The sequence below is a fragment of the Pholcus phalangioides genome, unplaced genomic scaffold (genome assembly GCF_987345545.1).
Source record: "Pholcus phalangioides strain wild (caught in Gottingen) unplaced genomic scaffold, Ppha-v1.0 ptg000037l_1, whole genome shotgun sequence".
Classification (NCBI taxonomy): domain Eukaryota; kingdom Metazoa; phylum Arthropoda; class Arachnida; order Araneae; family Pholcidae; genus Pholcus; species Pholcus phalangioides.
Window position 1 is genome coordinate 2,160,376 of NW_028301624.1, and position 111,109 is coordinate 2,271,484.

General features: G+C 38.9%; 3 protein-coding genes across 4 annotated transcripts; 2 read left to right on the plus strand and 1 right to left on the minus strand.

Moving 5' to 3' along the window:
* Positions 1–1,290: 1,290 nt before the first annotated feature.
* On the plus strand, positions 1,291–55,106 carry LOC149065896 (uncharacterized). 2 transcript variants are annotated; one of them, XM_089253346.1, is made up of 11 exons: positions 1,291–1,790; positions 27,911–28,093; positions 38,176–38,379; positions 42,958–43,047; positions 45,663–45,788; positions 46,061–46,228; positions 47,826–48,011; positions 48,140–48,337; positions 49,338–49,391; positions 50,480–50,552; positions 53,909–55,106. In XM_089253346.1, exons 1-11 carry the CDS (start codon positions 1,691–1,693, stop codon positions 54,723–54,725), a joined length of 2,199 nt encoding a protein of 732 aa, XP_089109472.1. In that variant the 5' UTR covers positions 1,291–1,690; the 3' UTR covers positions 54,726–55,106. The 2 variants fall into 2 exon arrangements, with proteins under 2 accessions (XP_089109472.1, XP_089109473.1); XM_089253347.1 differs by lacking the exons at positions 1,291–1,790; positions 27,911–28,093 and adding an exon at positions 35,223–35,313.
* A 2,092-nt stretch (positions 55,107–57,198) lies between these two features.
* On the minus strand, positions 57,199–69,673 carry hoip (NHP2-like protein 1 hoip). The gene is made up of 5 exons (XM_089253366.1): positions 69,467–69,673; positions 67,358–67,475; positions 64,455–64,558; positions 60,258–60,291; positions 57,199–57,429 (listed from the first exon to the last, which is right to left on the minus strand). The coding sequence occupies exons 1-5, from the start codon at positions 69,467–69,469 to the stop codon at positions 57,305–57,307; spliced, it is 384 nt and encodes a 127-aa protein (XP_089109492.1). The 5' UTR covers positions 69,470–69,673; the 3' UTR covers positions 57,199–57,304.
* Positions 69,674–70,164: 491 nt separating this feature from the next.
* LOC149065898 (high affinity copper uptake protein 1-like) lies at positions 70,165–99,499 on the plus strand. Its single transcript, XM_089253334.1, has 5 exons — positions 70,165–70,345; positions 84,847–85,158; positions 88,402–88,468; positions 93,704–93,872; positions 95,983–99,499. Exons 2-5 carry the CDS (start codon positions 84,874–84,876, stop codon positions 96,182–96,184), a joined length of 723 nt encoding a protein of 240 aa, XP_089109460.1. The 5' UTR covers positions 70,165–70,345; positions 84,847–84,873; the 3' UTR covers positions 96,185–99,499.
* The last annotated feature ends 11,610 nt before the right edge of the window (positions 99,500–111,109 follow it).

Genomic DNA, 111,109 nt, shown 5'->3' on the forward strand with positions numbered 1-111,109 from the left:
GTTACATTTATCATTGGAATCATTCTTCGTGGTTGCGATCTATTTCTAGACAACTCAGTTGAATCACGAAGTCAACTTCAAAACTTGTTCTCAGCGAGTATCTTTTTCATACAATGCTTAAAAAAAAGCATCTCTTTTAAAACTCCTTTTAAATGCTTTAAAAACAATTTTTTTCAATACCTCGCTCAAGAAGCATCTTTGCCAAATTATTCTTTCAACACGTTCCACAATGAGTGGGAACAAATTGGTATCAATTACGTTAAAAAGAATCTTTTTTTTAATACTTCTATTACTAGAAATCTCACCCGAATCATGAATTCAACGTAAAACGTTACTCTCAACAAGTATCTTTTTCATGCTTTAAAAAACATCTTTTAAATACTTCTCTCAACAAGTATCTTTTTCATACAATGCTTTAAAAAAGCATCTCTTTTAAATACTTCTCGCAACATAAGTATCTTTTTCATACAATGCTTTAAAAAACATCTTTTAAATACTTCTTTCAACATAAGTATCTTTTCCATACAATGCTTTAAAAAACATCTTTTAAATACTTCTTTCAACATAAGTATCTTTTCCATACAATGCTTTAAAAAAGCATCTCTTTTAAATACTTCTCGCAACATAAGTATCTTTTTCACACAATGCTTTAAAAAACATCTTTTAAATACTTCTTTCAACATAAGTATCTTTTCCATACAATGCTTTAAAAAAGCATCTCTTTTAAATACTTCTCGCAACATAAGTATCTTTTTCACACAATGCTTTAAAAAACATCTTTTAAATACTTCTTTCAACATAAGTATCTTTTCCATACAATGCTTTAAAAAAGCATCTCTTTTAAATACTTCTCGCAACATAAGTATCTTTTTCACACAATGCTTTAAAAAACATCTTTTAAATACTTCTTTCAACATAAGTATCTTTTCCATACAATGCTTTAAAAAAGCATCTCTTTTAAATACTTCTCGCAACATAAGTATCTTTTTCACACAATGCTTTAAAAAACATCTTTTAAATACTTCTCTCAAACAAGAATCTTTTCCAAAGCATTGTATTCTTTCAACACGTTCCATAATGAGTAAGAACAAATTTTATGATCTTTCGCGAACAGAAAGCCTTTAAAATTATTGAAACATTTTTGAAATTTCGTTAAAGAACTCATTAAAAAAATTAACTATTTAAATATTTTTCCTTAACGGTTGAAGTTTGGCATCAACAACAACTTCGATACCGCCAACAGAAATCACGCCAACTGATTGTAGACAAAAAAAAAAAGATCAAAGCTTTGGGAAAAGAACACGCGTCCGCCAGCCAGGAAGCATCGGATACAGCAGCAGCTGTTCTTTTCACTTGTTTATTTATTATCTCTTTCTCTCCGAGGGTTTCACTTCGGTTATTACGTCATTATTTTTCCGGTTAGTGCGAGTCAGAAGTAAGAAAGAAAACAAAATATCTTCTTTTTCTCGTTTGGTGGTGGCGCGATTCATGAAATGAATGAATGTGATTTCATAATGAAAGAAGAAGGAATCGAGTAATGTTCGCCGTTGGAAGCAGCAGGTGTTGAAACATCTTGCGCGACTCAATTAGTGTTGTGCGTGTGTGTGTGTTTTGTGTTATATTATGATCGCGACGTTTTATCCCGAACCATTCTGATGGCTATTTTATTATCATTATTATTGTTGTTATTATGGCATGGATAATATCTGCATCTACCGGTGATTACAAGACACGCATTCGGCTCATACCGCTGGTTTTATTCATACCCGGACTTTTGCTCTTTCGTACAGGTACGTTTTATCATTATTTTATTTAGTTTCTATAATATAGTGAAAAGAATCAACTAGGTATCTTACAGATCTTTTAACGAGAATCTTTTCCAAGCAATCTCTTTAACATAAATCGGCTTTAGACAATTTCCGCAGCGACTAAAACTTTTCCAAGCAACTTTTATCGTCACGTATCTTTTCCGAACTATTTTTTTCTCCTCACGTTTTCACGCGGTTCTCTCAAAAATATATAGTTTCAAACAATTATCTGAATAATTATCGTTTCAAACAATGCTTTTAACAAATTACCTCCGCAAAGAATGCTTTCAAATCAAGTTCTTTTCCGCAAATAATGTTAATGATCTTAGTGAGTATTTTTTCCAAGTAATTTTCTTAATAAGTGAAGTGTCTTTACAAAATAATTTTCTTAATAAGTGTCTTTTATAAATAATGATCTTAATAAGTATCTTTTCTAAGTAATTTCTTTTTTTATCGATATAAGTGTCTTTCCAAATAATTTTCCTATAACCAATGCACACAGTATCTCTTCCAAATTTTTTTTAATAAGTATCTTTGCCAAGTTATTTTTTTAACAAATACTTTTCCAAATAATGTTCTTTATAAGTATCTTTTTCGAAATAATGTTCTTTATAAGTATCTTTTTCGAAATAATGTTCTTTATAAGTATCTTTTTCGAAATAATGTTCTTTATAAGTATCTTTTTCGAAATAATGTTCTTTATAAGTATCTTTTCCCAAATAATGTTCTTTATAAGTATCTTTTCCCAAATAATGTTCTTTATAAGTATCTTTTCCCAAATAATGTTCTTAATATATAAGTATCGTCTTAAATAATTTTCCAATATTTTTTTATCAATTTTCCGATTTTTCCAAATAATGTTCTTAAGAAGTGTCTTTTCCAAATAGTGGTCTTTTAATGTATATATCGGTATCTCTTCTAAATAATTTTCTCAACAAGTATCTTTTCCAAATAATTTTTTCAACAAGTACCTTTTCCAAATAATTTTTTTAACAAGTATCTTTTCTAAATAATGTTCTTTGCCAGTATTTTTTCCGAATTATGTTCTTAACAAGTATTTTTTCCAAACAACTCTTTTAAGATCTGTACTTTAAAAAAAATTAACATTATCAACAATTATCATTCCAAACAATGATGACCAAATTTTTCTAAATAAATATCGCAGATTTGCATTTAATTTTACGTCCAACTGATGTGTTGGAATCTTGGGAGTTCCTGAACGAATGTTTCATTCACTTAAACGCCCAACCTTTAATAAGAAACCCCTCATTTCATCCTATGGCACAGTGTATTTTATATTCGATATTTGCAATTCAAAAGAGCAAGGACTAGAAATTTAATAAGTTTAATGATTTGAAATAGAGCGCTTTGAAGAAAATTCTCTCCCCCGGGACACCCACGAGAATGACTAACTTGGCTAATTCATACAAATGACGAAAAATAGGGCATCATTCACGACATTGCTACCCGCCTTATTGGGTACACGAACCTTGAACTGCCTTCCAAAACGGAAACTTTTTAGCTTATCGACGTGTGTTCTCTAATCGGAACCTCAATTAGCGTCAATTTGACACTCGAATTCGGGAACTCGAGAAAGTAAAAACTATAGAATCATAGCCCCCACCTTCGTGGAGGCCATGCATGACCCGAGTAATCGATAGGTAAGATGTCTATTCAGCCATCTGGAAGCAAAGAATTGATCGATCTAAGCTTCGTTTCGATACCACAAAAACTCAGATATGTCCATGATAATAAGTACGCCTCGCATATGATATCTTTAGAACAGTGGTTCTCAAAGTGTGCGTCGCGGCTCCTTGGGGGTCGCCAACCTTTGTCAGTAACGTTGCGGTGAGCTATAGAGATATTCATTCGTGTGCCTATTTATGTTTTGAAGCGGTTCTTTTATAAGTGTGAAAATATCTACTAAGCTATTCTGTGAAGCCGCGAATGAATCATGAACTGGGCCAGGGAACCACTGGTGGTAAAAGTTCCGCTGCTTTCGAACCTCACGTAACAGTAAGAAGTTCTAGCTCCACCCAAGTACTTAGTATTCACGTGAAAGTTTCAAAGTTATTTTAATGGAATGACTTTTTAACAACTTCCTTTGCCTATCACAATAATTATAGATATAACAGAATCTCCAATTGATTTGGTTAACTCTGGTTCTCGCCCCGATCATCATCATCTTCGAGTTGGATTGGGCGTGACGGAGAAGAAATCATTCATTAAAAAAGCTGCATACAAACTTATACAGAACCCACGTACAAAACTAATGAGTAGCACCATCACAGAAATTAACACCATCTATTTCTTTCTAAAAGCTCTTCTTCGTGCTCCCCTTTTATGTAAATTGGACGCATCTCGTTTCTAAAACTCATTACCTACTCACCTAAATGCCTCATTATGGAGATTCACGTGACCTTGAATCCCTTATAATGAATCCAGCTTGAGCTTGGATTTGCACCGATTTAGGCCACGGATCTCGGGAATAAAATACCGTCTAAACAGACATGGTCGAGATGCATCGAGTTTCAGTTAAATCGAGGGGTGGCGCATTTAATCCTATTTTTTTTTTTGTTTCAGATCCAGATAAGCCAGGCATTCATTTTGACTTGATCTTTGCCCTGAAAAACAGTGTGACATTTGCGGTGACAGTTCGACTGAACTCTGACCGATCCGCACAACACCCTCCTTGTTGGTTGAAAGTGCCACTGACCTCTTGTCACGCGGTTCGATAATGACCTACACACGTCACAAATTGACACAAGCGATATTTGCGTGAGGAGATGAGACAGGCAGGAGCATGTGTACGTACGTGCGAGTAAGCTTTCCGTGTCGTGTGTGTGAGTTGCTGTGACAGCCGAATTAACAAACGGCCATTCTCCGCAGTAGAATGGATGTGGGAATTTCGTCGAGCGTGACGTCCCACCGTTATTTTCTTCTGCCAGATCCGTACGCACTGACAGCTGCTGCTGCCACCGCCGATTCGTTATGATAGTACAATACCACTGCGTTCTCCCGCCATGTCGCTTTTGAATATTATTACTTCTTCTTGGACACGTTTGCATCTCTTGAAACTTCTCTCAGGTTCGCGTGTCGTAGTGCAATGACATGCAGTTGCATACACTTACCTCGCATCAGGGAATTATGATAGTTATACAGGAGCGGTTTCCAAAACGTGGTCATCGAGTGATTGTTAAATGCAGGTTTTTGGGCCGTGACGCCGCTTCACGAGGGGTGCCAAATCCAATTGGAATATGATGAAACATTATTTATCGATCAAAGAAAAAATTGGTAAAATAATTTTTCCGTAAAACTCAAGCTATATGAGTAGAGGAGAAATACCAAAAATATGTATCATCTTTTGAAGATTTTGATACGCTACTACAACTTAAAACACGTGTGTGTGTGTACTGGAGTTTTTCTTGTGCTCCTGTGGATTCAGCGGGTTAAAACTGAAAATATTACTCTCTATGCAGGGGGCGGCTTAAGCGAGGGTGCAAGGGGTGCGGCGCACCCGAGCGGCAGGTTGTAAGGGGTGGCAGCGTAGACTTTAGTTAAGTTCCAAATTTTTTTAAAATTTCACACAGGGAAAATTCATAGATGACATCACGCGCTTTAGAGTCATCATACCACGACAACGGAGATGTTCGGAAAAAACTTGAGGGAATAAATAGACAGGGCCTACGACCTTAATACATGAAACAAAAATGTTAGCTATCAGGGGCGGCTCGAGACAAAATCTCTATCTGGGATCTCGGAATTTTGCGCCTGCTGTCTATCTGCCATAGCCCCTACATCCTGCGTCAGGGCCCCTAGACTGGAATCTTTCGCTGGCCCCAAGCCAGATTTTAAATGGGGGACTCTTCGACAGTTAATTTATAACGAGAAAAAAAATTTATAAGGATTAGAGTCCCGGGCTGGAGCCCTGTCAACCCTACCCTTGGGGATATCGCCCCTCCCTCATAGCTGATCCCAACAATTCCTAACAAAAAACTCTTTCGGTTCCCTCATCCAGTATTTTTTTCCAGAATGGTCCGGAAACAAAGGAAAAATTCGGCTTCTCACTTGCCCAGTCCCTGAAGTACAAGAAACACTTTTGAAATAAATTTCTAAATAAAAATAACCTAGTTATACATCATCTTCACAGGATAAGTGATGATGGTACCCGAAATTAATTGCTTTTTAAGGATTAAATTACCTCTGTTATCTGGCATTATTAAAACAGTAAAATAATCTTGGATCAAAAAGCAGAAAAATCTGCTTCAAAAGCGGGACGTATGGTCACGATCATTTTGCACTGTAAACAATAATAGTATGCGGCCTTCCTCTGAAAAAAATTGTGTATATCTAGAGGTATCACCCCTTGTGACTGAAGCCCTTCCCCAAGGGTCGCCTTAAGGGGCGGCATATGAGGCTTCGCACCCGGGCGGAAAGTAAGCTCTAACCACCGTATGGATCAATAACGATGCAAATTCTTAAATTTCTTTTGGTGTCCCCGACCACGTTTTTTTTCTTTTACGACAAAGCTATTTTTGCATTTTCAACTTGGATTTGGCGTCCCCTCGGATAAGGCTGGCCTTCGTGAATACTGCTTCTCGATATATTTTGGATAAATTTCTATATATTTTTCATGAAATTGTTGATGTCAACAAGGCCGAATAGAGCACATTCACGTAAATCACGTGACCTTCAGAACCAGCACAAGTGTGTGTGTGTGTCAACATCGGGATTCGGGTCAAATTTTTAGCAAAATGATTCCGTAGAAATTGGCCATAAGAGACAGAAAACAGTGTCATTCCGTCCGTTGCCCGCATTTTTATCCTCTACCATCATGATGATGATGTCTTGCTTCTTGATGATGTTGGGGATGTAATAAGGAAGGCAGCTTGGCATGCTGGTAGAAGTATTTTGGCACCATCGACTAATATTTGTCTTTTTTTAGTTTTTTCTTCCTGTTCGAGCTTATTGGTTTCCTAGTTTTGTGACGGGAATATAAAGTGGGTTCTACTCAGGAAGAACTAACTGTATACAATGCCCTGCAGCAATTGTTCTACCGAATCGATAATACTTAATGTAATAGACAAATTTAGATCATGAATGACATCATCGGTGACAACGACGGCACGAATGTCGTCTCTTCATTGGTAGACATGAGTTCATTTACTTGCATGAAAATGCTGTCTTACACTTTCTCAACGTCGCTTTCCACGCTACACTGTCTTGCTTCATGGCGATGTTTTCTGATGCTACAGTTTCTCTAGACATTACTTTCTACGCAATATTGGTTTTCTGGCAGCGCTTTCTACACAGTATTTTTCCATAAATGCTTTCAATGGAACAGTTTCTTTTCAGCAGTTGTTTTTTCCAACAGTACTTTTTTGCACAGCAGTATTTTCCTAACAATGCTTTCTACGCAGCAGTATTTTTCTAAAAATGCTTTCTGTGGAACGGTGTCTTTTTGTTCTTTTATCTTGTCAACTATAGTCTGTTTCAGGTTAACTTTGCAGTGAAGAGAAAGGTAGAGAGTGTATTCCTTCGCCGCAAAATATAGTTCTCATTTATCGGAGGTTTAAGATGAACCTTTATACAGAATATTTCAATTTTTTCTATGATTTTGAAAAAAATACTGAAAAAAAATCGTTTTGAACCGATGTTTACTTGTTTAAAATCTTTAAATTATAAAAAATATTGGTTACCATTATTAAAAATCCATAGCAACGGCAACGACACTCTGGCGCGATATCCTAGAAATTTTCCCCGCCAATATCACTGTCCTGTTTTTTTTTCGTATATATACATTTTTTTTTTTCGTTATTTGGTTGAATTTTCCATAACGATACAATTTTTAATTCAGTTTTACATGTAAGTTGTAGGCTTACATAAAAACGAATATTCAATCAGTTTTATTTTCTCCTAAAAATAGGCTTCAGTGAGTTCAGATATTCACTCATAGATTACAAGAAGTGTTTCTCTTCCACGAGAGTGCCGATACTATTGTGACTTGTGGGAGGCCCTCTATGGGTGCAGAAGTTTTGGTTATAGATCTTCCTTTTTTTAATTATTTATTTTTTGCCATGTTTATGGGATAGTTTTAGTTTCCGATCACGGAGAGTGTTGACAGAGTCGCGACTTCCACTCACACGAACGGACGCCATCTTCCACCCGCCCGTTTCTCCTCATGCCCCTTGCCTTTAGCGTCTCTTGAGATACAATAAATGAGTGGGGGGGGGGGGGTCAACAGTGGTTTGGGCTTTCATCTGTTATGTGACAGTTGTGTCTTAATTTTCACCAGAGATAGCCACGCTAAAGTTCTCTGCTCTTCCATTCCCGAATACTATATTTTTGGTTTTTGAATATTCGTTGTAAACAAAACTCAATAAGAATAATCCGTAATAACCATGAGCAGCACATCAACCGTAACAAAAGACTAAAGCTGTCGCATAAACAAGTGGCATCGACGTATACCGTTCGGGGAAGGGGGGAGGTCGAGTGACGGAAATTTCGGCAAGAAAAGTGAGTAAAAAAATTCTAAACTTTTCCGTATCATTATTATTATTTGGGGCTATTCCTGCATTTGCACGTGAAAACAGAGTTAATCTGCTTCTTAATTTTATTTAACATTAATTTTTTCCATATAAATTGAAGAAAAAATTAAAAATCCCCAAGTTTTTGAGAGCCATGGTTAATACACAGTATTTTAAAATTATACGTTGCTTTCATAATATTGTTTGGATTTTTTTTTTGTAAATAAATTTCAGCTGAGGTAAGGGAAATATTGCAGAAAAATATATGACTTTTTTGAAATTTTTAATGTTACTTACGGCCCATCAATGAAGAGTAAGTGACACGCTGATAGATGATAATTATTTTTTTCTAAATTTTAAAACATTTTCTAATCAAAAAACAAAACAAATGATTTCAAAAACCTCACTTTACTTTCTGAAAGTATCGGCAATGGTTTTCTTTTAATTCTATAATTATTACTAATGTAACTGTGCAATTACGTTACGCGTAAAAAATATTTTTCTCAGTGAGATTGGCGAGAATCGGCCCTATCTTACTGAGGCCGCGCATCGATACATTGGTTAAGAGGCTTTCGTTCCCATAGCAACGAGTGATGCGGTTCCCTCGTAGCTTCCCCTTCACTGCAAAGTTAACCTGAAACGGACTATTAACTATAACTATAACTATTAACTATAGTCTTTTCTTCCCAACAGTGTCTTTTAACAATTATTTTCTTCCCAACAGTGTCCACACAGTATCATTTTTCCAACAATGGTTTCTACACAACAGCAGTTTACTACCGATGCTTTCTGTGAAACGGTGTCTTTCAACAATTCTTTTCCTCCCAACAGTGATGAGCAATTCTTTTCTTCTTAATAGTGTCTTTTCAACAATTCTTTGGAAAAATATTTCTTTTTATACAAATACAAATGCAAGGCCACAACAGGCAAAATGCCTAACGAGGTGGCTGAGAATTAAATTAACGAGTTGGATTCGAACCTTGGTCTTCAGGTTCACAGACTGATCCCTATCACCAATTCAGTTATCTGAATAATTCTCAACATTTCTTCTCAATAGTGTCTTTTCAGCAGTTCTTTTCTTCTCAAAAGTGTCTTTTCAGCAGTTCTTTTCTTCTCAAAAGTGTCTTTTCAGCAGTTCTTTTCTTCTCAAAAGTGTCTTTTCAACAATTGTTTTATTCCCGAAAGTGTCATAAATATTGTTATCCACACAGAAATATTTTTCCAACAATGCTTTCTACACAGCGGTATTTTGCACCGATGCTTTTCTTTCTGTGCAACAAGTTTTTTCACCAACTCTTTGTATATAACAGTGAACAGTGTCTTCAACAATCATTTCTTTACGACGGTGCAAAAAAAATATATCTTCTCACACAGTTTTGTTCCTCCTAAAAATCATTTCTACATAGAAGTACTTGTTAGCAATGCTTTTCGCACAGCAATGCTTTCCAACAGAATTCCACGAACAACTTTTCCGACAACCAATTATAGACATATTATTCATTAACAATGCTATTGAGCGTTTATTAAAACTGAATAAAGAAAAATATTCAATAAAATTTTTTTCAATAATACGTGGACCAAATTAGTTTTGTTTTCGTTTTATAAATTACTTTTTTTTTGGTGCTTTAGTTTCACATTTTTAGAGAAAATCCTAGGACGACACCAATATCTCCTAGAGCAGTGGTTCTCAACCTTTGGGACTACACAACTACACTCACACAACTAACGAGAAATTAATGGGGAAAATGTAAAACTGCGATCACTCACGACCCGTTGTGACTATAACTTTTAGTCTTAGGGCCCGGTACTGGGCCGCGGCCCGGCGGTTGAGAAACACTCAAAACAACTTAATAAAACTTTCCGGACACACCTATCCTTCGGGAACGCTTCGATATCTCTCTGAGATGGGAAGCGGGGTGTGCCCGGTCCTCAAAGGTCAAAGGTTGAGAAACACTGTCCTAGAGCATAGTTTCCCAATCTTCTTTGACCCCTATCGCTCCTTCTTCAGAATTTTTTTTCTCCCATCGCCCCCAAAACGCAATCTAACCCATAGGATCCTATGTTATACCCGTAGCTTCTACCGCCCCTCTGGAACATTCCATCGCCCCCGGCGGCGTTAACACCCACGTTGGGAATCACTGTCCTAGAGGAAAATAATTAGATAACCTGATGTTCTTGAGCTGATCATCTTTGGTCCCTAATTGGTGACTTTTGCTTTTGTTTTTTTTTGTTTCAGATCACCGGTAATCTGAATTAGTCCTAGGACTGGATGTCCCTCTTTGTTAGGTACAGTCGAATCACGTTTTAACGAACACCGTTATAGCAAAAATCTCGTTTTAACGAACACTTTTATAATCCCCCAGATAAGTTTACATAAAAACTGCAAATACCTGGAATTCCTTTATAAATTTCGCTATAACGAAGTGATTTCTCCGGTCTCCTGGAGTTCGTTATAACGGGATTCGACTGTATTAGAAGTGGTCCTGGTGCTTTATGAGTTGAGGATCTGATAACCGTAAAATTACTGATTTTAAGCCAACAGTATAATTCTAGTAATTCTTGCTAAGGAATAGACAATTTTCGCATTAGTTCACGATTTAAGCTTATTTAGTGACGTTTTTTAGTGGGTCTAAAGTTTAAACATAGGGTACACATAACCAGTTTGTTCAACTGGAACCCGTTGGAAACATCAGTCATATAAAATGAAGGTATGAGAAAAATAATGTTGGGTGTCGAACCAGTCGGAAAGAATCCGGTTGTGATTCCAACAAAGACCCGCAATTAAGTTCCCGTCGCCTCTCTACTTGACCTACTATTTCAATGATAATAATGTCTCTGCTTGTATCCAAAATGGGAAAAAAAGCATCTTATACAAGAGAGTTTTCTCCTCGTAATAAACGCTTTTGATGACTCACCAAGTGTTGTTGTTATAATGAGGCGATTCATCTAAATGAGTGTAACGCAAACAAGCAGTTTCAAAGTGCCGAAACCACGTTTTTCAAGCCCGTAAAAGAGCACTAGCGAAAGTCAATAAAAGTTACACAATTATATACATTATATAAATACCACTGTCTCAAAGGCTTTCTTTAGTTCGTGGTTGTCACAAAACCGCCGACACTTTCGCGTTGATGTAATTATAGTTCTGCGGATTCCACCACTCGTTTCTGTGAATGTGACAAGGCCGTGGTCTCGCGAGAATTCGCGTCAATCTCATTCTGATGAATGGCTTTCCGCAATGTCGTGGTCTCACGATAGGATTCCAAGCTAATTATTTGACCTATCCTAAATGTACAGCACGGGATTCAAACTAGTGTTCTTCAGAACCTTCCTTCTGATCAGATCATGATTTACGGCAGTATTTTATCAAAATATGCGTCGCGGATCCAGGAAATGTTCACAATTTTTTTATAAGGGCATCGTGCTGAACAAAGAATGGAAGCTCGACCATTAGTTCGATTAGGGCCGTATTCACCGACATGGTTTAAACCTGTAGTTACAATTTTTGGATAAGAGATCAACATAGATTGGTTAAAACCCTGAATTTAACCAATCCGTGTCGATCTCTTATCAAAAAATTTTGACTATAGTTTAAACCATGTCGGTGAATACGGCCCTTGAATGTCTCGCTGATAAATTATCACTAGAGCAAGGGGGCCACTCAAAGATTATCACAAGTCCAAGTGAGCAGCAGCAAAATGATCGCTCATACAAGAAGCTGCTGACAAATTGTCGATTGGAGCAGCTGGTAAATGATCACTTGGGCATGTGGGAGCCGTTTTGATAATTTATCGCCAGACAATGCAATATAACACAGGTAAATAATCGCCCTCAGACAGCACACTAGAGCCCCAACTAAATTATCATTAGGGCAAAGCAGCCACTGTTAGTGAACGCAAAGCCAAGTAAGCCACAGCTAAATGATCGCTGGGACAAAAGGCTCCCATTGTTAGATGATCACTTGGACCAGGAGCTTTCGAGGATAACTTGAACCGAGCGCAAAAGCCACGGATAAATAGATTATTGTTAGGGCAACATAAGTGCAAACAGATGATCGCAAGACCAATTAAGCCACTGGCGAATCGGCCAATTAAGCCATCATATGATCGCTAGTGCAAGGAAGCCACCAACGAATATGATCGCTAGGCCAAGAAAGCTACTGGTAAATGACCACTACGGCGAAGGAACTTCCAGGAATTGATAGCCCTAATAAATTATCGCAGGGCCAGCAAAATATTGAGAGACAAATTATTGCTATAACAAGAAAGCCGCTGATAGATGATCGCTAGGGCAATAGAGCCTCGTACAAACGATCACTTGTAGGAGACTCATTGGTAAATGATCTCTACCACAAAAGAGCGTGGATTCCAGAAATTTGAGAACCAATGGATTATGGTATACATATAGGGGTCATTCAAGTATTACGTAAGCATCGATGGGGGTTCCGATTTGTTGACTTTTGATGACAAGGGAGAGGGAGGTTTGGATGATGCTTACGTCATCAACCACCCTTTATGAAAATATGAAATATTCTAATGGCATCTTACTCGGTGCCCCCAAAACGAGAAAAAATATTTCGCTAGTTTGTGGGCACCTGAACTAACATTATCCCTAATGATAAATCCCTTATAGAGCCACTTCAGCGATCTCTAAATGTTTCACGGATCCTTCAAGTGCTCAGGAAATGTATCCGAGCTGCTTAAGTGCTATGGAAATGTGCCCGGGCCGCTTAAGTGCTGTAGAACTGTATCACTCAAGTGATCCGTAATTACGCCACGGATCGCTTAAATTATCTGGGAATGTTCCGCGGGTAACGTTTGAATGATATGTAGAACCCACGGCGGGGGAGGAGCAGCTTAAGTGCTCTAAAACTGTGCTACGTGTCACTCAAGGAAAATGCACCACGGATCGTTCAAGTGTTCTAGAACTGTGTCGCAGGTTACTTAAGTAATCTTTGAATGTGCCACGGGCCTACTTCAGTCATCTGAAAATGGGCCACGGGCCTACTTCAGTCATCTGAAAATGGGCCACGGGCCTACTTCAGTCATCTGAAAATGGGCCACGGGCCTACTTCAGTCATCTGAAAATGTGGCACAAGGGCACGTAAATGCTCTGGAATTGTGCCACGGGTCCTTAAGACGATCTGTAAATGTGCATTGTTACAGATTTGCACAAATGCGCATTTCTGCAGTTCATTTTTACAAAATTCGGTTTGGGGCAAGCCATATGAGTTAACCTTCAGGGCCACATCCGCGGCTCAAGGGTTTACCATACATGACTTAAAGGATGGGTCACAATGAATTTCTATGAATTTCTTAAAGAGAAATTTTGAGTTCTTACCCTTCAAATAGCATTGAAATTAACAGAAATCGATTATAATATAACATGTGAAGGTATTTTCTTTCGAAATTGTAATTTTTTTAATGTCTTTTTTACATTAAAAAAATTTTTTCGTCTGGGGGGGGAGGTGCATGAGCCCCCCCCCCTCCAGCGTACGTTTCTGATCCCACCAATATGCGTTAGGAGGTGGGGGGCAGTGCTGACGAAATTTTGCTGACGGGGGGTGGGGGGGGGAGTCAAAAATTTTTAAAAATTTGCTGACATTATACTTGAACGGCCGATACTCCTAGGAAGACACTTAAGCGGTTCTCGGTTGAGTCGGACTAAAAAACGCTGTTTTATATACATACATTCGCAGTCGTGGTGAATCATTACCTCAGGGGTGTCACTAGATTCGTTACCAGTAGTGAGCAATGTCTGCAGTCAATACGATGGACCTCCACAAACAGATGGTCATCATCAGAAATTGGAAAAACAATTCCAAAAATCCCCGTGCGTTGTTTGCGCGTACGTAATAACAAAACTCGATCGGTGTCAGGCCACTTGACCTGTAACGCGCGCGTGTGGCTTTTGTGTGGTTTGTTTAAAAAGGCGGACATGCTCGAGGAATCACCCGAGAAGAAACAGGGGATGCCATTGTTCGCACTTCTTCATTCAATAAACGAGAACCTTGTTGGATGAGAAAAAAAACAACACAGAAATGCAATCCGCAAATGACTCTTTGGAAATTCAGAAGAGCCACGGGGAAACGTATTGGTCACTAGGCCGTTGAGTCATCGCGATGGAATGATCGCCAATGTCCACCGCCAAACGTTTTTCCATAAGTGAAATTTCATTTTCATTATTGGCTGTGTACTTTCATTTTCTTGACGTCTCTCTAGACAGTTTTCTTTCCCCTACAGCCTTGACACACACGCACAACGCAAACTAATTCTAGAGGTCCAGAGAAAATCTCTCTCTCTCGTCGCGCATTTTCATTTTCTCCTTCTGGCCAATGCCGAATAAATTCCAAGCACGGACTTTCGTAAGAAGAAAAACAAAAGTGGATGAGATGGCCATCACACAGTGTATAAAGTCCCGTATTTCATACAATGACGTAATCAAAGAAATAACTCGAGTGTCACCATCCGTGAGATATCGCATGTCTGTGCACATATTTTAAAACAGTAGTATCAAGACATGGCCTTTCGACATGAGTTATAGATAATATTATTATTAAGGTATTGTCTTGTCATTCTGGAATGGATCTGAATGGTTCGTCCGACTTTTATGGCAGAGTCAATGATTTATTGAAAAAAATATCATGTTCAAAATATAACTTACGAATTCCTCTACGAATACTAACTTATTGTGGTGCTTTGGCTAAATGATTACAGCTCTGTAACTTCTAGTATTGTCAGCAGGGTCGCGACTAACGAGGAACAGACGGGTGGCTAAGTTATTATTACAACTCTGAATCTTAATCACCGACCGCCGGGCTGTAACCAGGGAGGAGCTGAATGATTATAGTTCAGTAACTTTTAATGCAGGGTCTCAACTAGGAGGGAGTAAATTACAGCTCTGCAACCTTCGTTTCTGGAGTCTCAATTCGGGAGGTACAGCTCTGAAACATTCTTTTCTGAAGTCTCGATTCGAAAGTTATAGCTCTGAAACTTTATTTTCTGGAGTCTCAATTCTCAATTCGTGAGTTACAGCTCAGCAACTTTCTTTTTTCAAATCTCGATTTGAAAGTCACAACTCTGAAACATTTTTTTCTAGAGTATCAATTCGGGAGGTATAGCTCTGAAACTTTTGTTGCTGAAATCTCGATTCGTGAGTTACAGCTCTGCAACTTTCTTTTCTGGAGCCTCAATTCGGGAGGTACAGCTCTGTAACTTTTGATGCCGTCTGCAAGGTCTCAACTAGGGAGAAGTAAGTTACAGCTCTACATCTTTCGTTTCTAGAGTCTCAATTCGGAAAATACAGCTCTGAAACTTCTGTTTCTGGAGTCTCAATTCGAGAGTTACAGCTCTGAAACTTCTGTTTCTGGAGTCTCAATTCGAGAGTTACAGCTCTGAAACTTCTGTTTCTGGAGTCTCAATTCGAGAGTTACAGCTCTGAAACTTCTGTTTCTGGAGTCTCAATTCGAGAGTTACAGCTCTGAAACTTTCTTTTCTGAAGTCTTGATTCGAGAATTGCCGTTTTATGATTATTAGTTTCTCAAGACCCAGATTGAAGAGTCACAGCTGTATAACTTTTTGTCAAAGTTCCGGATTTTAGGTACATAGGAAACATAAGAGAATCTTGAGATTTTAGTATTAAATGCCGGTTCGAATTTGTTCTCACGAGCTATAAAAGATCAAGGAAGCCAAGTTTGACTCCCAGTTAAAATCTAAGTATCGGAATTTGTGAAAAGTCTGCTCTTTAAAAGGATTCTTTTCACGATTTTTAAAACTATACCTTATCAAGCCACCAATTTCAACCTGGTTCAAGAGGCCAAGTTGTTTTCCCGAGTCCAAATCCTGAATTTACGATGCATAATAATTGGAATTGCCCTATGCTGTTGTGAGAATTCGATTGAGAGGTACTCACTCGTGCGAATAACTTGACCATGGCGGTTATGTAGTTCCGACCAATTTCAGGCTCCAAGGCCCCTCTCTCCCATGGAGAGTGAAATCGTGTCAATTACCTTGATCGAGCCTCAAGGATCGCGTTTTTTTACCCTTCCACGTGCAACAGGCCTGTTTTGCTTACTTTACAGTATAATAATGGCCTAGTGAAAACGATTATTCTTTGCCTTTCTCGGAACAACGTATTTATACCTTTCGAAACCAATGGGAAACAAGAAACGGAAGCGGTTTAACAATAACCACGTGGTCTTTTGTTCTTTTCCGCCTCGGTGCTTCAAAGATGCAGGTGGATGAATCCATTTCCGTTTCCGGGAGAGGTAGCATTAATCTCACGCGACCCTGACCATTGAAATCAAAAGCACACACATATATGTGTGAAGAAGAGTTTTGGCATATCCATAATTAGGTGGGTGTATGCAGTGCTGAAGAAAGAGCACCTTAATAACGGCTGCCATACGACGAGGTATAAATTTAACTATCAGATAGAAATGCGCAAATAAGGGGTTCTTAAATCCTTAAACAGGGGTCGATTGACCCCTTGCGCGGAAGTGTACGCAGGGGATGCTCACGGGTCCCTTGCTGATGCGCCCACCCCCGTAAGGCGACCAAAAATGAGGAAAAATGTAATATTTCGATGGAAAAAATTGAAATGTCGAAAGAAAATACCCTTCTTATGCAAAATTAACCAATTTCTGTGAATTTAAATGCTTTTTAAAGGGTGGTAACTCAAAATTTCTCAGAAAGAAAATGTTCGTGTGCACCCCCCTCCCCCAGCAAGGCCTTTTGCATCCTCTCCAAAGGTCGATCTTGCCCCTCACCCCTTGAAATGATTTCAGGAGGGACTTGTATGTTTTCATGAGAAAAATTCATTATTTATATTTTATAAACTGAAAATTATTTTTAAGAAAATGCATTACTGACACACACTTTATCAGCACAAAGTGTCTTGTGCCCTGATTTTATTGTCGCAAGGGGTGCGACAAGGTGGCCTGAATTTTGTAGGTACGTGGGGGGGGGGGGGAAAGCAGTTGTCGGATGATATTGCTTGCTTGCAAACGTCAGCCGAAGTTATTTATAACAATTCACCCTGAGTAACCGGTGTGGAGTGAGCCACCGGTGGTGGTCTAGTGACGGACTCGCATCGCGAGGACCCGGGTTCGGACCCCACCGTCACCACGGTGGTGGTCTTCTGAAGTGGGTTTTCTGTGGTTCCCAACTTCGATACGTGAATGCGAGCCGTTCTCCCCGTTAAAAAATCTCGCAACAAAGAGTAACAGAGAGACCTACAATGGTACAATTATTCAATCACTTCAATCATAGTCCGAAAAATTGATGATAGATGACAGTACTGTAACAAACATTACACAGAAACAATCTTCACGTTAGGTTCACAACACACACACGCGCAGCTTCCAGGATAGCCCAGGTCATCCTCTACCACCTGCCTATATCTCTTCATTGAGACGGAGCGATGGGCCACATGGTCTGGTTAAGAGAAGGCATTGGGTGAAATGAAGGTACTCCCTTTTCCACAAGGTCCCAAATAAGCTCAATAGGATTCACGTCCGAGCTTCTGGATGGCCAGTTCATGCCACAGAGAGAGTGAGGACTATTTAGCCGGTTTTCTCAGCCACCTCGTTGGGCATTTTGCCTGTTGTGGCGTTGTATTTGTATCTGTGGGAGGAGGTGTCTTGCTGGTCCACTTCACGTCCTTCACGATGGCTGAGACATGATGAATACAAGTAGCAAAACTCTCGGTCTCTCAGAGATGCATTGATAATGATTGATTTAATTATACAAGGTCGCACCACAAGTCGGTATTGATCCATAACAACAGTTTGCGTAGTTCCAACATGTCAAGCAGGGTTCTTGGCCTTGTGGGATGGCCTGCATATTCTGGCTTAGTGCAGTTGGATATCAGACTCATCACCACATGCTACTTGCTTCTCGTATATTCATTGTGGTTAGGCAACAGTAATCTCATGGGCCTTCGACTGCCGGGGTCTCCGTCATTTAGCTGGAAGGTACGTATGGAGGTTGAGAGGGTGAAAATCACGAAAGAAACATGCAGCTCCGAGTCCAGAGGAAACGAAAGGTGGATGCCAGTTGATCGCTGAATGCTCAACATATCTAACTACTAGGTGGTGGTCATGTGTAACGCATACTGCTGTAATAAACGATTTGGAGGCATTCTGTTCGTTATTTGCGCATCTTTTCTTTGAGCTCTGTACGACAGTGCCACCTGTCGGCTGTTTTTAGAGTTATTTTTGTTTTTCCTGTCAAAAAAATTCCCGTGGCCTAGCGATGCTAACCCTGCAAACCGTTTTTCATTTCGGTTATTTTTCCGGTTTTTATGAATTTTTAAAGTTTTTACGGACTTTTTTGCCCATCCTGTACAAAAATGAAGTGACGTGAGTATCTTTATAGTTTAGAAAAAAAATTGCAGCTCAGTTTTTCGTATTTATTCCGTGTAATAAGCATACATATAATATTTTAACTTTTTTTTTTATTCCGAAAGAAATTAAAAACCGAAAAAATGTCCTAAAACTTTAAAAACTGCTTCAAAAGTGAAAATGGGGGAAAAATGTACAAATATCATCAACATTCGGACCTTCTTTCGCGAAGTTCATTGGTTATGCTTCCGAGTACGATTCAACACAGGTATTTTTCGCAATGCAATTTCAATATGGACGAGTTACGCATACCATTTTGGGAACTCGAATCCGATACCTAAAAATGTCCGCCATTCAGAAGGGTTAACTAATTCTAAAGAATTGACCAAGGATTATTTTACAGCAGTAACGTTAATACGAGATTTTTAGGTTCCGCGAATTTGAAGGGTTTCAAGTGGATACGACTCTTATTGTCTCCTGTCGTTATCAGAAACGTTGGAGATATCATTGACACAAATGTCAAGTGTTTCCAACCTTCTTTTCTCTACTAAAAGCGTAGGCCAAGGGTCGCCCAAATTTTGTTACAATCAATCCTGTTTAGATGATCCCACACGTAACAGTATAACACCAGCAATTGCATGAAACACTCAATAGTTGTGCAATACCTATTTCCTATTTTTTTTAAGCATTTTCTTGCGGTTTCCGGTAACCGCATCACGGCATTTAAAGGATGCAAAAAATGTGGTTTCGCACATCATTTTAGGAAGTGTTTATTGATTATGCCCTAAAACATTTTGCGTGTAACTACACCTACTTACAATTTTTCATTTTTCAAGTGCCTTCTTGAGATGCGAAAGTGAAGCATTTACTCAAAGAAAATTATCACTTCTTGATATATGCGCAAAAAGCGTGCGTTGTGAAACCCTAAAATGCGTAGAAGACGTGCGTACCGCTAGGAATGCGTGGAAGGCATCGTTCGCCAATACCCCTGAAATTTAGAAGCTGCAACTTGATTATACTGGCTTATTTGTAACTTAGCTCTGATCCCTGTACAATGCTCGTTACCTACCTTTATTTTTAAAAAAAAGGGGGGGGGGGCTGATACTAAATCCTCCAGCCTTTTAGACGCAGTATCTTGGTTCGACTTTGTTGCAAGCATTTGTCTCTTAAAAGATGTTTCGGACTTTGTCGTCAATCTATTTGTTGCTTTTCTCAAGCAGACAACCTTAGTTTTTTCTACTCTTAATTGAGAGTACGAAGTACGAAAGCCTCTGGATAAACCAGCGGAGATCGAGATGTATATAGTTCGGAAAGAAAATTCACATTCCTCTGTGGGGGAATCGAACAACCAACCTCTCACTGTCCGGGCGAGTGTTTCTCTCTTATTGAGAGGTTGAAATTCCGATAAGAAAAATTTCATAACAACTCTGGAATATGTTTGAAAGACTTCACTTCACAATTCGATAAAGGAAATGAGTATTACAGACAAATAAAAATTAAAAAATGCTCAGCCTAGATCAAAATTTCATGGAAGTAAAATGCAGTTTTCAGACCATCTAGTTGAAAACTTAGACAACAGGTTTGAAGAAAGTACAACGATTTCGAGTCCAATGATTAAAAAAAATGATATTGTGTATAATGGTTCAAAAACGAATCACAACCCAAATTCTGATGAAGCAATGGACAGTTTACTTTGTCTCTCTATTATAAGAGAAATAAGAATACCCTGTATGAAAGATGAAAATATACTTCTTAAAGAAGCGCCACTTATAGGGAAGAATGGTTATTCGTAAAAGAAGTAGTACTTAAATACAAAGAGATGAAAATGACAGAATTTTGCAAATATATCAGTGGGTGCAGAAGAGGAGTAGATAACACGCCTTTTATGTATGTATCCAGAATATAGAAAGTTGATCGTAATTGCCTTAACTTTGCCTCTTTCAACAGCATCATGTGAACGTGGTTTTGCGACATTAAATCATATAAACACAAAAAAGAGCGCTCAACTTGATGATGACCATCTGGACACCCCAATAAGCTTATCGTGGCCAAGGCTCTCCTTTCACTGTCACTGATGAAGACGTTCACTGTGATATTGAATTTGAACTGCCTGTTAAGATGTGGAAACAAAAGAAAAATCGTTGAAAAAAATACGAGTATATAAATATGTACATATACTGTATACACGAATGTCGTGGTGTTTCATATGGTTTTCCACTTTGTTTCAATTCAAATTTAAAATTGTTTTTCACCGTTAAAAAATTACCCTTCATTTTCGAAAATTACCTCTCCCCCTCGAAATCTGGAAGAGGAGTGAAATTACTCGTCATAAAAAAAAATTCTGGTAACGCTTATGGAAGGTATATGTGTACTCCTACAAATGCTTAAATTGAGAAGTTATTCGTATCCCTATAAATTTGCGTAAGAAACATACGATGTACAGCACTCAAATGCGTAGAAAGCTTGCTAGAGATCGTGCGTGCTCTTAGAAATGCATAGCAGGCTTGGGTACACCTAAATATGCGCAGAAAGTATACATACTCCTAGCAATCTGTAGAGATCGTGCTTTTTTACTACTTTAAATGTGTAGAAGGTATGAATAATCTCTCCTAGAAATGCGTAGTAGGTGTTCACACCTCTTAGAAATGCATAGAGGTCGTGCGTAATCATTAAAGAACGGATAGTATATATGCGTACTCCTAGAAATGCGAAGAATTCATGCGTACTCCTAGAAATGCGTAGAGGTTCGTGCATACGCCTAGAAATGCGTGGTAAGTACGCATACTTCAAGAAATGTGTAGAAAGTACGCATACTGCTAGAGAAGCGTAGAGGTTCGTGCATACTCCTAGAGAAGCGTAGAGGTTCGTACATACTCCTAGGGAAGCGTAGAGGTTCGTGCATACTCCTAGAGAAGCGTAGAGGTTCGTGCATACTCCTAGAGAAGCGTAGAGGTTCGTGCATACTCCTAGAGAAGCGTAGAGGTTCGTGCATACTCCTAGAGAAGCGTAGAGGTTCGTGCATACTCCTAGAGAAGCGTAGAGGTTCGTGCATACTCCTAGAGAAGCGTAGAGGTTCGTGCATACTCCTAGGGAAGCGTAGAGGTTCGTACATACTCCTGGAATGCGTAGAGCTCACGCTTACTCCTGAAAACGCGTAGAATTTGTGCTGTGTATCCTTTAGGAGTGTGCTTTGCGTTTACCCTAGTCCTTAGAAATTAGTATAAGGCAGTGAGAGGGATGGTGGCAAACTTTTATAGGAGCGGGCCAAAAAAACAAAAAGGAAACATTTCGGCGGACCGGAAATATTTGGACATTTTTATGTTCAGAAATGAAGCACCAAAGATTCTGCGACGGACGGGATGGGACTTCTAAGCTAGAGCCAAATTTGGCCCGCGGGCCGTAGTTTGCCCATCACTAGTTTAAGGTGTATGCTACAAAAACACGTAGAAAGTGCGCATGCTCCTTTAAAAGCAAAAGAGGTATGGATCCACTCGTAAATGCGTACGGGGGCCATGCGCACATTTCATTACTTTACTTGTTTGTTTTCGCTGTTGCTGGTCATTACCTCTAGGGGAAGTACCCCCAGGGGTACATGTAACGTTGTTTGGTAGCCACTGTTTTAATTTGAAGTCGAATTTGAATATGAATATGTGTTTATTATTCATTCCGTCCTCTTTCGACGTGGTATATGACTATTTTGTTCTCGCTCCAAACTCTTACGTCTTGTTAATTACAGTGCGTTCAACTTCTGACCCCTCCAACCAATCATCTGCTTGTTCGTCGCCCTACTAGCCGTGAAATGCGTAATTTCAGACGCGTCTGACATCTTTTTTTCTTTCCTCTCGCCTCAATCGAGATGATGAGCGCATATTTATAAAGCGCCGATAACATCATGGTCGCCATCTTCCAGGAATGTAGATCGCCGTAAGAAGTAGGACGATAATATGAAAATGAATTTCTATGGGCATTCATGTTAAAGGTGAGGGGGGGGGGGATGTGACGGGGGAACTCTCTCGAGGTAACTACTAACCACATGTTTTCATTGGAAACATGCGTGACACAGAAATTTCACTCGAATGGAAATATCTTATCGTAATGTTTTTCAGATAATTCCAAGATCGATCTGCATCCCAATAATGCTCAGCCGGTGATGACCGAATCGTGAGCTCAACGGCCCTGTGTTCTTTCCTTTATCACCATTGGGTGCTGTATTATTCCCTCGAAGAATGAACCGCGAGTCGAAATTTCAGTCCTTACCAAGGGATCTTCTGGATCGGTTTTCCCAAGCTGTGGTCCGTGGAGTCCTGGGGTTTGAGGGAGTACTCTGTACGGCATACGTGCTCAACCCATGGACCGTTGGCAGAATGTGGCTTTCGAAGTCATCTGATGTGGTCCGCGATCTCTCATCTAATTTTATAAAAATGAACTAAGCGGCACATTTACATATTACTTGAATAACCTGCGAGACACAGTTTCAGATCACTGGAGCTGCCCGTGACACCGTTTAAGTGATCTGCAGCTCATTTAAATATCACTTGAGTGACTTGGGCACACGGGGACTGTATAAAAAGTTAACATTTTTATTTTAACAACTAATTGAAGCAAATTTGTCTGTCCCCTTTGAAACATGAATGGCATATCTGCGTACTACACGTTATTTGGATACTTTTTTTTTTAACTGGAAGTATACCTCTAGGGTCAACGATTCACCAGTAAAATATCATAGGCCCTGTTACCTATGCACCCTGTATATGAATCGGCATCATCATCATCATCATGCGCTGCCCCCCCCCCCCCAGGCTTTCAAGTCTATTCCGCCTACGGCTGTGATAAACCAAGTAGCCAAGTATCACGCACTATATTAAAATCCTTCAAATAATTATAATTACGATATTAAAAGAGCCGCAAAAAACCAACATCCAGAGGTGACGACGGTGAATCACGCTTTGGTGAATTTTCCTTTGAAGACATCCGGTTTTTTTTCCCCTCCTTCAAATAAACGCACGCCATCTATCATACAATTCATACATACTCATTCATTAAAAGAGAAGTAAGGACTGCGTCCATGACCTTCGGTGACTCTCGAGCCACCTCCACGGTCTGTTGTAAGTACATAAAAAGAGGCGTTCATATATATTCCAACAAGCACAGCAAAAGCGTGTCACACAAAAAATAGTCTCGACACGCCTAGCATACATAGACATTCGGTCGTGACGACCGACGTATTATTACGTCATACGCATTCCCCTTTTATACATCATAAGCACCGTACGTACGTCCATTTGACACCCGTTTTTGGTGTAGGATTTTTTTTTTTTTTTTGCTTTCTCTACCGCCTTCAGATTTATCTGTAAAGGCGTATTTGCAGAGGTACGTAAGCTCTCCGAGCACCCTGTATTTCTGGGCAAATGCGCGCCTCTTCTGCTCGCATAATTAGGGCCGTCTTAACAGCTGCATGACGGGATGGATACTTACCAACAAGTGCGGATCCAAAGGGAAGTGATGGGAGGATCGCCCCTTTAAAGAGTCTGAATAATATGGAGTAAATTTGTCTGTCCCGTAAAATACGGGATAATGATCCGATGCACCGACACAATAAGTCATTTCTCCTACCCATCGCCCTCAATCCGCCTGCCTCCGCTGCATTGGCAGCTGAAGATTCCTACTTCCCCACCATTCGCAGCTGAAGATATCTGTCTCGACTACATCCACAGCTGAAGATGCCTACCTCCACTCCATCAGTTGAAAAAGTCTGCTTCCATTTCATTCGAATATGAAGATGCCGTTCTCTCCCCTCCCCCCATGCTCCATGCATTCGCAGAACTTACAATTATCCCCTCCAGGTTCATCGTTCTGGATCCTCGTCTGCCTATCAATTTCATTATTATTCTCAAAAAAGCATAGTACTACTAAATCACATTATGAGGCCTCCGAGCAGTGTCCAGGTGGGTCCCATGCGTTAGGGCATTAAGACTGCACTGAGGATGAGTACAATTTCCTGAGTGGGGGGGGGGGGGGGGATACTTGAAACATGAAGGTCTTCATTCACTCACACGTCTTTACTCGAGAACAACACAGAAGATACCAATGTCACCTGTTTGGGATATGGTCTCTGACAATGGCTTACGCAAGGGGTGGGATTCTTCCTAGAGACAAGATTTTAGTGTTTTTTGGCAGGCAGTAAACATGACCCCCCCCCCCCGAGAAATTCCGGTGTACGCCTACGGTCTCTGACAATAGGGAGTTAGTCTTTCCATAATTTCCTCCCAATTTGTGCTTGTTCTACATCACATTCTGTGGATGGACCCCATCCCCTAGTGACATTTTGAACCCTCCCCCCTCCTTCCTCAGAGTCCCTCCCTGGTCCACGCCCCAACTTTTTATCTTGAAAGCATTGTCGAAGAGGATTGATTGCACGAAGAAGCAGTCAAAAGGAGCCTGACTTAAACTCTTGGTATAAAACAGGCGTCTCCAACCAATTGCTCAAAAGACCCGCGGGCTCACAGAAGCACCAAAGCAGGGATGGTGGTGGTGGGGGGGGGAGGTGATTGCACCCGATTTTGAACTCACGAGGTATGTACTGATCGATACCCCCTCCCCTCCAATTCTCATCAAGCAACCCAATAAAGTCTCATCCATTGATTAACAGTATGCTTATTTGGGTTTGAGCGTACCTCATCGAAATTTCCACACGGTGCTCTTCTGATGAGTCTGATCTTCAACTTGCTATTCGTGAGCACCACGATACTCATAGAAGAGAACCGTAGGGGTTCTCGATGTCTGATCGGTACTCTAATTAAACCATCCCATTCAGTGCCCAACCAAATAGGTGCTCTGTTTATGATGATGATGAAGCATATAGAGAGACGGGAAAAACAAGAGGTTGAAGACCTCTGACCTAAAACGACGCAGTTCACTCGAATGGCCCTAAACGCGACACCCATGGCCCAAGATATGATTATTAATTAAGCACAGGCCATCCTATCGACTTAATATAGAGGTTTCTAAGCGTATGGTATATATATATCTCCACAACAAAACCACGACAGCTTTCTGGAATATTCCAGGCAGACCTGAAGTGGTGATCACTGATGCCTATCTCGGAACAAAGAGGCTAAAAATTACACGAGTAGTATTATCATGTGGAAGAGATAAGATCCTTGTGGAGCTTCTTCAAAGTCTGGAGCAGACTTGGGGACAAAAAAAAAAGTATTTGTTCTCCTTGACCCGGATACGACGTCTCTGGCCATTTCACTCCGATACGAACACGTTTATGGCGCGTGACCAACCACCCTTGTCGTTATTGCTGACGGAATCCAATTTTTTGATTGGGACTGAAGTGACTATTAATAGACACCTTTACGACCGAAATTAATGTTGGGGAACCACATGGCTTTCTTTATACAGGGTGTCCATGAGCTCACGGGGCCAAACTTTAATGAAATACAATAGAATCCTGTTATAACGAACTCAAAGAGACCGGAGAAATCCCTTCGTTAAAATGAAATTCCGTTATAAAGGAATTAAAGGTCTTTGCATTGTTCCTATGGGGGAAAACTTTTTTTGGGGGATTAGAAAAGTGTTCGTTAAAACGAGATTTTTCGCTATTCGTTAAAACGGGATTCGACTGTATAGCACTGCGGGGTCGGAAATGAAAAGTGTTGGTGGAAAAACACGAAATGCTGAGGAAATAAAAAACAGCTTTTTATTTACATCATTGTGTAAAATTCTTGTCAATGGTTTTTGTACAATTAAATGCTGAAATGTCCAACCATTAACAGTGATAAAACCCTGGGAGTGTTGCAATGATTGGCGTACATTGTGGCCGGTAGAGAGCAGCACGATGCGGTCCTGCTGCAGCAAGCAGTCTTGCGAAGCATCTTTCGAAGGCGTATTTCGAATGTGATGGACCAATTTACTGTCCCTGAGAAAACGGACTGAAAAAATCTTTTTTACAGGGCTACGAATTTTTCTTACGGGGGACAAACACCTCAAGGCACTCATCTAAGACAGTGGTTCTCAACCTTTGGAAGACCGCGGCCTGGTAGGATTATTTTTTCTGAGTTTAAAGCCCGGTCATAAACACGACTAATGGAAAACGAACAGGGATGTATATGAAATGATGAATCACTCACGGGCCCGGTTTGACTCTTGTCAGGGCCCGGTACCGGGCCGCGGCCCAGCGGTTGAGAAACACTGATCTAAGAGACTCCAATTGAGAGAAAGAGAGAGGGACTATGATGAGGACCTCATTGCGAAACTTTGAGTCGCTGCTGCGACTGTTCGTGAAACACTTCGGCATCTTCGAAGGGATACGCCAATCACTTGCTAGACGCTGCCAGGCCTGTATCGATGTTGGTGGTGGCACAGTTGAGCACTTTTACTGTAAGTATTAATGTAAATATAAAGCTTTTCTCCCCTCAGCATTTCGTGTTTTTCAGCGCACACTTTCGACCCTACATTGCTATACGGAAAATGTTTCTTTATGTGTATTTTGACTTCCCTTAAAGTTTGGCCCATGAGTTCTGGGACACCCTATACATCTGAGGAGGATGTCACTCTCCGCTATCCACATACGAAGGTTTTATCCTTATTCCCTAGTGCGTTCACCCGGAACGTGGGTTCGATTCCCCTCAAGGGCACAGTTGAATTTTCTCTCTTTCCTAAATATATCTTTGCATCAGCCAGCTGTTAAAAACCTTCGTAAACCCTGTATAGACCAGTGTTTCTTAACCTTTTTCAGCTCATCCCCTTTAGACAATATTCTCTTCTCGTCGCCCTAATACAGCCCCCCCCCCTATCTCAGATCGAGACCCTTTCGAATCGAATTTAATCAAAACTAAATTTATACCAAACAAATTTTATAAATAAGATCGATCTCTGGGAAACCCGGGGCTAGGCATGGATCCAGAAGGTTTGTGATCATCCCCATGCCACCACATCCTGGAGCAGAGTCCATAGGCTGGAATTTTTTGCTGGGCCTCCCCCCCCCCCCACCAGGCTAGACTTTCACGGGCCCCTTTATGGTGAAATCATAGCGTGAAAAAAAACAAAAAATGATGAGAATCGTCCTGGGCCACAGGGCTGGAACCCTGTCAGCCCCACCCTTGTTGAATGTGAAAAATAGGTTTGTGTTAAATGCGGGACGATTCTTCAAGCTTTTTTAATTTTCTATTCCTTGCAGCTGATTGGCCGAAAGAAATGCGTTCTTAATTTTCGTGTCTTTTCTCTTGCAGTTTGTGGCCTGAAATGCGGACACCCTGGATCGCCGGCGTACGGCCGACCGTCAGCCGTCAGAGAGGACTATGAACCTGGACAAGCCGTAGGATTCACTTGCGCTTTGGGATACACCTTGAGGGGCAACCTACAGAGGACTTGCCTTCCGAATGGAACCTGGACTGGACACGTGCCAATATGCGGTGAGTGAACTTAAATTGCGTGTACTAAAACATAACATTACGTCCAGAGAATTCCGGGGGGTACTCGAAACCCTCGGCTTAAGTTCGTGTTATTCAAGTCTAAAATAAATACTTGCCCCGGGTGATAAAGTCAGTTTTTGTTTTTAGTTGCGGCCCTGGCCCTTCTCATGATGGTCACCACGTCTCTCAGCACCACTTGCGATGTGAGAAAGTTACAAGAGTAAAGAGCCCGAGTGCTGGAGAGTGAGGTTTGGAAGTCGGGTGTTCAAGAGAGTGCTGCCCATTTTTCGTGGGTACATCAAAGAGAGTTGTTTTGGTCGAACCCTCCGAGTTAGGCCGCCACGCGTGGTCCGGCAGATGTTGCCGATGGCCTGCTCGTGGACCTATCATCTACAAGGGTTTATCGAGCCTAAAGATTCTCGTGGAGCAAGGTACGACGGGGTTTTTGCTGTCTTAACGTTTGGAGCCCACTCATGGCACCACCCGTATGGCTGAGAAACAAGAGGCCTCCATGGTAATTAGACAGTAGCGTACACAGGATTTTCTCAAGAGGGGGTATTCAACTTTTCCCGGGGGGGGGGAGTTCGTTTTTTACAGCAAAAATACTGTAAAACCCCCTTTTAACGGATTCCCTTATTCCCTTATTTTACGACCAAATAATAATTTTCCCGTATTATAAAACTATGCTTTCCATAGCTCATTATATACCCGTCTCTGCCGAGAGAACGAGGGACTAGGTCACTGAGTGACCAAACGAATGACCTAGAGAATTCGCAAACATGTGAGAAAAGAGCCGTTTGAGTGAGCAGAAGAGTGACCTATAGTGCGTGGAAGCAAAAGAGGGACTTGGAAAGCGTGGGACCAGGTCAGTGAGCGACCAAAGGAGTGACATGAGAGTGTGAGCATGAGACTTGCCAAAAGATTGAACCAGGGAGTGTGCAAACATGTGAATGATCAAAAGAGTGGCTTAGGAACCTTTTTGAGCCCTCCCTTATCCCCCTCCTGGACCGTTATTCCTTCTCGTGCCCCCCCCCCCCCATACTCTCATCTGAGAGTTTTTCTACTTATTGAATTGAATTCAGTTAGAACTGAATTTATAAGGAACAAAATTTTGTACATAAAATCGATCGATTGTATTACGAATCCTAGGCCAAACACTGATTCACTTTTCATCCCACCCAATAGGTGAATTGTGCGTGTGTGTGTGGGGGGGGGGGAGAGAGAAATAGGCATCTCTAACACGTACGATCCAACGAACCTACGCAATAAATCAATCCTCACGACCTGTGCGCTTCTTTCATGTGGGGTTCTATGCATGGCAGAGATGTTCTGCGACCCCCATATTTAGCTGGGTATATAACAGCTTATATATTTGTATACTTCACTCGAAAATCATAGCACCAGATTTCATCATGTAGGCCCTGTGAAAATGAAGCCCCGAGCTATGGATACATGAGTGAAGGTTGCACTGGTACCATAGACAGCTCTGCAAGATTCTGAAAGTAGTCACATTTTTGCCCACCATATTTCACTTCGAAGCTTTATTTCTTCACAGTTCTTTGTGGACCCCTTCACCACTTGTCGTGGCTCCCCTTCCATCTGATTTTCACCCGTAGCCCTCTTAGAACATCCTAAAACCACAAGGGGGCCATACGGCCCCAGGTTGAGAAACATTGGCCTAGAAAACGAGGGACCAGATCAGCGAGCGACCAAAAGAGAGACAGATTATTTGAGCATGGGAGTGACCAAACGAGTACGCAAGCATGTGAGTGATTCAGAGGAACTGGCGTATTTACGGTGGGAGGGAAGCCAAGCGAGTTACAGCGCAGGGCAGCGAATCTGAGGAATGAGTGGTCAACAAAATCAGGCTAGAGTGTGAGAAGTGTGGCGGAATTCATGTAGACCGCAGGTGGCAGAACCGTAAATCTGCCTCTGATCAGGATAATGCTTAATCCTTGAAGTCGATGAGTCCAGTTAGAGATAAGGCACTCGGAGCTTTCGATGAGCACCGCGGTGCTCATCGAAAGAGCTCATCCTTTGAGCAAGAGCATTGAAGATGCCTGCCTGCTTCAAGAAATGAAAAGAAAACGGTGAAAGAAGAGAATATAACGTCCATTAAACAAAACGCCGAAAATAGCGCCTCATCAACGTCACGTCAATTCGGCCTCGCTCTATTTGGCGTCGCTATAACGCGATTTCAATTTACATACACATCGTCGATTGATTTTCTTTTGTTCTCTCTAATCAATTATTACGTATCGAATATGATCAGCTGTTCAATCTAATGCAAGTGCTCGTTTTGTACGCAATTCCCCCTCGGGAACAAATGATATAGATTCGCGCGGTTGCCTTTTGCAGCTAAAGAAAGCGAGATCCTGAATATATTACTGCATATATACGAATGCTATCTACAAATTGTCCACGCCATCTAGTGTCCGTTTTGGCCTTATCACATCGATCAGATTGCTGCTATCCGTGAAGTTTGGACCAAATATTCCAGAGGTTTGTCGAGATATGTGGCATCATTCACTCGGTTTATAGCACGGGATCATCAACCTTCTTCGAGTCTCGAGCGCCGTCCATAGCAAGGGTCATGAGCCATAGCTCAAGAGCCTCTGGCTGTTAGTAGATTTGAACGACCCATCTTGGAATCCCCTGCCGCGAGCGACCAACAGGCTAAGAACCACTCCCCCCCCCCGATCTAGAGACAGTGGCTCTCAAAGAGTGCATCGCGGCTCTTGGGAGGAGTCCGGGCGAACTGGAGAAAACAATGCATACCAAAACCACCTAGAGATATATCTTACTGGTATCTAGTAGGCATTGTGCCTTTACTTAAGTGCTCTGAAGCCGTTGTTGTAGCGACTCATGGGTTAAGAACTTGATCTAACACGGTAGTGGCTTTCTCAAAAGTGCGTCATGGCTCTTGGGTGAGTCCAGTTGAACTGAAGAATACGACGCCTATCAAAGGTTCCTAGATGGAGACTTAAATAGATCCTAAAAGAATCTAGAGGCATTGTATGTACACTATACGTCATCGAAGAAAATGCAGGAAAAATTCGATGTGATCCTTAAATATGTGGGATATCACTAAATTTTTTTCCAAAAATTGCAATTTATTAGTTTAAATGCAATTTGTTAATTACTGCTATAATATTGCTGAAGGTTGCTACAAATCGCAGTAAACAAAAAGGTATTTAAAGGTATTAACGTGCAATATTATTTGATCCCATCAATTACAACGGGTGAATAATTTTATCAAGTCTGCTTGCAGACCACCTATGCCAGGGCTTCTTAACCCATGGATCTCAGGAACTCCTGAGAGGGGTCGCCCGAATACCCACTTACAATCCGGCTATAAATTCATTTGCTGCTTCACTTGTTTCAGTGGCATCTTAACGATTTCGGCGATCTGGGCTATGACCCAGGCATTTTTGGGGTTTCTTCTGTAAGCCATGATTTTATACACAGTATTTTTGGGCAGGGTTGGGGTTTTGACATGACAAGCGTCAAAGACTGGTTTAAACCGTCGAAAACAGTCAAAAACATAAATGAATGCCTTTTGATAATGTTTTGAACACAATAGGTATATAACATGATGAAAAACTTACTTTTTTGCATATTACAATTTTCTATTTTTAAACAGTAACTTATTACAATAATTAAAACAAAATATTAATTATAATTTGCAATTTTGAATTCTTCAACATAAGAGTCTAGAACATATAAAATATAATTTTGGGGTGCATTTTATCTAAGCTACTCATTACCCGTGTTCAATTTCGTAAGCGGAATAGAGCTGTTTATTCAAAATATGTATGATAGGGCATCTCAGGGTTAGGTTTTAGACTTCAGAAATTAAATCGGCATTAAAACAGTCAAAAACTTATTGTCAACGTTGTTCAAATAGTTTTTTTTTAACCTGATAGATATGTTAAATAACAAAACACTTACTTTTATGTAGATTAAAGGGTTTTACATTCGGAATTATAATTACTGAGAATGTATTTTGGTATTTTAAATTTTCTGATCTCTGCCCAAATTTTATTCCATGTAAAAATTCTCACGCAGCGTCTGTTAACACACTAATTAAACTCATTTATTTTCACCTAAAACTTATTCTTAGAGCTCAGGGTGTATAAATTCACAGAGTTTTAAAGAGTATTTTCAACCAAAGCAGAGCTGACAGAGGACTTGATACCCCAAAGTATTTTTTTGCATGTTTGAATACAGCTTCAATTGGAAAACCATTGCATTATAAATGCTAGTGAATATATTTGCATACCATATCATAGTGCAAAATTAAGAATAAAGTAAGTTTGACTAAAGATAAGTAGCAGGAGTTTCTTAAGCTTCATGTGCGAGCTAGCATTGCCAAATTAAATGACATTTTAGTCCTAAAATTTATCATTTTGATCGCTAGATATATGTCAATGTTATGCGCAATAAGAGTATATTTCAGTGATTATCTAGATAATTTAATAATAACAGAAATCAACATTACATATATGATGTAATAAACCTTTTTTAAACACTTATCTGTTGTAAAAAGAGTACAGTAGATGGTTTATATCAATGCAAACATATATAAGCAGTTGAAGAAATTTTGGAAGGTCAAGAACCATCTTGAATCGGGGAATGTCAAAATAATTCCATAGTTTTCCCTTCAGTGTTTATGCTATGCTTTGTTCGAATTGTATATTTTATAAGAAAAAAACCCCATATATATTTTGTCCAAAAATAATTCTGTAGAAAATTATTTTAGAATCTATTAAATATTTATTCTTTGTATAACATAGTCACTTTAAACATTACATGCAATTAACGTGTGTATATTTCCAAAGGGAACTTTTATATTGAAAAGCAATATTTGAGGTTTTTGACAGTTTTTGACGTGACAGTTTAAACCAGTGATTCCCAACGTGGGCGTTAACGCCCCCCCCCCCCTCCGGGGGAGATGGAATATTCCAGGGGGGCAGTAGAAGTGACGGGATACATAGGATCCTATGGGTTAGATTGCGTTGGGAAGCGATGGGAGAAAAAAATTTCTGAAGAAGGGGGCCGTGGGACAAAAAAAAAGGTTGGAAAACTATGGTTTAAACCGTCAAAAACTGTCACGTGTCAAAAACCTGCCAACCCTGTTTTTTGGGGCGAAGTCTGCATCCAAAAGAGCATAATATTACAGAATGTACAGGATAAATTAAATTAATAAAATATTCACATCATTGTACTGGTTACCATTAATAAAAATTCAGATATGATGAGAATTTGAAATTAGAGTAAAAGAACAAAACAATTCCAGAACTAATGAAAAACATTTCCATAATTAATGGAAGCATTTCCATAATTAATGGAAGCATTTCCATAATTAATGGAAGCATTTCCATAATTAATGGAAGCATTTCCATAATTAATGGAAGCATTTCCATGATTAATGGAAAATGATTCCAGTACTCGTAGAAATAATTCGAGAATTACCGAAAATTCAGATTTTATGAGCGAAAAATTCCATTAATCTAGGGCAGGGGGTTCTTAACCGTTTTTCAACCGCGACCCGAAATCAACAACAAGATCAGGTTCGCGACCCATGAGACTGTTTGTTTTTCGAAATTGGTTGAAACCAAGTCAGAGCCGCCCTTAGGGGTGCGCTACAGCTGCGGTCGCAACTGGTCCCCGCGTTTTGGTGGGGTTGGGGGCGCATTCACGGTAACAATAATTTTTTTTCTTTTCTTAAATTCTGAAATTTAACCAATTCTAGAAATCTGGATTTTCATCTAAAAAGGAAAAAAATAATTCTGAGATTATTTCACATCACAGAAGATCACATCACATTATTTTACGTCACAGAAGAGGAAATCGGTATTAGAGAGGACTGGTAAGGGCGGCCCTGAAACCAGTGTTGCAATAAGTGCATTTATACCGTGTTTCCCCGAAAATAAGAGACCCGGTCTTATATTAATTTTTTCTTCAAAAACTGCATTAGGGCTTATTTTCGGGGTAGGGCTTAAATTAGGAGCATCCTGAAAAATCATGCTAGGGCTTATTTTCGGGGAAACACGGTAACAGAACTGTATGTGGATTTGTACGACTCATCTAGGAAGCCGCTACTAACCAAGTTTGGGCCGTGGCCCGTATAGCTCAAGAATCTCCGACTGCTAGTGGATGTTGGACGACCCATCTCGGAAGCTTCGGTGACACAAGTTTGGGTCGCGACCCCCCATACGATAAGAAACCCTGATCTAATGGTCCCTGTTTGATTCGGGATCCCCTTGGGCTCAGATCCCGTTGCCCCACCTCTTAAGAAGCCATGGACTGCATCCACTAATTTCGAAAACTTTCTGTTTATCTGAACTATTTAATAAACATTTTTTTAGTTGAAAATAGACTAATGCGTCCCAAAGTTGATCATGTTGTTGATTTTGGGTCGTGGCTGAAAAAGGTTTAGAACCCCCTGACCTATGCCACCTGTGGTCCACGGGCCATACGTTGAGAAACATGAGACTATACGAACCAACACCTCCTATAACTACAAATTACCATCTAGCTATAGATGGCGTTGCTAGAGCAAAGAGATCCACGGGCGACGACTCCAGTCACCCTTGACCCCCCCCCCCCAGCCGCGAACTCCAACCCGAGAAAACCACAGGAACAAAACGTATTGGCATACATCTAATTCGCTCTTTCAAAGACCTACCTGCCAATCGCGCCTATTAATAAATAATAACTAGTTCTTCGACATCCAAGGGGTGCTCGGCCTACCCTACATTTCATAGCCAAACAATCCTTTTATAAGGATTATTTGTTTATCCATATAATCAATTTTTCTTCGCGTCGTCACGCTCATTTGGAGCAGCCGTATTACGCGTTTGCCCTAGAAAATAATAATAAATGCAATAAATAATTTTCTAGTTCGCTATAAAGAGAAAGATGGCGATGACGCGTTTCGATCATTTTATTTGCTTTCAAAACGAAATGGCCGACTTGACGATGATGGCGGCGTTGGAGAAAAATAACACACTGAAACAGATTCGGTGAACTGTGAAAATAGTTCAGTCTCTTCTCAGTCTTCAACCTGGCCTGGTGTTTTCGCGAGCCCAGTGGCCATTTATTCAGTTGGCCGCCATCTCGTTGTCCGATGACTACTCTCTCTGGTTTCCAGCCATCGCCATGAAATAACATTAGCTCTCGGAGTCTTGTGTCCGTTTTTGTAGAAATACATTCAGGTAAATATGTTTGTCTTTTAAATGATTGTTGAATTTATTTCCCTTTTTTTTTGTGGTCATCTTTCTTCTGATGACCGATTGCCGTGAGTTTTGGTTACTGTATTTTTTTTTTTAACGGTGCTCATCAAAATTCTGTGTCCATCGCCCTGACGCTTCTTATTAAGCTAACCACTAAGGAATCTATTATTGTTCGTTTTTAGACTTTTCTTCTTGGCTTTAAGAAGGAAATGGTGCTCACGAGCACCGCTGAGGCATCCCGAGAATTTGATGGTTACGCTAGATTTTCTTGTGAAGGGTTAGATTGGCAGTGGAACAGCATCATTATTCGTACTAGGTGCTCATCTTCTGACATTCCGCTTTCAATCTGGTGCTCACGAGCACTATTGAAGCATTCCGAAAATCTGATGGTTAGGCCAGAATTTCCTCGGGAAGGTCTTGATCAACATTAACATAGAACAATTTCACACATCAACATCTTGACATTTAACAACTTCTAATTCAATGAGTATATATATGCACATATATACTGTATATTACAGTATGACGTTTACTTATACCCTTATGATTACGTTATACCCGTTGTGACGTTTCCCCGCTTAGTACGATTCATTTTCGTGGTTCCGCCTCTTTTCCGAAATCGGTAATGTAACTTTTTCCTGGATATAACGTTTAAATTTTTTGCAATATCCCGCTTACGACGTCTGGAAAATCTTACTCGTGCTCCCCTCAGCTATTTCCCGTGAAATCAGTGATCTTTTCGTTATCGAGTCTGCCTGCGGACCACAGGTTGAGAAACGCTGCGCTTAAATAATCACGGTATGTATGTCTCTGAATTCGGAGAAGGAGAACAGAACACGTGAAAATAAATACAGTCTATCCCGCCTTGGCACACAGGGCTTGAGTTATGAAGAAAGACTTCATTTTTTGAATATGTTTACATTGGATGAACGCAGGTGTCGAGGAGATATGATCGAAGTGTTCAAAATTTTCAATGGGATGGATAGGATGGACCATGAACTTTTAGTACACCGCCAATCGACTGCTTTTACAAGGGGACACCAGTATCGATTGGTGAGGGACAATGCAAGGTTATGGTGTCGCAGGGAATTTTTCTCCAATAGGGTTGTTAATAAATGGAATAGCTTACCCCCGGAGGTAGTAAATTGTAACACAATTGACACGTTTAAAAAGAAATACGATAAACATGTTGGGGGTAAATCGAGAAGCTATCCATTCTTAGAATAAGACAACCATAAGTATTCTTTATGGGCATTGTATAATATTTTATCATGTGTATATATTGTTTGTAATGTGTGTTAATTGCATTTTTAATTGGGTTGCTGTATTTTTGAAACATATGACAACCATATTTTTATGGGCATCTTTTTATCAGCCACCTCGTTGGGCATTTTGCCTGTTGTGGTGTTGTATTTGTATTTGTATTTGTATTTAACGTGCGCGAATCAGATAAAATCAAAATTTATTAGTCGAAAAGGCGAAATTGTTATATCGGGGGTTGGATCAACACAAATATGAGTGATTCCCCTGGTTTATTTTTATTCGTTAAATCGAGGAAGATCGTTATGGTGAGGTGTTTGAGATTAACCTAAATCTTCGCACGGGACCTTCTAAAAATTCCTTACATCGAAATTCATTATATCTGGGGTCTGGGGGGGAAGGTCAAATTGTAGAATCTGTTAAATATCCTTTACAATTTGTTTATTATATTGGGGGTCTGACTGTATACTCACAAAACACTGATAAAAGTTCGTCGCGAATCAAAGAACTTTTAAATGGGCGTTCGTTATATCGAGGTACGATCGTAAAATTTCTTAAACGAGAGATTATTATCATCGTCAATAGAAGTGGCTCACAAGTAAGGTAATCTAAATAATAAATCTTATCACGGCTATGGGACCAATTTATCACATTTACCAATACGAAATGGTGACTATGCATAATAACTGGGAAATATGATAAATTGCGTACGATTTATCATGTTTACCAACGACGCGACGCTTAAGTAGTATGCATAATCACCGGTGAGAGAGTAATAAATTTCGCGAAATTTATCAAACTTATCAAAATGTTCGGCGATTATGCATGAGAACCGGTTATTATGCATAATATAACCTGATTTATCAAATTTACCACAACATATATATTAAAATAAAGGTGCTCTTCTTCAGACATTGCGCTTGATCTGGTGCTCACGGTAACCTACTAAAGCACCCTGAAAATTCGAAGGTTAAGCCAGATTTTTTTCATGAAGGTTTTTGATCGTCATTGGACCAACCCCTAATTCATTAAACAATATAAGTATTATAGCTGGGGGTGCTCGTCTTCAGACGTTCCGCATAACGGTGCTCGAGACTAGAAGTAAAATTCAAAAATAAAATTAAAATTTTTCAAGTCGCGTGTCACGAGGACTGTTTATGACCAGTATCAGAGGAGCACCCATATGGCACCTTCGGCATACTCTGAAACAGAGGTTTACAACGTTTTAGTTCATGCGTTACCCCCTGAAGGTTAGGAGACTCTTCCACGGAACCCCAAGGAAAAAAATAACAGTTCTACATTATTGTGAAACACCTAAGAAAATCTCTCAATGGACCCTAGTGTTCCGCGGAACACCCAGCGGAAACCCGCTTTCTAAAAAAGCTCAAATCAGCATTTAAATTCTCAAGTATATAAGTGGTTCAAGCTGATAATTGAGACCGCGAAATCGGGTGCCTTAATGACCACCTATGTTGAAGATTTTCATTTGAAAGCATTTAGGGGTGCTCACCACAAGCTATATTGTACAATGTGCAAGCTATATTGTATAATGTACATGCTATATTGTATAATGTACTGTTTCAGATCGCAGCCTTTCGACGATGGACCAGCAGGCATCCTCGAGAGCGACGCTGGCTCTTTACGCCGCTGACAAGGCCATCGACGGCAACAAGGACACCTGCACTTACACCGACAAGAGGAAGCCTCGTTGGATCCGGGTCGACCTCCAGAAAGACCACACGGTACAGGCCGTAGCACTCACAGTGCCGAGGAATATGTACAGAACCGGTAAGTGCTCGATTTATGCCGTCTTTGTAATTCAGTGCTTCTTGACCTGGCAGCGCCTTCGCGGTTTTTGGAACGTTTTAAGGGGGGGGGGGCTCCCCATGAGTGAAAATCGAGTAGACGAGGAGCCATGACAGGTGGTGGGAGGCCCAGGGCCATATAATGTATAAAGAACCTTGCTTATAACGTTGATGGAAACGCAATGACTCGTATATAAAAGTTATACTCGGTTATAACAAACGAAACTTTGGCTTTTACGTCAATAATTGGCGGTAAAATTTGTAAATCTGTAACGAAGGCCTTTCGGAACACATTGAGTTTCAAGACAACGATGAATTCTGGCGAAATTTGCACGATTCCAACTTGCGAACGCTTGCACCAATGGTTCTCAGACATGTCGCCAGCTGCTCTCTTGCGAACCATGAATGACAACTTTTGTGGCTGTAATTTGCAACTTCACTTGCCTTTGACAATTTATTTGGCTGTAATCAGGGCCGGACTTGAGCAGGTGCGAAGGGTGCAACCGCACCGGGCCGCTCAATTTTACAGGCTGCAAAACGCAACAAAAACATTTCAATTTCATATTTTAACTTCTGACTTCTTAACAAACTAATAGCTCTGTCCAAGGCAAAGAACCCTCAGTTTTCAGACCCCAAATTTGGCATGCTTATGACAGCCCCTCCCCCCCAAATTCCAGCCAGGAGGAAGGGTTCAGATGGATCCGGTGTCTCGGGCGCTGGACCAGAGTTTCAGCCCAGGGTACAGATAATCGGATAATCTGTAAACCCCCTGGCGTGGGACACTTGGGACTTGGGGAATGGGAATACCAGTTATGCAATCCGTTACAGGACCGCAAAGCAGTTTTTTGTGACAATTTGTTTGACTGCAATTGGCCTTTTAACTGGCCTTTGACACGAGAGTCTCGCTGCAGTGTTGAGCATTGGCAGAACGCGCATGCGCCAATGTGTCTGGCTGTTACGCTTAGCAACTTATCGCTCGCTACTTTATTAGTAAATACGCCTGCAGGCCGAACTTCGTCGGGCCGATAAAGGGGAGCCCCTGCCCCTCGCCCCCAGACCTGTTTTCACCGCAACCGGAATGCATCTGGCGATTGGTGGTGATATAAATGAATTACATTTAACCAATGCAACGGTTTAAAAAAAATTAAATTTTATCGAAATTAAAAAAAACTAAATATAAATTTAAGATCACAAACACACACATTAAAAAACGAAGATCGTAATGAGGGGGAAAAAACCTTAGCCGAGGGGGAATCGAACCCACAACCTACGGTATATGTGTCTCTCGCTGTACTGATGTCACCACTGTACCAATTGTAGATGTTCAAAATTCTTGCAGAATTAAGTATATCAGTCATTAAACGTGGCCAGGATATATGTTGGCAACAACAGTCGTCAGAAAAGCGCGCTAATCATGCGCATGCGTGTTCCGACAATGCTCAACCAGCACCTCCTAGAGATAGAAAGCCTCCGGACGCTGCTCGTGACGTGAGAAAGTAGTCCATTTTCCATCAGAATATTCGGGGGGAAAAAAATTCCCTGCTCGTGCCAGTATCATCATTGTAGTGCCCGAGTGGCATGGTGGTAAGATGCTCGTCTACCATCGTGAAGGTTGTTGTCAGGGTCCCGGGTTCGAACCCAAGGGAGGATATAGATAAGATATTTTCCCTAACGAACTCGAGGCGACCACCGATAGACTTCACTTCCAACCCATCTCACTAATGGCAGTAAATTGCAATATAGCGATATGGACAGAGTTGGTGTTTGGTGAAGTAGTATCATCGTTGTGGGGAAAAGAAATGATTAGGTTCAGAATTGGCGATTTCTATGCCCCCCACATTCAATCACTATGCGGTATTTGTGAGCCAATCAGGAAGATTGTACGCCAAAATCAGTGAAAACGAAATAGGAAACTGTGGTTTAAAAATGTGGCAAACTTGCTAAGTAGTCTTAATGGCGTTACAGATGAACTTGGCAACTCGTGCGGAGGCCTTCTATCTCTAGGAGGTGCTGGCTGGCTCAACACTGCAGCGAGACGCTTCACCGTAGACAATAGAGTAATTTACCTTCGGCAATTTTTTTTCGTGATATCACGTATGGAATCTGCCTTTTCCGTATTTTTATCAAGGACATATGGTCATGCATTTAATCGTGTTGTACGTATTGATAAATTTGCTACCGGTGCACCTAGGGTGACCATACGTCCCGTATTTCCCGGGACAGTCCCGGTATTTTCTGTTTTTTTGGCTGTCCCGACTTTTTGGCAAAAGTGTCCCGGTTTTTCCCGTATTTTGCAGAGAAGCTTACTCGAATTTTTATTCCTTATTGAAGTCAAAGATTAAAATTATTTTTCAACTCATAAATTATATTATGATAATTACAACTATAAATGAGAATGTTAATCTGCCACATTTGTCTTAGTGAACGTTTTTATTCGTGGAATTCATTTTAATAATTAGAAGTAATGCTATATTTCCCACCATTGTGATTTTTTCGTTATTTCAACAATATTTGGCAACTTTGTTCGGTTTTGGTGTCATTTTTGGCGATGTCCCGTATTTCTCTCGAGGAAACATCGTCACCCTAGGTGCACCCTTGTTTTATGCAGCCCCAACTCGTTACTTTTGGCGGCCAATAAAATTGCCAAATTCACCATAAGGATAAAAATGTTTATACATGCTTTTAATTCTGATCCATTCAGTCTTTTTAAAAAATCAACACCTACAAATTTTTGGAAAAGCAATAAAATTCTTAATTAATTTTTCATCAATAAAATCCGAAATGCTCAAAAAATGTGACTTGATTCATTATTTTCATTTATTTTTTTTTCATTATTATTATTGTAATTTTTTTTTTTTGGGAAATCAATTTCACTCACTGGTTCATCAGAAGATGGCAGCACCTTAACTTAATTTTAGCGTTAAATATAGTGTTAAAATAGAGAAAAATAAAAAACCCAGTAAATTTGAAAAAAAATAATTATTATTTTTGAAAAAAATATATAAATAAATAAAATTAAAAAGTAATTATTAATATTTTTGAATAATGAGTCAGAAACTTCGATGAATAAATAAAAAAATAGGCGTCCGCGGCTCCGCCATAGAAATTACATACCAGAAAGGACTCCGTGGGTCAAAAAAAGTTGGAAACCGCTGGAGAACCTCTGCAACCGATTTGGGCGTTATTTATAATACCAATTTTAACTCTGCTGATCACGTTAGAAATCTTTGTTCTGTCATATAAAAAACTTAGCTTTCTTAAAAGAATGCCGAGAGATTTCAACGATAGTAATACTTTAATATCCCTTTTTAATACGCTTAATAAGATCTAAACTGGAATAGGCTTCAATTATCTGGAACCAATTTCCCGCTTGCCATATTACGAGTCTTGTGAATTATTCGAAACAATTTTCTAAGATATTTATATTTCAAAAAACATGGTCCTTATAACAATATTCTTATCTGCCACTCATCTACGAAACAGTTTCAATGTCATTAGTTTACAAAAACGCAGATATTACTTGCTCGTTATTTTTTTTTTCAATACAAGATCAAATTGCTTATTTGCCGTCAAATGATTCAATACTAATATTGGTAATTACTCTGTGCTGTAAAAACATTTTCCCAATTTTATAATGAGCTTCCTCAACATCTGGATATTTTTCATTCGTCTGTTACCGACTTAAGAAGATTTTTGCTGTGGTTGTGTTGTACATATATATATATATATTTAAAATACAAAAACTACACAAAGATATATATATATATATACACAGTCAAACCTCGTTAGTGCGTCACCCGGTTAACACGTCACTCCGCTTACCGGGTCACTTTATGTAAGTGCCAATTGTCCTCAGGCAGGAATTGGCACAGCTATGGCTTACTTCGCTTAACGAGTCACTCCGCTTACCAAGTCATATTTTTGCTCTCCCAAGAGTGACTCATTAACGAGGTTTGACTGTATATATATATGTTAAATATATGTATATTATGTATATTATCTTAATTTAGCACAGCCATAGCTGTGCCAATTCCTGCCTGAGGACAATTGGCACTTACAAAAAGTGACCCGGTAAGCGGAGTGACGTGTTAACCGGGTGACGCACTAACGAGGTTTGACTGTATATATATATATATATATACATATTTATATAGTTGTATTTTCTATACTTTGCTAATTTTTAAAAATATATATCTTTGTGTAGTTTTTGTATTTTAAACGTAATTTTTGTTACTTTTCATTTGTCTTTTGTGCGCTTTATCACGTGTAGTTGTATTTTCTATACTTTGCTAATTTTTACTTCAAGCTGTAATTGGGTTTTAAACGTGTAGCTTTGTGTGTACTTTAAATAAATAAATAAATAAAATTCCATCGCCTCTCTCCAGGGGGCGATATTGCCCACTTTGGAAAGCATTGATTTAGTGATAGAATTCAACATTTATCATTTAGTAATTGAATACAGCGTATAACAAAAGGACTCAGTATTTAGCAACAGAATTATTGCGATTTTGATTTACATGAAATGAACATGCTTTAATGTTTTCCATGTTGTGCTTTGCAGACGATGCGCATTTCACTATCTACGTGATCAGCGTGAAGGACGCAACGACGGCCTCTTACCACAAATGCGCCGACTTCAATGGAAAGTTCTGTGAGTCTTACAATTTTATGTATCTATAACAGGGCTGGACAAATCGCTAAAAAAAGAATCTAGACACCAGAACACCTTTCTAGGAGCCAAAAAAAACTGTTTACCCGATGAAAATGGTCACAAAATAACACCTGTTTTGACTTTTCCACGACATATTGACCCTCTTTCATGTTGGCAGATAAGCAGCTATAAATACCAAACATTTTGTGCTGCTCCAACACCTCCTATAACTACACTGGCTATAGATGGCGTTGGCTGCCCTCAGCCTGAAATTTACTAACTGCACAAAGAAAATTTTAGGTGGCCCAATACCAGTTTTTTAATCGCCACGGTGACATGGAGTTTGTCCAGCCCTGATCTATAAAATGTGTATGAGCAGTTGAATTAGAGGCCTACCCGCCGCTTGGTGGCGATTCCCCCCCCCCCTGCCCTTGATGACGAAGCGGCATGGATTCATTTCAGTGCCGTCTTAACCCATGGGCACGGTCCTGACGCCTCAAAAAATTAGATGTGATCGAAATTTTCGAGAGCAACTTTGCAGGTAATCATTTTTAGCCTGGTAAGGTCTAAGAAAACTTACGGGGGAAACTTACGGGGGGGGGGGGGGACCCATGATGTTCTTAAGACGGCCCTAATTCCACCGTGTGGGGAAAATTCATCGCAATAAATCACAGTTGGTTAAATCTCAGTAACTCACCGGCTCACTTGGTCAATCATACGGTAACTGACTCAATCACCCATAAAATCACTGATTCGTTCAATCACTCACTCATTTGGACACCCACCCATTCACCAGCTCGCTCATTCGGTCGGTCACCCATTCACCAGTTCACTCATTTGGTCACTCACCCATTCACCAGCTCGCTCATTCGGTCGGTCACCCATTCACCAGTTCACTCATTTGGTCACTCACTCACTATTTAACTCATCCACTCACTATTTAACTCGCCCTCTCACTCGATCCTGCGTAACGGACGGTTACTCACTGACTCTCGATCACCCACTCATCGGATCTACACCGTGCATCCATGAACTTGTGTCTGGTTGCGCGTAAATTTACCGCGAAGCAAGTGTCCCTCAAGTCAAGATTTTGAATTGAGGCCACCCCGGACGAATCACGGGGTCATGAAACCCGACGTTGGTTGTTCCACAAAATGTTGTTAAGGCCTCAAATTATGGCCAAAGGCTGACAAACAACTAGAGTGTGCGTCGAGGGTGCCCAACCTTCAGGAGAGTGCGGGTTACTTCATTGGTTTAAAAACGAAGTTTCTAGTTGCGGCTCTGCCCAAGTAATGTGTTAATATGCCACATGCCACTTACGTAATCTGAGAATATGCTGTGAGCCACTTAAGTGACCTGGAAACTGTACCGCGGATCACTCAAGTGATCTGTAGATATGCCGCGCACCACTTAAGTGATGTGCAACTGCACCGTGGGTCACTTATGTGATATGGAATTGTGCCGCGGGGCACTCAAGCAATCTGCAAATGTGTTGTGGGGGTCACTCAAATGAGATCTGGAAAAGTGAGTTCATTAGGTTTGAGGTCACGGGCCACATTAGATGGTTCCGAAGGCCACAGGGTGTAGCAGGTATGGTGTGCGTCATTCTGGCGAGCACGAGTAGTGTGGACCCGCCTAAGGCTTTCTGTCAGGATTCTGGCGTTTCTGTTCAGATTTGCATGTTCTGTACGATTAGATTTCCGAAATGATTTTCCTTTGAATGCATGACCAAATTTTGGATACGCGAACCTGACCTGCAGTGCCATCTTAATGCATGGACCCCACCCGGGCACTGGTCGGGGGCCTCAAAGGTAGAAGGGTCCTCACGATAGTGAGATCGGTCCAAGATTTTCGAAATGAAGCATGTCAATTTGTAAGCAGGCATTTCTGGACAGGTGGTGGGGGGGGGGGGGGGGGGGGAGCTCAAAAAATCTCATTACCCGGGAGCCCATTGGTGCACTTGAGACGATCCTGGAACCTGTACGAGTAATGTATATGCTACGGAAAATGTGATAAATCGGTTATTATGAATACTTACCAATCGTCTTGGTAAGTTTGATAAATTTAGCACTTTTTCCGGCGAATATGCATAATACCCATGAGTCATTAGTAAATTTGATAAATACTGAAAACATTATCTGTTTCACCGGTGATCATGCCTAATAGCGAAGCGTCGTTGGTAAATTCGACGAATACTTGAAATTTATCTACTTTATCTGTGATTATGCATAATACCCTAGTGTAATTGGTAAAAAAAAATTTCAAACGAGTCTAGAACGTGCGACCCCGATACAATGATAAATTTTGCGATCTTACCTCGATATAATGATAAATTTTGCGATCTTACCTCGATATAATGATAAATTTTGCGATCTTACCTCGATAAAATGATACAATACATGAATTATCATTATAATATATCTTATGGTATATGATTTATTATGTTTACCAACGACGCGACGCTTGGGTATTGTGCATAATCGCCAGTAAAAGTGATAAATTTAGGGAAATTTATCAAACTCACAAAAATACTCAGCGATTATGCATAACAACCGGATTAAACACATTTACCGCATAACAAATAGATCCTAACATGTTTTTTTCCGTGCTTGCAGCTGCCTCGACTGTGAAGTTGTCATGTCCTGGCAGAGGGATCCATGGCAGCTACGTCCATATCGAAGATAACCGCAGCACGATTGATTATTTCAGCGCTTGTGAGATTGAGATTTTCGTCCGCAAAGGTAATTATTCAACGTGCTTTAACTAAATTAGAGCACAAAACGATTTCTGTTGTGCAGTCGCCATCTTGACAAACACTTAAGTGGAGGCCGAAGGAAGAGCGTTAGAGCACCGCTACCTATCGGCAACTGCGTGAAACTCGATTTCTACCGATACATTATTCGATCAAAACGTATTAAAAGCGAAATAGTTATGATTTTTTTTTAAATCGGATGCACCCTGTATATTATATATTCCTGAGCATAACATGATTTGTTGATCCATACTTTTGCAGCTACTTACGAATGCGGTGAAGTCGAGAGGCCAGCAAACTCTTACACGATGAGTCCTGATGTCGGCGTCGTCGAATACCGGTGTATGTTCGGGTACAGGTTAGTCGGTGAGCCTACACGTCATTGCTTACCTAGCGGAGAGTGGTCTGGGACCCAACCGCTATGCAAAGGTACTATTTTAAAATGATAGAACTCATCGACGTTAAATTACATTTATTACATTGATTTAACAAAAATACCGATCATGTCAAACAATCGGTAAAATTAAACGAATCAATGACAAAAAAAAATCGGTTCGCGATCAAATACTTTTCCATTTGCACTCAATTGGATCACTTAGCGATCGGATTTTTCTTTGTTAACCACTTGCCCGTGTCAGACACGGGCATCGTCATTTTTGGCCCCCAGAGGACGCTAACGAAAGTGAACGTTTAACTGCATCTGCACAAAAACGATACGGCTTCGTACAACGGCAATAAAAATGATATCTAGATACATAATCTTGTAATTGCACAGATAGATAATCTAGTTCAGTTAAATATTCGATCTAAAAACTGGAATACAGTAAAACCTCGTTAAGTCCACTATGAAAAAGTTTGAGAGAGTGGAACAGATGGCTTTTCCCTTTAAAAAGAAAAAGCTTGTTATATATAACGGCATCACCATATGCTTAAACGTCACCGTGAAAGCCCTATGTACCAAAACGAAACAGTTCAAAGAACGAAAGTTAGCTGAGGAAGTCTATATTAGCCGACTCAAGTTTTTGATACGTTAGGGGTCATTCAAGTATTACGTCAGCATCGGGGGGGGGGGGGGGGAGGGGTTTCGGATTTGCTGACTTTTGATGACAAGGGAGGGAGGGGAGTTTGAAGGTTGCTTACGTCATCAATCAACCCTTTTTGAAGATATTAAATATTCTAAGCTGCTGACTAAATGTTGCTGACGGGGGGCGGGGTTCAGTGTTTTGCTGACATGACTTATGCCATGGACCACTTGAGTTATTCGGAAATGTGTTGCGAGTCACTCAGGTGATTTTAAAGTGTGCCGTGAGCCGCTTGAGAGGTCTGGGAATGTACCATGGGCAAAGTGATCAGGAAAGGCGCTTCGAGTCACTTAAATGATCTATAACTGCTAAGAGTCACACTTAAATGATCTATAACTGTGCTAAGAGTCACTTAAATGATCTTAAACTATACTAAAAGTCACTTAAATTATCTAGAACTGTGCTAAGAGTCACGATCTTTAAATTGATCTTTAAAAATGCCGCGGTCCCTTCAAATGATTTATAAGTGTACTGCGAGCTCTCAATGACCTGGAAGCGTGCAGCTGGCCTCTCAAGTGATCTGGAAGTGTGCAGCTGGCTCCTACTGTGGTCCGGAAATGTGCCGCGAGTCACTTGAGTGAACTGGAGGTGTGCCGTGGGTCACTCGAGTGATTTAAAGATTTTCATGTGTGTTGCTTAAGTAACCTGGATGTGTGCCGTTGGAAGCTTAAATTATGAGAAAATGTGCCGCGAGTCCCTTGAACGATTTAATAATATTTTTTGGCCTCTTGAATGGTTTTGTAATTTGTCACGGGCCACATCAGCTGACATAGAGGGCCACATTTGGACCATGGGTAGAGCATGTGGGGTTTACGAGATGCATATGCAGTTAAGTATTAACAATAGTAGTATCAACATTTTGAAGCGCAAGACCTCGAAAAATATTATCTGTGTTGAATGTTGATTTGCGTATCCACCTGATTGTGATTATGCTCTTTTTTTAGAGGTCGTATGTCCAGTGCTGAATAATATTGAACACGGGACTGTTCAGTACCTAGGACCAAGTAGGGACAGACCCGTACAGGGCACGACGGCCAACATCACATGCAACGACGGATACAGGTCGGAGGGCAAAGTTCTCCAATGCTCGGAGGACGGAGAATGGTCTGGAGGAGATTTGAGTTGCCACCGTGAGTGTTATTATTTATTATTCGAGCACACCCCCCTTACAAATGAATGATCTATACCACAATCATATACGATTGTTTGCCGTCTTATAAACGAATAATGGCGATTTTTTTTTTTTTTTTGTGCACAGCTGTCGACTGCGGTGCTCCAAAAGCACAGCATTCTCTGGAGAAGTACCGACTGCTAAATGGGACGACAACCTACGGCAGCCTCGCTGTTTTCTACTGCGGCGACCAGGACCAAGATGAGGTCGAATCACCATCTGACATACTCATGTGTCGTGAAGACGGCACCTGGTCCGGGTTGGAATCCTCTTGCTCCACGAAAAGTAAGGACGCGGGCCTAATATTTTCATAATTACAGTCGAGCCCGCTTATAACGAAATCGTATCTGTGCCATATTTATGGATATCGGATGTAACGGAACTTTCGGCAAGAATGGAATCTTTTCCATAGGATCAAGTTCGATATGAAATCAGTTCTCTTTCAGGAACACAGTCCGAATCTATATTATGTACTACTGCACCATTCGGAGAAAGGCTATGGATGTGTGTTCTGTCAGCTCTATCCGTAACTACGGGTAGCGGCGATCTCTAGCTATAAATAGCGCTGGTTCTGTTCATTCCCAGAACTAAGTGAATTAAGAGGGACCGGCATGACCACAATTTTGTGTATGTCAGCGTTTCTCAGTCTTTGAAACCCCAGAAACATTAAAATGTCTGTAAAAAAAAGGAAAAGGAACACTTACATCCATGATTCTTAAACTTTTGCCACCCAACAATATAGACAACTCGGCTCTGACGAAGGCTGTCGACGCAAAGCGAGGGGGGGGGGGGGACTTGGGGGTCTGGTCTCTCCCCCCCCCCCCCCGAAATGTGAGAAAATGACCGAATAAAGGGAAAAAGATGGCCAAATCGATTGTCGTATCACTTTGGTCCCCACCCACGAACGACATTTTCTGGCTACGAGTCTGTATCGACGCCCCAGTAGCCACCGCACGCACTTTGAGAACCCCCTAACTTACAATAGGCTTATATGGTCTCAAACCTGTGAATAGTGTTAAGATTTTTGATATAAGTGCGTCATTTTTATTTTAATTCTAATTAAATTTTCAAGTCTGCTCTAAGTGTATATTTCTCTAATTAAACTCACGTATATAGTGTATCGGATATAACGAATATTGGATACAGCGAATGTTTTTCGTGTTCCTGTGCGACTTCTTTATATCCGGACTCGACTTTCATATTTGAATTAACTGAATAGTTTTAACAGGAAAAAATTTGGTTCAGAAACTGACACTGGAATGACGGAATCGTGTTTTACTTGCAGATATGATATCCACGCTTGGTCTAGTCGAAGAGCATGATAACGCTGTGCCAAATGGTAAAGTATAGTTGTACATATTCTCCTCTAATATCAGGATCATTTACATAGATATATACAGTATTAAACATTCTTTAAAAAGAACTTGCCCCAGAGAGCAACACACAGGCATATAACAACTATTTAATGATTACACTTCACTCATGGTTAGAGAAATTGGTAATAGATGGCCGCACTGCACAGTAACATACAGGGTGATTATAAAAAAACTATCCCGACATATGGGCCCTTAACTATCATACCATTCACAGAAACTGAATGAAATTTTGGCATAAGGTATTTTGAGGTATGTGCTCAAGAATGATATGGAAAACAACAGTGTCACTCTAACAGTTACGGTTACAGTGAGAAAATTTCGAAAATATCAAATGGCAACACCAAGCTTTTTGTATTGGAAAATGTGATCTCCATTGTGGTAAACCCTAAATAGCGTTCGAATGGCAACTGTAGCATGAAAATCACCGGCGGTAGATAGGCTAAAAGTGAGGACAACCAATAAGGACAGAGAAGCAGCATAAAATAAAGCATTCTATTGTGTTTCACGAATTTTCCACATGACCTTGTGGAGGACTAATCAGGCTGGGATCTCAAACGGTGTGACGAATGAAACGAACATTAATGCTCTGGTGCACGGCAAAGTCCTTTTTACTTTTTCCTTGCCTAGCTCCGGGGATTTTCGTGCTACAGGTGCCATTCCAACACTATTTAGTGTTTTTCAGTATGAAGGTCGCATTCCAATACAAAAAACTTGGTGTTGCCATTTGCGAAATTTTCTCACTGTAACCGTAACTGTTAGAGTGAGACTGTTGTTTTCCATATCATTCTTGAGCGCATACCTCAAAATACCTTATGCCAAAATTTCATTCAGTTTCTGTGAATGGTATGATAGTTAGGGGCCCATATGTCGGGATAGTTTTTTTATAATCACCCCGTACTTCACGTCACGTACCAATTCGTTGGAAATTCCGTAGAGGAATGTGTACGTTGTGCATGTGTGGTTTAGTAGTAATATTAATATTAAACACACCGAAATTGCCATCTTGCAAGAGCGAAAATTTAAAAAATGTGATCTCTATTTCTCTTGATAGGTATTATTATTGGTATGGCTGTAGTGGTGTTCCTGTTGTTCGTTATTCTGATACTGATCCTACTTTTTAAAAGGTGAGTCTTTTCTACGTGTGTTTTGATATTTCGTTCTTTATACACAGGAGTGTCACTCAATAGGGCGCATTAGTGCGATGTCACGACCGGCAGCACTGATTCCAAGCAAACATGAGCTGCGCGAGATTAGGGGTCATTTAAGTATTACGTCATCGTCGATGGGGGGGGGGGGGTTCTCCGATTTGCTGACTTTTGATGACAAAGGGGGGGGGGGGGGTTTGGACGATGCTTATGTCATCAACCATCCCCTTTATGAAAATATGAAATATTCTTAATGGCATCGTACTCGGTGTGCCAAAAACGAGAAAAATCTTTCGCTAGTTTGTGGGCACCTGAACTAAAATTCTTCCTAATGATAAATCCCTTACAGAGCCACTTTAGTGATCTCTAAATGTTTCGCGGACCCTTCAAGTGCTCAGGAAATGTGTCCGGGCTGCTTAGTGCTATGGAAATGTTCCCGGGCCCCGCTAAAGTGTTCTCGAAATGTATCCGGGCCGCTTAAATGCTCTGAAACTGTGCTACGCATCACTCAAGCGATCCGTAATTTATGCTACGGATTATAATAACATGTAAAAGTATTTTCTTTCGAAATTTAAATTTTTTTGCATTAAAGAAATAATTTTTTTTCGTCTTCGGGGGGGGGGGGGGGGAAGCGCACGAGCCTCCTATGCCCTCCCCCCCGTACGTTTCTGATCCCACCAATACGCGTTAGGAGGTAGGGGGCATTGCTGACGAAATTTTGCTGACAAGGGAGGAGGGGGTCAAAAATGGCTACAAATTTGCTGACACATGGGCGAAGATACGCCCCCCCCCCTCCTCCCCCAGCATCAAAGATGGAGTTGACTGATCTAATGTATATATTAATTGACATCGTCATCATCGTTCCCCCCTTGACTTCCAAGTCTATCCCCACATGTGCTGACGTATTACTTGAACGGCTCCTTATAAAAGAAAACGCCATTGGACGTAGATGGGTCTGTTTAAATTATTTTTCTAAAAAAAATATGATCAAATAAGACTTGTGAGCTCTTGAAATGGAAACTTCAAACTCTTGTGAACATGCAATGTTAAAAACATAATATGATAGTTCGTCTCTAATTAGCTATGAAAGCTTTTTATTTCTCGCGTGTTATCCGTTCACGTGTGTTTGGCCTAGTATCCATACTTTTGATTCCTGCATTGAATCATGGATTCAATGATTGCATCGAATTGAAAAAATAATTTTAGGGTAAATGGAAATTTACAATTAATGAAAAATTAGTCACAGAGCTACTGAAAGCAATAATTGCAGAACTATTGATAGAAATTAGAATTATTGAGAACAACTTAGGTATTGTCAAGAGTAATAATTTGTGAAAAAAATTAAGCTTTCGAAAGAAATAATTTCATAACTGAGATGAGAATTCAAAATTAATGCAAATAATAATTTCCAAATTATCGGGACTAATTTCAGAGATTTAATGAAAGAAATAATTTATCAAAAAGAGTTAATGAAAGTTATTTAAAAATAAATAAAAAAATTCAAATTTAATATACAGTAGAACCTCCCTAACGGACGTTCCCCGTTAATGGATACTTTTCTGATTCCCGGTTCCGTAGAATCGCTCTTTAATGTATTTCACTCTCCGTTAGCGGACAGTAAAATCAGGAAAGCTCCAGTTCATTTACTTTTGGTCATAAATCATGAATTTATCGCATTCAACAAGATTATGTCCCACGCTCATGTAGGTAAATGTGATAAATCTCTCTCTCATCATTTAATTCATTAACTGAATGTTCCAGGATGGTGAATTCGAATGGTAATGTTGATATCTTGTGACATTATAAGAATGATAATGTTATGTTTTTATATCGTCACACTTATTTTAAGTTTTATTACACAATATGTTTGGTGCACGTATCCTATAATACAGGTTAAAATAATTAATTGGTTTAATGAACAGATGAAAGTTTATAATAGCATACAAAAAGGTTATAAATGTTTCATATTTATCAAGCTTTCTAACTTTATTTGGGAATTGCACATAATCGGCGATAAAAGTGATAAAAATGTAGTGTGAAATTTAACCGAACTTTCTTTGTTGAGACGACTGGTGATTATGCATAATCCCGGGGGGTGGGGTATCACTTTTGCAGTAATTAAAATGCATAGGAACCAATAGCACAAAAGCCAAAAACATCGTGTTAATGAAAAAGTCGTATAAATGAGGTTCTATTGTACAGTCGAATCCCGTTTTAACGAACACTTTTCTAATCCCCCCAAATACGTTTACATAGGCACAATGCCAGGTAACCTGGAATTCCTTTATAACGAAATTTCGTTTTGACGAAGTGATTTCTTCGGTCTCCTGGCGTTCGTTATAACGGGATTCGACTGTATATAACTTTTACTCCCCGTCAGCGGACAAAATTTTTGGTCCCTCGGGTGTCCGTTATCGAGAGGTTTTACTGCATATTCAGAGCAATTAGGCCAAACGTGCATAAACGGATAGCATGCGAGAAATAAAAAGCGCCCATAGCTAATTAGAGACGAACCATTGTTATTATATTTTTAACATTGCGTGTTCACAAAAGTTTGAAGTTTCCATTTCAAGAGCTCGCAAGTCTTATTTAATCATATATTTTTTAATAAAAACAATTTAAATAGAGGCTCATCTACGTCCTGTGGCGTTTTCCTTTATAAGCTCGCTCAGCTCATATTCGTTTGGAATCAGCGCAGTCAGTCGTAACGTCACCACTAATGCGCCCTATTACGGATACCCTAGTACAGCGGTTCTCAACCTTTTTTGACTCGACCCTTTTCAGTATATAATTTCTATGGCGGAGCCCTGTACGACTCGTGCTCTTTTTTGTACATAATCTTTATGGCAGAACCTTGTAGGCCTCTCTTATTCACTTATCTATCAAATTTACTGATTCATTTTATTTTCCTGGAGTCGCCGCGGAGGTGCACACGGAGCCCTTGGAGCCAGTGGCTTTAGTAGACATCCTGAAGTATCTTTATAACAAAAAATGAAACATATCGCCACATGGCAAAATAAAGTTGCCCCTTACAGCAGATGTAGACGCTGCTGAAGATGCTCTTTTGACGTTACGCTTCGATGTTTAACAGATGCTGAAGTTTCTGCAGATACTCTCTGGAGGGGCGTCTGAAGTGTTTGGAACTTATGGGTACTCCCGTCTTGATTTTTACGTAGGAAATTTTGGTTTCTGAAACTGAGTGTGGGTGCTCGCTCTTCCAGAACCACCCACCCCCGTTCCGACGCCACTGACTGTGGCGTTTCATCGTAGTCTGTATGCAGATATAATGCACAATAGAACATTATAATTGTTTCTCCTTAATTATTTTCCTCCAGGAAACAGCTACTGCGAAGACAAAGCACAGATTCGTTGCCGTCAAAGGAGACATCATCATCCATAGGTCATAATCCACCATCGCCATTAACTTCGGGAAGCGATAGCAGCAAGCAATGCGGCAGCAGCAGCGGCGGAACTCCATACGAAAATGACGTCTTCTATGCCAGCATAGCCATGGAAGACGACAAAGCACCACGGACGGAAAACAAGCACGAGACGGATAATAACAACAGCAACAACAAGCAGCAACATAGCGTGGAGAGAGGAATCCTGTCCAGCATCCTCTTCGCGAAGAGAAGACTCGGTGCCGAGCAGAGGAACAGCAATCGCAAAATTCCGGAGTCCACGAGTGAGAATCCGCAAAGTGACATCGCGCAAAGTGAAACGAACTGCACCACGCAGCCGGTCTACGCACAAATAGACTACCAGGAGAAACGTCGGTCGAGGCTGGCGAAGTCGCTAACCGAACAGCTGGACTGTTCCACTTCTGAGATCACCGATTCGTGCGCCGTCATAGAGGATGATTGCCACCAACATCAGGAGACTATGCCGCCACCCTCCACATACGATGCGGAATTGGATTCGGAACCAATCAAGCTGCGGGAGCTGCCACCGATACCAGCGTCGGATGACGACCATTCTAGCGGGACATATGCATCCCTGTCGCAACCGCCGGAGCCTCCTTCACCGATCACGATGCCTTACAGCGCCGCCGTCATGAGAGACAATAACATCTACGTAACCGGACAAGATGATCACCAATCGACCCTGCACTGCCATGTCATGAAAGATAATGACCTATACTCCACCGAATGAAGCGGAAATGAAGAGAGTTAATGTGAATACGTCTGTGGTAGATTCTAGAAGCTGAAATGAGTTAGTCAATGGAGGTGAAACATTCATCCTACTCATCTTGTTCATTGTCCACAGGTGTGCTTCGAACACTGTGATATCCTCCTTCAGATTTCAAGACAATCACCAAATGTTTCCATGCCTTGAACTTAGCATTTTGTTCTCTCAAAAAGTTGATGTCACATAGATATTAACATTGGGATTTCCTCAAATAAATAACATGCACATCTTGGTCATTCAAACTAATGAACTATCACTTGAAAAAATAAATCTGTATAAATTCGTAGATTTTTTTATATTTCTTATGACCATTTATGATAAATAAAAGACTATTTCGATTTGAGAGCTTTTAGTTATTTTATAGACTATATTAAGAAACATGAAGGTGACACACATAGCAATTAATCAAGATGTACTCAAGCCTGGTCCAATAGCCATTCTCAAATATTTGCTTCCAATGTGTGCCTCCCACTGCTGCAATGAAGCAACAGCGGCAAAGGCTGGCTACACACTGGTCCCAATGTCCCTTGGTGAATATTTACTTCCAGAATACTATGTTGTGACCATTGGCGTGTGTAAAGTAGGGATTATAATGTTAATATAATCCCTCAAGCTGAGATTGTTATTTTGCAGGAAAATTCTGCGCACGCCCATCTTTGTGACTTGTTCTTCCAACGTGCGGCTAGATGGATTGGGAAGGAATGATACTCCACTTGGTCATTCTTTTTTCGACCATTTTCCAATATACAGGTATACCTTTCCGCCTCCAACATTTCATGACCATTAGGCCAACCTTGGAATGTATTGGGCCAGATTGAACACGATTGTAGATTCAGCTGAAGCAAAAGCAACATGTGATCATTGTGAAATATGTTCACTTCTTTTTTTTTGAGAATAAAGGCTTATTTGTATGAATAAACTACGTACAACAACATAACAAAAAACAACACAACACATGAACTACACACAAACTGTATACAAGAGTATGACCTCCCAAGGGACCTTATGTCCGTCTCAAAACAGCATGACCGAACAAAGCATTTCTGATTTCATCAGCAAGATTTTTACAATACTTTTAATTGTAGCTCCTGCCTGGACTACTTCATATCTGTACTACAATCCAATTGGAACTATTCAGAAAATATTTTATCTAATCCCCAATAGGAATCATGCATCAGATAATTTTAACCAGCCTCCAGTATAAGACATCATGCATCCAACACATGCAAACTTCTCACAATATGACTTGTGGCTTTATTTTGCCCAACACGAGATGCATTAGCAAAATGCTCATGCCGGGTGCTTGACAAATCAAGCAAATGTTTACGCAGCAACCACTATTTATGACAGAATAGAGTCCATTTTTTACTTCAGACTAATGTGACCCCCCTATGTTGATGGCACGATTTTCAAAAATTGTCTCATCTTCAGATGCAAATTTAGTAATCACACATGCAACAATCACCATGGTGATGTGCGATTTCTTAAGCCCTAGCATCGAACACAAAAACTAATGGCCTTTCAAAGATAATCGGGATAAATCTACAAAATGTTCAAGAAATGATTCTTGCATTGTGTCCACAAAATGGGGCTTGACCAATCTTAGGACATTTTATGCACCAAGCACGAGTTTTTGCTAAAAAATCGTTCTTTGTTTTCTTGAATTTTTTGGGACTTTCCTTGCCATGTCACATTAAAAGACACCAAATCAAAAAAAAAAAAAATTGGCATCCATAGATTTCAATTAAACAATGGCATAGAACATTTTTGGCACCAATAGATTTTCTAGTCATCTTTGTGATCTGGGATTTGTCAAGACCTCACATATATTATAACAGAATTTGCTGCCTTCTCCACTTGTCACTGACGATTTCCACAGGCAATGCTCGATTTTATAAAGAGCAGTACTCTTGGTAATCCAGCCATGAACTAGTTTGGCTCACCCAATGTAAACCAGCATTTTTTATTCGAACACAGAAGAAGAAAATAGGTCACTACATGTCTATATGCGCAGAAATCTATATTATTCAAATGGGCTTTTGCAACTGATTTCCAGTAATCCCGTAATTTTGGTGATCAGGCATAACCTGGTCTGATATGTGCCAGATTAGGGGGTCTACTGTAGACCCCTGGTTTCAAATAACATTTCTTTGAACGTCTTTCCTATTTATGAGTCGTCCAAGTTTATAAAACAAGCATCAACTGTATCATAAATATCATGCCATTTTTCAAATAACATTAAATAGTTTGTAACTACAGAGTAAATCGACAGCATGTTAAAGTATATCAACATACTGTGTAGCATTTAAGTATTGGTATATCTAATTGAATATGCACCTCTTCTTGCAAGCTACCTCAAAAACTGAGTAATAAATGGTTATTTCCAATTACACCAATGATAATTCATAAGCAACCAGATAAGCGTGACAAAAAAAAATTAGAAGAAAAAATTTAATGACTGAAAATGCATGTACATCAAAAATGTCCTAATTTGTGATTTCAAACGTGAACGATGACAATCTCGAAAGCGGATAAACACTTGATCAAACCAGCAGCTTTTCTATCTCTTGCTGCAACGCTTGTATCTGCGGCTTCAGCTGAGAGCCCTCGTTCGCAGTGATTGAAGCGGATATCACTGGTCTTGAAACACCACAGGCCCTTCCTAGAGCTACGGTGGGGGGGAAAAGGTGAAAATAAATATTCAAATTACAAAACTACAATCATTAATCTTGCAAATAACAGAAGGATATAGTCATAATAGCGTGGAGGAAGAGAGTCAGTGAGCTTGGATAAGATAATATCAATGTTTTCACACTATGTGCCGAATATTCTGTGAATGAGTCTGTGACGTCATGGGTGGAGATACAAGATGCATTGCACCCCCCCCCCCCAGCATCAAAGGTGGAGTCGACAAATTTTATATATTTATGAATTGACATCGTGTCCTCCCCCCACCCCAGCAATAATGACCTTGCCTCCCAGACTTTCAAGTGTATCTCTGCCTATGTGTGGCATTCATCCTACTGGTGGGAGGCGGAACCTTGCTTTATCTTATTTGCATAAAGGTTTCAGTGGAACACAAAAGGTTACGAGTCCAGCTATAGGGAATTTTTTAAAAAGGATGAACTCTTTTACAGCTAGTTTTTTCCCTCAAGGTAGACTCGTCAGTTATTTTTATTTTTTTCTCTTTACCCTTCTAAGTGGCTTGGACTTGTTCTGTGTGATGAGATCTTTCATTTTCTTCCTCACCCCTCACAAATCCAAAACATACCCATACGCCCTCTATCTGGGCCATGTTGGACTTTGAAGAGTTAAGACACCAGGGTGTATACTATACCACCACCCTCACATTCACACTTAAAAAAGTCAGAAAACCATCTTCAGCTGATCACTGCTGCACGATCACAGGTATCGACCAGGCTTTCAGGACATGGTAGCCAGTGACTTTCCCCAGCCGCTGTGTGGTGGTCAGGATGGACTCTTGTCCTGGGGGGTTTCCCAGCTTCGAGGCACAAATGCGCGCGCGTGCGAGCCAGTCTCCCATTTGAAAAAGTCTCCGCAGAGAGCATGCAGACCTACAACATGAAACTGACAAAACATGAAAATTCAATCATTTCCATCTTTAAATACAAAATAGATGACAGATGGCAGCACAAACATGGAACAAATACAACTTGAGAAAACAAATACGTTAAGGATGCACATACACTAAGAACACACATTCCGGCATGTACTGACTCATTAGAAATTCCATAGAGGAATGTGTACGAGGTACATGAAAGGTTAGTAGTAGCGGTGACTTTTCACCATAAAACTGAGCGGCGGAACATGGTTTTATAACCTCCCTCAAATTTTGCTTTTGGTGAAAATCCGTGTTTGGAACTTGGGATTGCGCAATGGTAATCGGCTAAAAATGTGATTTTCTAAAGATTTCAAATTTTGAGTTGGCTATTCCTTTGGGAAAAACTTCTGGTTGCCACGGCGATCACACAGACCTGCAACACAAATATGCATACATTGAACTTCAAACGCACGCATTACCAGTTTGGATGCAGGGCCGCAACTGGGAGGGACAGGCGGCCCAGTCTCCCGGGCTCTGGACTAGGGGGGGGGGGCACCAAAAAAAAAATTCACCCTTCATAACTGCTTCTTCTACATTGGATGTGCCAAAATGTGTACCTGCCCTATTTGAGAAAGTATCTAGTTGCGGCGCTAGATAGATGGCACCACCTACTGAACACAAAACACGCCAAATGATGGGCACTCACATAAGAACACTTAAGTTTTTCCAACACAAATCTGATGTAGCTCCCATATTCAGGTGTGAAAATGTGGCAGTTAAATGGCGACAGATCAGAATGGTGGACCATCAGGGAAGGAAAATAAAATCATTTTACCAGGAAAACCAAAGTGTGAATATGGAATGAGAAGATAAGTGTCTGAGAGAGAATCCGATTTGCTTTAAATTTGATCAGAAGATATTGAAAATGCTAAGATATTTCTAATGAAATGTAAAATCAATCACAAAGGAATTTATACCTTGATTATTAGTAAATATATAAATGTGTGCCTTCAACTGTTAATTAAAGTGGATCCAGCTTATAACGTTTTTCAAAAACCGTCATAAAAAACGTTGTAAATAGCAAAACACTAAACAGGAAATCTCAATGAGAATTACTTATTGTTAGGACCATGAAAATAAGTTGTACTAAGTGGAAAGAAATTCTAAACAGGAGAAACGTTATAAGCGGGATCAACTGTACATTTGTTTTAGATTTATTACATGCGCGGAATTCCATGGGTTAAATTCTCAGTGCTAATGAGCTTCTTTGCAAGTTTTTCCTACTAGTAGACAATGAAAGTAAATGAACATTTGGATAGAACACGTTTTTAGAAATGAATTACTTGATTCAAAGATACCTTCTTCTCTTACCTAGAACATGAACCACCGCTCAGTCTCAACGAAGAAATATAAGCAGGTGATCAACGACCTGGGGCATGTTGGAAGAAAATTCATAAAGATACAAATGAATTATGGGGGGCGGGGGTGTGGGGGGCCTAATTTTTTTTCAAAGGGACCCCCTTTCACTCAAAAAGGACACAGATTTTTCAAATAACCTTTTTACCGGGACCCAGGTAAATTAAAGTCTAGTGGCATCTCTGTTAGCGATTACATAATCTAGTGAGAATGATCATGATGGAGATTTCGATTTGAACCAAAAACTTCTGGACGTTTAACCTAACTCATATCATCACTTTCTCAATGCCTTGTCCGTTGTACTTTCAAATTGGAAGGTAAAATCAGTTAATGAAATTTATTCTCACAATATTACACCTGTGAACATTCACATTACAATATTCTGCATGCTGATTATAAGGGAAAACTTTTTTTTTTATGCAAGCGAAATTTACACGCACGCAGACTAAATGCGGGAAATTACAGAATGGGTAAAACAAAAAGCAAAAATAATCAGAAAAATGGGGAAAATCACTCACCATGTTTTGACTTCACGAAAACGTACGGCACGTTCTGTTTCAAAGAGAAAAAAAAGTTTGATTTAGTTATACATACACACGACTGAGATCAACATGTTTACTATGTGTATACATTAGAATAATCTGAATTGACAATAGGTGAAATCATGTGCAACCTAAGCTAGCTTGTCTAAATGTATTGGTGTACATCAGGGCTGGACAAATCCCAGGTGACCATGGCAACTAAAAAATTGGTTATTTTTTAGTTGCACATAAGATTTTCTTTGTGTAGTTTCAAATAAACCACAGGCTGAGAGCAGCACAAAATGTCTGGAATTTTTTGCAGCACATCTGTTAACATGAAAGAGGGTCACTATGCCCTGAAAAAGTCAAAAGCAGCATCATTTTGGAATTTTTTTTGGTCCATTTTGGAAATTTTTTTGGTTTATTTCGGAGCAGCAAAATATAGGATTTGGAGCAGATATTTATAAACTGCAGCCGCGAAATTAACTTACAAGAATATTTCCCATTAACCCCCACCCCTTTTCAAAATAAAACAACTGCACAGTCAGGACCGTCATTTCAACATTTTCTGAGGGGGAGACAAAGAGCATGAACTCAATATGTGCATGTATGCATATATATATATACCATTTCTAGTGTATATTTTAAAGCCGGGTGAAGCAAGCGCTTCCCCCTCTGACAGGCCTGTGCACAGAACAATAGTTATCAAACATCTTTTAATCTTGTTGTTTTTGGTTTTTCAGGCTTTCGACGCCTTGTTTAAGAGTGGCTGGCATAAAATTTTTCACACTAGTCTATTTAAGATGAGACACTTTTTGCTTACTGAGGGCAGTAGTTGCTGTCTGGAACTACAGCAGTTTAAATGGGCTAAAAATTTTCTTAGTTTTCAAATTTTTTATACTCCGAAAGAAATTGTTGCAAAATGGGAAAGAATTTCGGGAGAATCAACACGATGTTTGACGATTTGACACTCGTTATTTAGCAATATTGGCAATTTAACACTCGTTATTTTTCAAAGTTACTAATTAGCATTTGTAATTCGGCAGACTTGCTCTTGTACTCGCGGCATGAAATTTTTTTTCATGAAACATCTGGATTTGATGCAATGACTATGAACTATAGTAATTTTTGCTGCTCACAGTGGCGACGTTTTTCTTTCTTTTTTAAAAAATGGAAACTGACTCACATTTGCGCTTTAAAGCTAAAAGATCATCTTCAGCTGCACGATCCGGATATTATTGGGGTTTCACAATGGAAAGCCTGATTAAGTGCCGATAGTTTAAATAAGGAACCACAGTTAACCCAATACGATTTTTGGGGACTGAGTCAAGCACTAGAACTTGCCAGGAAAATTTGAAAACTGATTCAAAAAAAAATCTACTACCTTCTTTCATTTTGCGAACTTTTCTGGACTTCCGGCAACTCTTTCAACGAGAGACCAGATGAATTATCGGTTAGACATGCTTGTCGCAGTTAAAAAAAAATTGTTTTGGGGTAAAGTTACGAAGAGTAAATAAAAATTATAAATACTCTTTGAATAGTTTTCTTTCTTTGAAAAATTTTCATTCAAATGTAAAAAATATCTCTGTAGTGCTTACAAAGCATGAAAAACACAAATGGTTAGCCCACAAGTTTTTTCCCCAACACAGTACTTTACAGTGTAATCAAACTACTTTAAAACAGACTTCTATTTTTTCAAGGTCACGAGACAGCATGACTACAGAATACGGGAGGGAGTGGTGCTGAAAAGTACAGAGGAATAAAACATGATCTTCTCAGAACGAATCGTTTCGCAACAAGCAGGAACAAAAATTTTTTAGCATCCTCTTCGAAATTCCAGGCATAATGAGGCAAAATTTGCTATTTCGCGCAGAAAAATACAGAAATACATTATTGGCGCAGGATGGTGCAAGATGTTAATTTTGGCGCAGGGTTCCCACCCCTGATATTATCAATACATTGTCAATACCATAAACAGTTGTTAGCAATTAATTACAGACAATACGTTCAAGGTATTAATATCACTGTACCCACAGTATGCACACCGCAAAAAATAAATAAGATTTTTTGCAGCCGGCTTAATTTGTGGGATATAAAAGTTATCAAAGCATCACTTAGGCACTTACAAAATAGTGACCAAAAAAACCACAAATAAAGCTACAAAACTTAGATTGACCAATCAAGAGTTTTACAAGTCTAAGAAATCCACATGAAATCAATTAACTGTAAAGTGATTCATTTGCACGAAGGCGGGCATATGTAACCAACCAAAACGCAACTTCAAAACTTGTAAAAACCAGAAAAATGTAAATTTCTTTTTGTTATATTTTTGTTACCGTAATCGATAGCTGATCAGCATTTACAGTAGCTGTTAGCATAACTATAGCGAGTACAGTCGTTAATTTACCCACAGTATGCACACCGTGAAATCACAAAGAATTGTCACGGCCGGCTTAATTTGTGGGATGCAAATGTTACCAAAAAATACAAATTGGTGTATTCAATGAAATCAATACATACAAAAACAAAAAGTATAAAACTACATAAATGGACAATCAGCCGTCATAAATCATTGCTGCATTCTTTCAAAAACAATCATAACGTATAATGTAACAGTATAAGAACTTTTATTGCTATCAATTACAGCAGAACCTAGATTATCTGAACACATCAGGACCAAAGGGTGTTCGGAAAAGTGAGAAGTCCGGAAAATCGATTGCGACACAAATTCGATAAGGCAAAGGAATAAATTGAAATTTAGCAACAAATGATAAACCCTCCCCAGCAAAACGGTGATAGGAACGGCTTTGTTGTCAAGAAGACTCACCCCTCCCTCTCATTAAGGCACACCAATGGGATCAAGATGAATTCGTCAGACAAAAAAAAAAATATATATATATATACAGCAGCTAAATCTGCTCCTATTTACGCATTTGTTTGTCAATAATTCATAACTACATAAAGTGTACCTGGATTCACCCCTACTTTACATCTATAGCTCACAGGTACGGTATGTACAATTGTATGGAAGTGGATTATTATACAATAGAATGGAGCTATGGAACAGGAATATGGAATTGGAAGAGGATTCAAGTTCCAAGAAAATACCAACTGTTGAGCATCATTGACTATAAAAAAATGAAAATGAGTGAAATTGAAAGGTGTTCGGGTGATCAATTTGTTCAGAAAATTGATGTTTGGATAAACGAGGTTCTACTGTATGTTACCATAAGCAATAGCTGAACATCGCTACAGTTGTAGCTAGGATCAACTATCACCAGTACAGGTAGTTTTTATACCCACAGTATGCACACTGTGAAATTATCGATAATTGTACAGCCGGCTTAATTTGTGGGATTCAAAAAGTATAGAACATAAAATCCAGCATATATAAAATCAATCTATCTAATATACAAATTGCCACAAGAACAAAAACACAGTGAAACACCTACAGAAACGATGCTCAAGGGTCTGGAGAAATGTATTGTCATAAATGAGATGTATTAACACTAAGTTTGTCGGGACCAGAGAGTAATACAGGCAACTGTCATGGTTAATTTTCCATAAACATGGTCAGTGCCAACATGGGGACTTTCTTCGCATCAAAATTGGAAGCCTTGATAACTGATACAGTGCTCGCTAGTTTTGGCACTCCTTTATCAAACTGCATTAATTAAGTCCTTTTGCAGGGCTTTTTAACCGAGTGATTTTTTTTGCTGGGTGGACGGCGCATTGACAAGAGTTCAAAAATTTTGAATACCAATCTAGCAATCAAGTGCATTGAAAGTTTTTTAGATACCAATATTAATTTTTTCAATTGCCAAGGCACCTGAGATTTGTCAAGCCCTAGATTATATACACCCTTTTCCTGCCTCCCAACATGCATGACATGAAGGGGAGAATACAGCACATTCATTCTTTCCATCATATGTCACTAACGGCAATAGGTTGCAAGCATTAAAATTGCTGCATGCATTACTATTGCAAAATAGTATTTGTTTACCCACAGTATGCACACTGTGAAATTATTGAGAAATTTCACAGCCGGCTTAATTTGTGGGAGAAAATATAGAAAAAAAATATGGAAAAAAAATATGGAAGAACACAAACACAACAATGTCTTAACGTACTCCAAATTGGCTGTAAACAGTTACTGAGTTGTGATCATATAAATGTGTATCATAATGTTCTCACCTTGTCCTCACAGAGGAGGGGTAAATGCAAAAGAATCTCAAGCGGAGTCGTGTCAGCAGCCAATACAATGACCTCAGCTAAACCCCTATTCAAAGTCTTGGTAGCTAGAAACATGCACAAAATATTGAGTCAAAAAATTTTCAATGGGTAATGGAGATTTCAGACAATTCCATAAAAATGCATTACAGTAAACACCCCCCCCCCTCATGCCTCAGATGAGGTCACCCCTCTTTTACAGACAAATAATAATTCCCGCATGCATAATAAAAAAATGTTTTTCAAACCCTCTGATCTCCTTAACAATCGCCTCTTTTACGGACAATTTTTTTGTTCCACCTGTGTCCGCAATAGAGTGGTTTTACTGTATTTACCAGTAGGAGTAAAACAAATAATTCTGTTACACTGTCAAAACAGCTATAGTGTAGTCTCCCCCTTTTTCTTTGTCAATGTTTCTTTTCCAGCTTCTAGGCACTTTTCTTCCTAGTCTGCGATGGTTGCCTATTTTCTTCTACATAAATTTTTCCTGTCCCCCATTTTTATTTCCTTAGGTTTCTATGTTGCCATTATACTGTTGGTTATTGCCTTGAGGGTGATGTCACACCCTAGAGGTTACTAGTAAGAACATAGATGCTAACTTTGGAAAATGAAAATTTGGGAGGTTTTCCACGTGGATTCAAATTCTGTACAAAAATAAACATAAAAGGGATCTTTTTGAAACATTGTAGGGATATTTTACTGTTGAAAAAATGTGATGTTGTGCAAGCCATAGCCAACCAGCAGGTTTAAATTACCTGTGTCAATATTACTTATATGACCAAAAGAACCGTCACTGGGCCCAATGGTCAAAAAGTAGGTACACATGATTGTGTCAATTTTAAATGATGAAAGACCAGATTGATGCCAATTGGGGAAAAAAAAAAATTTTTTTTGTTGCGATTCGGTACAATGGCAACAATTTACATAACACTTAGGACATCATTCCACAGATTAAAAATGAAAGCAGGTCTTTTTTGGGTAAATTCCAGAGGCGCCATTTTAACTTTTTCCAGAGGCGGGGGGGGGGGGGGGGGAGACAAAAGCACATGTACTCAATGTATATATGTGTGTGTGTGTATATGTATACATACCATTTTTAGTGTATTTTCAAAAGCCAGGGGGAGCCCCTCCCAAATGATGGCCTCCTGGAAAATCTGGGAGACTCTGCACGTTGAAATTTATTTTTGTTCGCGAAACAGCATCGGTATAAGGGACACACCAAATTGGAGACTTTTTTTCCGACGATAAGTTGCCATCGTTGGCGCGCTCTGGTGCGTTGTTCCAGAATGTTTGAAGAATTCTGCCAGGCGGTGCTGCTTGTTTTTTTCCGTGTTCCTAGCGCGTCTTTCAATGGGACTGCCATTTTCAAACTGGTTTTCTCTTTTTCCATTCCATTCTATTTTTTTTTCTTCCAAATGACGTAACTTTATAGCCGCAACGTTTTGAAAAACCATTGGGATAATTCATTTTCTCTTCCTTCCGTATATATGATGTAGTGTGTGTCTCGGATTAATTATTTTGGATATCTTTTACCTCAGGTTGTACCTTTAATATTTTCCAATATTTATTCTTTTCTACATGCCCCTGCATCCTTTTTATTTTATTTAAAAGAATCTGGACACCCGGAAAGTGAGTCCGGGTTTTAATTTATAACACATAGAATATATTTATTTATACAACACGCAGGACCGTTGTTTATAAGAACCCGGATTCCCGGAAAGAGTCCGGGTTTTAATTTATAATTATTTTTTTTATTATAATTATGCTTGCTCAATCCAGCTCTTATTTATGTTTCCATTTCTCTTGTGTTTCATGATATTTTTCATATTGTTTTCTATGCTGGCGATTTTTTTTTTTTTTGGGTGCTCGTAATGTGTCTAATGCCCTTGGCGACTTTTGATGGGGTCGTCGAACATATTAGGCTCTGAAAAAAAAGTCCAAAAATCGCCAAACTGTCCCTTATACCAAAGCTGTTCCGTAATCTTTTCTTGGGACTGCATTTAGATTCTCTCAGAGGTTGTACATTTCCTATTGTCATTGTGCTGCCTGGCAGTCCGGTGGTCAAGGAGCTAGCTTCTGACTGGGCAGGTCTGGGTTCGAATCTGGGTTAGGGCATGGATGTCTAACCCACTAACAAATTCCTTGGACAGATCATAAAGATCTCTTGGGAATACATGACCACATTATTATTAAAATTAATTTTTTACGTACTAACCATTACAATTTCAATCCCGCAATTGTTTTTTTTATTGAACCCGGAGACAGTTTTTGACCAACCCCAGAGAGCTTTTATGACCCTGACCATTACGTTATTTAAAATATAGGGAGTCCAGGGTTTTCTTTATTTTCAATTCTGATCCCTTATTAAATCAAAGAATATTTTGTTTGTCATTGTTTTTATCGTTGCCTGTTTTATATCGTAATTTTTTTTCCATTAAACAGCCATAGTATATTTTTTTAAAGATTTTTCTCTTTGGCAAAAAAGACATCGGGAAACACGACTCCATTTCACTCTCTTCTTTCATACTTTCTTCTCCGGGGACTTCTTGTCCCTTTCTGATGTTTTTCTTCACCAACTTTTGTTGCCATTTTCCAAATTTTCTTGTCTCATTGCAAATGTTTCTCATCAATTCCACTAGCTTTCTCCCAAGCCTTCGTTCTCATCAATCAAATCCCCACAATAAAAAAAAAAAAGTTTTGTTTAAAAAAAAAGGTTTTTCCCAGATTACAGACAGGAAATTACTGTAGTTTTAAGATATACTACGAATTTGAGGTTGAAGTTAAACACCTGCAAACATGAGCTCTGCACCTCATATCGGTAGAAGAAAAAAAAAGTTAAGATAGTTCGTAAACCAGCACAAGTATACCTTCATTGGCACCCTTGCGTAACTGTTTGTAGTTCGCGGCCTGCTGCACCAAATTCAGGATTTTGGTCGTAAGAGTAGCATCTGCCAATGGGTAGGCCTTGGGATTCACTTCTTCTGTCTAGAAAATAAACAGAAAGGTTCAGTCTGTTTTATCTCACAATGATTAATCAATTTTACATGGATATTTAGATGCAATCTGATTTCATAATCTAAGTATTAGTTCAGTAACAGATTAGTGCCACTAATCCATTGGCACCTCACAATTTGCCACTAAGTCAGCGGGAAATTATTAGGCATCATTACCAATTCAGGTACTGCTACACTGCGAGTATTCAAACACTCATGGGGATGCCATTTGTGAAGTTCCAACAACTGGCTTATTATTTGGTAATCTGGGTTACCGTCAAGTTGGAAAACTTTTTCATTGCCATTGCGCGATACTTGGCGATATATAGTTAATGCATTGAATTAGCTCCACGTGAGGTCATCAACTCAGAAACGAACAAACCACAAAGTGTAACAACTGGCCAGCCTGTGATGGTCGAGTGGTCATAGTGACGGACTCGCATCGCGGGGACACGGGTTCGAGCCCCACCGTCACCACAGTGGTGGTCGGCTGAAGTTGGTTTTCTGTGGTTCCCAACTTCAAGGCGCAAATGCGAGCCGATCTCCCCGTTAAAAAGTCTCGTCACAGAGAGCAACAGTACATCACCCACTTCACTTCTGAGATATAGATGGCAGCACTGAAAAATCATACACAACACTAGATACGCACTCAGACTGTTAGGTACACACACACTTACACTTCCGGCACAACTCACTAGGTAGTAAATTGCCTATGGCGATAGACCTGAGTGGATAGAATAATTGCTATGAGTTGATAGAATAAGCTATGATGATAGAATAATTGGTTTCGTCGCAAAGCAGAATCGACGAGCGAACTCAACTGTTACATCCATGGTTGAAACTTCACTTGGTTAGATATCTGCCAGTACTGCACACCCAAGGCTTTACACGAAGCAGGCACAGATCCAGGACGATATGAAAAAGAACCAAATCGTGTACGTTCGTTTGATCTTCCCATATTTCATGGGACAGACGAAATTTCTTTTAATATTCAACTCTAGGGAGGGATGTTATTATATAAGCCATGTAAGCTTAACTTAGCTTCATAATAAATTCGTAGTGCGAAAAAAAATGACGAGAGCCACCCTTGTTGGGAGGGGCCATGCAACAATTCATATACACCTCAAGGGTCCACCACAGGGTTTAAGCTACAGTCGCATTTTTCACAAAATGCAAAAGAAAATCGTAGAATGCGAAAAAAGTAGCCACTTTCGCAAAAATGCGTACAGGAGGTAGGCAACGAGTAGACATCCAACCATCAATCATTACATTATGGGTCATTCAAGTATTACATCAGCATTGGGGGACAGATTTGCTGACTTTTGATGACAGGTGGGGGGTTGCTTACGTCATCAACCACCCTTTTTGAAGATATGAAATATTCTAAGCTGCTGACAACATAAATTTTGCTGACAAGGGGTGGAGGGGGTCAGTGTTTTGCTGACAAGGGGGGGGGGGAGGGGTCAAAAATGGCTAAAAATCTGCTGACGGAATACTTGAATGGCCCCTTAGAATCGTAGCATTTTGCTAAAGCTTTTCCTCCCATTTTCGCGAAAGGAATTTTTTATCCAACTCAAACCCTGGTCCACCATTTCTATACTCAAACATGTATAATCCCAAAGTTCAATAACCCAAACTCAACAGCATCGAAGCCGCTTCCACCCTTTCATCTATCATGTTAAAATATCAATAACGGTCTCAAAATCAAACCCACACACAAAACTTGATCTTTGTATCGAGATCTTTAACCATTTATTTAATTTTACTTATAAATTTCAGATTATAACAATTGAAATGACTCATACCCTTAGAAGGATTAAATCATTCAAATAAAATGAAGTCAAGATACGAAATTGGTCGGAAATGCAAAAACACGTGCACCGCCGATCATAAGCCGAAAATGGCTCGTTTTATTTAATCTAAATAAACGGTAACTTTCAGTTAAATGTCACATAATTATTCGAATTTAATGACTGGCCTTACCATTTTATCGATCTCGCTTCGCAATAGCAACGTTTATCATTCACTAAAACGTACAAATATTTGTAAAATCAACAAAGGTCTCGCTAATAACGTGAAGCCGCTAAAAACACGCTCTCGCTCGTGCCTTTCAAAATTTATGATGAGGACAGACTTGAGAATTTAATGATGACTTATTCCTACTAGCACGCACTTGTGTTGTGACAAGAAATATGACGCGTAGCATCAAGGTTTCTAGAATATATACTATATATGCTTAGCAATTTCAGCAATGCTTGGCGATTGTTTTTGGCGTCAGTTATCAAGCCCAGTTGATACTTCGACCGTGGTGACTTCGTGGACTTCAAAAGATTATAATTGGCAACTTTGTTTATCTTTGGCATCGTTGTCAGTGGAGTCGCTGTTGGCGACAATCGGTGATTTTCCCGTATTTAAAGACCATTTTTTGTAATTTTTCTCGAGTAAATGTGACCAGCATAGATTTAATAAACTTGAATTCGACTCGTTAAAAATTTCACCTATAATTACAGGAAATCGACAAACTATTAGAAAAAAAAATCAACGAAATGTCCTGATTGTATACGATTAAAATATGGTCAAGTGTTTCAAATTAGTTTTGAGACTTCTTGATTGGGATTGGCGGATTGCTATTGTACGGCCTGAAAATGAGCCATTCACAAGTGTTACCGGACGATATCCGTAGATGACGCCACACAAGTACAAGTTGTTGACATTTGATGGTGCACTGCAGCTGGCTTTAAGCAGCCTCGTTGTTTCCTTTCCCTCTCTTGGACATAACGAGGATCAGTGGAGTGAACAGTGCTCGATCGTCGTTACAGAGCTTTGGGTGTCGACTCTACTCTCAATTGAACTTGTCTACAAGTAAGTTATCCACAAAGTGTAATTGATATCTTTCAAATGTCATTTAGTAACGATCATTATTTTGAAAAAAAGTAGAATGTATTGTAAGGGTGTAGATATTTATTAATGTTTTGCAAATCGACCCAATAATCAAAGTAAGAATTAATTAATTCGTTAAAAGGGAAATTTTATTGTTTGAGTGACTAATATTTGCCTACCTCCTAATCAAATCCGAAAATGAGGACCGCAAACTCAGTTCTGGAATACATACAGATCATTAGCCCACCTATAAAAGGACTATGTGTCCATGGTTTTCTCCCTTTCTTCTTAAAATGTCTCACGTTTAACCTACAACATACTGTGTTTTAAAGGTGTTGATTGACTTGCAATCAATCTCCAGTGAGACGTATTTACAGGCGGGGGGGGGGGGTGTGCTAAGCTGGCTATAGCCCAGGGCCGCAAGTTTGGAGAGACAGCAAATTTGGGGATTGTTTGGTCAACAAAAATTAAGAGCAGAATGGTAGGAGGTGTGGCAAAGCCAAAAATCTACCTCTGTCTATAGAGCAAGGGACTATGTTGGTGAGCAGAGGTTCTTCAACCTTTTTCTAGTTGCAAGCACTTCCGGTACTCATCATCAAAAGAAGAGCACCTGTACGGCAAGTTTGACACACAAATGCATGAAATCAGAATGATTTTAATTCTTGATTATAACTAGTACAAGGTGTCTAATCGGGAGGTTGATTAAGTGCTTGGGAGCACAAAGTTAGACACAGGCATAGACCATTATGAGTGTTTCAGGGAGCACCGTGGTGCTCACGAGCAGCAGGTTGAAAATCCCTGTTGGTGAGTGTCCAAAAGAGTCACCTAGAGAGTGTGCGCAAGTATATGAGTGACCAAAACAGTGTGCAAGTATGTAGAACAACCTAAAGAATGACCTTTAGAAGGTGTGCACATGGGAATTGTGTAATAACGACCGAAAGAGTGGCCTAGAGAATGTGAGCATGGGAGTGACATTGAGAGCAAAGGATTAAAGGAGACAATAAAATCATAAATAGTGTCGCGACCAGAAGAGAAAAGGTTCTCAACATTTGGAAGCTTGCAGCTTGATTGATTTCTTTTTTTGTGAATGGAAGGGCCGATGATACACAGACTAATAGAAAATAAATGAGAAATGAAACAATGAATCCCTTGAGACTTGACGGTTGAGAAGCAATGACCTTGAGCATGTGCAAGCATGTGAGTGACCAAAACAGTGTTCAAGTATGTGAAATGACGTGAAGAGCGTGTGAACATGGGAATGTGTAGGCATGGGAGTGACCAAAGAGTGAGTTTTAAAAGTTACCAAGTGAACGAGGGACAAAACAAGAATGATCTAGAGGGTGTGAAAACATATAAGCAACTGAAACCAAAAGAGTGACTTAATGATTTCGGGGGGGGGGGGAGTTCAGAGAGATGGTGAATGTGAGGAATGAGTGGTCAAGAAAATTAAAGTACAATGAGAGAAGGGGTGGCATATAAATTGAAATCCACCTATGTTTAGAGAGTGAAACACTATGTCAATGAGCAACCAAAAGAGTCACCTAGAGAGTGCACAAGAATGTGAGTAACCAACACAGTGCACAAGTACACAAAATAATGGAAACAGTGACCTAAGGAAGGTGTGAGCGAGAGAGTGTGCAAGCATGTGAGTGACCAAAATGATGTGTAAGCCCACCCCACAGAGCCGGATGTTTTGCATTGTTCTGCAACAAGCCCTCCGTTGACTGCGGTAAAAATTCCCATAATAGTGTTTTCTACACTTTTCTTAAAATTCTTCCAGATTGTTCTGCAGTGACACTAATTGTTCTGAGATGTACATCACAGATTTTAGCATATTTTGCTTTGGGGTGTGTGTAAGTATGTGAAACGACCTATATAGGATGTATGAGCATGGTAGTGTCAAAGCATAGCAAAAAAAGTGACCTAGAGCATGTGCGCACAGCAGGGTTTAAGCTGGATAAAAAAATTCCTTTCGCAAAAAAACGAAAATTGGGGGAAAAGCTTCAGTAAAATGCTACAGTGCTAATGTAATGATTGATGGGTGGATGCCTACTCGTTTCGTACCTCCTGTACGCATTTTTGCGAAAGTGGCTATTACTTCTTCACATTCTACGATTTTCTTTCGCATTTTGCAAAAAATACGACCGTAGCGTAAACCTTGGCGCACAGGAGTGACAAAAGGAACGAGTTACCTAGTGAGTGAGCCACAAAAAGAGTGACCGAAAACAGTGTTTCTCAACCACTGGTCTTGAATGCTTTGCAGTTTCATTCTTCCCATTAATTTGTTGTTAGTTATGTGTGTGAATGGGCCTTTCACTTACACAAAAGTGATTTACCAGGCCACAGGCTTCCAAAGGGCGAGAACCATTGATTTAGAGCATGTGAAAACATGTTAGTGACCAAAACCAAAAGAGTGACTTAGAGACAGTAGCATATTTAGAGGAAAGACCCAAGCGGGCTATAATCCATTACAGAAAAAATTTGTGGATTGAGTGGTCAAGAAAATTAGATTGAATGGGTAAAAGGTGCAGGGCAACCAATCTGAGGCGCCTAGATTTTCCCTGCGATTTTGTCAAGCCCTGATCTAATGAATCTTTTTCTCCCCTTTGTTGATAAAGTCTAAACCTGATATAGTCCTCTAAACATGAGATGAAACTTGGTTACACCATGACATGTTATGTTGGGCTGTTCTATATTTTTAAATAAAGCAATTGCACATAGAGAATCGCTTATAAGCTACTGAGCTTTCGCATTTGGCTTCTCCTTCTGGGAAAAAAATAGATTTGTCCGATTTGACATGGCTTGGCATGGTATAAGCAAGTCCCATCTTATGCTTGGAGGATTATGCATTTCCACATTGGCTAGTAAGGCAACTTTTCCAGAACCTACTCAACTTGGGGGAATGCCCCTATGTTTCAACATGTATTTAATTTCTAATAGAACATTTTTGACATTCGTCTAAAGTAGGGCCAGATATAGCATAGGCGGAGATGGACTTGAAGGGGGGGAGGCAGTATGATGATGATGATGTCAATTTATATATAAATATACATTATATCAGTCGACTCTGCCATTGACGGGGCCCCCCCCCTCCCAGATATCCGCCCATGGAAACTAGAGGGAGCATGGGGGGGACAGACAACTGCCCGGGCTGACAGTTTTAGTGAGAACAAAGGGCACCTTTAAAATTATCAAATTGCAATGTTAGGGGAGGGGCAAAAATCCTAGTTACGGCCCTGGTCTGAAGTGTTGTTTAATGTTTTGCTCAGCGTTTTCCTCGAGTCCAAATCTGTTTAATGCATTATTGATTTTGTTGCTAGACTGTAACCAAGTACGCGGGAAGTAAGTATCTCGGCACTATTGATTGGTGCTGAGATACTTTCATATTTGAATGTATGCACCATCGTTCAAATTAAATTTATCAGTGTTTTTCATCAATGCGTAGACGCCTGCGGGCCGGAGGTTGAGCAACTCCCCCTCCCCCAGTGTTATATTGCAATCATTATAGATCTGAATAGGATACGAATACAGGACTGAAATGTAAAATTTAGGCGCAACAGTACCACTTTTTTGTCTTTTGTTTGTGTATGATTTATTAGTAATGGCATGGGAGGAGTGGAAGGGGGTAAAAAAGTTAGACTGAAATAGGAGGGGGCGGCAAAATTTGTATAGCCCACATGCGGCAAAAACATAAATATGGCCCTGGTTGCAAGGGGTTTTATAGTTATTAAAATAAAAATGTTAACTTTTTATATGGACACCCTGTGCTCAAAAACCCAATTTACAAAGATGTTGTCCTGTCTCCCCTGATGCCAACAAAAAAAAAATTAACGTTTCTAATTGTAATATTCACTGAGATGTTCAAATTCGAAAAATGGAGGAAAGTTTGGAGAAAAAGCGTTAAATACGGGTAAACCGTTTTATCTGCATTTAACGCTATTCCCCCCCCCCCCCAGCTTTCTTTCGTTTTTCGAATTTGAATATCTCGCATTCGAATATCGCATTTAGAAATTTTGAAATTTTTTGTCATCAGGAGGGACAGGGCAACAACTTTGTAATTGGGTTTCTGAGCACAGGATGTCTGTATAAAAAGTTGCCATTTTTACTTTAATAACTATACAAAACACCTTGCAACATAAATGACAATATCTGAGTACTAAATGTGTTATTTGGATAATACTTTTCCTAATTGGAAGCATGTCTCAAGGCAACGGTTCGCCAGTAAAAATACCATACGTCCTACATATGGTATGTACATTGTATTTTATGTAGGATGAGAAATGTAGTTTCTCAGTTGCTTTCGGCTTAAAGATTGTTAAAAGTGTCTCAGCTTTCATGAGTGGAGGGAATGGGCTTTTTCTTATACATTTCAAGCTCATAAGTAGAACCCGGAAGTTTAGGCACTAAAAATGGTCAAAATAGGCAGGAAAAAAAGGCGCTAAAAATGCCTAAAATAAGCACTAAAAAAAGGCATTTATAATTTTTGAAAGGAGGAAAAAATAACAAAACAAAGGTACTAAAAGTCCAAAAACCAGCTGAAAAATTGGTTGCACTTAATCCGTCTATTGTTTTAATTATAGTTTATAATAACTGCGTTATTATCCAAGTTAAATTGATTTCAAGCCCAAAATAAAATGTTAGTAGACCCTCAGAATTAGATCATTTCCAGGGCCACCATTACCAGCCCGTAGAGAAAAGGATCTGTGGGGCTCCCTTGAGTTGCGAATAATTCTCATTTATTTGTTGTATTATTTGGAATAATCATTATCATTTCTATAGTTGAAACATGGCTATCTTGTTCTATTTTTGTCAAATATTACCACCAGTGCCGTCTTAACGCATGGGCCCACCCGGGGACCTCAAGAGAAGAGGCGCCTCGCAAAAAATTAGATCTGGCTAAAATTTTCTAGATTTTACCTCGTAGGGCCTTAGAAAAGTCACTTGGTCCGGGGGCCCATAATGCTCTTAAGACGGCCCTGATTACGACGTATGTGGGACTCCTTCACGCTCGTTGCCCTGTGTGGTCGTATCTGCCACACACCCCTGGGGGCGAATTTAGTTAACGTTTGACTTTGGAAACCAAAAATTTCTTATTTTCCTCTGCTTTTGTAACACGGGCTGCGTTTCTCTAAAACAAAATCATTCATGTCTGACACCATCCGATTAAAGCAGAGTTAATGCATGGCAACACCAATCTCTCATATCACTTATTCGAGATTGAATGGGGGCAGTGGGGGGCTTTCTGATGGAAAATTTCAAAAAGAGTTCTCAAAGCTCAAATTATCCATGTTTTATAGATTATGGCCTCTTAAATTCACTAATAAACTTAAAACTATATTAAAATAGGCATTTATGGCACGAAAATTTCAAAAAAGTCATTTTCACCAAAAAAAAAAAGACATTTATGGCATTTTGCCTGAACTTCCGGGCTCTGCTCATAAGTATTTTCAGGGATTAGTTTTCGCTCATAACTTGGATTACTTGCAATTTCATTTACTTGCAAGACATTTGTAACTTGAACCACTAAAGAATTACTTCAAGATATGAATGCACAGGGGTGCCTGACAATTGGCACTAATCTGCAGCTGAAGCTAGGATTGAATCGTGAAACAATCAAATTGCAGGAAAATATTTCCATGTAAGATAAGAATAGCAGATACTTTATAACGAAGGTTTTTTTGGCAAGAATGGGAATTCTTTTTAATGGGATTAAGTTTCATAAAATCGGAAATTCTTTTTCAGAAACAAAATTGTATTGTGAAATGCACATCGCACTTTCTATAAAAAGTGCGTTTCGTCAGCGACATTCTATGCCTATATGATGATCTCTATATAAAGATAGTTCTGTTAATTTCCAGAACCGCTCGAATTAAGTGATATCTGCATAACCGCAGTTTCGTTTATGTCAGTGTTTCTCAATTTTCGCAAACCTTCGGGACCATTAAAATGTCTAACAGTTCGACGGAGGACAATTTACAGCAGTGGTTCTTCAACTTTTTTGTCACTCCACGACTCCTTTGCTCCGGTCAACGTTTATTCGCGGCTCCCCAGAATAGCCTAATGAATAATCCTTTCAAAGCACTGAACAGTCACACAACCAATATCGACAGCTTGTCTCTGAAATTGGTGGTACCCCTAAGAGTCGCGATGCGCACTTTGATAACTACTGATTTGATACTTCATTCAAACCCGTTTGAACATCGTTTTTATTTATGACATGCGTGAATAGTTTTCATTTTAGTTATAATTAAATTCTAGAATCTATCTGAGGATCACCTCTAGTCCGCGAACCATAAGTTGAGAAACGCTGCTTCCAGTATATTTCTCTCGTTTATCATGTATCTGTTATAACGATCGGATATCACGAATTTTTTTCACGTTCCCGTGCGACTTCGTTATATCCGGGCTCGACTGCCAGAGCCGTCGTAAGCAGTGGCGTCGGAGCCGGGGGTGCTGTGGGTGCTCGAGCACCCACGGAAGTTTGTAAAACAGGTCCGAGCACCCACAGAATTGATTCAGAAATCGAAATTTCCTACATGGAACTCAAGACGAGCACCCACAGGTTCGAAACACTTCCGACGCCCCTGGTCGTAAGAGCGTCAAGCCAACACCAACCGTAGCAGATGTGTTGTTGTCTGCTATAGTTGATGTTGGTCAGGCCTCTCGGGCAAAGTGATTTTCCTGAACCCCCCACCCGGCTAGACATGCATTAATGCATTCGAAAATCTCAACGAGATTTTATTCTCACGAGGTCCCTTCTGCACTTAAGGCCCATGCGTCAAGACGGCGCTGTCGACTGTATATGCTTTTCGTAGCATATTCATGAACTTTTTCGAAAGTTATTCAATAGCTACGTGATTTTTTTTCCCATCGTGCTTCTTAACATCTCAGCGAATAAAAGTGCATGCATGATTGTCATTCGAAAAAAAAAAAGCCTTCACCTTGAATATCACTGATTTCATAAGTGGGTTACAGAGAAAAATCTCAGACGCAAAAGCATTCGTCCCTGGGACGGAAACGCGTGTTTTTCGTTTAGTTCGTTTTTCGGCCACTCCCGGAAATGTATGTATGTTTGTACGGTCAGTCCAAATACTATTCGGACCACAAAGTCAATAGCCAAACATCGCTCGGCGTATTCGAGGAATTCCTAAAAATAGCATATACCGTAGCCTCTCATAACACCACTGTCAGGCTCGAAGATAATAGTATAAATGCTATTTTTAATCCCTTTTTTTCGGAGTCCGGAGGAGCCGTCGGTGAAAAACCCTATTCCACTTTCCGTGCAATTTTCGAACAGGTTTTTTTTTTCTTCACGCCCTTAATCTTTATTTATCTGATCAGGTTTGTATGTCGTGGAATATTTATCTATTTTATTGCTCTTGCATAATTTACGCCGTCGGTGGGTGTCAGCCCATTCATTCAGCTTTCAATATCGCCTGTTGGTGACTTTCATTCTTTTCAAAAATGAGGAAGAGGCTTTTTTTCCTTCGTGGTCGCTGGACGATTAATAGGGAAATTAAAATTTGTTATAGATTATTCGTGTCTTTATTTTGGCTACCTGATACCCATTATTCAAGCCAGTCAGTAATACTCAAAGTGCGCATCGTGACTCCAAAAGTGATTAGCAGAGAATACTGATATGCTCATCTAAACTGAAGAGCCAAAAAAACTGGTACAGGCATGCGTATGCAAATAAAGAGATATGGAACCAATCAGAGTACGGCCCTGCGGTCGGCAACGCCTATATAACACAACAAGTGTCTGGCATAGTTGTTAGATCGGTTACTGCTGCTACAATGGCAGGTTATCGAGATTTAAGTGAGTTTGAACGTGGTGTTATAGTCGGCGCACGAGAGATGGGACATAGCATCTCCGAGGTAGCGATGAAATTTGGATTTTCACGTACGACCATTTCACGAGTGTACCGTGAATATCGGGAACCCGGTAAAAAAATAAATCTACGACATCGCTGCGGCCGGAAAAAGATCATGCAAGAACGGGACTGACGAGAATCATTAAACGTGACAGACGTGTGACCCTTCCGCAAATTGCTGCAGATTTCAATGCTGGGCCATCAACAAGTGTCAGCGTGCGAACCATTCAACGAAACATCATCGATATGGGCTTTCGGAGCCGAAGGCCCACTCGTGTACCCTTGATGACTGCACGACACAAAGCTTTACGCCTCACCTGGGCCCGACAGCACCGACATTGGACTGTTAAGGACTGGAAACACGTTGCCTGGTCTGACGAGCCTCGGTTCCGATTGCTTCGAGCTGATGGACGTGTACGGGTATGGAGACAACCTCATGAATCCATGGACCCTACATGCCAACAGGGGACTGTTCTAGCTGGTGGAGGCTCTGTGATGGTATGGGGCGTGTGCAGTTGGCGTGATATGGGACCCCTGATACGTCTAGATATGACTCTGACAGGTACGTAAGCATCCTGTCTGATCACCTGCACCCATTCATGTCCATTGTGCATTCCGACGGACTTTGACAATTTCAGCAGGACAATGCGACACCCCACACGTCCAGAATTGCTACAAAGTGGCTCCAGGAACACTCTTCTGACTTCAGACGCTTCCGCTGGCCACCAAAATCCCCAGACATGAACATTATTGAACATATCTGGGATGCCTTGCAACGTGCTGTTCAGAAGAGATCTCCACCCCTCTTACTCCTACGGATTTATGGACAGCCCTGTACGATTCATGGTGTCAATTACCTCCAGCACTACTTCAGACATTAGTCGAGTCCATGCCACGTCGTGTTGCGGCACTTCTGCGGGCTTGCGGGGGCCCTATACGATATTAGGCAGGTGGTTAAGTTTTTTTTGGCTCTTCAGTGTACATAGCCAATACAGAGATCACTGATGTTCATTCTACATAGACAATATATAGAATACTGATGCTCATATACAAGTATTAAACTTAATATGAATGAATTTTTATTGCTGTGACAACCATGGCAACATGACCGTTTGGGCAAAGAAGCATATCAAGTGCACAGGGGCTGAAGATAAATTACCTTTAGGGCAGAGGAGCCGTAAGCACATGAATGCTACTCTGAGGCGTGACACAATGTTTGCGGAGCAAAAAAATAGTTTTCCTCTCTCTACCCTCATTTCTTCTCTAAGGTTTTTACCCGTTTGAATTTTGTGTGAAATCTTTTTCATTGTCTTTACTGACATTGCTGTTTTTTCTCAAAGCTCTACTGATTAATTTGGAATGACATGCAATGATTTTTTAATATTTTTAATTTTTTTTGTATAGGCCTATATGTTTAATTTATATACGTTCATATGTTGAATTTTATTTGTGTGTACATGTTTATTTTAGTATTTGTGTAACATATTTGTTTTAATTTGTTTTTTTAAAGTATTTATTAGTGTCATTTTTTATGCATTTTCCCCTTGCACATATTCGTGTGCTTGAATATGTTATTACTTTTTACTGACATTCCCCGCTATTTTCAATTTTATTGATTGTTTGAATCGTGCACTTGTGAAGTTAGAGTCTAATGGCCTTGCACTGGTTCGTATATTAAACTAAATAAATAAAATCTTTTTGGTATCCTCCCCCATCCTCCGGCCTGGAGGAGTTGGCAGAAGGTTAAAGAAGAACCCGCGAAAGGTTGGCTATTCAGCTTGATTTTAGAGTGATTTCAATTTCTTGTGTAACAAATATGGGGATGGGGGGATTTAGGTTGCGCGCGCGTACGAAAAATAAAGATTTGGGCCGCACTGGGATAAGAAGAGTTGTTCTGGACAACACTTAAAATACAAACTGCAGTTGAGGGGAGAGCGCAATCCAAAGCCATTTGAGAGCGCCTTGAAATTTTTCTCAGAATCAATACTTTTGAAAATTTGGCTTCTCGAGAATTTCAGCAAAGAAATTCTGCCTTTTTCTTTGGCTTGCTTTTTAGCTCGGGTAAGTATGTGTATTGAATCATCATGAAATCACACTGCGCATGTTTATGAACTATAAATTCACAGATCCCTGATTTAATCCATAATAAGTTGCGCTCAACTCTAACTAGTTGTCAGAATTAATCAGCTTTATATTCCGCAATACGATGGTGGTTAGCACCAGAATGTGATAACGATCGAAAGGCGGATGTTTTTGTAGAATTACTGTGAGTATTTTAATAATAAATCATTGTCTGAAACGGTGATTTCCAAAAGGTATGCCGTGAGACAGAGGCGTCGACATGGAGAAAACATGGGGGGGGGGCAAAAAGGGGACTCAAGCCAGTACGTAGAAGAGGAAGTATGTTCATTGATTATTGGAAAGGGGGGATCTGAAATATTCTTAGCCCCCGGGTTCCGGCGCCTATGCCGTGAGATCGTTCAGTGGTGTCGTAGTTGGAGCCTGGGCTTTGTTCTGTTCAAAAAGAAAGAAAAAAAATTAAAATTGGTGACGCTAGATTTTTCGTGAATAGAATTACCGGCGTTGTTGAGTTGTGATATTGAAGTGGATCTTAGTGTTTCGAATTTTGGCCTGGTTTTCCATCCTAATAATTGGATTAGTTGGCTCAGAATTATTAACCTCTCGTATTATCTATAAGTTATCTGAACGGATAATTACGGCAAGGGAAGGAAGAAGTACGATGATCTCTCGTTTTCTCCATCTTCTCAGATAGAAGAATCCGGTTCGAATTGATTTCTCATTGGCTTTTGTTCAACTTCTCATTTCCTTGCCATGAAGAAAGGAAAAATTATAATTTGTTTTTATTGTTTTTTTTCTTTCGGTGATAAAAACGCGGACAATGATCCATTAATGCGTGACCGAAAGAAGAGAATTACAAGTTCTGAAAGTTTCGAGGCTCAGACACGCGCTATCGTGGGCTAGTTTCGGTTTTGTTTTGTACCAACGCAGTAATATCAGAAGTGAAAACAGATTTCATTCTTTCTTATCGAAAGAAATCGGGTCAGGGCTTTTTTTCCCCGCTCTGTCGTATAAGAAACACTGGCTTATATATAAAATACGCATTTATTTAGGCTATACGAACTCCTTTTAAGTAGCCGGTTGCTTGCAGTAGCGAAGAGTGGGTTATTTTATTGATTACGGGTGCTTGTAGTGTTGTATCCTTGTGGAGTTTTATTGCGTGGTAATTCGTGTAAATGAAATAGAACTAGTTGTTATTCAACCTGTTGAAATTTGAAGCTGACAAATGCTGACCGCTCTGAAAATTATCCGATGTGTTGAAGGTGTCGCCATCTATTCTTGTTGAAATGGAGAAGTCGTTATGTTTTCCTATACCTAGTCTTTGTTTTTTAGAAAATATTTTCCTCCGACCGAAGAATTACTTTTTGCCCGTTTCCCGAATAGTGCGGCGCATGTCACGGCCAATGTCCGAAGTCTGGCAGGTTCGCGAAATGTCTTGCCATTTTCCGAACCGGTCAGATTTTGGATATTTGAGGTAATTGGTATTGCCAGATTACTTTAATCAAAATACGGGTCGTATATTCCTCGGGGCACTATTAACTTATAATCTAGATGGCAGCACCGACTGGGATACTTATAGTATTATTTTGCAGGGAAAACCTTAAACCCCCCCCCCCCTCAGAAGGAAAACAAAATCTGGAAACTTCCCCCCCCCCCCGAGAAAATTCTGCGTACGCCTATGTCCAGGTGCCATGCCGACTGAAATATTGGTAGTGGTGCCTAAAAGTTTTTATATGTGATTAATAGCTTGGGCAAATGAAATACGCTTGGCTTTTAAAATATTTTGTTGTTGTTGCCTAGACTTTTTCCTTGATTTGTCAAGCCCTGATGTGTACCACCGCGAATTTCCGTGCAAGTAACGTCGGCTCTGCTTAAACGAATATCAACGGTTTTAGCACACAATATCCAATTCAACACCTAAACCCGGTACTCAATTATTTAGGAAATCGTTAGTGTAGTTTTTATATTGAAAACTAAACATGAAGGATCAATATTAATAATCTTTCTGGGATGAATCGGACATGAAAATGAAATTAAAACTATATTTAATTACAACAATCGCAGTACCTAAAATCTTTTCTTTCCATTGTGAAATTTTGCGCTCTCTATGAGCTCAACAGAGAACAAAAATAAAGCAATTAAATGTAAAAGCTGAAAACATTTTATATAAGAGACCAGTACCCACTCTTATAAGTCTAGGTTTTTTTCTATGTCTTAAGTTGGCAACATATTTTCCATTTATGTCAAATGTACTGTATAAAATTGTACAAAAAATATTCAATAAAAATGCTATGAACGTAGTGGCTGATTTGTATAAATGGGTCATGTGAATCATAATATTCGATTGCAGGAAGTATTCAGCAAAAAGTTGCTGAACGTATTCAATTAAGCAGTGTAGGTTGACATTGTCTCTATGGGAGAAATTTTGGCTCCAGAATATTTCAAATGAGTAGGGTATCTGTTTATCCATTCCCCAATTAAATGGGACTGACTGTGTATTGCATTGATGTGTATGTCATTGTGGGTGATGCATCTAACTTCAAGCTTGAATAGCCATATTTTTAAGATAAAATACTATTTAATTCAAGGTGATTAATAAATCGTATATATAAGAGAAAGAGCATATATCCATCTTGTGTAAGAGTCGGAGATCCACTGCTGGCTTCTAATACACATGGCCTCCTCTGTCCCTCCAAAGGGGCATCTAGTCACCTGATCATCTTGTGTTCTAGTACAGTTTGTATTGAGATTCCTTCATGTAACCAGAGCATGCTTGATATGAGCCAGTTGTTTAGTGGACTATGGTCATTCCCAAAAGAAGAGTGCAAACGTTTCTGACACTTTTTTTACAAAATTTTGGAGTACTCCGGTAGTAATTTTAATTTTTTTCTAGCTCTTCATTTAGTTCTCTGTCATATGGCATTTATTAATTTGTTTCAGATGGTATCTAATTTTTTAAACAATCAATTGTTTGTAGCAAAACGTCAAAATCTGGCTGTCCCAGCTTCAAAAAAAAGTGTTAAACAAAAGAGACTGCAAATCTGGAATTATTTTTCCAAAAGACTTGGAATCATGTTTCATATGTATGTGCCATAGATGAATAATGTGGACAATAAAATTTAATTTTTTTTTACTTTAAAAAAACTATTTTGAGATACCATGTTCTATGTTCGTGTCCCGAAATTTTTCTCATTTTAAATGTTCACTCTGTTGCGGTCATTTGGGAAATATATTTTTATACCAGATCAAATCTGATAACACTTTTGAGCTCATTGAAATGGTTACTTTTAATGCTGGATAAATGTTTTTTTTGGATTTGACTTTTGAAAAACAACTTAAGAAAAACAACTTAAGATTCATGTTATTACCTTAGTATCAGATTTTTCACTGTCAGATGTCCACTCTGTTACATCATTATCATAAATAATTTTTGAAAAAAATTTATCTATATCAACATCAAGTGATTCTACATGGAGATGTGCTTCAAAATATAATAAAAGTTAAAATTAAAAATAGGCTATGCAAATAACAATTTTTGAGAAAATAAAATTGTATTTGCATAGCCTATTTTAGAATATTTGAGGTATGTTTCTCTCAGTTAAACATTTCGTGCACAATGTTACAGGAAGCATTGTTGCAGTTCACAGGCAAAAACATTGAAAAACACTTCAAACTAAGATGTTAAATTATAAATCACCAGCTCATTGTCTGTCAGAAATAACAAATTTTGATTTTGAGTAGCTAAATATATGTAAAAAATAAACTTTTCTATGTGCTATTTCAAAAAATATTGTTAAAAAACAAAAAAAGTCAAATTTTTTCAAACTGCTTTTTTTCCCCAGCGTATGTGTAAGAAATAAACTGATTTAATTATTTTCAGAGATGAAAACAGCAGAAATAATATTCTTTTTTTTACAGCAATATCTGTTTTTGTGACAGTGTGCACAAAATCTATGACTTTCAGTCATAAAACCCAAAAAAATAAAATATTATTACAAAATAAAAGTGAAAAATATTTATGAAATATTAAATTGTAAGTCTTTTGTTTTGGCTATAATATGAGATAAATTTTTCTTTGAAGATTCAACTGAATTTTTAATTTGAAAAATATGGAATGTGCACTTTTTTTGGGAATGACCCACGAATGTTTGGGCTCTACAGCGTATTTTCATATGTCACTTGACTTTTAGGTGCTGGTTTTAGTGTATGGGTTTTGGTCTGATTAGCACTTGCGTGTGAAATTAGCCTCAGCAGTTATGTGTGTGTGTATGTCTGAATTTTATATATTGTGAGACAAATAAGTTTTCTGTGTGGGTTAACTGAAATCTTACTGAAAAGGTATACATTTGCATTGAAATTCACCATTTTGATAAAGCATTGAATTTCTGCATTTCTCTTGCTACACTACATATTTCTCTACACTCTTGCATTTCTGTGTTGTTTAGCTTACAGAGAACTTCAGGCTGTGTACATGACTGTGTGGTGAAGTTTTATTTTTTGAAATGCCATTGACAAATATTTTTATTGCTAGGTACGATCCACCTTATCATTTCAAACAATGGGCGAAAACATGCATCATCACCACCATCACTCTGTGTCTGATGCACTTTCGCCATCTCACTCCATGACATCATCTACGACGATGGGCTCGTTGGTCGAAGCTGTCATCACAACTGCGATGTCGACGGGTCTTAATCACAATGACAGCAGTCATGACATAGCGCTGTCAGATAGCCATCATTCAATGGATTCTGGTCACTCTCATCATTCCACGCTGGGTCCGAATTCGGGAGGGGATCATTCTCAACATCTCGGTAGTCTTCCTGCAGCTGATCACATGCTGGTAGGACTTATTTCAATGTGTAATAAATTATTTGTCTCAGTTAATTGACGCTCTGATAATTTGAAATCTACTTTGTCATTTTTCCCCTGGTATTTCATGTTTTTTTTTCCTATTTGGTGCTGTGTAACTGAAGAAATAAATGCATGACACATATGAATTCAATGTTATAATTACAGACTTTATTGATAATTCATATCTCAGCAATTTTTGCTCTTTACCATTTGATTTAACTATCACTTTCAGAGTTTGCAGACAAAAACTCCATCTATTGGAACCATGAAAAATTTCTGAATTGTTTGACTTTTTCATAATCAAGAGTTTTCATTCAATGTTTTCCTGTTTTCCTTGCACGAGTAGCAGGAAAGTGCTGGCAAGTTCACTTGTTCAAGCTAGCACCTTCATGAGAAATACAATGTTTGGGACAGTGCCTGTATTTATGAACACCCTCACTAATTATTTACAGGGAGATTTAAAATTTTCAGTACTGTGTATATTAGCCTACACTCATCACAAAATAGTCCTCATTTAAAATGAAAAACTTTATTCTTGCGGAGAAAAGGAAAGATACACAGAAATTTCTCTAAATAAATTTCACCATTCGGAAAACTTTTGTGACAAACCTTCTCATCTGACTCTGAATACTGCACCATGGTGTGCCTCAATTCGGTCATTCTAATGAAATAACTATGTACTAAAAGAATTTCTCTAAATAAACAAATCTATTGCTGAAGAGAGAATGTAGGCCACACAAGGCTGGACAAATCTATTGCCCGACATTCCCGGATATGCAAAAATTCTTACTGGGCATGTATTTTTTTTTCAACCACATGCAGGCACATAAAAACAAAAAATTGAAACACTTTTCCTGTTTTGATTATTGGTGGTGATCCAAGATCATTCACTACTCACTACGACGACTGTATAGTTGCGTAATGACACGGATATGGGATTTTTATGCCATATAAATAGAGCATGTTCACAGAATGCTTACTGGGGGTGTGGGAATAGTAATATGTGACACATGTAAAATGAGCATGTTTTTTGAATCCTTTTCAATTGAAGGTATGTTTCACAAGAGCCAGTTGAGAAAAAAAGGCTTGAATAAGAACTTCCTGGACATTCTGTATAATAAGGTTTGTTGATAGTATTTCCTAAATAATTGTTATTTAGGAGCTACTAGTTGTTCTTATTTAATTTACATCTATGGAACTTTGTTAGGCAATTGCAATGGATGATGTAGTCAATGCATTTTAATCGATTTTATTTTTACGGCCCTTAATATTTTGTGACCTGGTGCTGCTCTCACCCCCCGTACATGTCCAAGTCCTGTCCTGACACATAAATTGGCTATGATTCCATGAGAAGAATGAGCATGACTTCTTTTCAGAAACCAACAGCGGGGAAAATTATAATTGACTTACCTTAGTTTTCAATTCTTGACCGCACTAATTTTTATGAGGATCAGGATCGATTGTCCAGAAATTGATAAATTTGACTCTGAATCTGAAAACAACTTATTTCTGACAAAAGAGGTAGTTCGACAAATATGATTGGAGGAACTCTCTGCTGGTTTTTCATCATATCAACACTCACAGTAGTGATAAGGCAGATTCAGATGATGGTTTTTATTAAAAATTTTGCATGCTCTCTCTCATGATGATTTTTCTTTTTTTTAAGAAGATAATGTGAATAACTATTATATGAAGCTATTTTGTGCATTCTTTTTAACAATGATTATAAAATGATTTTTACAATTAAAATAAATTGTTAATATTTGAGATTTTTTTGGGCATGTGAATTTTTGAAGATTTGCTCTGCTTTAATGTAGGCTTTCATGGCTAGAGGTCACGGGAATATTCAAACCTTTCGAGCTGTAATCAGGCTTTTTTATCAGCAGACCTAGGGTGGCCAGATGAGGTATCTGAGAAACCGGAACAAATCCCGTAATTCCCAGATATTTTTTACTCTTTTTTTTGTAGGGGGAGGGGGGGACATTACAGTACAAAATTTCAAGTTACAATGTATTACGAAAATATCACACTTCTTCTATACAAAGGTGCCAAAATGAAGAAAACATCAGGATAGGGCTATGAATGTTGGACGTCCTGTATGTACAAGATTGAAAGGCTACAGCCTGAAGGAGGGTTTTTTTATTGCATTCAAAAAGTTTTAATTAATTGCACAAACAGAAATCCCTTATTTTCAAGATTATTTTTCTAATTTCAAGATATTTCATGAAGCTAATAAGCTATGGTACCTAATAAAGCACCTAAGTCTAGGTTTTTTATGTCTTAACTGGCAAATATATTTGTCATAATTTTTAAATGTTTTTTATTTAATAAAAATATGTACATAGTGGTTAATATACATTTACAATTGTCATATGAATTGTAATATTTGATTAAGTGGGGAACCTTAACATTGTCTTTATGGGAGAAATTTTGGTTGCAGGGGATTTTATTCATCACCTAATTAAGCAAGGCGGACTGTAATTGAAAATTATTCTATTAGATTTGCTCTTAGATTGGGCAAAGAAAAACTGGGACAAATAGGCTTCTAGGCACCGGTTTGTAGCCGCCTATCTGTTGGACTGGTTGTTGATCTTCATTATCAAAGATAATAACGATCAGAATGTTTTAAATAAATAAATATGTTTAATGTTTATTTGGTACGGACACACAGAGATATAGGACTTCACGTAAAAGTGGTTACTTGCCGACCACCGAGAAAAACTACCTTCTTTTTTTTTATCGCAACTTGCATTGCTAGATAATAATCATTCGCACCAGAAAAATGTGAAGTGCGACTTCATCATTTTACCGCCATTTGTAAAAGTTCAAGTAGAGGTCACTACAAGGCATCCAGAAGGCTTTTTTGGGATAGTAAATTTAACAGCAAAAAACCAGAACATCTAGCCACCCTAAGCAGGTCTTTTGTCTCTCTATTGCACTGCAGACGTCATCAGCGCAGGTGATGGCAGGCCAGGAGACAGAACGACCTCCTTGGAAAACAGTCATCTATCAGTGTTTAGCTGGAAACTTCAGAATTTAGGAAATCTAATGCTGACACCAATCTGTGAACTTCATAGATAATGAAAATAATAATTTATTTGGGGGTGGGGGAATTGTAGAGAATACAATTGTAGGGAATTGTGTAGAAATAAAATGATTTTGTATTTAAAGTTTCACTATACAGATTGTAAATATTTCAAGTAAAATAATTTTTTCTTTGTTTTATTCGCAGATGTATTTTCATTCTGGTGTCAATACAGTTATTTTATTCAAAGAATGGAACACGTCCACTGCACAAGGTCCTTTTTTTTTCAGTATTTAATTTTGTTTCTTAGAATAATTTATCTACCGTATTCCCCCGCATTAGCTGGCATGCCGCCAAACTCGAGGGACACCAGAGTTTTGAATGTTGAGGTGTGGTCCATTCCCATCATGCCTGAAAATGCTAGGTTTCAATTTCATTTCAGCCAATTCTATAGATTTTTATAATGAAGATATTTAAGAATTTTCCAGAATATATGTGATGCAAATTTCCTGGCATGCTGGCCTTCATTGATGTTTGTTGGCTAATGGGAGGGAATACGATAAAATTCATTCTTATTCTCTTGCATGTATATATGTTCACTGATGCCAGCACTGGGGGAAGTGGAAAAGTGCTCAATCCCCCCCCCCCACTACTCTCTTCATGTTTTAAACTTTTCCCCTACAAAGGGCAATATATTTCTGCTTAGAGTTGATAGAGAAAGTGCATTCCGGTTCTCTCTCTCTTTCGCTTCATTAATAGCCCTATGAACAGGAATTGATTTTTGTTTCCTCTTGCCTCAGCATTACTCCTCCCCCCCCCCCCCTTCGCTACGGTTCAACAAGGTAAAGAACATATAGGGAAAGGGTGGTTTTGGGAGCGGAGGAAAAAAAGGGAAAATTTGTGTACTCCCCGATTTTTTTCCCTGTCTATTTCCTAAATTTTAACAAAGATACCACTTTCTGATATCGCTGGTATTTAATGTGCACATCATCCAAATTTGTTACCAAAACCCTGTACAAAAACTTTTAAAGATTTGGTCAACTCAAATGATAAAATACATTGAAGTGATTTTAGGAATTGCACTTGCTCTTTCATAAAATTCTGCCTTCTTCCCCATAATCCTTCTTACATCCATGTTCTTAGTACAAATCTATATTTTTCACTGATCTTCATGGAGTTTTGCATGTAAACATAACTCCAATTAAATGATAGGCTACTGTAAAAAAATTTTTCAACTTCAAAAATTTCAAAATTTGTCAAAAACTGTTGTTTTCCCTACATGGTGATATATGTGAAAAGTAGACCTACAGTCAAACATCTCTTTCTTGAAACTGCCAGGAGCAATAGTTTTTTCAGTAAGATAAGAAAGGAAAAATAAGCCAAAAATGGTGAAAAATTTGATTGATAAGGGCTAAAAAATGCCATTCTTTATTTTACTACATATTAATGAAATTATTGGTTAAGTTACACAATCAATGTCCAGTCACACTATGCCAATACATTAAAATACGTTCAATTTTATTTTTCCTTCAATTCAATTTTATTTACATACCTTATTTAAAATAATCTGTAAGCTTAGCTTGATGCATATTTTTTGCTCATTGAGCCTTCACAATTTCATCTACACCAGCAGGAGCTGCAAATATTTCGGGCCCTATCTTTTCAGTTTGCTCCAGAAAATGACACAGCATTTTTCACAATTACTTTTTTCCTAATTCCTCTAGAGCATTTTCTGCTCTATTTTTGTCATCCGAGTCAGCCATACATTGAGCAATCTGTATCAGTCAAGGTAATGCAAGTTTGTAGTGAACTTCTATTTCCACAAAAAAATTTAAAAATGAAATTTCTAGCTTTAAGTGTTTTTAGTAATGTGTGTGTGTCCTAATGTGCTGAGATTCATAGAAATTCGAGTGATCCACCAGATCCGATCTGATTCATACTGAGATGACTGGTTCCAAACCAGCAGCTTTATTAAAGCAATTTTGAATTATCTGTTGGCTGACTTTTTGTCATGCTGAACAAGTCATCCACATGACATCCATCCCTGTCAATCATAGTATCTGCTCTTTTTTTTTTTCTTTTTTTTTCTTTTTTTTGAGGAAGAGAAGTTTGACTGTAGATGTCAGTACAGGAAAAAACCCTTTTCAAAAATTAAGGGTTCAGATGGAATGATGGGTTTTCAATAAGTGTAGTTAGCCTGGCACTGGAATAGGAGAAAATATTTCTCTACAGCTCCTTGAAATTACATTGTCGCACAATTCATGCTAGTCTTTCAAAACGTCATCTTTTTTCCTGGTGAGAATCCTGAGACTGGCCATACAAATGTGGAAATACGCTATTAATATTCAAACCTCATATGCATTTACCATTTTTCTTAGACAACGCGAGGTGTTTTCAGTAGTAATGCATCGTTTTTACTTCATTGCCACATGTGTTTCACTCTTTAATGTGCGTGAAAATATATGAACTATTTTTTATAAAGAGTTCAGATTGAGCCTAATTTTGACTGAGTTCTGATCATTTAGTCTTACCACAGTCAGTTTATGCACACAAAGGTGTTAATCAGACAGAGACATGCAGGTTAAGGTTCCAAATTTATTTTCTTCCGCATCTTTCACTGAGATAGCTTTACTAACTGCTCCAGTGTGTACATCAGGCAAATTTCGACCTGACCTATGAGCACTGGTAGAGTTGTGTGCCTAACTTATTCCTATTTCCTCATATCATTGTTTGTTTCAAGCACTTCACCAAAAAGTGTTGTGGTATGAGGGAATCTTTATTTTTTTTTTTCAAAGGCATTTTCCAAAACTAAAAAAGTTTTTTTTAATGCAAAAATAATTTATTGTGTTTCTCAATGATTTATGTCGCCATAATTTGTATAAAATGTGCCACATCTAGAAAAATTACAAAAAGGTTTAGGGTGTAATAATCCTGATTCTCTCAGTTGCTTTACTAGTTATGGTCCTGTACAAGGCTAATATAAAAAAGAAATCATAAATCACATAAAATTGTCATAGGGGTCATTCAAGTATTACGTCAGCATCGAGGGAGGGAGGGGTTTCGGATTTGCTGACTTCTGATGACAAGGGGGGGGGGGAGGGGTTTAAAGGTTGCTTATGTCATCAACCACCCTTTTTGAAGATATGAAATATTCTAAGCTGCTGACGAAATTTTGCTGACAAAGGGGTAGAGGGGGTCAGTGTTGTGCTGACTTTTGCTGATAAGGGGGGGGGGGTCAAAAATGGCTAAAAATCTGCTTATGTAATACTTGAATGGCCCCATAAAAAAAACCACAACACCTGTCTGAAAATATACAATGGCTTCGAACTATAATAGTTGCACACATATAACTTTGGGAAGAAATCTAACCTTTTTTAAGCGGCAATTAGAAATCACTAAATCCCTCTTCAAAATTCTGTATCTGTTTTAATGAAGTAAGCTTTGTTCTTTAATTTTCAGCAGGTGCAAACTAAGGAGTATAGGAAAAAGTTTTTCAGTGAGAAATAATTTTTACAAAATATCTGGGCTTGTCAATGTTTAAATAAGAGGCTTTTATGGAGGCGAGATATCTCGTCATTGCCGCTTAATGGATTTAGTTATATACAGTAGAGCAGGGGTCTTCAATGCATGGCCTTCGGGTACCTTTTTTATAGTGTGCTCATCAACCATTTTCAGACAATGATTAAAGCCATTAAAAGACAGTCAAATTAAAAATAATAATTTCATTGAGCCCGCAGACCACTAAGCATTATTGAAAGAAGTAATTTCAATTTTTTTTTTCAGGATTAGAAATAATTTCAATATTTAATTCAAGATTTGTTATCCCTTAATTACTCACGCTGTGTACATCAAAATATACATGTGTGTATACAAAATATACTGTGTACAAAATATACATGTGTGTATACAAAATATACTGTGTACAAAATATACATGCATGTTTGAACATTCGAAAACTGTACTGATATGAAATGTGATGCATGTGCACATTTTACGATGGGTGAAAGTAACTAGAGCAGAACTGTTTGGGTTTGTATGATAAGTTCACACTATATTACTGAATAATTACAGTCTATATACTCTGGTATATAAAGTACACCGCACGAGTAAGTAGGGCATGAGCAATCAAGTGTTAAAAAAAGTAATGATAAGATATAGTGAGAAAAAAATAATTTCAGAATCGCAGAAATAAATAATTACAGGATCATTTAAGGTGATTTTAGATTGAAAAAAGTCACAGAAGAAAAAAAAAACGCAGAAAATTCTTCAGAATTGGTGAAAAAAAATTATTTCAGAACTAATCAAAATTTAAATTAATAAAAAGAAATAATTTCAGAATATATATTTATGTGTGTGTCTGACTAACTTGGGCCTCGTTGGCCATTTATGAAGATTTCACTGTAAACTAGATGAGAAGCTCTTCAACTCTAGATTATTTTTACAATTATAATTACATAAAACCTCTTTTTTTTCAGACGCTGGTGGGGCAGAAATATATTCGTCCGTAAAAGAGGGATGACCACTGATCAGGAGTTTGAAAAGCGCAGTTTTATTATACATGGCAAAATTGTTATTTGGCCGTAAAAGAGGGGGTGTCAGTTAAAAGGGTTTTTACTGTACCTCGGTATGAGTTGGTGACCCGCGATGCTGTTTGAAGTTTTATTTTTGCCTGCGATGTCTAAAAGGTTGACCCCTGCAGTAGAGCCTTGATTCACTGTTTACTCAGGTTAATAGGTTCATCATCATCACAGTTAATGGAGACAATCCCCAAAAATGTGAACTCTTAAAAGTCTGCAAATTGCAGGTGAATTTATTTATGAATGAATAAAAATATCAAACTGTCACACACAAATGGGGTAAATGTAAGAATTAAATGAAGATATTTTCAAATCACCAATTTAAATTATTTTTTTACCCATTGTGCTTTGCACTGCACAAGTTGGCATTCATCTGCCCCCCCCCCCCACCTTCGTTGAAGGAAACAAGTTTCCATTGCCAAGGGTAAAATTAAGGAGTGTTTCAGTGATAGTCAATAGTAAATGCTGATGTCCCCTTTCCCGTTATACTTTTGTTATATGCATTACTTATTGCTTACATGTGAGAAGGACAATCAGGTTACAAAATAATGTGCAAATTGTTTTTTGTTGGAAGAGGCAAAACAATATTTATATAAAAAATATTATATTACATGTGAGTCTTGTACTCATATAGGGGCCATTTATCCTACATGTGTCATATTCCATGTTTTTTGGAAAATATTTGGACTATATGGGTGTAAATTACTCTCGGTGGCAATGAGTCGGGGCTGGGGGTGTGTGTTGCAAGTTTTGAGTGTTCAGCAGATATGCTCTGTCTCAAATTGTGTACAACCACTCGCTTGTGACGTTTGCTACTATGAGTTTATCCTCTGTAGATGGCAATGCATCAAAAACTATGCCTTATTGTGAATGAATATTCAAGATGTTCTCTTTTACATTTCTTAACTTATATATATAATTTTTTTCTTCAGGTCTGTTTGGGTCTGTTGTTGTAATTTTCCTGATGGCTATGATGTATGAAGGTATCAAGTTTTTCCGTGAATACATGTTCAAGAAATACTTCACATCTCTGGAATACACGTCAGTGTCAGTGCTCGGTGATGATGGTAAAACCGTAACAGAAGTTCATAAAGTAGCCAGGTGAGCTCTGATCATTTGACTGCGTAAAATTATAATTAATTATTTGAACTGATATTCAGTAAATTTATACAAAACACTGACATCACTGGATGCCCTCCGAAGAGAAAAAACTAACAAGCTATTTACATATGCACCAAACATGATTTTGAGCACGATTTTAAATAATGTTAAAGCAGTTTGAAAATCTCTTGAAAAAATACGATTGTAGAAGGATTTAATATAGTGAAGTATATCATTGTGGTAACATTAGATCAAGAGCTATTCCAAATATAATTCAAAAAAATATTGTCTTATGGAGATTTATCATTATATTGAGTATCATTGCAACAAGGTTTCACTGTATCTTGAAGCAAAATGACTCGCTACCTTTACAGTGATACATAAAAAATTGCCAAAGATTGATTTTTGTATTCTGTTATTCATGTAATCATTGACTGGTCCAGTGTAAAGAGTGGAAGTAACTCTGGTCAGAGGCACATTTATCATGGTTGTGTCACCTGTGAGCTACACAAATTTTGACACCCCGTCTCATTCCAGCCTGATTTTCTCGACCCACTCATTCCTCAAATTCACCTTTCTGAGCAAAAATTTGCTTGACCCGAGCTTGCTTTCAGGCAAATTCAATTTACACCTAAAACTTGTCTGTTCATGGAAAATATCAGTTGCTAGCTGATCTTTCTCTTGAAGTTGGGTATTTAAGTTATTCAAATGCCCCGTAAAATATATTATATTAGGGACGTAAATTTTGGCAAAAAATATTTTTAAAGATGGAAATTGGTTTTTTTTTTTTGGGTTCAAAAACCATCGTCCGTTTGAATTAGTTCTTAATATATCCCTAACACTAGTGGTTGGCATCATCAGGAGAATTGATAAAACTGGATCAAAAGTGATTGATCCACTTTTATCAACTCTTCCCCCCCCCCCCCGTTCCGGCCCTGCCCTCCTTAACCAAGGAACCATCGCTATAAGGCTTGGAATGTTTCTTGAATATGTAGCTCTCTTCGTTATGTAGTGGCTCTTGCTGCTGTTTTTTAAGATAATTCCTCTGCAATTTTTAATAACAAGATTGTATAGTTTTTAATTTGAAAAAAAATACTATTTTTCGGGCCTCGTTGTGATGTCGTGGGGTGCGAGTTTGACACCCCTGCTGTATATCATATCTTGCCAGTGAAATCATAAGCGGAGATAGACTTGGAAGTCTGGGGGGCATGATGATAATGATGTCAATTTATGTATACATATATACATTAGATCAGTGAACTCCACCTTTGATACTGGGGGGGGGGGCAATGCCCCCCACGCATCCCTGTATCTCCGCCCATGAGTGAAACATGTCTATAGGATGGTGCATGCAAATTTTAAAATTCAAAAACAGCTACTTCATAACAATAAAATAACTTGTTATAGTTATTAACAGATGCTAATTTACTGAGTTTTTTTGGGGGTTTTTTTTGTGTAAGCGTGTAAAGGCATAAACTATTATACATATACTAACAGGATTAAAGAAGTGACAAAACGTTGTAAAGGCATATACACATCTGAAACGCATTGCTAGGGAACCAAGGTAATCAAAGTAAACGTTTGGAAAGTGATTGTTGAGGCCCAAAAACCATTGTTGCCCAACAGTTTTTTGCCCATTTGGGGCACTTGCCCTGCTCTGACGAAATTTTAAAGTAGCCTATCGTTCAAGTCGGGTCCCATTTGGTATATATGCAAAATTTGGCGACAATTGATCTGAAATTGTAGATTTGTATAGAGAACAACACACACATACACAGAGAAAATCAATTTTGTATATATAGGCTGAAATAGTGCTATTAAAAAAAAAAATTAGCTCAAAATTAATTTTTTTTTTAAATTATTTAAAAACATTTTTTTTTTGCAAAAGAAATTTTATTAGGGATTTTTTTTCATTATGCTATGATTACGTTGTCTAAGGGGGTTACCCTCGCCCGTCCTACTTTTTAGTCCAGCATTTTCCTACGTTTTCTCATTTTTTGAGTGGGAGCCCTGAATAGAAAAAAATAATAATAAAGTGTCATATTTATAAGTATCCCTCTGGTATCAATTATAGTACAAATTAAATCTGTCATTGCATTTATCTTTCCAGGAACCGGATGTTCAGTTGGCCGCACACCATACAGACAGTACTACATGTCATTCAAATGATCCTGAGTTATTTCCTGATGCTGATCTTCATGACATACAATGTATGGTTGTGCCTGGGTGTCGTTCTGGGAGCGGGTACTGGTTACTTCATGTTCGGCTGGAAGAAAGCCACCGTAGTAGATATAACTGAACACTGTCATTGAAAAATCTGTGTGATACATGGTTCGCTGCTCACTGTGAAACACATTGATTCTTCATGTTCAAGCGTTCCTGTATGTGTGTCTCGACCTTGGAAATGATTCTCTTTATATCGGTGGATAAAAATTCTCTGAATTAAATTCAGAGGTGAAGAGCCAAAAAGAATTTCCACCTGTTTGAAACTGGTTTGTGTGGAAGTGTCCCGGCGAAGTTACACGATGCCATTTTATTTTATTTTTTGTTGTTGCATAGGTATATCAAGGTATTTTCATAATCATGTAGATCAGTGTAATATTTATGTGGAGACTGAATCTCATTTCACTGAATGATTCACTGATCCTTAAAATATATGATTGATCGTAAAATTATTTTAAAAATCAGGAGTGTGAGCGGAGGGAAATGAAATTTTTTATTTCACTGTTCTCAAGCCACTCAGGGTTATCTGGAAGGAACGCTCGATTCATTTTGTGTAGCATATTCCTATTTTGTGAATGAAATTTTCGGTGCTATAGTTCAGTGAGTATCCGGTAAATATCCAGACACATTTAATTTGTAGACAATTACGAGTGACAATTCAAATCACTATCTTTTACCCTTTCCCCCTCCCCCCATTTCTAAAGAAAATTTCAGGCAGTGTAGAATTCTATTGGCTGGTACCTGAGTCAGTGAGAACTGCAGCAATCATTTTGTCATTCACGGAAATCTAAGATACTTATTCAGAATACCAAAGAAGTGGAAAGTACTTGGAGAATAGTCAATACTTTACTGTGGCTGTGACAATATCCAGTGCCCCAAATCCTTGAGCTGAAGATGTGAAAAATTGCTCAGCGCATAGTCAATACTTTAACATAGCTATTACAGTACCCAGTGCTCCAAATCCTTGAGTCAAGTGAAAAATTACTCGGACTATAACCAGTGCTTTAGTTTAGCTATGACAGTACTCAGCGCCCAAAATCTTTGACTTGAAGAAGAGAAAAACTGCTCCCAGAGCATAGACAATACTTCAAGTGAGCGCCCAGTGCCCCAAATCTTTGAATTGAAAAAGTGGAAAAATCACTCTGATTACAGCCAATACTTCAGCATGGCTGCAGCAACACCCAGGTGCTCCAATCCTTAGTTGAACTTCCATGCCAAGAATTTTGGTGAGTCCTTTTGCCTAGGGGAGCCATGACAGTACCTTGCAATGTGATAGGTAAATGACTTCCAACATTTTGGTGATACCGTCTTCCCTGAATGTGAGAAAATGACTGAAAAAGGGGAAAAGATAGCCAAATCTATTGTTCAACCACTGTGGGCCTCCAGAATGAAGTTTCTGTCTACAGGCATGCACTCCCCCCCACCCTTGTATGGAGGTTTGCATTACCATGTTACAGAAGGATACCTTGAGTGGAAAATTCTATATTTATTTCATCTCAAACTTTACCATGTAGTAACAAACCCTCGTTAATTGTAGGCAGTTTGGCAATTTGGCAGCTGTAGTATCTTCCTATTTTGAAAAATCCACATTAACAATGCTGTTGTAGTCCACGAACCAAGTGTCACAACCTTTCTATATAATTTTTTGATGATTACCACAAGTTTTCAGTGGAAAATACTGTGAAACCTTCTCAAAGGATTCACGACATCACTTATTCTAAGGTATCGTGGAATTGGCGCTCAATAATCGAGCCAGATTTTCAGTTCACAAGAGCTTCAGTGATATCTCATCTAAGTTGCATTTAAAAATTCACATTATACCATAATTCTATCTTCAAGTATACGTCAGAGCTACCTTCCACGTAACTGCTCTTATGTTGATGAGCATAAATAGTGTCTTTGTCCAAGGATGCTATGTCACTCTCTGCTATTCATGTACTGTCCCTTTGAGCGCACACAAGCTCTAAGAAAGATTAGTATTCATTGCCTTTGTAGTCTAGCGGTCTAGGGCTCTCAACCAGCAAGTGAGAAAATGTGGATTTGATTTCCCACAAGGGCAGTTGAATTTTCTTTCTTTCTTGAATTCACCTTCGCTTCAGCCAGCTGTTAAAAACCGTGGTATAGTGCCTTTGACGTGAAAAAGGTTGAAGACCCTTTGTTTATTAACTCATGAATAAGCTACAATCTGTAGCTGATAAGGTTTTTTTTACCATCGTCCAATAAAAAGTTTCTTTCCGATCTTGGAAGCTGTCATTGATTTGAGTTCGTTCTCAAAATTTCTCCAATGCTGCTGTATCAGTATTTTCTTCTGATGATTACCACTCACTAGCATTGAGGACAAACTCAAACAAACGACAGCCTTCAAGTCAAAAAGAAGCTTTTCATTCAAGTTACAGTGTGTTTTCCGAATACATATGACAGTCAATAAGAAATTTCAACTGGCCTGGAACCTCCTGTAACTATAAATTGAATGCCTACACCCTGTTCCTACATCAGAGTCAACTTGATATGCTGTCTTGAATAACACATTGCAGCAAAGCAGCTGATGCTCATAATTTTTCCACCGTCTGATATGTCAGATACTTTGGAATGGTTACTAAACTCAAGAAAATTAGATGTCTTGATATTTACTGGTCACACTATGTGCATGATCTGTATGTGTGATTTAAAATTGCATATCTCAAATGTTCTTGTTTATCATTACTTATGAAGCTAAGTATTATGTTATTATAATTATCATTTTTTATTTCAAAAAACTGAAATTATATGTCATTGCTTAATAAATATTAGTTTAAGGAGGCTCTCAAGAGAGGGTGCTGCGATGCTACGCAAGTTCATTATAATCTCATTTAAGGGCGGGAGAGGAAAATTGTTTTTACCATTTTACATCTTGTTTGATTAGATTTCTCATTTTTTTAGAAAGAGCTATTTTTATGTTGTAGCGTATAATGTTTTTTTTTGCTTTTATGTTATTCTTTAGTTGCACTCAAATGACACCAGGGCACAACACTTGAGCCATGAATAGAGATAGACCATTTTTAAATGTTACACCCGGTTATATTTTGCCTATAACAATTTCGCACTACCCCGAAACATTACGAATCCAATATATTTGTACATCCCACCTTTAATATCACATTACTTCAACAAAATATATTTGTAGTCGCTTTGCATAGCCTTGTTGAAAGGTAAGTAAGTGTGTGAAAGGCCTTGATGTCTTTGTGTAAGCTTCTCGTTGTTGAACCTGAGCTGAACTGTAAATTGCCTGAGAAATGTGATAAAATCTGTAAAATTAATGTTTGCATATAAAACTCGGTATCCAATAATATAGTATTATATTTAATTCACGCTTGAAAAAAAAATGTATATATAGGAGATGTGGAATAAAAGTTTTTGTTTGGTAAGTTTTGTGGTAATTGTTCATTTCTAGGTCTATTTACACATTTATCTATAATTAGTGGGTGGCCATATTTCTTCGAGAAAAATACGGGAAAGAATTTGGATTTCTAAATACTATAGACACTAGCAATATGTCTGAAGAATTGCTTATTGTTGGCAAGATTGACAATTATTGCTGAAAAAAAAGTGATGATGGTAAAAAAAAATAGATTTTTTTTTGTTTTGATAGAAGAATTTGACAATACACTTTACTCAACCTTTGAGAAACATATTTCAGCGCTAAAATTCACGCACTCTGACTATTTGATAGGGGTTACCTGACGTACTCATTTTTTGTCATTGTAGCACTTTCATATGTAGGGCTAGGATTTTTATGACATTTCATATTTTTTTATGCATTTTACATATTCAATATTTTTTTCACAGCATTTTTCATGGTTTTCAGTAACTTTAGGGTATTTTTCATGATCTTCAGAATTCAAGACATATTTTCGTATTTTGGAACATTATTTTGCATATTTAAGCATAACAATGAAGAGGGATTCCCTCAGCCCGCCCGCCCCCCCCCCCCCTCTTCTCTAGATTCATCTCCCACAATTATCAATTTTAGCAATAATTGGGAATTTTACTTACCTTTGAAATAGTTTTTGGCAATGATTGACGATTTTTTGGCGATATTAGCAACTAATAGCAATTTTACTTGTGTATTTTTGGCATCATTTTTGACAATGATTGGCGATTTCCTGTAATTTCCCGTGAAAATATTGTCTGCCTGGATTTAATTCTAACCTCCTTGATTTTTCACAGAGCATATTTTGTCGGTTTTTGGGTCACAAAAATCCTAGCCTTACTCATGTTTTCGAAATTTCTCCTTTTTATCCTGATTTTCAGGTTTCCAGAATTTTATTTTTCTTTCTTAGGAAAAATATTGTACTGCAAAATGGGCATCTCTCCATTATTGAGTGTTTATATATAGTTTTCTCGCACATATTTATACACTTTCTGCAATCACAGCTTGCGGAAAGCAAGAACCCATTGCCTCCTAGCAGGACAAATTATATTCCAGCCGTCGACTTCATTATTCTAGAACGAAGAAGATAGTCCAAAAACAGCTCTAGAAGAAGAAAATCATACTTTGTCCATCTTAAGAAATGCCATTTTTGTTCAGCAATGCTGCACACAGCAGAGAGATTACCCAGGGCAGTCTCAATAACACCATGGTCTTCCAGAGCAAAATAATGTTGAACGGTTCTTTCTGCCTGGCTGGAAAAACCAACCAGCCAATCTACACACTTTTCAATAATTTCTATATTTTTGAAATAACTTCTATCAGAAATTAAGAAATTATAGCTCTCATTGATCTATTATTTAGTTTTTTTTTCACTTTTATGAAATTATTTGTTTCAAAAATTATTTTTTTCAGTAATTCTGAATTTTCATCAGTTTTGGAATTATTTCCTTCATCACTTCTTAGTTTTCACCAATTTGTTCCGAAATTATTTCTTTCATTAATTCTGAAATTATTTTTTTCATTAATTCTGAAATTATTTTTTTCATTAATTCTGAAATTATTTTTTTCATTAATTCTGAAATTATTTTTTTCATTAATTCTGAAATTATTTTTTTCATTAATTCTGAAATTATTTTTCATTAATCATGAATTTGTTTTTAATTTTCAAGTTATTTCTTCCATTGATTCTGAATTTCTGTTAATTTTTAACTTACAGTGAAACATCACAACAATACTCGATATAATGATAAATCTCTCTACAACAATATTTTTTCATGGCTTGTTTGGAAATGCCTATAGTCTAATATTAAACTCCCACCGCTCGATATAACGATAATCCCTCTACAGCGATATATTTTCTTTTTGCACAGAGTATCGTTATATCGAGGTTTCACAGTATTTCTTCCATTAATTCTCAATTTTCATTGGTTTGTTCCGGAATTATTTCTTTCATTAGTTCCAAAATTATGTCTTCAATTTTGTATACAAGAACAAAGTGAGTTCAAGGTCATATTATAACATTGTTGAATTTTGACCTTTCTCAAGGTCATCTAGAGAGATTGTTGTTGAATAATTTTTTTTACTAACACGGTCGCTCCCACCAACAGCATTGTTGGTGGGAGAAAAATTTCAGTAGGTGGGCAGTGCCTTTAGCCCATATTTTCCCAACCTTTTTTGTCCCATCACCCCCTTCAGAAATTTTTTTCTCCCAATCGCCCCCCAACGTAACCTAACACGTAGAATCTTTTGTTATTCTCGTAGCTTCTACCGCCCCCCCCCCCCGCGGAACATTCCACCTCCCCCCCAGGGGGCGTTAACGCCCACGTTAGGAATCACTGCTCTAGCGGGAAATGAAGGAATTGTCGATCCTGTCTCAGAAACTAGTCTTCCGGTTACCAACCTGCAAAAAGCATTTTGGATTAACAGAAACTGATTAAGATAGCGTACAAACAGTGACGTATTTGGGGGGGGGGGGAGACAAATTTGAGCAATGAGTGGTAAAGAAAATTGGTTTAGAATGGGAGAAAAGTGGCAAAACCATAAATCCGCTTCCACTAAGAGATCGAGGGACTAGGTCGGAGTGACCTACTGAGTGTCAGGCACGTGAACGGCTGAAAGAGTGATAAATAGATCAGGTCAATGAACAATCAAAAAAAGTGTGCGAACATGTGAGTGACCAAAACAGTGTGCGAGCATGGGAGTGACTGAAAGAGTGATCTAGTTATAAGGCTGTTCCGCGAGGAACCCTTGATGATAATGAGCCTGTTCTACGCGGTACTCAAATTCTTTAATATTTATATTCTTAAAAAGGGTCCCTACTGCCGTCTCAAAAGCATCATAGCCCCCAGGGCAAATGAAAGAGGAATATACATATTTATTGGCATAAATAATTATGCCAGATCTTATCGTGGTATCCCTATTGAGCTGAGATTCCCCCTCCCCCTTGTGGGGGTCGGGCTGGCAGGGCCCCCGAGATGATTCTTTTCATTTTTTTTTCACACGCTATACACCCTCGCACATTCACAGCCTCCTGCATGAAGGATGTGGGGGAGGGCCGTGGATGTCTGTTTCGTACCCGATTGAACTCGTAATTTGGACTCGCGAGGGTGGAGCCGTATCATCCTATTTTGGGAGGCGTATTCACAAATCAAGAGCTTTGATTATAACCATCGAATAGGTTATAATCAAAGAATAAGAGCGATGTGTTTATAATCATCATTTGATTATTTTTATCGCACCACGGTCATTTTCTGCACACGCGGGCTACTTACACCAGGACCTACAATTTATTGCCGATTCCGAACGGCAGCCTTTTTTTATGCTCATCGAGAGGTGGGCGTCCCTGCGGTAGCAATCTTTTCCTGTGGTGAGGTCACCGTTTCTGTGTTGTACTTTGCGTCAAGAAAGTTTCTGACAAGGATGAACCGGGTATCAAACTCGCGACACCTCTTAAACATCCTTTGGTACTTCAGGCGAGTATCTTATCGGACTGGGTTACCGCGCCCCCCTTATAATCATCACCAGTATAAGATCTCTCGCACGAGATCTGACACATGCTTTAACTGAAATAATCATGTTGCTAACGACGCTATGAACGTTACAAACAATAAAAATATTCTAAAATTTCTAATAAATACTGATTAATTAATATAATTAATAATTTTAGTTTAAAAAAATAAAGCTCCGCCCACCCCACAAATAGTTTTACTTTCATATTTCATTCATTTTATCATGTTTATGAGATTTTGTTTGAAAAAAAGTTAAATAATAGTTTTATGGCATATAATGGGTTAATTCTTTAATAATTTCTTTCATTAATTTTTTAATAATTTCTTTCATTAATTCTTTAATAATTTCTTTCATTAATTTTTTAATAATTTCTTTCATTAATTCTTAAATCACTTCTTTCAATAATTCTCAAATCACTTTCAATAATTCTCAAATCATTTCTTTTATCGATTCTTTAATAATTTCTTTTATCGATTCTTTAATAATTTCTTTTATCGATTCTTTAATAATTTCTTTCATTAATTCCTAAATATTTTCTTTCATTATTTCTCAAATCATTTCCTTTCAGTAATTCTTAATTCATTTCTTCTGTTAATTCTTTAATAATTTCTTTCATCGATTCTTTAATAGTTTCTTTCATCGATTCTTTAATAATTTCTTTCACCGATTCTTTAATAATTTCTTCCATTATTTCCCAAATCATTTCTTTCATTAATTTTGAATCTTTTTTAATATTTATGTTCTAAAATTACTTCTTCCATTAATTCTGAATATTTATTAATTCTGGAAATGTCCCCTTTCATTATAAATTGTCTTTAATTTTTGGGTTCAATTTTCTTGTATTTTTGTTGCGAAATCGTTCTGCGATTATTATATAGGTCTTATTGTGAATGCTCTGACTAATCCCTTCCTGAACATATTTTTTTAAAGAGGGAGTTGATACCTTTAACAAGCTGTGAAAAAAAGAAACTATGCTCTCTAATAGAAATATCATTAAAAATAATATTTAACCATCGATTTATTCCAAATTTTTTACACATATTCTTGATTGTATGTACTATCTTGTTATGGTATAAAGTTTTACATATCTTGAATACTTAATTTTTTGTAAATTTTCAACAAAAAAAAAATGGCATGCGCGCATGATAAAATAGCATTACGCCCAATGTAATCGAATAAAAATCGATTCAAAATAAAGGAAACTGTTCGGTTCGTTTGAAATTAAATTACAAAATTTCAAAAAATTTTGATTCAAAATAAGATAATAGAGTAAATGAAATTTCACAACTTCTTGCTTCATTTGACGAACTGAACAGTTTGAATTTTTAATCAATTAAATCGGATGTAATGGCATTTTATCATGCGCGCAAGCTGCACTTATGCATTTTTTTTTTTTTTTTTTTTTGAAAATTTACAAATAATTAAGTATCCAAGATATTTAACATCTCACACCAGCATAGGATAGCATATACAATGAAGAACATGCATAAAAAATTTGAAATAAATCAATGGCTAATATCTTTAATGATAATTCTATCAGAGAGCATAGTTTTTTCCACTATGTATCACTAGAGCCCGGATTAAATGCATATGTGCATATGCATTTGCATATTTTGCACTAAGAAATACAAAAGATGCATTTTAAAAACACATCTGTTTTTATTTTCATGGTGATTTTTTAATGCATATATTTCTCATTTTTTGTACATATTTCGGAATTTTTTACTTTTTTTAAGATTAAAATAATATTCTGGGGTGTTTAATGCATATTTTGGCATTTTCAGAGCATATTTTGGCATTTTAAGTGCTCATTTTGTATTTTAAATGCTTATTTTGAATTTTTAATTGCATATTTTTGCATTTTTAATTGCATATTTTTGCATTTTCAAGCGCATATTTGCGTATTTTTAGAGCATATTTTGTCACTTTTTTAATGCATATAATCCGGGCTCTAGGTATCACCTCTGCCATTGGGTTCAAGGAGGGCCCCGCGTCCCCGAACTCTTTGAAGACGGCCCTGGGTAATGCCATGAACTTAAAGAGAAAACACGTGCTATAATACATATATATATATATACGGGATACTCAGTATTTTGAATACGACAAATAATAAGGCTAATTTTTTTTCCCCCCGCGAGCATAACCCAAAAAAATACAATATATTTTCTCTTCCTCATAATTTCAGTTCAACGATCTCCGTCTTCTGCACGACATGAAGAAAAAAAAAAGAATAGCCGACATTATTGCCCCAGGGACGTGTAAGAGACCATGAAATTAGAATAAATAATAATTCGGATGAATTATCATTTAACAATATACAAATTTGAAAAATACTGTATATATTCCGTGCCACGAATGCCGATCACATGAATAATAACTACTAATAGGAAGCGATTGTCGATGATGATGACGACGACGGCGACCATGAAACCGACACGATCCTCGAGGAGAATCGTTTCGACGATTCGGTGAATTAATTAAGGGTGAAATAATTACCGACGCATATCCAAACCGGAAGAAATAATGCAAATAAGAGAGAATCGATAATGTGTGTGTGTTTTTATTCAACTTTCCGCATGCGAAAATCCAGGGGGATGGAGGGAATCACCCCCTCAAAAGCAGGAAAATGAGTAAAAAATGTATCGGCCACGTAAAATAGTGTCTTTTATAGCCCCCCCTTCCCCAGAGCAGGTATCTTCAACCCGTTGCTCGCGAGCACGCAGAGTGTTCGATGTGCGTGTCCGATTCCGTGCTCGCGAGCACTTGATTAACTTTCCCATGAAACACCTTGTACAAACTGCGTTCAAGGACTGAAATCTTATTCTGATTTCGTGCATTCGTATGCGCAACTTGCCGCGAAAGGGTGCTCTTCTTTCGATGATGGATACGGGCAGTGCTCGCGACTAGAAAAAGGTTGAAGACCTCTCTGCCTTAGAGAAACGATATTGTTCGTACTGGGGTGATTACTTAATTCCATTGTTGCATTTTAATGGCCAACCGTTGATCCTAGAGGCATACTTCTAGGGGTTTTATAGTTATCAGAATATAAAACTTTTTATACGGACACCCCGTCTTCAAAAACCCAGTTAAGATAAAACAAAAAGTTGTTGCCCTGTCTCTGCTGAAACCAACAAAAAAAAACTGCAAGTTTCTAACTCAATATTCACAGATGATGTAAGTTAAAAATGGGAGGAAAGTGTTGAGGAAAACACAGCATATAAACACTAACTTGCAACGCCCTCTTTTCCTGATTTATGCTGTTCTTTCCCAATTTTCCTCCGATTTTTTAATTCAAATATCTGCGAATATTGTACTTAGAAACGTTGGATTCCGGAGAGCCAAGGCAACAACTTCATAATTGGTGCACCGCAAGTGGTGCGGCAGGTTTTAAGGGGTGGCAGCGTAGACTAGTTAAGACCCCGAAATTTAACACAGTAAAAATTCACATGACATCACGCTTTTGGGTCATACCTCGACAACGGAAACGTTGAGAACATAGACAGAGCCTCTGACCGTAATATCGGAAAAAAGAATGTAAGCTATCGGGGCGGCTCGAGATAAAATTTGTACCCATGCTGGACTTTTGCGCCTATTGCTTCCTATAGCCCCTACCTCCTGCGTCAGGGCCCCTGAGCTGGAATTTTTCGCGGGTCCCAAACCAGATTTCCCACGGGACCGCTTCTGCAGTTAATTTATGGTGTGAAAAAAAAAAGGGAAAACTATAAGGATTTATAGTCGCAATCTTAAACTGGAGCCCTGTCAGCCCTACCCCCTGGGAGTCATGCCCCTCCTTCACAACTTAACCAAAACAATAAAAAAATGTTCGCCCTTTCATCTCGGATTTTGCGCCCCTCCAGAGCACACAGACAGAAATCATTTTCTTTGATTTTTTTTTTTTTTCGGCCAATGGAACTTTTTTCACCCGTTCACCTCGGGTTTAGTGGTGCTCCTCTTTAGCGGTGCCCCGTGCGGCCGCAATGGGTCGCATGACGAGGGGGGGGGCGCGAGTGTGCGTCCTTGGCTCCCTCGCTCAGAATCTGCTCCAGAATAAGTCAAATGAAAGCAAAGGAAAAATTCGGCTTCTCACTTGTTCCGTGGAGTACCAGAAACACCTTTGGAAAAAATTTCTTAGTAAAAATAACCTCGTTATATAAATCATCTTTACAGGATAGGTGATGAGGGCTCACAAAAATAAATACTGTTTCAAATATTATGTCTGGCATTATTAAGAACGGTAGAATAATTCTCAAGAAAAAAAAACAACTATCTACTCAAAAGCGGGACGTATGGTCACGCACATTTTGCACGATAAGCAATGATGTGCGACTTTCTTCTAAAAAAAAAAAAAAATCAGGTTTATCTCGAAGTCTCCTTCACACTGAAGCCCTGTCAGCTTCCTGCCAGGGTAGCCATATATGAGGTTTCGCACCCGGGCGGCAGGTGAGGTCCAGCCGCTCCTGTTTAACATATATGTATAAAATTAGAGAAAATGGGGGAAAAAAAGACGTAAAAAATTAGAAGAAATTGAAAAAATTGGAAAAATATTGATCAATGGGGAGGTTGTTCTTCCCATTTTCTCTAATTTTATAATTTCGAGTTATGTGTATAAAGCTGCCTTTTTGGCGCTATACTATGGCTCTAGTTTTTCAAATAAATCTGGTTTCTGTCAGTTGCTTTTATAACGCTTGCTATTTATATATGTTAAACAGGAGCGGCTGTGGACCTTACCTGCCGCCCGGGTGCGAAACCTCATATGCCACCTCTAATGGCGACTCTGGCAGGAAATATATATGTTAAACAGGAGCGGCTGGACCTTACCTGCCGCCCGGGTGCGAAACCTCATATGCCACCCCTAATGCCAGGGTCGCCCTGTATAGATACACTGAAGAGCCAAAAAAAACTGGTCCACCTGCCTAATATCGTATAGGGCCCCCGCGAGCCCGCAGAAGTGCCGCAACACGACGTGGCATGGACTCGACTAATGTCTGAAGTAGTGCTGGAGGTAATTGACACCATGAATCCTGCAAGGCTGTCCATAAATCCGTAGGAGTAAGAGGGGGTGGAGATCTCTTCTGAACAGCACGTTGCAAGGCATCCCAGATATGTTCAATAATGTTCATGTCTGGGGATTTTGGTGGCCAGCGGAAGTGTCTGAAGTCAGAAGAGTGTTCCTGGAGCCACTTTGTAGCAATTCTGGACGAGTGGGGTGTCGCATTGTCCTGCTGAAATTGTCCAAGTCCGTCGGAATGCACAATGGACATGAATGGGTGCAGGTGATCAGACAGGATGCTTACGTACCTGTCAGAGTCATATCTAGACGTATCAGGGGTCCCATATCACGCCAACTGCACACGCCCCATACCATCACAGAGCCTCCACCAGCTTGAACAGTCCCCTGTTGGTAAGTAGGGTCCATGGATTCATGAGGTCGTCTCCATACCCGTCCATCAGCTCGAAGCAATTGGAACCGAGACTCGTCAGACCAGGCAACGTGTTTCCAGTCCTCAACAGTCCAATGTCGGTGTTGACGGGCCCAGGCGAGGCGTAAAGCTTTGTGTCGTGCAGTCATCAAGGGTGCACGAGTGGGCCTTCAGCTCCGAAAGCCCATATCGATGATGTTTCGTTGAATGGTTCACACGCTGACACTTGTTGATGGCCCAGCATTGAAATCTGCAGCAATTTGCGGAAGGGTTGCACGTCTGTCACGTTTAATGATTCTCGTCAGTCCCGTTCTTGCATGATCTTTTTCCGGCCGCAGCGATGTCGTAGATTTATTTTTTTACCGGATTCCCGATATTTCACACTCGTGAAATGGTCATACGTGAAAATCCAAATTTCATCGCTACCTCGGAGATGCTATGTCCCATCTCTCGTGCGCCGACTATAACACCACGTTCAAACTCACTTAAATCTCGATAACCTGCCATTGTAGCAGCAGTAACCGATCTAACAACTATGCCAGACACTTGTTGTGTTATATAGGCGTTGCCGACCGCAGGGCCGTACTCTGATTGGTTCCATATCTCTTTATTTGCATACGCATGCCTTTACCAGTTTTTTTGGCTCTTCAGTTTATATATACGAGTATATACAGGGCGTTCATAATGAAAAAAACCCTATTTTAAAGTAGCCTACGGGCGAACTTTAAATTTGATTCCCGCTTTGTGGGGACAACAACAAGCTTTTCTTCCCCAAGTTCACCTCAGAGCATAATATGCTCTTTATTTGATGTATCGCGGGCGAAGAAAAGTATCATCCACATTTCTTGGCCAGATAGAACCTCTAAGCTTGCCGCATCTGACCCGCGCAAGGTGTAGTTTACCCATCACTATACTAAACTATTGTGGAGGAAGCCCTCTGCTATAGGAGGCATTGGTGTACACAAAGAGGGTCGCCCCCCACAAGCCGAGATTATAGAGTTATTTAGCAGGAAAAAACGTAAAACCCCTCTTCTTCAGAAGAAACAAAAAATTTAAATCTCCCCCGAGAAAATTTTGGCCTACACCTATGATAGGAGGTATTGGATATAAAGGGATATATAGGCCCTATATCAAGAGTGCTCAACGTGTAGGAGACTGCAGGCCACCTCATTGATGTGAAAACGCGATGCGGGCCAATTGTGTGATCTGTAAATCAGTTGCAGGCAGCTTAAGTGCTCTGAAACTGGGCCGCAACACACAAGTTATGTGTAAATATGCCACGGGTCCCGTATAGAAGTGTGCCGCGGACGACTTGAGTCATGTGAAAATGTGCCGTTGGTGAGTGATCAGGAAATGTGCTGTGGATCACTGTGCTGTGTGATCTAGAACTGTGACACGGGTAACTCGAGTAATGAGGAACTGCACCGCGAGCTGCTTGCGTACTCTGGAAATGAGACACACGCCTCTTAAGTGAGCTAGAAATATGTCACGGGTCACTTGAGTAACTTGTAAATGTGCCGCGGATCCCTTCAGTGATGGGAGAACTGTACCACGGACCATTTAAGTGATCTGTAAATATTTCTACATGTCGCTTAAGTGCTCTGGAACTGTGCCGTGGGTCACTCAAGTGATCTGTAAATTTGTCACGGGTCCCCCGAGTGATGTGGAACTGCGCCACGAGCCACTTAAGTGCTGTGTTAATGTGCCACGGGTCACTTAAATGATCTGTAAATGTGCCGCTTAGTCAGGGCCGTGTAACAGGGATTTTGCCACCCCCCCCCCCCTACAACTTTAAAATTCTCTTTATAGTTCGCTATTTGGCGACAGAAGGACTATATGGCCCCTTTAGAGTTCTCCTCTGGCGACAGGGGCCAGCCCTGGCCCATTGAGCGGGATGGAGGTACCCTGCCCCCAAAGTCGCTCTCTTCGAGCCCCGGGCCACGAGAGAAAGGGCACATCATTCTCTCTCGAGGGCACCCCAAGACCCACCACGGCTCTTCATCGATCCCCTCTCCACCTAGCTCCGGTCCTGGGTTAAGTTCATTTTAACAAAATTAGGTTTGATTATACGGGCCACACCGGTTGATTCCAAAGCCACATTTGGCCCGCGGGTTATGGGTTGAGCATATATATATATGCCGTGTATGAATAATAAATAGCATTCCACAAGAGCTAACTTGACCCTCCGAACAAATCGCTTACAAGACTGTCCAGTGCATTGATTAAAGCTCGACACGAAACAGGCTCGTGTCTAATCGATCGAAAGCGAGAGCGGAACCAGTTTCGGTACCAATAAAACAACAAAAATGATGGCTAAAAAAACAAAAAAACGCCTTTTTTTCTCTCGTAACACGTCTTTATCACTTTCTAATAACCCATTTTCCCGACCAGGAATGAGGCCCTAAAAAGACTAGGAAGAAAAAAAACTGGTCTCGTGCAATAATCACAACAATAATAACCAGCCATGACTGTTAAATAGAGACAGAGAGAGAGAGCCAAACCCTTCTCCGAAAAAGACGTTCTTGAGGTTTTTTTTTTACGACCTTTTTCTGAATAATAGTGTTGTGTGTGTGTGTGCAATAATGCTTTTCCGCATATTGTTGAGGACGAACCAGGGTCGCGACCTTTCGTGAAAACAGCTGATGTGTGTGTGTGCGAGTGAGAGATTATATTGT

Coding starts and splice junctions, on each gene's coding strand:
- LOC149065896 (XM_089253346.1), top strand. CDS start 1,691: ATGGCATGGATAATATCTGCATCTACCGGTGATTACAAGACACGCATT. Junction 45,789..46,060: donor TGAGATTTTCGTCCGCAAAG/GTAATTATTCAA, acceptor ATACTTTTGCAG/CTACTTACGAATGCGGTGAA. Junction 49,392..50,479: donor TGATAACGCTGTGCCAAATG/GTAAAGTATAGT, acceptor TTCTCTTGATAG/GTATTATTATTGGTATGGCT.
- hoip (XM_089253366.1), bottom strand. Junction 64,559..67,357: donor ACGCAAGGGTGCCAATGAAG/GTATACTTGTGC, acceptor GCATGTTTCTAG/CTACCAAGACTTTGAATAGG. Junction 60,292..64,454: donor CCCTCCTCTGTGAGGACAAG/GTGAGAACATTA, acceptor TCTTTGAAACAG/AACGTGCCGTACGTTTTCGT.
- LOC149065898 (XM_089253334.1), top strand. CDS start 84,874: ATGGGCGAAAACATGCATCATCACCACCATCACTCTGTGTCTGATGCA. Junction 85,159..88,401: donor CTGCAGCTGATCACATGCTG/GTAGGACTTATT, acceptor TTTTATTCGCAG/ATGTATTTTCATTCTGGTGT. Junction 88,469..93,703: donor GAACACGTCCACTGCACAAG/GTCCTTTTTTTT, acceptor TTTTTTCTTCAG/GTCTGTTTGGGTCTGTTGTT.